Raw genomic sequence first — 144179 nt, 5'->3', positions numbered from 1 at the left:
GGCACTTTTACATTAACCTGCAATCTAAGTCATGTTGCAGTGAAATGAAAGTGATAATACAATGTCAGCCTTCATAGAAAGTAAATGTCAAGATTATAAAAACACGTAATGCTACAAAATGCCAAAGTTTTCATAATGTTCAAATTAACCTTTACCCTGTTAATTATGGATTCCTATTGTGTATTGTGAATGATTTTCAGATTTCTATTGGCTCTGGTAGAGTGAAGGTTAATTTCTACCTCAGGCTAAATATCTATGCTCAAAGGCAACTCAGCCATTCCACACGATAGCACGTGAGAGTAGATGGATACAAAGCAAAAAAGAATCAATACAAAGAATAAATGAATGAATTTCCTTCTATTGTCTTCAGGAGAGTCCTCATAGATTTAATAAAGCTGATCTGGATTTCTTGGAATCCCCTTGGGATGAGAATTTTAAACAGCTTCTTTGGTAACTTATGATAGTGAGTACTCTAACTTAGCCTACATCTTAAAGACTCTCCAGCTTCTCCTCTCATAAAAGAATTTTACCCTTAGAGTGCATCCAAAGTTGACATGGCTGGACGTGGATGTAAAACCCAGACCCGGCTGAGATCGCATTGTTAACACAATATTACACTTGTTGGCCAATTAAGGCCCGCTGAGCGTGAAATGCGACTGTCGGTTTCCAGTGCACAGGGGTGGGAACGTGTCAAGTGCTGAGTCCAATGCGGATTTGGCGGGGCTTTAATATGGATGTGGCAGCTCCTAGGAGTTGTGGGGTAGGCTGAGGGAAATGTTTGGAAGAAATCCTTTGAATAACTGTTCCTGGTGTTTTGCCATGGCCTCCGCATGTGATAGTCATGGGAGGTTGGAGGATGTGTCAGGCGGGCACCCTGCACCCCCCCGCCCCCATTTCTTCAATAAGTGTCTGGAAGTCCTGGTGTAGGAGGTCAGTACCAGACAGTATATTCTGATGCCCACAAAAATTGTGAAACCCTTCCTTCATCCTCTTCAGCTGAGACTTCACCTTCCCAAGAGTCAAAGAAATTTAAGTAGATCCCCCCGCCAAGCCGTGTCACAGGATGGAGAAGCTAATCTCCAACCCAATAGGACCCGCCTCCAGGAAATCAGCAAGGCAAAGACTAACATCTGCCCCTACACCCGCCTGCTGCCTGAGCCGGTCCGACCCCCCCCCCGAAAAAGGCTTCTGGGGGTCCTAGTTCCAAGTTCACGAGCACCACCCACGAGAGCTGGAATGGGTCTTCATGGAGGCGAAGTAACAATGAAGCTTTCTACTTTTTCCTGTCAGGAGAAGAGAAGTCAATGCTGCAGAGCGCTGAAGAATAGGTGGAGGAGTAGTAGTTCTGTTCATCCTTACTGTGGTGATGTGCATCAATGTAAATACATGTAGGCTATCTGGACACTAGAGGGAGAACCAGAAACATCACACATACTCAACCAATAGATCAAGTAGATAGGACACGACCAATAGACATTCACGATACACAAGGAGGTGACACGACCACAGGGGGCATTACACCAACCCATATATAAAGGACACCACACACATGATTTGCCTCTTTGCAGTGGAGACAGTCAGTGAGTACAGACACAAAGTTGATTCAATATTACACCGACCACCTGGATTGCAACAACTGGTTAGTCAGTCTGGGTAGCTATAGTAGGATTAGCAGTAGTGTCGAACCCGAGTAATAGAAGTGTAAATAGTTTAATAAATGTGTTGAAGTTATCTCCACGTCTGAACCTTCCTTTGTCAAGTGCACCACAAGGAAGCCGTTTATGTTACGCCTACAACATAACAAATCACTTCCAATGTACAAAAGTGATTCACTGTAGCTGGAGTGCCATTGGCCACCTCACTCTTCTGGGTGTGGTGAGGTGGAGGTCTCAGATAAAGGTTAGAGTGCAGGTCACAGATGTATTTGCCCAGGGTACTGGAAACATTATGGGCTCCTCTCATCAGAAGTGAACTGTCACAGCAAGAGTGCCCATTGAAGCTCCAATGCAGTTGCTACCATGCAGCAGGTCTTCATTGTCTCTTCAACCTGCCTAGCATGCATAATAACTGTCATGATTCAATTTACTGCTCTTTTGCCTTCCTTCCACAAATGCCCCTTGCGAAGGGACCAGTGGAGAGCATGAGGCCCCCGCTTGAGCTCAGAAGAAGACATCACTCCTGCACCAACGTCGCACCATTTCTCTGAATTAGGCATCAACACTGTTACTCACATATCAGTGGGCATTAGGTCATAGAGTCATAGAGGTCTACAGCACAAATAACACCCTTCAGCCCATCATGTTTGCACAAGTCAAAAACAACCACGTTCAGTACTTTAGTCCCATTTTCCAGCACTTGACCCATAGCCTTGTATGCCTTGGCATAGTAAGTGCACATCTAAATTTTTCTTAAATGTTGTGAGGGTCTCTGCCTCCACCACCCTTTCAGACAGTGAGTTCCAGACATTCATCACCCTGGGTGAAAATGTTTTTCCTCATATCCCCTCTAAACCCACTTGTTCAAGAAGGGGAGTAGAGACAACCCTGGTAACTATAGACCAGTAAGCCTTACTTCTGTTGTGGGCAAAACCTTGGAAAGGTTTATAAGAGATAGGGTGTCTAATCATCTGGAAAGGAATAATTTGATTAGACATAGTCAACACGGTTTTGTGAAAGGTAGGTCGTGCCTCACAAACCTTACTGAGTTATTTGAGAAGGTGACCAAACAGGTGGATGAGGGTAAAGCAGTTGATGTGGTGTGTATGGATTTCAGTAAAGCGTTTGATAAGGTTCCCCACGGTAGGCTACTGCAGAAAATACGGAAGCATGGGATTCAGGGAGATTTAACAGTTTGGATCAGAAATTGGCTAGCTGGAAGAAGACAAAGGGTGGTGATTGATGGGAAGTGTGCAGACTGGAGTTCAGTTACTAGTGGTGTGCCACAAGGATCTGTTTTGGGGCCACTGCTGTTTGTCATTTTTATAAATGACCTGGAGGAGGGCGTAGAAGGATGGGTGAGTAAATTTGCAGATGACACTAAAGTCGGTGGAGTTGTGTTGACAGTGCGGAAGGATGTTACAAGTTACAGAGGGACATAGATAAGCTGCAGCGCTGGGCTGAGAGGTGGCAAATGGAGTTTAATGCAGAAAAGTGTGAGGTGATTCATTTTGGAAGGAATAATAGGAAGACAGAGTACTGGGCTAATGGTAAGATTCTTGGCAGTGTGGATGAGCAGAGAGATCTCGGTGTCCATGTACATAGATCCCTGAAAGTTGCCACTCAGGTTGAGAGGGTTGTTAAGAAGGCGTACGGTGTGTTAGCTTTTATTGGTAGAGGGATTGAGTTTCGGAGCCATGAGGTCATGTTGCAACTGTGCAAAACTCTGGTGCGTCCGCATTTGGAGTATTGCGTGCAATTCTGGTCGCCGCATTATAGGAAGGATGTGGAAGCATTGAAAAGGGTGCAGAGGAGATTTACCAGAATGTTGCCTGGTATGGAGGGACGATCTTATGAGGAAACGCTGAGGGACTTGAGGCTGTTTTCGTTAGAGAGAAGAAGGTTAAGAGGTGACTTAATTGAGGCATACAAGATGATCAGAGGATTGGATAGGGTGGACAGTGAGAGCCTTTTTCCTCAGATGGTGATGTCTAGCATGAGGGGACATAGCTTTAAATTGAGGGGAGATAGATATAAGACAGATGTCAGAGGTAGGTTCTTTACCGAGAGAGTAGTAAGTGTGTGGAATGCCCTGCCTGCAACAGTAGTGGACTCGCCAACACTAAGGGTATTCAAATGGTCATTGGATAGACATATGGACGATAAGGGAATAGTGTAGATGGGCTTTAGAGTGGTTTCACAGGTCGGCGCAACATCAAGGGCTGAAGGGCCTGTACTGCGCTGTAATGTTCTATGTTCTATGTTCTAAACCTCCAGCCCATTATGATAAATCTATGCAATCTAGTAATTTATCCTTCCACCAAGGGAAAAAATTCTTCCTGTCTACTTTACCCATGCCGTTCATAATTTTATACATCTCAATCATGTCCCCTCTCAGTCTCCTCCGCTCCAAGGAAAACAACGCCAATCTATTTAATCTCTCTTCATAGCTAAAACTTTCCAGCCCAGCAACATCCTGATAAATCTCCTCTGCACCCTCCCCAGGGCTATCACATCCCTCCCATCATGTGGATTCCAGAACTGCACACAATACTCTAGCTGTGGCCAAACCAACATTTTATCCAGTGCCAGCATAACCCCTCCTGCTTTTAAACTTGATGCCTTGGCTAATAAAGGCAAGTACACAATATGCCTTCTTAACCACTTTGTCCACCTACCCTGCTACCATAAGGGACCGGTGTACATGCACACCAAGGTCCCTCTGAACCTTGGTGCTTCCCAGAATCCTGCTTTTCATCATGCATTCCCTTGCCATGTTTGTTCTGCCCAAGTGCATCACCTCGCACTTATCTGGATTGAAATTCATTTGCCACTGAGCAGCCTATCTCCTCCTGTAATCTAAGATTATCCCCCTCACCATTTACCACTCACCAGTTATCGTATCAACTACAAACTTACTGATCAACCCTCCTACATTCAAGTCTAAAACATTTACAGAAACCACAAATGCCAATAGTCCCAACACTGACCCCTGCAGAGGCTCCCAATTAGCAAAACACCCCTTGACCATCACCCTCTGTTTCCTGCCACCTAGTTAATTCTGGTTCCAATTTGTCAAATTTCCTTGGATCGCATGGGCTCTACCTTCACTATCAGCCTCTTGCGTGGGATGTCTTCTAAAGCCTTGTTGAAGTCAAAGTAGACTACGTCAAATACATTGCCCTCATCTACACACCTGGTCACCTCTTCAAAAAATTAAATCAAGTTGGTCAGATATAACCTCCCATTAACAAAATCATGCTGGGTGTACCTAATTAATCCCTGCCTCTCCAAATGTGGATTCATTCTTTCTCTCAGAATTGCTTCCAATAGTTTTCTGACCACTGAGGTTAGACTGACTGGCCTGTAGTTGCCTGATTTATCCCTTCCTCCCTTCTTGAATAATGGCAGCACATTGGCTATTCTCCAGTCCTCCGGCATTTCTCCTGTAGCAAGAGGAATTGAAAATTATTCCCAGCACCCCCACTATTACCTCCTTTGCCTCACTCAACAGCCTGGAATACATTTCCTGTGGCCCTGGAGGTTTGTCTACTTGTTAGTCTGCCAGACCACTCAGAATTTCCTCTCCGTTTATGTTGATTTCTTTAATTTCATCAAAGTCCTTCTCCCTGATTTCTAAACCCACATTGGTCCTCTCACGAGTGAACACCGACTCAAAGTATTCATTTAGAACCCTACCTACATCCTTCGGCTCCACACACAAATTACCACTGTGGTCCTGTATTCCATGAGTAATGCACAGTGGTGAAGGCACTTCACACTCACATGAGGAGCTGGCAGAGACAGAGAGGTGCCAGAGCGTGACAGTAGGTATGCTGTTGGAGACCAGGATAATGCTGCGTGTGAGGCAGTGATGAGCCTCTGGAATCGTCCATTAGGTGGCAGATGCTGGATGTCCAGCAGGATGCACAGGGAGATGTGGCGGAGCTACATAAGGTCTGCGTCTAATGGCCTCAATCATGTAGGGTATGGAGTATGACCCTTAACACAGAGTGCACAGCCTCCTACATTGAAAGCATGGCAATCCTCATGGAGAGACTGTTTCAGGAACAGGTCCTGGGGTTGGACTTGGGCCTACTATTGTACACATCGGCTGTCAGTGTGAGAGATGGATAAAGTAGTCTCTCTGCTAGCTGTATTTTATTGGTGAGGAGGCAGGTGCAGACAAGCTGCCTGTCGTCTCTGTGGATTCCTCTCAGGCCACTCCGGATGATGGCATTAGATTCTCTGCCCTTCTGCCAATGGCTGCTGCATCTGATGATGCTGCAACAACTGAGAAGTGCCCAGCCATGTGGCTAGATGCATCCTCCCAGGTGGATGCTGCTCAGGCTCTGAAAGCCAGAGAATGACTTCCAAGGTCATGACAGCACAGTGTGGTTAGCACTGCTGTCTCACACTGACAGGGACCCGGGTTTGATTCCAGCCTTGCGTGGCTGTCCGTGTGGAGTTTGCATTTTCTCCCTCTGCCTGCGTGGGTTTCCTCTGGGTACTCCAGTTTCCTCCCACAGTCAAACGATGTGCAGCTTAGATGGCTTGAAAATGCTAAATTTCCCTTTGGTGTCCAAAAGGTTAGGTTCGGACCCCGGATAGGGCGGGGGCATAGGCGTGGGCCTAGGTAGGGTGCTCTTTCTTAGAAAATTAATCTGGGGTGATAGTTTTGGGGAACAAGGAAATGGCAGAGGAGTTAAACAGATATTTTGCATCAGCTTTACAGTGGAAGATACTTTGAATATCCCATTAACACTAAAGAATATGGAGGAGGAATTAAATACCATCACCATCACTGGAGAAGTAGTATTAGACAAACAAATGGGGCGACAGGGGGGCAAAGTGGTGAGCATTGCTGCCTCACAGCGCCAGAAACCTGGGTTCTATTCTGACCATGAGTGACTGTGTGGACTTTCACACTCATACTGTGTCTGCGTGGGTTTTGTCCGGGTGCTCCAGTTTCCTCCCTCAGTCCAAAGATGTGCAAGTTAGGTGGATTGGCCATGCTAAATTGCCCGTTAGTGTCCAAAGTTAGGTGGGGTTACAAGAATAGGGTAGGGGAGTGGGCCTATGCAGGGTGCTCTTTTGCAGGGTCAGTGCAGACTCAATGGGCTGAATGGCCTCTTTCTGCACTGTAGGGATTCTATGATTCTAAAGGCAGATAGCTCCATTGGCCCTGATGGTTTGCATCCTGAGATCCTAAAAGAAGTAGATACAGAGATAGTGGATGCATTGGTCGTAATTTTCTAAAAATCCTTGGATTCTGGAGAAGTACCAGAGGATTGGAAAACTGCCAATGTGATGCCCTTATTCAAGAAGGGAGGGAGGCAAAAGGTGGGTAGCTATAGGTCAATAATCCTAACATCTATTGTTGGAAAAATGTTAAAATCAATTATTAATAGTAGTGCATTTGGGCAACCATATTCTTATAATCATATTCTTCTCAAGAGTCAGCATGGTTTCATGAATGGGTAATCGTGTCTGACTAATTTATTTGAGTTTTTCAAGGAAGTCTCAACCAGGGTGGATAGAGGGGAACCAGTCAATGTGTTGTATTGGACTTCCAGAAAGTGTTCAACAGGGTACTTCACGACAGGTTACATCATAAGATGGTATTGGAGGTAGTATATTGGCATGGATAGAAAATTGGCTAATGGGCAGGTTCTTTTTCAGGTCTGTGACTTGTAGCCGGTGGAGTTCCACAGGGATCAGTGCTATATATTTTAATAAGAAGTCTTACAATACCAGATTAAAGTCCAACAGGTTTGTTTCGATGTCACTAGCTTTCGGAGTGCTGCTCCTTCCTCAGGTGAATGAAGAGGTATGCTCCAGAAACATATATATAGACAGATTCAAAGATGCCAGACAATGCTTGGAATGCGAGCATTAGCAGGTGATTAAATCTTTACAGATCCAGAGATGGGGTAACCCCAGGTTAAAGAGGTGTGAATTGTATCAAGCCAGGGCAGTTGGTAGGATTTCGCAGGCCAGATGGTGGGGGATGAATGTAATGCGACATGAATCCCAGGTCTCGGTTGAGGCCGCACTCATGTGTGCGGAACTTGGCTATAAGCTAGCTGGCATCTTTGAATCTGTCTATATATATGTTTCTGGAGCATACCTCTTCATTCACCTGAGGAAGGAGCAGCGCTCCGAAAGCTAGTGACATCGAAACAAACCTGTTGGACTTTAACCTGGTGTTGTAAGACTTCGTACTGTGCTCACCCCAGTCCAACGCCGGCATCTCCACATCAAAGAGATATTGATAGATTAAGTAAGTGGGCAGAAATTTTGCCAACAGAGTATAATGTGGAAAAACGTGAACTTGATCATTTCGAAAGAGATAACAAAAGAACACAGTGTAATTTAAATGCAGAAAAACTGTAGAAATTTGCAACACAAAGGCATTGGGGTTACTTGTGAACGAAACACAGAATGCGAGCACACAGGTGCAGGCAATCAGGAAGGCTAATGACATGTTGGTCCTTATTTCAAGGGGGTTGGAGTATAAGAGCAACTGTACAAGGTACTGGTGAGACCACATCTGGAGTAATGTGAGCAGTTTTGGTCCCCTTATTTAAGAAAAGATATTGGGATGTATTCTCCGCCTCCCCAGCTGTGTGTTCCTTGGTGATGCGCCTGTCATGATATGCAGACACACACATAATGATATACAGACAAGCAGCTGATGGACACAGATAACAGGACATGACCAATAAGCAGGCAGGATACTCAGGGGTGGGATCTGACTATAAAACACACGAGGCACTCACACTCCGCCTCTTTCCACTGATGAACATCTAGAGAGTCAGTCAAGGGTGTTGTTACAATCTCACACCTCCACTATGTGGCTAAGAGCTAGTCTGGTTCAGTCAGACAGAGTAACCACACTTAAATTAGCAGAGAGTCGAACTCACAGAGAACTGTGCTAACTGTGTTATTAGTTCAATAAACCTGATTGAACTAACTTCAAGGTCTGGAGTATCTTTCTGATCTAAGCTGCATCCAGTTGCAGCCAGTGTTAGACCAGTGTACCTAACACGACATGATACCAGGTGACTACTAATTTAAGGTGGCTTATCAGTCCGTTCCGTGACGACCAGCAAATGTATCCCGGCACCATGGAGAAAATTCAGGCTTCTCACCAGCTCAGGACCTCCGGCAATCTCAGTGCCCACTGGCGGATATTCAAGCAAACGTTTCTGCTGTACATCGAAGCCTCAGACCTCGAGGGTGCGTCTTATGCAAGAAAGATCGCGCTTCTCCTCTCAACAGCGGGTGATCAAACCATCAAACTCTTCAACTCGTTTAACTTCATTGAAGGCCAGGACAAGACAAAGTTTCAGACCATCCTGGGCAAGTTCGATAGTCACTGTGAAGTGGACACCAATGAAATCTTCGAGAGCTACATATTCAAACAATGTCTTCAAGGAAAAGATGTATCTTTAAATGCCTTCTTAACTAGCCTCTGCCTGCTAGCGCTGTCCTGCAACTTTGGTGATATTGCTGACTCCATGATCAGAGACCAAATCGTGTTTGGAGTTCATTCTGATCCTCTGAGAGAGCAGCTCTTAAAAAGCAAGCATATACCCTGCCAGTCGTGATTGAAACATGTACAGTGCACAAGCACGCAGAAAATCGGTATTCCCAATACAAATCGGCTGAAAATGAGAAACTTGCCTCCCACGAGGCTGTGAGTGTGCAGGCCATCTCCTGGATGCAGCGCCTCAGCATTGAAGACAGCGGCGATCTCGTGTGCATTTCCCGGAGCCCCACGCATGCGCGATGCGAATGGGATAACGAAGCGGCTGACACCCACACTGTGCAGGTGCAGACGTCTGCTGACCGCACTGCGCATGTGCGACAACATACACCGCGTCACGCCGCTGACGTCATGACGTGCCCGAACTGTGGCAGCGCCCACTTAAAGGGACACTGCCCTGCAAGAGGCAGGCGATGTTTAAACTGCGGGAAGCCTGGACACTTTGCAGCCTTGTGCAGGTCTGCACCACCAGTCAGAGGCCAGCGCTCCCAATTCCGATGACGGCGCGTCCAGAATGTGCAATGATGATTACAGGATTCTGGTCCTGGCAGCACAACGGATCCAGAGGACGAGTGCCTGGAGTCCGCCTACCGAGTGGGCATCATTACCACACGTGAACGTGCCACACCTAACTCATCTCGCATTCAGTCCATCCTCGTTGTGGATTCAGAAGACGAATGGCGTGCGGTGATGCAGGCCAACCGCTGCTCGGTCCAGTTCAAGCTGGACACAGGTGCTTCTGGCAACCTCCTCTCACAGGCAGGCTTCAAACGCATCAAGAAGCCCCCCAAGGTCCTTCCAGCAGCCTGCCAGCTCCTGGACTATAACGGTAATGCCATCACGGCACTGGGGTCCTGTCATCTACTCATCTCCAACCGGAGCACCCATGTACGGCTAAGGTTTGAAATTGTCAAGCCGGACAGGGCATCCCTACTGGGCGCGCATGCCTGCAAAAAGCTAAACCTGGTGCAGCGGGTTTATTCAACGACATCCTCGAACGTGGATCTTCAAGCTGGCATTGACGACATCCTCGCTCAGTATCCAGATGTGTTTGACGGGATGGGCACTTTGCCATATCGGTACAAGATCCTCCTGCGACCTAATGCCAAGCCAATGGTCCATGCACCACGCCGGGTCCCGGCTCGGCTGAAGGAGTGCCAGAAGGAACAGCTGAAGGAGCTGCAGCAGCAGGGGAACATTCCAGGCTAACCAAACCGACTGATTGGGTCAGCTCGATGGTGGTGGTTAAAAAACCCTCTGGAGACCTGCGCATCTGCATTGATCCCAAGGATCGCAACCAGAATATAATGTGTGAACACTACCCCATCCCGAAGCGGGAGGAACTCACCAGTGAGATGGAAAATGCACGTTTTTTCACGAAGTTAGATGCGTCACATGGATTCTGGCAATCCAGCTGGATGAGCCCAACAGAAGGCTCTGCACCTTCAACACAACGTTTGGCACGTACTGCTATAACCGTATGCCGTTCAGCATCGTCTCGGCATCAGAGATATTTCATTGCATCATGAAACAGATGATGGAGGGCATCGAAGGGATTCGTGTGTCTGTGGACGATGTCATCATATGGTCCACGACCCCTGAGGAATATGTTTCCCGTCTCCAGCAGGTATTCCGCCATGTCCACGCCAATTGCCTGAAGCTGAACAGGCCAAATGTTGCTTTGGCATAACGACACTCAAGTTCCTAGGAGACCAGATCTCTCAGCAGGGCTTGTGCCCCGACACAAGACAAGGTCAAGGCCATTGCAGCCATGAAGCCCCGGAAGACAAGAAGGCAGCATTGCGCTTCCTGGGCATGGTCAATTTTCTGGGCAAGTTCATCCCAAACATGGCCTCACACACCACGGCCCTACGAAACCTAGTGAAGAGGTCCACTGCCTTCAAGTGGAAGGCGGCCCATCAGGCAGAGTAGTTGGAGCTGAAAGCCAGGCTCACCGCTGCACCCGTATTGACGTTTTTCGACCCAGACAGGGAAATGAAAATCTCGACAGATGTGAGCCAGGATGGCATCGGTGTGGTCCTGCTGCAACGCGATGACACTTCATCCTGGCCACCGGTTGCCTACGCATCAAGGGCAATGACGCCCACAGAACAAAGGTATGCACAAATCGAGAGGAATGCCTGGGCCTTCTCACTGTCATTTTCAAGTTTCACGACTATGTCCACGGCCTGCCGACATTCACAGTTGAGACGGATCACAGGCTCCTGGTCCACATTATTCACAAGGACCTTAATGATATGATGCCTCGTTTGCAGTGCATCCTCCTCAAACTCAGAAGGTACGACTTTGACCTGGTCTACACGCCTGGCAAGGAGCTCATCATTGCCGATACACTGTCCCGCTCCATCACCATGCCGAGTGAACCACTGAATGTCATCTGGCAAATTGAGTCACAGGTCGAGTCACAGGTGCAGCTGTGTGCTAGCACCCTCCCGGCATCTGATGAGAAGGTGATTCATATCCGTGCGGAGACAGCCAAAGACCTCCTCTTGCAGCGTGTTATGCAACACCTAGCCAATGGCTGGCAAAAAGGGCAGTGCTCTCAATTTTTCAATGTAAAGGACGACCTGACGGTGGTTGATGGTATCCTCCTCAAACTGGACCGATTGTAATTCCACACAGTCTCCAGAGCTTGGTGCTCCGTCAAATCCATGAGGGCCACCTGGGTGTGGAAAAGTGCAGACACAGAGCCAGGCAGGCTGTCTACTGGCTCGGGATCAGCCAGGACATCGCAAACATGGTCGTTAACTGTGCGACCTGTCAATGCTTCCAGCCAGCGCAGAGTAAGGAGACACTTCAACAGCATGAAATCAAAACCTCTCCGTGGTCCAAGGTTGGCATCGACCTCTTTCATGCAAATGGTGGTGATTACGTGTTAATCATTGATTACTTTTCCAACTACCCCGAAGTTGTGAAGCTCTCAGACCTCAGATCTCGGACCGTCATCAAGGTCTGGAAGGAGACGTTCTCGAGGCATAGTATCCCACTCACTGTCATGAGTGACAATGGCCCGTGCTTCAGCAGCCATGAATGGTCTCTGTTTGCCAGGTCGTATCAGTTCAAACACGTCACTTCCAGCCCGCACTATCCGCAATCAAACGGAAAAGTTTAGGAGGGGTGCACATAGTGAAGCAACTCATCTGCAAGGCCGCGGATTTTGCGTCTGACATTCACCTTGCGCTGCTTGCGTACAGGGCGACCCCACTGTCCACAGGCATGTCGCCGGCTCAACTCCTGATGATCAGGGACCTGCGAACGACACTTCCAGCCATACACGTGCCCAACCTGGATCACTTCCCGGTGCTGCAGAATGTGCAGCAACTCAGAGACTGGCAAAAACAGGGCAATGATGCTCATGCCACCGATTTTCCCGTGTTATCCCCATCAGACACTGTTCGGGTCCAGATCCCTGATGGAGGCTCATCAGCTCCAGTTGTCGTTGTTCGACAGGCTGCCCTCCACTCGTATGTTGTACGTATGGCTGATGGTTCTGTTGTGCGACGAAACAGACGGGCACTGTGCAAAGTTGCCTGCCCGCAACCACATTCTTCTCCGTTTCCTTCTGTTGTTTTGCCACCTCCTGATGCCTCGACTCACGAGGTCACCAGTCAGGCTTCAATCCCACCCATCAAGGCGCTGTCGTCCGCACCATCACCTCTTTGGCGGTCGACCAGGATCAGACACAAGCCACAAAGACTGGACTTATGAACATTTGTTCTGTTTGCTATATTCTGTGTTCTCGCATTAGACAGCTGTTTTCACATGTACATATGTTCACATCTACTGCATGTATATATGTTAATATTGGCCTATTCTTGTAAATACGTTCACATATGTCATCCAAACATTAAAAAAAAAGGGGCGATGACATGATATGCAGGCACACACATAATGATATACAGGCAAGCAGATAATGGACACAGAGAACAGGACATGACCAATAAGCAAGCAGGACACTCAGGGGTGAGATCTGACTGTAAAAGACACGAGGCACTCACACTCCGCCTCTTCCAACTGATGAACATCTAGAGAGTCAGTCAAGGGTGTTGTTACAATCTCACACCACGTGGCTAGGAGCTAGTCTAGTTCAGTCAGACGGAGTAACCACACTTAAGTTAGCAGAGAGTCGAACTCACAGAGAACTGTGCTAACTGTGGTATTAGTTCAATAAACCTGATTGAACTAACTTCAAGGTCTGTAGTATCTTTCTGATCTAAGCTGCATCCAATTGCAGCCAGTGTTAGACCAGTGTACCTAACACAACAGCACCCTTGTTGGCTGCGGGATTCGCCCACCGTCGGTCAATGAGATTTCCCATTGTGGCCACCTTATGCCACCGGGAAACCCGTGGGTGGGGTTGTGCTGCCGGCGGAATGGAGAATCCTGCCGGCGGGAGAATTCACCTTATTTAATTGGCCGTGGTTCAGAGAAGGTTCATTCGGATTATCCCCAGTATGGAGGGATTGTCTTAAAAGCAAAGGTTGGGACTCTACTTGTTGAAATTTAGAAGAATAAGGGGTGAGTTCATTGAAACAAACAGTATTCTTAAGGTGCCTGACAGGGTAAATGCTGAGAGGAGTCTTCCCCTCATGGGAGAATCGAGGGCCAGAGGGCTCAGAATAAAGGGGTGCCAATTTAAGACTGAGATGAGGAGGAATGTCTTCTCTCAGAGGGTTGTGAGTATTTGGAAGTCCTTGCCACAGAGAGCTGAGGGGACAAAATCCTTGTGTATATTTAAGGCTGAAAGAGATAGATTCTTGATCAATACGGAGATCAAGGGTTACGGGGTTAGGGCAGGAAAGTGGATGTGAGGAATGTTGGATGAGCCATGATCTTATTGAGTGGTGGAGCAGGTTTGAGGGTCCGAATGGCCTACTGCTGTTCCTAATTTTTATTGCCTTTGGGTCTTATAGAGGATACTGCAATGCACTCCCAATCGATCCAGGATTATGAAGTGCAACTTCCGCAGCCCAGCGGTCCTCTCCACCACCACTTTTGTGGAACCCTGATTCCTGTTGTATCTATCCTTGGCCTCAGTTTTTGTGTGACTGAGTGGGGTCATCAGCCTCCTCTTCAAGGGATAGCCCTTGTCACCCAGGAGCCATCCATTCAATCATGCAGGAGCCACAAACTGCCTTGCCACCTGTGACCGCTGCAAGATTAAGCATCATGTAAACTTCCAGGGAAACAGGCAGAAACTTGGAGAATCTGTGTCTGGTGGTCACAGACAATCTGAACATTCATCGAGTGGAATCCTCTTTCTATTTATAAAAGCTCCTGGTTCACCTGTTGGTGCTTTGATGGCCACATGACTGCAATCTATTGCACGCTGGATGTGGGGGAACCCAGCCATCACAGCAAAGCCTCATGTTCTCTCCATCTGGCTCACCTCATCTGTCTGGTAGTTTGATGAATGTGTGGACCTATCTAAAGATGGCACCAGTCAGCAGCTTCACACAACTGTGTGCGTTTGATTGAGACCCGACGCACAGATCCCTGAAAGGATCCAAATGTGTAGATGTTGGGGGCCACTGTGACCTTCAAAGCCACTGGCTTGGGGTGTCTGCCCAAGCAGTTACCAGACATATCATGTGACATGTTGCTGTCCCTGGAGAGGTGGTTCCTCTTGCAACACCAGACATTGGATATTTGGAGGTAGCTGGGGCTCTGTCTGTAAACGCTAGCTACTGGGAAATGGCATCTGTGGTATAACCGCAAGGCTTGGTCCCCCTCTGACCCTGCACCAACTAAGCCCATGCAATCTCCTCTTAAAGGTCGCTCTCTGGAATCACAAAGTGATGAACTCACAATGACACAGAAAGTGCTGGCGCTCTGGGGCCTTTTATCCCGCCCTTGGATCAGGAATTGATAGAAACATGATTTTCACCCATCGGTTTTGTTTGTGTAACAAGCTGAAAATCGCACACAACATAAAATTGCTCTGTATTGGCTTGTTATTGGCCTTGAAAGCCCTTTAATTCTTGCTGTGCGTATATCTGATTCACTAAGTGCCCGCCACCGTTGAAAATACACATGTGCGCGATGATGTTGTGAAGCATGGCGAACATCAGTTTTCACGTTTGGTCAGGGCAAGCACGTGCCCGACCCCGAATGTAAAATCCTGGCCCTCATGCTTGAACTCAGGCCTTGGAATCTGGTCACTACAAATCTCAAAAGAATCTCACATGTAAATATAGCCCCTGGGTGGTGAGGGACATGCCCGGGCATGACCTTCTGGTACTCCCTCTAGCACTGCCCACAGGCACTCCCAGGGGCTTCCAGGGAGTCCTCTGAGGAGCTCCTTTGCAAGTGTTCCCCTTTAACCATAGGGGCTTTGCCCTTCTGCCTGTGGGGGGGGGGGGTGTCTCCTTACCCATTGGGGGTGGGGGGGTTGCCTTTCTCCATAGGTGGGGGTGTTCCCCGTATCTTTGGGGGATTTTAGTGTCCATGGGGGGGAGGGGCGCCTTTAATGAAAGCAAAGATCGAGGTGCCCTTTGGAAAGGTCGCCCTGGTCTCAGGATTCCCAGGATTGGCAGCTTTCTAAGGGCCCCACCCCACCAGCTGGCTGTGTGAATCTTGCATCCCCTTCGAAATTGCACAGAGTGCTGTTCAATATGACAAGAAAAGCCAGCTGTGCAGGCTTTGCACTGGTTTGCTCACCTGAGCCTCTGCTCTGCATTTCTGGCAAGATTCCGGCCAATGTTTTGAGTTGAATATGACTTTTATTTGTGAGAAGAAGCTTATTTGAATTGACACGTTAACTCTGTTTCTCTCTCCACTCATGCTGCCAGACCTATCGTGCACTTTCAGTTTTGATTTCAGATTTCCAGCATCTGAAGTGTTTTGCTTTTATCTTAGATATCTTTGAAGTATGGTGCTTGATGCAGTATAATTAACATGGCAGTCAATTTGCACACAGCCAGCTTCCACAAACAACAATATGATAATGATTGGATAATCTCCTTTGTGATGTTGGTTGTGGGAATAAATATTAACCAGGGCACTGGAAGTACCTGCTCTTCTTCTAAATAATGCCTCGGGATCTTTTACTTCCACCTGAAATGGTAGACGGGGCCTTTGAGGGCTCATTTGAAAGACAGCACCACTGACAGTTTAATACCCTCATAATACAGCACTGGAGGGTGCAGCTAGATTTTTGTACTCCAGTCATGGAGTGGGAGCTACTGACTCAAAAGCGAGAGTGCTACCAGGAACAACCTGGTCAGTATATTCAGAGACTATTTTGGTATCTTATGTGCATTAAGTTTTATTAGTAAATGGATTAGCAGTCATTTCTCCAATGCCATAGATGTAAAGAGGTCTGACTAAAATGTTACAAATATTGTTGACAGTATTTTGTTTTCAAAACGATATAAAAAGATCAATCGCTCATAAAGATGTTATGGGCCAGGGTTTAGAGTACCCCAAAGGGTATCATGGAGTTCACCTGACCCACAACTTTTAATAGATTGTGGTATGGGGAACACACGGGCCCACTCTGCAGGTGTGATGCAAACAGAAATCTACAGTACTTTTAAATTAAAACAATGTTTATTTTTGAAACCAGTTAACACATTATAAACCCACAGTAAACATCTTAACAACTATCAACACCAATAAATCCCCCAAAGAATACAGTACTTGACAGATAATCCTTAATAAATTCCCAAACAACATCCGGAAGACAAAATACCCTTTTTAACACAAAGATCAGGTTTCAATTCACTATTGAGAGCAGTCAGCACTTTGAAATCACCCAATTGATTTGGAGACAGTCTTTAGTTTGCAGAGAAATCCATGCACATCTGCTGGATTTCATTGCAGCTCTTCTCTCTGAAAACGAAACTAAAAACTCACTCTATAGCAGCCTGCTCAAAAACAAAAGTAAAGCAGACAGACAGCCCAGCTCCACTCACACTCTGACATCTCTAAGCTCTCTAATAAACACCCATTTCTTAAAGGTACACCCAGTACAGCTAATCAATAAACCCAATTTCCTAAAAGGTACTCTCACATGACACCTCCCCAAGAAAACAAAACAAAACATCAACTTAAAGATGGTTTCATTTTTCACCTTTTCACTTTCCTTTAGGAAATATGGACAGTGAATATACATTTCTTTTTTTTAACAAAACAAAACATGCAAACATTTATAATAATATAGTCTATTTTACTTCTTCTTCCTCCAACAGGAATTCTTCTCAATTGACAGTCTCTTTGAACAAGGAGTTCTTTGCACGATCCATCCATTTCTCTACACCGCGGCATTTCTCTTTAAAGTCAGATACTTTAGTTCAATCTGATCACAGAGTCCCTTGTAATTCTCCAACACAGGAGCATTGGTTATCACAGCTTTCAGGCAGTCACGTGCCTGTTGAAACTCTGCTGTCCACTGGAATTTGTTATCTTCTTGAGCAAATCCGTCAGTGTCGAGGGTATCGGAAACTCCCCAATAACTTTTGTTTTCACCTCCCGTGGGACCATTCGACTCTGCCCAATTTTATGGCCAAGGAAAGTGACTTGGGCTTTTCCAAATTCACTTTTGGCTAGGTTTACCACCAAACCCGCCTCCTGAAATCGATCGAATAACTCCATCAGATGTTTCAAATGTTCTTTCCATGTCTGGCTGAAAATTACCAGATCGTCGATGTATATCGCATAATTGGGTAATCCTGAAACAATTTTATTAGCTAACTGTTGAAATGTGGCTGGGGCGTTTTTCATGCCAAATGGCATAACTTTGAATTGGTCTATACCATCTGGAGTCACAAAAGCTGAAATCTCCTTCACCCTTTCGGATAAAGGTACCTTTAAGTAAATCCAGTTTGGAAATGAAAGTTGATTGTCCCATTTTCTCAAAGCAATCCTCCAAACGTGGAATAGGATAAGAGTCCATTCTTGTATCTGTATTAACTTTTCTATAGTCTACGCACAACCGTTGGGTAACGTCCGTTTTGGTACCATCATTATGGGTGAGCTCCATTGGCTGCAACCCCTTTCAATTACGCCATTTTTAAGCATACTCTGAATTTCTTTGTTAGCCTGTGCCAATTTTAAAGGGTTAAGTCTATATGGATGTTATTTGATTGGAACAGCATTTCCCACATCTACATCATGTATAGCCATTTTAGTACTTCCCAATTTATCTCCACAAACTTGCTCATGTAATATCAATAACTCTTTCAGGTCAGTCTGTTTTTCCTCTGGAAGGTAATTCAACAATTTCTCCCAATTTTTAAGAACATCCTCGTTTCCCAATTTAATTTGAGGTATGTCAAATTCACAGTCAACTGGATTTGGTTTGTCACTTTGAGTTAGAATCATTCCTTTTTCTCTCCTTCCCTTTCAAAGTGCCTTTTAAGCATATTCACATGACACACTCGGTGAGTTTTCCTTCTAGCTGGCGTTCTTACCACATAATTCACCTCCCTTAATTTCCTTTCAATCTGATAAGGTCCACAAAACCTTGTTTTTAAAGCTTCACCTACCACTGGTAACAATCCTAAAACTTTATCTCCACTGGCAAAACTACGAACTTTGGATTTCTTGTCCGCTACCCGTTTTATCACATGTTGTGCAATTTTTAAATGCCGTCGAGCCAATTCATCTGCTCTATTTAATCGTTCCTTAAAATTTGACACATAATCCAATAATGTAAATTCCGACTGCTCACCCACCAATTTTTCCTGAATCAATTTAAGTGGTCCTTTTACCTCATGACCAAAAATTAGTTCAAAAGGACTGAATTTGGTTGACTCAGTACGAGTATCAGTATCAGAATTTGGTTGACACAGTATCCTAATCCTCTGGATAATCTTGACAATAAGCCCTCAACATTGTCTTTAATGTCTGATGCCACCTTTGTAACACTCCCTGCAATTCTGGATGGTACGCAGTTGATTTTCAGTGTTTTATTCCTAAACTATCCATAACTTCTTTGAATAGCTTTGAGATAAAATTTGATCCTTGATCCGATTGTATTTCTGTGGGTAGTCCATATCTAGTAAAGAATTTAAGTAACTCCACCACAATATTTTTAGCTGTAATGTTACGTACTGGAATGGCCTCTGGAAACCTAGTAGACACATCCATTATAATCAAAAGATAATGATTCCCACTTTTAGTTTAAGGAAGCGGTCCTACGCAATCAATTAAGTCCCTTGTAGAAGGTTCCTCAAATGCTGGAATGGGTATTAAGGGTGCTGGTTTTATCACTGCATGAGGCTTCCTTATCACTTGACATGTGTGACGTGACCCACAAAATTTAGCTACATCTTTATGTAGTCCAGGCCAATAAAAATGTTTTTGGATTTTCGCTCGAGTTTTCCTTACTCCCAAATGACCTCCCACTGGTACCTCATGTGCAACTTGCAATGCCTCCTTTCTATACCCTACCGGCAATACTACTTGAACTTCTGCCCACTTTTCATCCGCCTTCATATGTAATGGTCTCCATTTTCTTATCAAGACATCACTTTTATGGGAATAACACTCTGGTATACATGCAGATTCCTCTTCCGTGTATGCTTTCTGATACATCCGGTTTATTTCTACATCTTTCTGTTGTAACTCCACCCATTTTCCTGAACTAAAAATATCCGCCTCATACTCCACCTGTTCTTTTCTTTTTCAACCACCTGATCAAAAATTGTTTCTGATAACTGCACTTCACCTTTATCTTCATTCTCTGATTTCTCCTCTAACTTAACCTGTGACTTTGCAACCTTGTTACTACACAATCCAGAAAAATCCCACAATATTCATCCTTCGACACTTCAGTTGTCTGATTTTCCACTGGCTTATCAACCACAGTAGGCATCACTCCCACTTGCGATCCAGCTATATCATTACCCAAGATAAACTGTATTCCTGGACAAGATAGTTTCTCTCTTACTCCTACTACCACTTCACCACTCTTCACTGGACTTTCCAACCCTACCCTATATAATAGAACACTACTCTTCTCACCCTGAATTCCACATATTACCACCTTTTCTGGCAACATTCTTCCCAAACTACATAACTCCTCATCTCTTACCATTAAAGATTGACTAGCTCCTGTATCTCTTAAAATTGTGACTTCTTTACCTGCTCCTCCTGATACACGTGAGTAAACTTTACCGACACAAGTAAATTCATTAAAGAGATCTGGCACCTTCTTATCAATCACCTCTTGATCAGGCTGTACAATCTTTTGCACCTCCTTCACTTCACGTGGGCTTTCCTTTACCACTTTAACAAACCCCACTGTCTTATCCTGTTTTACCATATCAGCCTTCCCAGTGCTTTTCTTTCACCACCAACGCTGACTTTACATGGCCTAGTTTATTACAGTGAAAACATTTTAAACTTTTCATGTCTCTTCCACCCTTCTGGATTTCCTTTTTAATCTGAGGTACACTCTCCTTATTATCTCCCATCAGATCTCCTTTACCTTTACCACTTGAGTATTTCTCATGTCCCCAGTTTCTATCCCTCACAGGCTGAAACTGATGTCGGAAACCAAACTTTGATTTATGAACTAATTCATAATCATCTGCCATTTCTGCTGCTAATCTCGCAGTTTTAACTCTCTGCTCTTCCACATGAGTTCTCACTACATCAGGAATTGAATTTTTAAACTCCTCCAAAAGTATAATTTCTCTGAGAGCTTCATACGTTTGGTCTATTTTCAAAGCCCTTGTCCACCTGTCAAAATTATTCTGTTTATCCTTTCAAATTCCATGTATGTTTGACCAGGTTCTTTCCTTAAATTTCTAAACCTTTGTCTGTAGGCTTCAGGCATTAGTTCATATGCACCTAAGATGGATTTTTTGTTCTGTCTGGATTCCTGACAATGAAGTGCATGGTTGTGACTGCAGACCACATAAAATTCTCTTCATAGGTTGTGTATAACGACATCATCATTCCCAAACAAAATTATGATCTTTGGGTAATTCCATGTCAATCATTCGCAAAGACCACACTGCTTAAGTGACTGTGATTGATTTTACACTTATAATTTGTCTTATGAAACTTTTGCCTACTCATTGTATTTTGTCAGGGAAATCAGCCTGCTTTTATCGAGAGAATTGCTGGCAATAAGATCTGTTTGCTGCAATTTGTATAACCTCTTTTTAAATAGATTCTGCCTGCGGAGTAAATATTTTGTTGTTCAATAAATCGCTGCAAATCCCATCCTGTCCTGCCTCCAACTCATTAGCTGTTATGGTGGTATCAGGATTTACTCTGCTTTTTGTCTGCCTTGTGATTCATCCAAACTTGGTGGTGTGAAGCGAAGGCTTGCCCAAGGCAAAACAATGATTGCTTATGCATAGGGCCTCAAATCACTTTCCTTCTTAAACAGGTAAGTCTAATCCAGTTTTACTCAAGTACTTTATCTTTCTTATTACATTTAAATGAGGAATGGAAATGATAGTTTATCTTGATGATTGGATATGCAATTATGATCAGTGAAATTTCATTTGCCATAATGTCAGAAAGATTGTAGCTGGTGGCAGCAAGGTGCGGGGGGTGAAATTCGTCATGGGCAGTTGCACTAAATGGGAGATATCCAATCGGTATCCAATTGTCAAGCCTCTGGATTTTATCTTGCATTGGTCTGTAACCCTTGGATTTTGTCTTGCATTGCCAGGGTAAAATGGGCTGCAAATTTGCTTCCACTCTGTATTACCATATGATATCACTGCTGCATGAAGCACTGTCCATGTAATTAATTACATTGAAGGGATATTTGACAATTAAAGCAGCCATTTTTGTACACACCAAGATGTCTGAAACAACAATGAGATGGCTTATTTTTGGTCCTGGAATGTTGAACATGACACAAGAACTACATGTTATATTAGAAGGGCGAAAGTCTGATGCAATGAAAAATCCAGAAGGAATTTCAGCATGCCTCTCTTTGAAAGCAGCCATCTCAATATAATTTTACTCTGGGTTTGGCATTGAATGCACTGCAGCAGGCCTGAAATTGCAAGAGCAATTTCAAATAGACTGTTTAAAATGTTCATTCATTTGGAAGAACTGAGAGTTTCAACAAAGTGAGGGAGAAATATTATCATGGACTGGGGATACTCAAAGGTTACATCTGTTTTAACAATGCCTACCTTGACGTCCTTCTTGGGGCAGTGAGAGGGATACTGTCCATAAGGAACCTCTTTTCAATCCTTGTCTGATCCTTGAGTCCCTTTTAATTCATGTCTTGCTGACTGCTTTTAAATTGCGGATTTAGCTTTGGAACTACAGCCTATTGACCCCCACCCCACCCCACCCCCATTGCTGCAAGCTGCTATTTGAACTGGCTAAGGGGATTCCCTTCCGTCCAGTGTGCTATGTGGCAGGGTCCCGTGATGTCACTTTGATGGACTTAGCCAGCAGACAATCAACTCTTTTGAAACCCGGGTCTTTGGTAGGCTCTCGATTCTGATTAGTGTGGGCTATTCTAGAAAGTTCTGCAAAGAAAGGCAGATTGGCTCTCACATTTTAGTTCCGCTTTTGGACATAGCTGAAGAAGGTTTTGAGTTCTCTCTCCCTGAAGGGAATGGATCTCTCTCAAAACCCCCAGGTAAGGCTCTGTTTTCTCCTCAGTTACATTGGTAGGCATTCCCTGTGTGAATGTTTTTGAAGTTAGTTTTCTGTTGGATCAAGAAGCTGGCGAGTTCAAGCCCTGATCTCTCTGTTTTGATGGATCTCTGTCTGAAGGTGCAAAGTAAAGACCTTTCTCTCTCTACATTCAGATTGACCCAAGGAAAGTCAGTCCAGCTGTAGGCAAGGTGTGGGGAATAATGTGGGGGGTGGTTAGCCAGCTGGTGGGCATGTCCCCTGGACAGTCGAGGGTGTGGGGCAGTCCTGTGGGTGGAGGGGGGGGGGGGGGGTCTGTCTGGTGTTTAAATTAGTTACACAGAAATTGGAAGAGGTTTTATTTCTTATTACTCTGTCAGAGTAACTATTAGTGTAATCCTGGTAAAAACTCCTGAAGTTAGTGATTTAAGTCACTTTGTCAGATGGCTACCAATGCAGTGCAATTGTCCAGATAAAGTTAGTCCTCCTGGATGATTGCCATGCAAATGTTTACTTTTGGAAGTCCCGAGAGGGATACCCCAGCGTATGTTTGCTGTGCCCACCCCCTTCCCCCCCAAGTCCACCGCTGGGGAGCCTGAAACTATTGGCCCACAATCTGCAGGTCTCTACTGCTGGTGGCCTAATCATTTTTCACCAAGATCAGGGCAGGATTATCCGAGCCCACGGCGAGTCGGAGAATCGCCGGGGAGGCGGGAAATTCCCTCCACTCCGCTCCGATGCCGGGCCGCGATTCTCCGGCAACCGGAGAATCGGCGGAAATCACGCCCGCGCAGTCACCGCGGCGCTGGTTGAGGGCCGCTGAAAGAGGCCCCCACGGCGATTCTCCACGGGCAACCGGCCGAACTCCTGTGGTCGGGAGGTCCGGTGGGAGGTCGGACCCGCGGCCGCAGTGGATGTCCTGCCAGGGGATCTGACTCCAGAGGGGGGGGGGGCCTCCATGGAGTCCAGACCCGCAGTCGGGGGATTCCGATCGGCGGGCACCCGCGATCTTGCGATCTGGAGAGGGCCTACCTCCTTCTGCGCGGGCCCGCTGTAGGTTTCCGCCATGTTGCTCCGCGCTGGCACGGAGACGGCAACCATGCACATGCGCCGGCGCGGATTTTGGAGAATCCCGGCCCAGATCTCAGGCAACCCAAGCATCATCCGCCTTTCTCTGGTTGTCAGTATGCCTGAAGTCTGTCTGAGTCACCTCTTTCTTGGTGAGGGGCAGGAAATTAGCTGTGAGCTTTGAATATTCATTACTATATTGCCTGACTTTTATTGGACCCCCATGAATTTTTGTTGTGTTCTTGGCTTAGTTTTAATCGCGAGTTTCAGGAAGCTCCGGAAACTTGAAAATATGCCATTAAATTTTATTGTTGGTTAAATTATGACTCCAATTGAGTGATTAACGTATTTAACTTGCTAATCCACATCTCTGGAGGGATTTACATGCAATCAGCCAAACAGGCCTGAATTAAACTAGAATTTGTCATGTTGCTGACAGCTTCTGGACTAACCACCATATTCAGCAACTTTAAACTCCATCTGACCGAAAGCCACACACATTTCAGTGTTGCCCTTTCAGAACTCCTTACTCTTCTTCACACTGTGGCACCAAATGGCGCAATTCTCTGGCCACGTTGTGCTCAAGCGAGAGTACAACGTGGCCGGATTATCCCGGGTGAAGCCTCCTGTGGGCTTCCCGGGCAGCCTCCGCACCTCATGGCATTCACCCAAGTCTCACGAGGTATCAGAATCGAAACTCTGCCCAAATGGGCGAGACCAAGCGGCGCTCGCGGAAATAGGTGATAAACCTACTTAAGGCCTACCTATCCAGGATACACCAGCCTCCCTCGATTTTCCAGCCTCCTCAGCGAGGCTGCAGCCAAGTGCCAATCTGTACTGGTCCACAAGAACGTGGACCAGGCGGGACGGCACCAAGAGGGTCTCCCGGGCCATTGTAGGCTCTTGCATGGTCAGGGTCAGGCAGGGTGGTTCCCTGGCCCTCGCCTTGGAACATGGGCTCTTTGGCACTGCCCCGTTGGCACCTTGGCACTGCCACTGGTTGCCATGGTGCAGTGGATGGGTGACTGGATGCCAGGGTGGTACGGTGAAGATCAGGGCCCTAGAGGGCCATGCTCATTAAAGGAGGGTGGAGGGGGGTTTGAGAGGTGAGGGTGTGCAGGGCAGGTAAGTAGAGGCCTCTGGGAGGTTGGGGGGTGATAGGTGGAAGGGAGGCTTGGGTGGGACCTGAAGAGGGGTGACCCCTGAAGAGGGGTGACCCCCAAGGAGCCTTTAGCAGGGTCTCCTCACTTGGGGGGTGTAGGGTCATGCCCATGTGTGGGAGGCGACATTGCCCATGGTTGGGGGGACCCACAACCTCACGTAGATCGGGGCACCCTTTCAAAATGGCAGCCCAATCTCTGAGTTCAGCTCCCAAAAATTTGAATTGTGGGCTAAACTGTTAAACTCCTCAGGACCCCCAAAAAATGACTAAATGTCATTGAATAGCGGTGGGGAACTCACTGGCAGAGCCGACGGGAAACTACCTGAAAAACTCGCCACAAATGAACTTAGAAACGCTTTTGGAAGAATCGTGCCCTTAATGTCAACCTAAACCATTTGAACTAGTGGTGAAGTCTCAGATAGGCATTTCATTTGAATGCCTGGACAGTGTGCCAGAACACTCCAGGAGGCAACACCACACACACAGCAGCCATCATCCGAACATCCGGGAGTTGGGACACAGTTCCGGGGAACATGTCCATGGCCGGTGGGTGGATGAGTGCCAAGGGGAATGGGCCATTGCCTGGTTCAAGTGATGTTGTGAGCGAGTGCCCGGGTACAGGGTCTGGGTCCGGTGAGGGGGCCCGCTGTGGCCTGGAGTACATGGGCAGGGCGTCCCCGGTAGGGTGGTGAGGGGTATCAGTGGGCGAATGGAGGGTCCCAGGATGGGAGCCACCACTGTTTGTCAGTCTACCATCCTCTCCCAATTCCTTACAGATATTGAACGCTATGGCAGGGATGTTGGATGCAGAGGTTGCCCTAGTGGTGCTGGTGCTACGTGATGCAGCCAGACGCCAGAGAAGGCAGCAGCAGCAGAGCCTGCAAATGCTCCAGGCAGCGATTCATGTGCCGTACCTCGCCCCACACCCTGAGGACTCGGCCACCCATCAGGCTATGGAGGGACCCAGACGGGGAGTCTATGATCGCCCAGGGTGTACAGGCACTGCTGGCCGTTTGAACAGATGACAGACAGCTCGTGCTGCAGGAGGCTCTGTCTCAACAAGGAGACAGTGCGACACCTGTGCCATGTCCTCGTGGATTTGGCACCTGGTGGAGAAGGAGGACACCCGTTCCTGGTGGCTGTCAAGGTCACTGCAACCCTGAACTTTCATGCCGCGGGATCATTCCAGGGCTTGAATGGTGACCTGCGTGGTATCTCACAGGCCACAGCCTACAGGTGTATCCGGCACATCACGAATGCCCTGTATGCCCAGGCGGAAGACTACATCATTTTTGACATGGACCAGGCCCAACACAATGCCCGGGCAGCAGGTTTCTCTGCCATTGCTGGGATGCTCCTGCTCCAGGGAGTCGTAAACACAACGCATGTTGCCCTGCGCTCATCAGACCATCTGGAGGTGTCCTATGTGAACTGAAAGGGGTTCCATTCCCTCAACATACAACTCAATGAAGATAATGCATGTGTGTACATCCTTCCCAGGGAGTGTGCACAGCAGCTATATCCCGGGGCAGTCGGTCATCCTTGCCCTCTTTGAGGAGCACCCCAGGATGGCCGGTTGGGTCTTAGGGGATAAGTGACCCACTGAGAACCTGGCGAATAACACCAGTGTGGAGGCCGGAGATCGAAGTGAAGACCCGGTGCAATGAGGCCCGTGCAGCCACCTGCACTGTCATTGAGGGGTGCATTGGACTCCTCAGGAGGTGGTTCCGATGCCTCGACAGCTCGGGAGGTGCCTCCAGTACACGGCCCGGAGGGTCACCCGCTTTGTTGTGGTCCGCTGTGTCCTCCACAACCTCGCACAGCAGCGGGCAACGCGCTGGAGGTTGGTGATGAGGAACATGTGGCCACCTCGCAGGAGGAGGGGGACGAGGAAGTTGAGGAGGCGGTGGACCAGCAGGGACTGAAGAATGAGACCTGAGGCCTAGCCAGAGACTGAAGACCAGGTGGCAGCAGTGAGGGTCCTGCAAGCCTGGGAGGTCCTCATACTCGCCCGATTCACTGAGGATATGGCCTGGTCCACCGTTGCATCCTTATCCACCTACCCTCCCAGCGTATGTGTCACATCACTCCAGGGTGCTGGGACTGTGTCAGCATTGTCACCGGGTCACTGTCGAGGGTCGACATCGTGCACCAGGCTCTCCGCTGCGGTTACCACCCCAGAAGTGTTGGCCTCGCCGGCGACATCTCCTGCGTCCGTAGCCACCGGGACTCCTCCAATAGGCTATGGATCTGCTGGAGTGATGCTGACATCCCCCTCTGAATTTCCCAGCTGCTCCCTGTTATCTCCATCAGCTCCGGGTAACCCTGTGTCAGAGGCTCAGCATCAGGCTGGGACCCAGCTGGGGTCAGGGATGCAGCAGAGCTCCAACTGCTGTCTCGCCTGGGGGTACCTGCCTCCACTAGATGTGCATCATCAACTGTGCGGTGCTCACCAGATTGTGCCCCAGAAGCCTGTCCACTAACATTTTTCACCGAGGTGTGTGTATCTGCGCTGGTGGACGGTGGGGATAACAGCTGTGCCGCGACTATAATGGTAGCATCCTCAGAGCTCTCCTCTGAGGCATTCTCCTCGGAGTCAGGAGAGGGGGCCGCCCAGGATGGGCCGTCGCCGTCGGCTGCTGGACCTGCTGGAGAATGGACATGTGATCAGTGGGAGGGATGGGTCTGTCAGGAAGGCAACAACTACTCATGTTTGACAGGTCCTCTGGGTGGAACCCAGTGGTTGTTCAGCTCTGCGGTGTCACACGCGTGATTCACAGTTGTGTTAACATAGAACATAGAACATAGAACAATACAGCGCAGTACAGGCCCTTCGGCCCACGATGTTGCACGATGTTAAGGATGGGTGTTAAGGGGGGTTGGGGTGGAGGGAGGGTTGAAGGGATGGGGGGAGGGGGCTGGAAGGAGGATTGAAGGGGGGAGAGGAATGGAGGGAGGGTTGAGGGTCGCCTGGGGGGATGCTTCCTTGGGGGGTTGGGGGGTGGGACAGTTATGTATACTCACTCTGGCTGCCTTGTGTAGTTTGTTGACCTTCTTCGGCACTGGAGGCCAATCCTCCAGGTCACACTGCCCGAGCTGACTGCTGCTGCCCCCTCATCCCAGGAAGCACTGGCTGCCCTTTGGGACCTGCGGGGAAACAGGATATCCCTCCTGACCTCCATCGTGTCCAGGAGCCTCCCCAGGTCAGCAGCCCCGAATCTTGAGGCTGGTCACCTCATCACCATTGTTGCAAGCTGGCTGGGGTTGGCTGAGCAAATGCAGCCTAAGTGCTGCTCGACCTTATTAGCGTGGGGCTGGCGAGCGCGGTCCCAGCGAATCAACTGGTGAGCCGGCATTCGTGGAGAGAAGCCCATGAAGCCGCGGTAAGTGTGTAGCCATGTAAAATGGCCACCTGCAAAGGACCATGGGAATTGTGGTCAATTTGGGACACAGACAGGTACACAGCCTCTGTGTATTGTGCAAAGAACACAAACTTGGCTGAAACTTGTATCCATTAAGAGTCGATCACCATTTCCCAAGGACAAAGAGTTTGAATCAAGGAGTTACAACAGTAGCAGACTAACCGGCGCCATCCCCCCTTATTTGTAAAGGCCTGCGTGCCTGGGACAATGATAGCTAGGACCCGCCCAGCTATCAAGGTATCCACCCCCTAATTGGCTGAGATCGATGAGGGTGATCGAGAACTCTATCGATCTATTGGACCCGGAGTAAGAACCGCCCAAAAGGGCGTGAAAGAGATGAAGGATATAAAGCCATGCACACTAGAGATCGATCTCTTTTAGGACTGGCGTGTGTGCGACCAACTGCAACAGGACAACCAAGTTCAAGGACCCGCGACCATTCCTGAAGGACGAGCCCAGCTGAGACGAACCCAACCACTTCCAAACCGACCACTTTGACCCGGATAAAGGCCTTATCTCGCACAGTGCCGGTCACTCGAAGTTAAGTAAAGGTCATCTTAGTCTTTAGGTGTAGTTTAGTACGAAGCCGCGTGTGTTATTGCATAGAGATACAAGTCTTGTGTTATTAATAAACTGTGTTTTTGAGCTAACATATTGGTTGTGTAGTCATTTGGTCGATATAAGGAACAGCCTGTGGTTCATCCCAAATTAAAGAAGGCAACATTTATTGGCGACTCTGGTGGGACCTCGATTAGAAGTGACTTTGTTACTCCGAGGGATCCCACAACTTTGAATTAAATTGGGGAAAGAGAACGGACCACAAGAGTAAGTTTCATATCGGCCAAATAACCGAATTTCGGAAGTATGCACTAGCCGCATGCGTAACTAACAGGGAAGGGTAAGGTAAACCCGTCAGACTTGTATGCAAATCTAGAGGGATTGTGAACCGGAATATAGCTGTAAGCCGTACCCGTTGTTCGATTGACTCCTTAGTCCCCCCGTTCCAAATTTTAAGTAGAGAAGAGATGGCAGCGCAGATGAGAGAGAAGTTGATGAACCCACAGCAGCAATCCGAGGTTACAGTAGTTGATAAATCAGACCAGTGCCCCATATGGGAGGATGCGTTGAGAAAGTATTTAAAGGGGAAAGGATGGCCCCTTTGGTCGAATTTTTGTGCAAACACTGATACAGGTCCAGGAAAGATAGGTCAGACTTGCCAATGGCAATAGTGTTCTGCTTGGCATAGTTGCGAGGCACCGAGGAGGTCGTCGAGACGCTCCGCAGACAGTTAGCAGAGAAGGAAGAAGAGAATGAGGGAAACAGTAAAGAAAGTGAGAACATTATTGAGGAACTCCGGGAGAAGTTAGCCACTAAAGACGGGGAAATCGCCGATGTTAAATTCGCCCACCAGTCTGGCATTGTACACATTAACAGCTTTCAAACCCAGTACGACAAGGCCTATCAAGATACACAGCGCGCAGTCTTGATAAGAGAGGAGACTGAACACCAGGTCATCCAATTAACAAAGAAATGTGTCGATTTACAGGCAGCTTTAAGCGCGCTCCACCAGTCCACTAAAGAACAAAGACAGAGCACCGTTGACCACGTTAAATGCCAGCGGAAGATAGATAAGCTCCAGTTGTTACTTTCAGTTCAGAATGGTTTTATGTGTGCCTTCGGGACAGATGAGACAGATGAGGAAGAGATGGCAGACTGGAAAGAGTTAACTGAAAGCGCGCAAATGTATGTTAAAGGAACGGAAAGTCAAAAGCAGCTGCCACGCAGACCAAAAAGAAAGGCACAGGCAGCACCGCCTGCACAGGTCGCACCAACCCCCACAGCTGCCCCAACACCCATGAATCCGGTCACCACGGAAAGAAGGATAAGGGATCAGGCCGGTCCAGATATCATCTACACCACCCCACTTTTGGTAATCCAGTTGAGGGACGCTTGCAGTAAAATTACTCCATTTCAGCCCACCGCGGACCCACATAGATTCTTTGAGGAGGTGCGCCAACAAAAGGTCACGTACGGATTAGATGAGAGGGATGAAGTTAAATTGATAGGAATGAGCCTCAGCCAGTTGGTAAGGTCAGCTTTGCCAGACCCCCAAAACATAGGAGGAGGAACCCAAGAGGAAATAAAGGACGCAATATTAGATGCTGTTGGATACAACAAAGGGGATCCGGTAGAGGGTTTGAACAAATGCAGGCAAAAGAAAGTGGAACATCCAACTGCCTTTGCCGGTCGCCACTGGATACATTTCAAGGCAGTATACGGAAACTGAGACCGCGCTCACCTCGATGGGGAAGATACCGCTAAATGGTCCTGTACATTAGTTTCACATGCCGCTGAAGCAGGTAAAAGGGCTTGCGTGAATTATGACCCGGCAGATACCACGCATAATGAGATTTGGGTACTTAGATGCCTATCCAGGGCATGGGAACAGTCACTTCAGGATCAGATGGACCAGAACGCAGTAGAAGCCACAATGTACCCAGTCAGAATTAGCCAGGGACCCGCATGGATAAATGAAGGTAGAAGAGAGGAATATTACCCCCGAGAACAGTACCCCAGAGCACATTCCCCAGCCCACGCACCACGAGGTTCATGTCACAATTGTGGACAAGTAGGACATTTTGCCCACGATTGCAGACAAAACCCATCACACCACCAACGACCCCAACAGCCCAGCCCCCCACCCAGAAACAGTAGGCCAGACCACGATCGCCAGCCGCGACAGCTAGAAGGCAACGCTTGCCCCATGCATAACGTAAACGCCCGTTCAGACAACCTCACTTAGAACTCCTCAGATTGACGGTTTCCAGAGTCTCCAACATGGGTCTGTGACACACGCTGGGACAACGTAGGAAGACCGGTAGTCACAGGCACAGTCCGAGGACAAGCAGTTGATTTTCTTTGAGACACAGGAGGATCCCGAACCACACTAAACTCCCCAAACCTATTCCAAAAAACATCCTGGCCCACCACATACCATCTCACTCAGTGGATTCACAGGCCACATGCAAGAGGGATACATCACAGACCCTATATCCATCCAAATAGGAAACGTAGCCACTACCCACCCTGTTGTTCTAGTAGACCTACCCCCGACTGCAGAACACATCCTAGGCATAGACTGTATGAACTCACATAACCTTTCCTTCGACCCCGTAAACAAGTGTGTCTGGCGAATGTCCAAGACAGCTAGAGCCCCGCCACGCTCTCAGTGGGAGATTACGAAAACAGGATTTGCTCAGTTGGGGACTATTGGTTTAACTCTTCAGCAATTAGCACAGACGGCACCATTAGATGGGTATTAGCCACACACAAAGGTGCGTTTGCCCAACACAAGCACGACTGTGGGCACATTCCAGGTACGATTATTATCTCAGGACCCGACCCCAAACCACAGAAATAGTGTGAATTTCCACAGCAGGCTGAGGGCAAAATTTTAAAGGTAATTCACAGTCTGTTAAAACAAGGAGTGATTCGACCCGTAGCTTTCACTAATAGTGCCCCGATTTGGCCCGTAAAGAAATCAGACGGTTCATGGCGACTCACCATTGACTGCCGCGAACTAAACAAAGTTATCCCTTTAACAGCACCCACCAGTGCCACGAGACCCGCGACCATGCTTAAGCAGGGAGTGCAAGCAAAGTATTTCACCGTGCTGGATATCAGCAATGGTTTTTGGTCCATTCCCCTAGATCAGGCTTGCCAGTACAAATTCGCAATCACATTTCAAGGACAACAGTACACGCGGACGTGTCTCCCCCAAGGCTTCCATAATTCCCTCCATTTTCCACAGACAGCTAGCTGCTGGTCTTTCCAAATTCTCCCGCCCCGAATGCCTAATTCAGTATGTAGACGACCTGCTCCTGCAAACTGACACCAGGGAAGAGCACGTGGCTCTATTGGCCGAATTACTAACCCTGCTTCATTCCATCGGATGTAAGGTAAACCCCAAAAAGGCACAGATATTGAGGGAAAAGGTACTTTATTTAGGCGCCACTATTACACACGGCAAACGTGAAATTGAACAAAAACGCATTGACTCCATTGTGAACTTGCCCCTGCCCCATAATGTAAGTGCACTCCGCTCATTTTTAGGTCTAGTGGGATACTGCAGAAATTAGAGAGACGGTTTTGCCACAAAGGCCGCTCTCAGAGCTTCTGAAAAAGAACACCCCATGGAATTGGCTTCCCCAGCACACACACGCCATAGACGATTTAAAACTCACCCTAGGTACAACTCCCGCTTTACAAGTTCCTGACCCCGTCTTGCCCAATGCCATAGAAGTAGCAACCACCGACCGAACCCTCTCAGCAGTGCTCCAACAGGAACGCCATGACCGATTAGGCCCCGTAGCCTATGCCTCTAGAATTTTAGACCCCGTAGAACAAGGATTTTCTGCCTGTGAACGACACTTGCTTGCAGTCTTCTGGGCAGTCCAGTACTTTGCCTACATTACAGGCCTCAAACCAGTCATGATATTAACTGAGCACCCCCCCACCCAACTGTTGTTAGATGGCAAACGAAAGGATGGTTCAGTTAGCCAGACCAAAGCAGCTCGCTGGACACTCTTATTACAAGGCAGGGATATTTCTGTGAAACGCACCAAGACCCACATGTTCTTAGCAGACAATTTACAATATGCAGGGACCCCACACGAATGCCAGATAATTGCAGCCACACACCTCATAGGACCCTTTGTTCCCAAATCATTACAACCACGTGTAAACGGTGAGACACAAAGTTCCGAAGACACAGGGGCACAGTAAAGATCTATGTAGATGGCACCTTCACTGTTTTTTGTTAAAACAAAATGGGGGAGTCACACATGGTGACAATCATAAAGGGAAATTGGAGCTAAGGGAGAGAGACTAACACACACAGATAGTAACCAACGATACTGAAATGATACTATGCTTGATTCCATCGGATTACATGGAAACCAGACACTGCAGGATGAACCCAACCTCAATGATCGGCGTCTGGGTAGTTGCTGCAATTACCGGACTCCGAGCACAAGATACCCAAGACTTTCCACAGCCCGGCGGTCTGTGGTACCATCCCCCAGATGCAGGGGAATGTGAGAGTGGCACCCTATGGGTGTGCAAGAACAGAAGCATCATATTTGGGTGCAATAACCAACGGACAATTTACAGAAAGCCCAACAGGTTCACATCAGAATGTTATATTGGCATAACCGGAACATAAGATTGGTGGGAACTTACTCATGAAGGGTGCCCCGAAATTGGATGTTTAAATAAAATTGCAGGGAACACAATAAGAATCGGACAAAATTGCCCCGAGACACCCACTAAAGGTAATTTGGCAATACACACAATTAGAGTAGGACCTAAGCCAGCCCCGAGCGACACCACCCCACAGACCACCTCCAGTTAGGATACTCACACAACAACTGTTACAGATAGAGACCGAAACCCCCACCTGGTGGGAAGGCATTGCAAAATGGAATCCACTCTCATACATAACAGAGGCCCTACGTGCCTGGGACAATGATAACTAGGACCTGCCCAGCTATTGAGGTATCCACCCCCTAATTGGCTGAGATCGATGAGGGTGATCAAGAACTCTATCGATCCATTGGACCTGGAGTAGGAACTGCCCAAAAGGGCGCGAAAGAGACTAAGGATGAAAAGCCCTGCACGCTAGAGATCGATCTCTTTTGGGACCGGCCTGTGTGCGACCAACTGCAGTAGGACAACCAAGTTCAAGGGCCCGCGACCATTCCTGAAGGACGAGCCCAGCTGAGACGAACCCAACCACTTCCAAACCGACCACTTGGACCCGGATAAAGGCCTTATCTCGCACAGTGCCGGTCACTCGAAGTTAAGTAAAGGTCATCTTAGTCGTTAGGTGTAGTTTAGTTCCGGAGCTGCGTGTGCTATTGCATAGAGATACAAGTCTTGTGTTATTAATAAACTGTGTTTTTGAGCTAACATATTGGTTGTGTGGTCATTTGGTCGATATAAGAAACAGCTTGTGGTTCACCCCAAAGTAAAGAAGACAACAAGTGGACCGATTAACATTGAATAGCGTTGCCGGCCTCGTTGGGCTGAGTGCCAGGAAACGCATGACAAATTCCGCTCACTTGCACACTTTTTTCGGAGAATCGCGCCCTAAGTATAAACATCTGGGGTGAAATTCTCCGTAATCAGCGCGCTGTCCGCCGACCGGCGCCAAAAACGGCGCAAATCAGTCCAGCATTGCGCCGCCCCAAAGGTGCGCAATCCTATGCATCTTGAGCGGCCGAGCCCTAACCTTGAGGGGCTAGGCCCGCTCCAGACTGATTTCTGCTCCGCCAGCTGGCGGGAAAGGCTTTGGTGCCCCACCAGCTGGCGCGGAAATGACATTGCCGGGCGGCGCTTGCGCGGGAGCGCCAGCGGCCGCTCACGGCATCCCTGCGTATGCGCAGTGGAGGGGGTCTCTTCCGCCTCCGCCATGGTGGAGACCATGGTGAAGGCGGAAGGAAAAGAGTGCCCCCATGGCACACACCCGCCCGCGGATCGGTGGGCCCCGATCGCGGGCTAGGCCACCGCGGGGGCATCTCCCGGGGCCAGATCGCCCTGCGCCCCACCCAGGACCCCGGAGCCCGCCCGCGCCGCCTTGTCCCGCCGGCAAGAGAGGTGGTTTAATCCACGCCGGCGGGACAGGCATTCCAGCAGCGGGACTTCGGCCCATCCGGGCCGGAGAATCGCCGGGGAGGGGCCCGCCAACGGCGATTCCCGACGCGCCGAATCTCCGGTGCCGGAGAATTCGGCACCCGGCGGGGGCGGGATTCATGCCAGCCCCCGGCGATTCTCCGACCCGGCGGGGGGTCGGAGAATCCTGCCCCTGACTTCTACCATCTGCTGCTGTGGACCGATTACATGCCATGGGGTTAATGTATTGTTATGGGCCAGGGTTCAGAGAGCCCCAAAGTGTATCATGGAGTTCACCTGAACCACGACTTTTAATAGATTGTGGTATGGGGAGCACACGGCCCACTCTACAGGTGTGGTACAGCAGAAATGGAAAAGTATTTTTTAAAGCAAAACAATGTTTATTCTATGAACTCAAGTTAACCTTCTTAAAACAGACAGTGAACATCTTAGCAACCATCAATTCAAGTACAACGCCCAAAGAAAACAATACTAAGTAATCCTTAAACTGTCCTTTTAATATCCATTAGACTTAAAAAAGAACTTTTACCAGAAGCACATCAGGTTAAAGTCACTACTGAGAACAGTTATTAGTTTTAAATCACCAAAGGATTGATTTACAGTTTTTAGATTACAGAGAGAGAGACTCATGCACCTTCTGGCTGTGACTGCAGCTATCCAGCCCTGAAAACAAAACTAAAACACACCCTGCAGCAAACAGCCTAAAACGAAAGTAAAAAGCTGATAGACAGCCCAGCTCCAACCTCACTCTGACATCACTGATAAACACTCATTTCTTAAAGGTACATTTCTTAAACACCCATTTCTTACAGGTACTCTCACATGACAGTATCAGATCCTATTAAGATGGGAATAAATGACAGCAGTTTAAGATGTGCTCCCTGTTATGTACCTTGTATCACATCATTCCCCCTTTTTCTCGAAACTATTGATTTACTTTCAAAGAGTCAAACTATTTGCATGACAGCAAAGAAAATAACATTTCCTGGCTGTACTTGGACACAGAGCCATAAATTTACAAGTCTCTGAAATGTGTCGGTGGTTTGCTTATCTGTCCAGAGGTAGTTATGGTGATCTTTGCTGGAGGTTGTTGTCCATTTTCAGAATGCTTGTTTTGTGTTACATCTTAGAACATGTTCGAGTTACAATAGGACTGCTCAGTGTTTCTGGTTGTGGTATTATTCTGATCTGACATCTGTTTCTTCACCCTGTTATGCCATTTGATATTTGTACTTGGTTCTGGATACATGCTGATGATTGCTGGATTCCAGGTGCTATCAAATGTGACTTGCTGTCTGATGTTCAAGTCGTCACCTGTATGCACATCATGGGCACCTTTCCTCTTCCCCTACTTTTCAAGTAGTCCTTCACATACTCCTTGGAGGATCAATAAGTGATGACCAGACAAGTTTGTCTGCACTTGTCTGCTAAATAGTAATTCCACATTAGTTCCACAGCACTATGAACTGTGCAGATTCAGGATGGCTTTACATATTTGGGTCAGATCTGCATTGCAGAATTAGGTGATCTCGCCCCAGTGTAAGGACATGATTTCCTATGGTAGTCCTTGTGGTCTCGGCCCTCGTCATTGTCTTAACCATACTGTAAATGGTGACCAAGGACAGATCTTTGCACTCTGGGAAGCCTGCATTCAGTGGACCCAGGATGGCCCAGTATAAAATATCTGCGGCGACCACACTGAGAATTTGCAGTGACACTTGAGTGTAATGGATTCCAGGAGTGGAATCTCTGAGCCATTGTTCCAGGTGAGTTTGGCAATGGTTGGTTGAAGCATTACTTACCATTCCTGTGGATACACGCATTTCACCAATATATTCTTTGATGTTCACTGTGCTGAATGTCTGCTCACTTTGTCTGTCAATAGTTTGGTTATCCTCATCATCTAACTGTATAGCTTAGTTAGACATTTTTTAGATCATGTGTTGCTGCTGTTTAGTTCTTTAGTATGCTGTACCTCTCTGGATTTTGGTTGTGGCTTCTTTTGAGGTTGAATCTTATTTTGACCTTTGCTTTATACATTGCCGTATCCAATGTCTCCTGGTGCCACGCATGCACTGTTAAAGCTGGGCAATCTCTGGGTGCATGTGTGAGACCACATGACCTGCATTGCTTATGAGGCTCGTTTGCATTCACTATCGTGCCAATGGTGGATGAATTACTCATAGCCTGTAGAATTTGTAGAGTTTGTCGACAAATTAGTGTGGCTTCATACTTACATCTGCTTTGTAGTCACGCTTCCACATTTTAATCTTTGGGTTAGTCCAAGGGGTCTTTATGGATTGCTTCCATTGGGTAGATGTTACCACAAGCTTGACTATTCTGGCTCAGCTGCTGTGAAGTCACAATCACACCTGCATCGACTTATGAATTGGTCAATTGTCTCGGTCAATTGTTGCCTAATATACCAAGGTCGGGATTCAAACAAAATATTTCTAAGTATCACACTGGGTGACTTTGGCGGAGTGTTTCTCGCTGGCTTTTTGACTGAGATCCACACTACTGACATTTTTTTGAGCCTTGGGAAGTTTATCACTGGTCAAGCCCAACTTAGAAATGTTTTCATCACGGGGGAACTGAACTCACCAGCCAGACCGGCTCCGCAGAGATTGGGCCGCCAAATTGAAAAGTTCCCCCGATCTCTAAGTGGGCTTGAAGGCCCTCTATATCCTCCACTCACGGGCAATGTCACAGATGGGCATTACCTCACACATCTGCCTAGTGAGGATACCCCACTCTGGGGTTGTTGGAGGCTCCCCCCCCTCTTTTCAGGACCCCACTCTTCACCCCCCCTACCCTTTGCACCCATCCTCATCCCGCCCCTTTTCATGGTCATGGTCCCCTCTCCGGACCAGACTAGATGGTAGCACCATCTAGGAACTGGGCCCTGCCACCCAGGCACCTTGGCAGTGCTCTTGCCAGCCTGGAAGTGCCATCCAAGCACCTTGGCAGTGCCAGGGTTGCAGTGCCATGGTGCCAGTCTGGTAGTGCCAAGGTGCCCAGGAATCAGAGGGAGAGCCAGGATGCCATCCTGACCTGTCTCTGAGCACCCAGGGATTTCCAATGACATGGGTGACCCCTCAGATTCTGTTACATCTGGTCCATGTTTGTTTGGACTTGTACCAAATAGCACCTTCTCCAGGCCTCGCTGGGCACTGGGGGAATCCATTAGGCTCATTTAAATATGTATATTTGGATCTCACTCAGCGAGGGTGAGATCCAGATCGCGACATCTCGCAAGGTTTGAATGAATCTCATGAGATGCCTCAAGCATCAAAAATTTCGGATGAGGCCTCGCGAGATTCAACGGCCTTGCCATGTTACCAAGTTGGGTGAGACAAGGCCAGGAAATTGCACCCAAGATTTCCAGACGGTGTGTTCAGAAGTTGAGTTTCACTTGTGATTGATCTTTTGAGTGTTGACCATATTTAATCTGGATTTTTACGATGTTCATCAGAGAGACCTGATGTGTTCAGTCTGTGGAGACCTTCATTGCCTATAATAATTAATTTTTTTATGCCTTATTTATCTGGTTCAGAAATACTGAGGTCCAGAAAATAGAGTTCCACATGTTGTTGGAACAAAGTAAACTCGTGTAGGGTTGATTGCCTTCCAATTGAGTGTTGGAAATTTTATAGACAGTTTTTAGCTTCTGGGTATTATTAGGGCCTTATATGAAAAAGGACAGCTATCCAGCTCCCTGATCTGTAGTACCTTTAGTGACCACTGCCTCAGCTGGTCAGAAGTTATTTCCTAAATACAATGGTGGCATTGTTGAGCACTTTCTTCTTTTCCTAGGTTCTTTGAAGCTCTGCTCACAAAGTTTGTGCAAATAGAAATTGCAGACTTCGAAAGTAATATAAAACTGTCCCAGACCAGACCCCAATAGTGGCTAGGATACTGAACCGAAACACCAATATTTTAATTTATCTATAAGATTGTGCGGAAAGAATGATTTGCTTCTGGAGTGATTGCACGAAGAAATAGGGCTTTGGTATTTTTGAAACTAAACTTTATTATGAATATAATATTAACTTTTACTTTGCACCGCAAAAGAACAGCTTACAATTACTCATGAAACACTACTACTCAATTTCCTATTAAACAACAAGAAAAGAAACATACAGCTCACAATATATCTTATTTTGTGAGAATTGTGGACTCAGCATCAGGCAGATCAGAATTCAACTCCTCTCTCTAAATCTTTTTACAAAAACTATCGCTGTAAAGAATGTCTCTCTGCATTCCTTGGCTCCACCCAGGAATGATCTTATCTCCCCAATCTAAAAAACAAATTATCTATACAGGCTGCAAAGCACAATAACTCCCCAGGGACTTTGCCAGTTAAACCACAGCCAATTAGAATTGTAGAATTTACAATGCAGAAGGAGGCCATTCGGCCCATCGAGTCTGCACCGGCTCTTTGAAAGAGCACCCTACCCAAGCCCACACCTCCACCCTATCACCATAATCCAGTAACCCCACCCAACACTAAGGGCAATTTTGGACACTAAGGGCAATTTAGCATGGCCAATCCACCTAACCTGCACATCTTTGGACTGTGGGAGGAAACCGGAGTACCCGGAAGAAACCCATGCACACACGGGGAGAACGTGCAGACTCTGCACAGACAGTGACCCAAGCTGGGTATCGAACCTGGGACACTGGAGCTGTGAAGCAATTGTGCTAACCACTATGCTACCATGCTGCCCAGACTGAGAAACACAGGGCTGGATTACCCGCAGCCAGCGTGGCTGCGGAGAATACATGTCCCCGCAAGAAATCAGGACCGGCGCTGGTTCACCGATTCTGTGGGCCCCGAAAAGCAGTGTACTAGGGGAGTACACTGCACCACGTGGGACCTACCTGGGGACATTCCCAGAGGCCTGCTCAGCCATTCTCTGCCCCTGACTTGCCGAAGTCCCTACGGCCTGGAACTAATGTGCTCCAGCCAGTCGGGATACCCACGTGGCGGACCGATCGGAGGCCAGGGAGGGGGCCTTATAGGCAGCCGGGGAATGTTTGTGCAGGGGTTGGCGGTTGGGCACGCAGCTGATAGGGGGATCTCTTTTCTGGGTCTAACTCCGTGGTCCAAGACTGCCATGGAGCATGGCGCGGCCGCTGGAGGCCCCCCCCATGCATATGCGCGGCCCCGACCCAGAAGTGCGGGGGCCCGTACGTGCAGCAAAAGCTGCGAGATATACTCCGGGTTCCTGCTAGCCCACTGCAGAGCTAAGAATCGTGGTCCTTTGATCCAAGTTTTTTGGTGTAAAACTCTACCGTTTTGTCACTGGCGTGGGGACATAGTCCCAATAATGGAGAATCCAGCCCACGTTAATTTGTCAATTTCACCTTCTGGCTGCTAGAAGGACCTAGGCCCTGCAAAACAGAATTATTTTTGTAAACATGATCACTGCAGTCAAACAAACTCTAACTCCAGGTTTTTAACCCTTAAATTGACCAATACTTAGAATCCAATATTCCTAAAATCTTCACGTTGTTACTTTGTGAAAGCATCTTTTTCACAGATTTCTCCTATCTATTAGGAGCTGTTACTGGGTGGATCTTTTCATCCCAGCTTCAATTTCAGTGTTCTGAACTTCCTCTGTCCTCCAATAGGGACAGTAAGCAGCAGTGACAGTCTCTATTGTCTTTGAGCTGGCAGTTCCAAGGATTGACAGTAATGAGTTTATGTACTTTTTGTAGCATTTATGTCTACTTTTAGAACTTTCAACGACCACTTCACCTCTTCCAAAATACATCTTACTTGTCTCAAAGGTGATTTGTGTCCCTATCTAAAGGGATACCTTACCTCTCCATAGAGATGCTGGCTATCCAAACAAATCCACCAAGTTCCTGACTTGGTCTAATCTGCACACATCAGGTTTCACTCTCCTGGTCTACATTGATCCCATTTCAGTGGTGGCTGAAGCGACAGTTGAAGATTTAAATGGCCAACTGCCTCCAGAAACCCCATGCATAACATTACCCTGCCCTATTCCCACCACTGCAAAGATTGGACAAGCTGTGTTCAGGGGTGAGGCCTTCCAATATTTGGGCATTTCCACTATTTTCTCCACAATGGAGAGCCTCAATCATTCACACAAATGGACACAGATGAAGGAAAAAAAACAGTACAATTACAATTTGAGATTATTTTAGTCTCTTGTAGCAGGCCTATAGTTTTTCAGATTAGTTGATGCTTGGCTGGAGTGAAGATCTTGAAAAGCTCAGGATTCTCAGGAAACTGTGAGGCTTCTTGTAGTTCAATTCTCAGGAGGTTGGTTCTCAGGTAAACTTGAAATTGGAACAGGTTGGGGGGAAAGTCTTTCTCCCACTTTCAAGGCGTTTCTCTTTATTACCAGGGCTGCTTAGTTGACTGTATCTGGCTTGGTGCCTTTTTTCCTCGTCTCTCTTTTTCTTTGCAGAGCTGATTTAAAAAAAATAACAAACATGACTGTATTGCGCATGTGACCTGTTACAAGTCCAAAGATCCTTTCCAAATCAGGTGTTGTATGAGGCCGTTAAATCCAATGTCGCTTTTCCAACCTTGAGAATTTGTGGCAGCAAAGATATTTGCGTTTGGATGAGGTAGCATTACAATACAATGGAAGATCAATGGAATCCATTTCACATTTATCCAACACCTATTGACTTTCAATGCCTCTTTTGACCTTGTGAAACATGGAGATGAGGGGCGGGATTCTCCGGCGCCGGTTTTTCGGCGGGGGTGGGGGGGGGACATCGCTCGCGCCGGTCGGGGGCCGTTGGCTGTGGCCCCTCCGGCGATTCTCCGCTCCGCGATGGACCGAGTGGCCGCCCGTTTTCGGCCAGTCACGCCGCGTAAATCAAACAAGATTCTTACCGGCGGGACCTGGTTCTGCGTGCGGTTTGCGGAGTCCTCGGGAGTGCGCAGGGGGATCTGGCCCCGTGGGGGGGGGGCCACGGTGGCCTGGAACACTGATCTGCGGGCGGTCCTGTGCCATGGGGCACTCTTTCCCTCCACGCTGGCCGCTGTAACGGTCCACCACGGCCGGCGCGGAGAAGAAACCCCCTGCGCCATGCACTTGGATCATGCCAGAACACACTGGCTCTCCCGCGCATGTGCCAACTTGCGCCGGCCAGCAGAGGCCCTTCGGCACAGCGCCAACCCTGCCACCGGCAGCTGGCGCGGTGTCGACCCCCCCGGCGCCAGTCTAGCCCCTGAAGGCGCAGAGGATTCCACACCTTCCGGGCGGCCCGACGCCAGAGTGGTTCATGCCATTCCTCAGCGCCGGTACGGCCTGCCCCGCTGAATAGCGGAGAACCCGGCCGAGATGTCTGCAAACCCCATTGTCTGGAGGCTATGTTCCACCCTTAAACAATGACATGTGTGTAATTTACAAATGGCTGACAGGTCCATATTTAATAAAGTATTGGCTACAGTACCAGGTCCATATTTAATGAAGTATTGGCTACAGTATAAAGTCCACAGTTCAAATGAAAGGGTTGTCATAATATCCACTCATGTATATAATGAGATGCAGACAGGCAGTGATTGACATACAGGATGACCAGTAAGCACACAACACAGTGCAGCCAATCACCAGACAGGACACGACCACTATAAAGCAATAGGGCACTCGGTTTCCCACTCTCTCTGGACCCAGCCACTGAGACAGTCAGAGTCCACGAGCTAGCAAGTGCAAACACCATGCGGTAGCTAGTAAGTCTGGTCAGGCTAGTACAAGGTCTCCAGTCAGTTCAGTATAGTGTCGACCCACAGCTGAATATGTATATCAGTTCTATCGTTGAATAAAACAGTGTTGGATCTTCTCCAGTGTTAGACGTCTGTTTCTAGCTTCCGTGCATTGAGTGCAGTCCACATCGAACCTACCTGCCTAACATACCAAGGGTCATATGATCACTCAGCATTCCGAGACTCAGTCACTAACTTTTTAACAAGGTTCAGGCGATTAGCAGAGGCTTGCGAATTTGGCCTGACACTAAATGAGATGCTCCGAGACCGGTTGGTGTGCGGAATAAATAACTTAGCAATACAAAAACATCTGTTAGCAGAGGCTGAGCTGGATTTCAAACAAGCATTGCAGCTGGCTTTGTCCTTAGAAAAAGCGTCAAGCGGAGCACATGAGTTGCAGGGTACTCCGATGGAGATAGACGGCCACACCAGTGAAACTGAGTTAAGGGACTACCACTGGGGGATAGGCAACTGCATAGCCACCCTCAGGAATGACTTGGATACTAAGTTACCCAGGGCCACTCACAGAACTGCTCCCAAGCAAGGGAAAATTAGGATCAGACAGATGGCAGCCCCTGCAGCCTTTCGCCCGGCAAGATATTGTAGTTGTTGCCAGAGAGGAGAAATAGAAGCCAAAAACCAACATCTTGGAGAAGGACACGTAGACCAGAGTACAGGAGAATGCATGCCCTAGAAGCCCCATCTACCTCCGACGAGATACAACTAAATTGTGCAACGATGATGAAATCAAATCCCATTAAATTAACCATGAGGTTGAATGGACGTCCCACATTAATGAAAGTCAACACGGGAGCACGTATCAGTGATAGGGGAAACAGTATTTAATAAAATTCGCACTGGACTCCAACCCTCATCCCTAACCAGGAACTCGGCAAAATTGAGGACATACACAGGGGAACCACTGAGAGTGTTGGGCACAACGCATGTAACTGTGGCTTATGGAGAGCAACTGGTTAGGCTGCCTTTAATTGTAGTGAAAGGTGTGGGACCAAGCTTGTTGGGACGAAACTGGCGAAAAGAGATCCAGCTGGATTGGGTGAACATTTTCCAGCTGGAAAATGGTTGCTTGAGTGACCTCCTGTGCAAGTACCCAGAGGTTTTCCGAGAAGGGCTCGGAACAATAAAGGGAGCAAAGGTAACACTACACGTAGATCCAAAGGCAGTCCCAAAATTCTATAAGGCCCGACTGGTACTTTTTGCGTTAAGGCAGAAAGTCGATAAGGAAATCAAAAGATTGGAGCATAAAAAAAAATAAACCCAGTCCAGTTTGTAGAATGGGCAACATCCTTAAGCCGGACGGCTCGGTCTGCCTTTGTGGAGATTTCAAACAAACGATTAATCGTTACTCACAACTGGACAAATACCCAATTCCCCGGATTGAGGATTTGTATGCAAAGCTGGCTGGAGGACTCTTATTCTCAAAGCTGGATATGAGCCACACATATCTGTAACTGAAGCTGGATGAAGAGTCCCAAAACTTCTCAATGATAAACACCTTGAAGGGCCTTGGACAATAAACAGTCACGCTGGCTATTCGACTATAGGACAACCCCCACACACCACAACGGGAATAGCACTGGCGGAGCTACGCATGGGCAGATGACTCTGAACCCGGCTGAGTCTACTATTCCCAAATTTAGGCGAAAGAGTAGAACGACACCAAGAGACCTAATGAAGGAGCCACGACAACACTCGCCGAGTAAGGCAGTTCAACACGGGTGAAAATGCATGGGTCAGAAATTATGCGAATGGTCGACATGGGTAGCAGGAATGGTCAAGGCCAGGACAGGACCTGTGTCGCATGAGAGAAGTGTGGGAAAACCGGTAGTAAAAAAGCACCTGGACCAGGTGAGGGCCTCAGATTCATTTCCTCCCTCAGAGCTGACTCAGAACAGCATACCGAGGACAATGGAGAGTTCTCCCCGACAAACAATTCGCCCCTCCAGCGCCACTGGTGAGGACATCGGACTCGGATATGGACATCATGGATGATGCTGCGGCTGTCCCCCTGCTGCTGGAGGAAGGGGGCGAACCACCCCTCAGGCGCTCTCATCGGAAAAGATGGGCGCCTAGCCGTTATACCCCCCCTACATCGGAGGCCGAATTGGAGAATCCGGACCCAGCGCAGAAATGGAGCAGGAGACCCATGAGTCACGAGGACCACGGGAGCTTCTTGGACTTTGCGGGGGTGGGGGTGTAATGACTTACGCCAGGTCTTTCAGATTGGCCAATTCGAATATGAATTCCGTGATTAGTGGATCAATCGGGGAACCCCTTTCTTTGTATAACAGGGAGTGTCAGACCCTCTGCACTGTCAGTGTAGACAACAAGCTGAATGCACCTGGGTGTTCGGCTGTTAGTTTTGTAAATAAAAGGCATTCTGGTGACGGGACTTCTACCTCGGTGGACTTATTACACAACGTTTTTGTTAAGATCTGGTTAGGAACCAGTGGTGTCTTGTTTAAAGTAGACAACGTTTGAGATTCAATACACTTGCTAAGAGAATAAAGCAACAAGATTTCATGAGTTTTGAACAAACAAATTTTATTATACAAGGTCAAAAAGACAAAACAATTTACAATTTCTATCATATAGCATTGTCTTGATATGAGGTACATGTGAATTAACAAATTGTGGTCGAACACACCACACTTGTACAATACATAGAAAATGCAACCAAGACAGATGCAATTTCTCAGCAACCCACCCAGATGACAGTAAATACTCAGAGTCAACAATCCCATTGAAACTCTGTCTTCCCAAAAGGGACCCCAAACTTCTCACTATCAAAGATGGGGGTGGGATTCTCCGACTCCACGTCGGGACGGGGAATCGCCGGGGGTGGGGGGGGTCGCGATTCACGTGACGCTGCTCCTACGCCGGCTGGAGAATCGGGGCCATTGGCGCCAGCGCGGAGCTGGTCGGGGGCCGCTCTCCGCAGCCCCCCCCTGGCAATTCTCCCCGCGCGATGGGCCGAGTGCCCGCCGAGTTTGGCCAGGTCCCACCGGTGCCGTTCACGTGTGATCCTACCAGGCGGGACCTCGGCTTTCATGTTGCGGGGGCAGCCTGGCGGGGAGGAGGGGTGAATCCGATTGAGGGGCTTCCACGGTGGCTTGGCCCATGATCGGGGCCTACCGATCGGGGGCGGGTTTATCCTGGTGAGGGCCTATGTTCCTCCATGCCAGGTTCCTGTAGCTCTCCGCCATGTTGGTAGGGGCCGGCGCAGAGAAGGCAACCCATGCGCATGCGCGAACCTGCGCCGGCTGTAGCGCTCATGCGCGGACCCGCGGCGTCCACTCTGACGCCGGTATCGACAGCTGGAGCAGCGTGAGGCTCTCCAGTACTGTGCTGGCCCCCTGTGCGGCACAGGTTCACTTATCCTAGGGGCCTGTTGGCGCCGGCGTAAAACGCCCCGGCATTTATGATGGCGTCAATACTTAGCCCCAGGATCAGAGAATCCCGCCCCAACCTCCGAATTCCCTCAAAACCATTTCAACTTAAACTGCTTCATTGACTACAAACCTCCAAGGGTTTCAATCTCATCTCCTGAGACTCAATTACCCTGTATTTCTGAATCTCCACTCGAGCCTCAACTCACGAGCACAACTTCAGTCCTTTAATGGCTGACTAGCTTCACTGGGCTGACATTGCCTCTGGATTTCATCAAGCTCCAATCTTTCTTGCTAAACCAAGCTATAAATGACTCCCAAGGATTTTTCTGAACCCTAACCTTTCCAGCAAGGAGTCATCTTCTCAGCTCCCTAGAACATTGCCTGAGCCCTAACTGCACAGAGCAATCAAATGGCTCTTCGGCCTTCTCCTGAGCTCCAACTACACAAAGCCAGCTAACAGCAATATTTTGCTACCTGGGGCCTGCTAATAGCTTTACCCACTTTACCTCTCTGAGCAAACACATAGTTAAATTGAAACCCTCGAACTTTCATAAGCTCCACCTGTTTCCATGACAACATAGCCTTCCAGGGCTCATTGAATGCTCTTAAATTAATTGTAGCTTTAATTCCAAAAACAAAACAACAGTCTCAAAGAGGATGAGACACCTCATCTGCAATTCTCCAGCTAAGTAAGCCCACCTGCTGTTTTATGATCTTCCCTTTCCAGCTGTTAACCCCTCAGGTCAACATGACCACCACCTTTTTAGTGCAATGGTCCTCAAGCTGCTTTGGTTGCATGCATCCCATTTTCTACAATTAAACGCTAATCTTCTCAGGACTAAAAGTTACTTCCAAAATATTATGACATCACATGAACTAAGTATTTATAACAAAGTACAGCTTTAAAATGTGTATATTCATGCCTGTACTGGGTTTATTTAAATTACAAATTGCGCAATGTTGGGAAGATAATAATAGTATTCTTTGTTGTCACAAGTAGGCTTACATTAACTCTGCAATTAAGTTACTGCGAAAATCCCCGAGTCGCCACATTCCGGCGCCTGTTCGGGTACAAGGGGCGTCATTCTCCGACCCCCCGCCGGGTTGGAGAATCGCCGGGGGCTGCCGTGAATCCCGCCCCCGCCGGTTGCCGAAGTCTCCGGTACCGGATATTCGGCGGGGGCGGGAATCGGGCCATGCCAGTTGGCGGGCCCCCACCCCGCTGGATTCTCCGGCCCGGCTGGGCCGAAGTCCCGTCGATAAATTGCCTGTTGCGCCGGCGTGGATTAAACCACCTTTTGAACGGCGGGAAAAGGCGGCGTGGGAGGGCTCTGGGGTCCTGGGGGGGGGGGCCTGGGGCGATCTGGCCCCAGGGGGTGCCCCCACGGTGGCCTGGCCCGCGATCGGGGCCCACCGATCCACGGGCGGGCCTGTGCCTTGGGGGCACTCTTTCCCTTCCGCCTCCGCCACGGTCTCCACCATGGCGGAGGCGGAAGAGACTCCCTCCACTGCGCATGCGCGGGAAACTGTCAGCGGCCGCTGACGCTCCCGCGCATGCGCCGCCCCGATATGTCATTTCCGCGCTAGCTGGCGGGGCAACAAAGGCCGTTTCCGCCAGCTGGCGGGGCGGAAATCCCTCCGCCGTCGGCCTAGCCCCTCAATGTTGGGGCTTGGCCCCCAAAGATGCGGAGCATTCCGCACCTTTGAGGCGGCGCGATGCCCGTCTGATTGGCTCCGTTTTGGGCGCCAGTCGGCGGACATCGCGCCGTTTCCGGAGAATTTCGCCCAAGGAGGGAGAATTCAGAGTGTTCAATTTACCCGACAGGCACGCCTTTCGGGACTTGTGAGAGGAAACCCATGCAGACACGATGAGAACGTGCAGACTCCACACAGACAATGACCCAAGTCGGGAATCAAACCTGGGATCCTGGAGCTGTGAAGCAACAGTGCTAACCAGGAGGTGGAGGGGCTAGGAGTGGGGCAGTGGTTGGTGTTTTCGATGCCAATTATGAGATGAGGTGGATTAATGCAATATCCCTTGTCCTTGTCTGCATCTTCATTTTTCAGACAGCATTTATAAGTTGGCTGCACATATGTCATCTCTTATCATATCTTTCCTCCTTTCAATGTATTGAATCTATACTGAGATTATTTTTCACTTTCTATGTTATAACAACTCATCAAATGATAGACTAGCTGCCCATTGCCTGGCAGTTCTTTGCAGTCTGAAATATTCTAATTTGGGAGATACAGAATGAGATAAATACTTCCCTAATTGCTGGTATCTTTTATCAGTGCATGATACCTTGGCTGCTCCTGAGCACAAATTGCTCATCAACTCTGTCAAATAGGCAGGCTAGAAATGGCTATGTTATAAGTAATTAGCAAGAATTTTCGACTGGAGTAGCATCACCAATTTCAGTTCAACAAGATGTTTCCTACTGACCCCCACACATAAATTAAAAATAGTAAAACCATTTGTTCATTCCATCGAGCTGCTACACATGCCGGAATGTTTTAATATTCAGTGTCTGCTCTTTGAAAAAAGAATTGTTCAGTACAGATGCTCCCAGGTTTTATGGGAAGAACCTCTTAAATTGGTATCAATATTTCAGACTTGAAAGAACTGGCAGGCAATATCCTACGAGTCTATCATTTAATGCTTTGTTATGGCATAGAGAGTGAAAAAAAGATCCAGTAACGGTTTGAAAGGCAATGGATAAAGAATATGAGAAGAGATTAACATTAATATTTGTGCCACTTACCTATAAAATTTAACAAAGCTGTCCAGTTCTAAGTATTCCATCAATATGTAAGAAATCACCTTATAATAAAGTTAAAAATCCTAAGAAATATGTTAAGTATTGTCAGAATAGCTCTCTCTCTCTCCCTTATGGGTGAGAATTGACCTCATGAGCCATACATGAATCATCTTTCTTAAGTTTAAACAGGGCATGCTTGGAAGTGATGAGTCACAAATTGACTTAAGTGACTTCCGACATACTAGGAGGAATTAACTTGAATATCTGTCCTTACCTTTCCTTTACCAATGGACAAACAGTATAAACCTCCCAGAGATATATAAACAGACACTTGAAATAAAAAAACACACTTTTGGATAACAGAGAACTTTTTGAAGTGGGCGATGTTGGCTCCAGCCTAACATCTTGGTTAGCTCAAGATGACTGAAGAAAACAGAAGAAAGTGCCAGTTCCAACCCTCGTCCAGGAGGTGATGGAGATCTTCCTGATATCTCGACTGACTTAAGGAGGCAATTAACAAAGAGAGAAGACTGTTGTTTGTAAACATACAAGAGGCTGTCACTTCCAGCAATGGACATCAACTTCATTTCTCTGATCCAGGATCAATAAACAGTTCTGACGAGACTGTCACCATCAACCATGGAGATGAGCAACTCTATTTTCCCCTTTCATTGTTCTGAGGTAGGACCAGCAAACTGTTCTCACCTGTTACAGGTTGTATACCTTTTTGCCTATTTAGATTATGTATCATGCTTTCCCTATCCATTTAACTTATGCATCATTTTTAAACCATTGCTTCTTAATAAACATAATAAACTACCTTATGAGTTCTTGACCGCCTGTCTCAGGTAATCTCTGACTTTTAACCTTAAAATCTTCCGAATGGGAAAGATGGCAAATGACAGGTTAAGATGCTAACAAGGGTAAGAAACACTGCACTAATCCACCTTCTCTTGTGAAATACTAGCAGTAAACTATTTCCATGAAAACTGTTTTTTATCCTCAAGTTATCTTATGTCACAGTCATACCTGTGACTAACTATACAGATCAGTGTAATACTGTATATATTGGCTGGCACTCCTGAAGAGGGCATCAATTACTATCTTGATGCAATAATGTATGGCTGATTCAGAGATCCACATATACCTCTAGTGGATACCAAGATTAAAGTTGAAGAATATAAATTAAGGGTCAAGGTGACCTTCACTGGCACTGGCATAGGGTGACCGTCAATGTAACTGGAGCTCTGCTCATCTGTCATCATGTCACTGAGATCCAGTTTGCCTCTCGGGAAAGGCTCAGTCCGCAACAATACTGCAACAATACTGCTGGCCTGATATCTGGAGGTAGTTCATTGTCTGTCTGTATATCCTTACTGTCGGGCATTCTCTTCTCTGTTTTGGTGCCTGTTCGAAGTCCTCTAAGCACAGATCTGCTGCTTCCCCTGAAGATGTTCATGAGGTTGCTGCTGCCCACACCTCCCTCCTGCTCAGGTTTTCATCTCGCTGATGAAACCTCCTCCTCATTGGATGATGCCTATGGAAGTGGGCACTGCCTGTCTGAAGGCATGTTGCTTCCTTCAGTCACCTCACCACCCCTGGCTCCCTCTCTTTCCCCTACAAATGGATCTATATCCCACCAGCTGGATGGCATGCTGGAGATGTGACCCCAAAATTTCTGACATCTCCATCCTTGATGCAAATCACTCTAAACCTGCTGGCCAAGCCTTCTAGTGATGGCCCGATGCCTGACCCCATGGCTGCCAAATGCACCAATGCCATTCCGTTGCCACTCTGATATCCCTGCGTGGGCTCTGACGTCCTGTGGCCTGATCCAACAGATCCATAAAATACCGTTTAATTGAGTGTTTGGTACATTAACTAATTTTCTAAATGCAGCTTGTCCAATAGGGCACGCTGCACATTTCATTTGCTGTGCACCATTAGAAAATGCAGATCAGTTGTGATGATATTGGAAGTCAGTGCTGACACTAACCATGTGGGATTATGCCCTCTCCTTGGCTCCAACGCTATCCTCACTGAGGTTGGAAAATCACCAATTAAATCGCTATTAAAATCGTCACAAATTCTCAATGAATCATCACATTTCAATCCAGGAACTATTGGTGTTGCCCAATCACTTGTAGCAACAGATTTTGACTTGTGTTCAAATTAATCTTTCTAGTTATTCTTCAACTTTTGGCCTGATCGCATATGATATGGCTCCAGGTTTGAGACATTTTGGTGAGCTGTCTGGTTTGATTTTTAGATGTACCTCAGCTCCAGTCAAAGAACCAAGTGAATCTCTAACACCATCTCATACTTCATCAGAAGTTGTTGCATGTTGCTCTTTGGATCCACTAGTTGATTTGATGCTTCCCAGTTTAGCCTAATCATTCCCAACCATGCTCTTCCAAATAGAGCAGGACAATTTCCACGGACAACATGAAGAGGTGACTTCCCCATTTGTCCATTTGCTTCTACTCTCACCATAATGCATTCTTTTAATGGTAAAACTTCTTCAGTGTACATCCTTAGGATCACATTTGATGGTTTTAAAGGCAGATGCTTCAGCTTTTGATGATAAGTTGTCTCAGATGTTAATGTGACTGTTGCGCCCATATCAACTTCCATTTTACTTTCATGATCTTCGAGTTTTGGTTATGCCCAAAAGCATTGTTGATCATCCCGCGTTGACGAGACGCCTAGCTTCAGCTCCTGTAGTAGCTCAGTTACGCTGTTTTTTGAGTGATCTACTAGTTGATACCAGTAGTTGGCTCGACACTGGTAGCCGGACACGGCTAGTCCAGAATGGCATTGATGCATGTGGTTTTTTTTCTTGTACATTCTTGATGTAGGAAAAGTTTTCTGAGCCCAACCTCTCTTGGCGATATGGCTCGTCTTACCACAGTTCTTGCATTTATTTGGTTTTACTCGAGCACTCCCCTGCTGAGTATTCAACCTGTGTACACCAGTATCATGGTTGCACTCTTGCAGCCTTGTTTGTTGCGGTATCCCATTTCATTGATCTTTACTCCAGCCCAAATTTGTGAATCTTCTCTAGCTGCAATCGCCATTGATGTTCCAAAGCAGCTTTTAGAGTTAAATCACTTACAGTAACATCTTCCTCTAAATAGTTTCATTGTGAAGTCCACAAATCAGCCGATCGCGAAGAGTGTCATTAAATGTTGCACAAAACCTACAATATTTTGCTAACCTTCTGAAAGTCTCTACGAATTGTAAAATGCTTTCACCATCTTACTGATTATGGCAGTGGAAAGAAAATATTTCTGTATTCAATATTTCTGGGAAAGAAATTCAAAATAGGACTAATCTTGTTTTTTTTGCCAGGTGAATTAAATTTTGTAGCAGCATATAAGTTTCAAATCCTACTGAGCTGAGAAATGTTTTGACCTTTAGATCCTCCTGTGCGATTTTGTTATGATATATAATTCAAATTAATCCTCATATGAGTTCCAAGTCTCACAGTCTTCATCAAATGTATCCATGGCATCCCTTTTTCCTTCCATAAGTGATCGTGGCTCTTTGGGTCTATCTTCAATCAACATCCTCCCTTCCGATTATATTTTTAATGGTAAGTGTGGACTAATTCCGGTTCATTACAAATAGAATGTTTTTCCATTTTGCCTGACTGTTCAACTTTTGTTCCTGTCTAGTGGCCTGTGCAGTGTCGGCAGACTTCAAAATCCCCGTTCCCCGCAGCCCATTTAACTTTGCCACTTGCGTGGTCACTCTTCTTACTTACAGCTGGAGTCCAAATTGTTTTTTAAACCCAACGTGTATGAGTCCGGTCCCAAGAATCTTCCCTTGCTCCCTGTTTGGTAGACGAATGTCTTCTTCCAGAGATTTTTCCTGCCTCAAACCTCATCTTCAGTTTTCTCTTCTGTTACATTTCTTTATTGCAGCGAGGTGCCCACACTCTGGATTCTTTCAAGTACGATGAGAGGTTTTTAAGAGGTGTTGTTCATACAATCTAAGATGGAGAACTACAAAGCCCATGCAGACACTTTGCTGATGTCACCACACATCACATAATGCTTTATCAGCAGGAATGTATTCGCTGATACATAATGGGTGGCAAGTTACCGATCCAGATAAGAAGAGGGTTGTTGTACAGCATAAAAAAAGAGACACATGCAAGAGACTGAAAGCATCCTGTCATTGTTGGAAGGCTAAAGACTGAATGAGACATAAGTTGAAAGAAGATCATGCTTGATCATCGTGACCTGCGGAGGAGTAGGCAGACGTTGAGAGAGAGGGAGAGGGGTAAAGGAGCACAAATAGTGGAATGTTTCGAAGCCATCGAAACCCAATGCCTTCATAATCTGGTACTTGCAGTTCCTCAAACTTTTACCCCCCCCCCCATCCCTCTGGTTCCCAATGCCTTCAAGGTTGAGTTCCTGCCCACACAGGATACCCATTAAAGAGATGGCTCTTGACTCCAGTGAGGAATGCAAAGATGGAGGCCAGAAATACAACACCTGAGATACCATGAAGCAGTCAATGTGTCTCCTGAAGGTCAGATTCTGTTGCCTGAATCATTCCATTCAGCCATTTCAATATACTCCATTAAGGGCCTCCTGGATTGTGGTGGTCTGCTGTGCTCTGTACAACCTCCCATTTCAGAGGGGTGAGGTCCTGACCAATGACATCTGGGAGAGAATGAGATATCATTTGAGGAGGTGGATGATGAAGAAGCTGATGGCCAACTGCACCATCTGGAAAGACATGAAGGGCCAAATAGTAGCTGACTAGATATAGGAACAAGGGAGATTTGAGATGCATTCATAAGATATGATTCAGCTCCTTCCTGTCAAATGAAGGTCCACCTCCACCCTCCACTATTACATTCACCTTGACTTCAAGCCAAGGCTCCTTTGCGCAGTTCCAGCTTCTGGATGGTCCAAAGGACAATCGACATGTCACAATCCCTCACAAACATTCTATGGGATAAACCATGATACTGCTACACTTCCACAGGGCCTCCAGCAATATATGGAAATGTGGAGAAAACAGAATCAGACACAAGCAGTAACACTTTAATTATTTATTCGCCCGTGAAGCCCAGGTGCATCTATTGTGCTTTCTTACTTCTTTTACGAGATTTCCTCCACATTGTTTGCTGTCAGCTGCAGTGGAGTCAGGCTGCTGATCTGTGGCTGCCTAAGGACTGCAGGACCTTGGCATGCTGAGGAACTCCGACAACGATACACAACCCTCCTCTGTCGTCATGACAACATGACAACTCCAAAGATATGACAGCAATATGGAGCTCTGTAAGGGTCTGGCCTCTCACGAGCCTCTGACTGATACAGACTTACAGCCGGTGCATGTGGTGATCGATCAAACCAGGTTGTGATCACGAATCTACTTGTGAATGCATACCCACTGACATGAAAATATCTATGCTGTTGGAGGATGTAAGAGGTTCATCACCTCAGTGGTGATGAATGTTCCCCGGAGATGACAGCCTTCTGTTCTTGTGGATGACTTGCCTGAGTGAACAGAAGGATCAAAGGGTTTAACCCTTCCAAACAGAAGCCTCCTGAATCAACTGATGTTCAAATGGAGCCATGTATAGTGGTGAACACGTAGGCACCCTAATGCTAAATCTTGAGCTTACTCACCTACTTGTGATCAAGTTCCTGCCGTACCAAACATGTGATGCAATGGCCACCATGATTTCCTGCCAGTTCTGGAGCATCAGAATGGCTAGAAGTGGGATATTGCTTTCAGTTTGAGCTGTTGCTTTAGCACTGTCGACCTTCTATCCTTGCAAGAAAGTTGGTCATCACACAAGAATATGCATAACACCTAAGCATCTGGCATCACTGACTTTGAGGCATTGGGTTACTCTGCAGTATCTTGTTGGGGTTGGCAGTGCCAGACCCATGGCCCATGACATGGCTGCATCCATTCCTTTCACAGGAGATGCTTCAGCCTCAACACATTGCCGCCCCACCCTCACACTTACCCAGTTGGTGACATCTATGGGAACCAAGATTTGTCATTCCCCCTTGTGGTGGGGAGAAGATTGTTGGCGCACTTGCAGCACTGTGGACAGCTTCTCCAGACCACCCCACAGCTGCTGACCTCCTCTGTGATCTCCTCACAGGCTGGCTTGGTTTAGTGAGCAAGTCTCCTCTTCTTGTCCATGGGGAAGAGGACTTTGTGCCTTGACAGAATTGCCTGGAGGACAACATGCAGGAAGTCATCAGTGAACTATAGGGCCATCCAGGATCCCCACAAGCACCTTGTTCCTCAAACCTTCACTATACCTGCTCCACTAACATCTTGATCTTTCCCAAAGGCAGGGCTGCAGTGCTATCTAGGGATTGTGCATGGGATGGTTGAAACAGGTCTAGAGGCAGGTGTGGAAGGAGGTGTGAAGCAGCGTTTTGGAACTGGTGGCCCTTTAAACACAGCGTTAGCACATCTGACTGTCAGCTGGCGATATAACCGCAGCACAGACACTGCCTCTGGCCGCTGAATGGTCAGCCCTCTACTCCTGCCGGCTGGAAATGGCCAATTGTTCTGAGATTCTGATGAGATCAGTATTGGAATGTCACCTTTTTCCAGCCACACATTTTCCTCCTTGCTGATTCATAGCAGGGAATCTTCTTAGATACTCAAATCTGCCATGTTAAAAAGTAAATGTGGTGTCTTATGCTAGGCACCAAGACAAATATAAAAAACATCAATAGTCCAAATGGCTAGATATTTTCAGGAAGTAAATTCTGGAGATTGCTGTCCTCCATTGCTCTGTTGCCAGAACTGAGAATCCTATGGGTCTGTTGACTGAAACTTGGACAGAAATTTGAATCAATGACCTGTCAGGATCATCATATTTTACAAATGGGATGTGCTACAGCTGTTCAGGGTGTTGGTGAGACCACATTTAGAATACTGTGTCCAATTTGATCTCCTTATATAAGAACAAATATATAGTTGTGTTAGAAGCAGTTCAGAGACGCTTTACTGGACTGATACCTGGAATGGGTAGGTACCTTATGTGTGCTCACTCTCTCTCATACAAACTGGTTGTGAAAGGGCAGCCACATTTTGGTAGGAGTAATAGAAATGAATATAAGAACATAAGAATAGGAGCACGAGTAGGCCACCTGGCCCTTCCAGCCCGTTCCACCATTCAATGAGATCATGGCTGATCTTTTGTGGGCTCAGCTCCACTTTCCCGCCGAACATCATAACCCTTTATTCCTTCATTCTTCAAAAAACTATCTATCTTTACCTTGAGAACATTTAATGAAGGAGTCTCAACTGTTTCACTGGGCAGGGAATTCCATAGATTCACAACCCTTTGGGTGAAGAAGTTCCTTCTAAGCTCAGTCCTAAATCTACTTCCCCTTATTTTGAGGCTATGCCCCCTAGTTCTGTTTTCACCCACCAGTGGAAACAACCTCCCTGCATCTATCCTATCTATTCCCTTCATAATTTTATATGTTTCTATAAGATCCCCCCACATTCCAATATTAAGTAGCTTCAAACTCGCTTTTGCTCTGCAGATCTTTTGGAGATTGAAAGGAGATGAGTAGATGAAAGTGAGACAGGCTCACTTGTCCAAGAGATGTACTTCGCTCATACCAGTTCGGTCGACTGTCTGAAGCAAACTTTACAGACTTCCCTTCACTAGGGATGCAGTGATAGAGTCATTCCACCTGTTGGACCAATCTGGAGGCAACAGAAAAGGTTTGTTAATTGCTGTGAAGGTGACAATACAATTCTAAAGTCTATGCCTTCAGCACCTTGTGTGGCACCTCAAGGGATCTGCACATTAGTCAGTTAGCAGTATGCGAATACAGCAGGCAAAGTCACCGATGCATTGTTCACCAGGGAAAACAGCTTTGTTCCTTCCACTATGAAGAAACAGCAGACAGTGAGAAGACACTGCAAATCTGTATCACAAAATTCCCCAAAGCCTTATTAATGACACCTGTATGACCATGCAGATATTCATACACTGCAAGTGGGTTCCACTCCATCAATGTTCAAGTGGTCCGTGACCAGCAGCAAAGGATCATGAGGTTGTATTTCTATTTCCCAAGCAGCTGTTACGATTTCTTTTACCATAGAATTTACAGTGCAGAAGGAGGCCATTTAAAGCAATTCCTAGAACCTAAGATTATTTGAAGAAGATGGAGCTAAGGGCTATAGGAGAGACCCTCTTCAGTTCTCGTGGATAGCACGGTTGAGTCAATTACAGGGTCATGAATAATGAAGTATGTGGCTGTAGTGATCTCTGTATGTGCATGTACCTCAGGGGTTAATGTGTAATCAGAAGAGCACTACAGGGCAGCACTAATGGGTATAAAAGCCAGACTAAGGCTGTTCCTCTCTTATGGTTGTACTGTAACAAGAACAGGGGCATAGATTTAGCTCAGAGTAATTTGGGTAGTCAAACATAACTACTGTATTTAGATCTTGTAACCTTACTACTAGTATTAATCTTAAAGTAAAGAACTCACAAAATTATTGTTTCAGTTACTCAATAAACGTTTCATTACTACTGGACGACTTTGAGTCTTTTTCATCAAGATTCAGAAAACCTCATCAGCAACTGGATTGAGTAACGTATATTACATTCAGTAGTATAAACCAAACATACTACAGAAGTGTAACAACAGATGCACTTTTCTATCGCGGTTTTTAGAGTTCAATCATTTTGTTGTATTAGTCATTCCCTTAAACGTTCATCATGCATCCATAGATTAATTGATCTTGGATGATAGAGTCTGTTAAATCAGCATAATTACAGCCTTGTGCTATTAACCTGAGGTCTGTAACAAAATTAGAGATTGTCGCGCCATTTCTCTAGAACCAATCACGTAAGTTAAGTCTTTCTAGGGTTTCATTAGACTGCATTTTACAGTATTCTACAAATTTTGTGAATATCACTTTAAATTTAGTTTTGTCTTCATCTTCCAAGTAATTGAAGGAGTTATAGATCTCTACAGCTTGCTGACCTGCCATTGCTAGTAGCAGTGCAATGCTTCTTTCTTCAGAGGCTGTGTTTAAATCACTAGCTGCCATATATATTTGGAACTGTTGTTTAAAAATTTTCCAGTTATTATTTAAATTACCGGTAGTTTGCAGCTGCCGTGGAGCTTGAACGTGGTCCATCAAATCGTTTGGTCATCGCGGATCCAAATGCTGCAAAGTCTTCCACAGTCGAACCGTCGGTACTTTAGTTTCTGTCTTTCTGTCTAACCTAATCAAGCCAGTACTGTTCTTTTAAAGCCAACTACTGGGTGCCAACACAAGATGATACCCGCTGCATGTAAGTTAAAAGACTACAATGGTAACCAGATCACTTCAAGAGGATCATGCCATTGAAGAGTAGTCAATAAGACGGTCAAGAAAGGACTACGGTTCGAGATCGTGGACGACCAGAAAACTTTGCTGTTAGGTGCTCAAGCCTGCAAGAACTTGCGGCTTGTCCAGAGAATCTTTATGCATACGAATGACACATCATGACTGGGCGATGACATCCAGCTACTGCTCAGTGAATATCCTGACGTTTTTCGTGGCATGGGTACGTTTCCTTACAAATACAAAATTTTGCTCATGGGAAATGCAAAACCTGTTATTCATCCGCCGAGGAGGATACCGGCTCCTTTGCATGAAAGGCTAAAATCAGAGTTGGAAAGCCTACAATCTCAAGGCATAATCTCAAAAGTTACACGACCGACTGACTGGGTCAGCTCGTTGGTGTGTGTCAAGAAGCCATCAGGTGATCTCAGAATCTGTATAGATCCCAACGATCTGCACAAGAACATTCGCAGGGAACGCTCACATCTTTACCAAGCGAGATGCTTCTCAAGGCTTCCGGCAGATGCAGCTCGAGGATTCCAGTAGGTTTCTGTGTACGTTCAACATACCCTTTGGATGATACTGCTATAACCACATGCCTTTCGGGATCATCTCCACCTCGATATCTTTCACAGAGTCATGGAGCAGATGATGGAGGGTATTGGAAGTGTTAGAGTATATGTTGATGACATTGTCATCTGGTCAACAACATAAGAAGACCACATTGCTCGACTAAGAAAATTTTTTAAAAGAATTCACCAGTTTGGATTAAAACTCATCCAATCCAAGTGCACCTTTGCACACTCATCTTTGACCTTCTTAGGAGATACAATCTCAGCTCAAGGTTTGAGGCCGGATAATGAAAAGATTTCTGCAATCCAGAAAATGCAGCAGCCAAAAGACAAGAAAGCTGTGCTCAGATTTCTTGGATTCATTAACTTCTTAGGCAAGTTTCCATCTAACTTGTCGACAAGGACGTCAGCACTACGAAACGTGATAAGGAAGAACACAGAATTTGAATGGACTCCACGCCACCAAGAAGAATGGGTGGATCTCAAGCATCAATTGATGACAGCTCCAATTCTGACTTTCTTCGACCCAACTAAACCTACAAAGATCTCCACTGATGCCAGTCAAGATGGAATCGGAATGGTGCTTCTTCAACAAGATGATTAATCAGACTGGGTTCCAGTTGCATACGCGTCTAAAGTGATGACCGCCACAGACTGCAGGTATGCACAGATAGAAAAGGAGTGTCTTGGACTGATCACAGGTATAATAAAATTTCACCACTATGTGTACAGGCTTCCCACGCTCATCGTACAGACTGATCATAGACCTTTGGCCAACATAATTGAAAATAAACCTCAATGACATGACTCTCGCCTACAACGCATGATGATGAAGTTGAGGAGGTATGACTTCACACAGTCTACACTCCTGGAAAAGACCTCATCATAGCCAACACACTATCCAGATCCATTGATACTCACAGCTCACCTCGTGCGTCCATTGACAACTTTGAAGCTCAAGTGCAGTTGTGCAAGGCAACTCTCCCGGCATCTGACGAGAAGCTGCAGCAAATTCGCCTGGTGACACAAAAGGATGCGACCTTGCTCCAGGTAATTCATAATCTTCAGCATGGCTGGCCAAAAGGACTGTGTCCACAGTTTCAAAATATTCAAACTGAATTGTCAGGAGTGGATGGACTAATACTGAGAAATGACAGAATCGTCATCCCGCAAACTCTCAGGTCAGATATGTTCAGCAGGATTCACGAGGGACATCTCGGAATCGAAAAATGCAAAAGAAGAGCATGGCAATCTGTGTATTGATGACATCACAGACATGATACTGACGTGTGCCACGTGTCAAAAGCAGCAACCGGCACAATGTAAGGAGCCACTTCAGCAGCATGAGGTAATTACATCACCGTGGACTAAAGTTGGCATAGATTCTGTGGATCGGGACTATGTTCTCATCATAGATTATTACTAGAAACTTTCTTGAAGTGATGAAACTTCCGGACCTCACTTCTGCATCGGTAATCAAGGCTTATGTGTAAACATTCTTGAGGCATGGTATTCCACAAACCGTCATGCCCGATAATGGTCCTTGTTTTGCGAGCTGTGAGTGGACGGAATTCTCCAATCAGTACAATCCCAGGATTCTCCGTCCTGCTGCCGGCGCGCCCCCAGGATTCTCCGTCCCGCTGCCGGCGCGCCCCCAGGATTCTCCGTCCCGCTGCCGGCGCGCCCCCGGGATTCTCTGTCCCGCTGCCGACGCATCCCCGGGATTCTCCGTCCCGCTGCCGGCGCAGCCCCTGGATTCTTCGCCCGCTGTCGGCGCGCCTCCGGGATTCTCCGTCCCGCTGCCGACGCGTCCCCAGGATTCTCCGTCCCGCTGCCGGCGCACCCCCTGGATTCTTCGCCCGCTGTCGGCGCGCCCCCGGGATCCTCCATCCCGCTGCCAACGCACCCCCGGGATCCTCCATCCCGCTGCCGGCGCGCCCCCGGGATTCTCTGTCCCGCTGCCGGCGCGCCCCCGAGAGTCTCCGTCCCGCTGCCGACGTGCCCCCGAGATTCTCCGGCCCACTGCCTGCGCGCCCCCAGGATTCGCCGTCCCGCTGCCGGCGCACCCCGGGATTCTCCGTCCCGCTGCCAGCGCACCCCCGGGATTCGCCGTCCCGCTGCCGGCGCACCCCCAGGATTCTCCGTCCCGCTGCCGGCGCACCCCCGAGATTCTCCGTCCCACTGCCGGCGCGCCCCCAGGATTCGCCGTCCCGCTGCCGGCGCACCCCCAGGATTCTCCGTCCCGCTGCCGGCGCACCCCCGAGATTCTCCGTCCCACTGCCGGCGCGCCCCCAGGATTCGCCGTCCCGCTGCCGGCGCACCCCCAGGATTCGCCGTCCCGCTGCCGGCGCACCCCCAGGATTCGCCGTCCCGCTGCCGGCGCACCCCCAGGATTCTCCGTCCCGCTGCCGGCGCACCCCCGAGATTCTCCGTCCCACTGCCGGCGCGCCCCCAGGATTCGCCGTCCCGCTGCCGGCGCACCCCCAGGATTCTCCGTCCCGCTGCCGGCGCACCCCCAGGATTCTCCGTCCCGCTGCCGGCGCACCCCCGAGATTCTCCGTCCCACTGCCGGCGCGCCCCCAGGATTCGCCGTCCCGCTGCCGGCGCACCCCCAGGATTCTCCGTCCCGCTGCCGGCGTGCCCCCGGGACTCTCCGACCCGCTGCCAGCGCACCCCCAGGATTCTCCGTCCCGCTGCCGGCATGCCCCCGGGATTCTCCGTCCCGCTGCTGGCGCGCCCCCGAGATTCTCCGGCCCACTGCCTGCGCACCCCCAGGATTCGCCGTCCCGCTGCTGGCGCACCCCCGGGTATCTCCGTCCCGCTGCCGACGTGTTTCCGAGATTCTGCGTCCCACTGCCGGCGCGCCCCCGGGATTCTCCCTCCCGCTGCCGGCGCGCCCCCGGGATTCTCCGTCCCGCTGCCGGTGTTCCCCCGGGATTCTCCGTCCCACTGCCGGCGCCCCCCCGGGATTCTCCGTCCCGCTGCCGGCGCGCCCCCGAGATTCTCCGTCCCGCTGCCGGTGTTCCCCCGAGATTCTCCGTCCCGCTGCCGGTGTTCCCCCGGGATTCTCCGTCCCACTGCCGGCGCCCCCCCGGGATTCTCCGTCCCACTGCCGGCGGCCCCCCGGGATTCTCCGTCCCGCTGCCGGTGTTCCCCCGGGATTCTCCGTCCCACTGCCGGCGCCCCCCCGGGATTCTCCGTCCCACTGCCGGCGCACCCCCAGGATTCTCTGTCCCACTGCCGGCGCGCCCCCAGGATTCTCCGTCCCACTGCCGGCGTGCCCCTGGGATTCTCTGTCCCGCTGCCGGCGTTCCACCGGGTTTCTCCGTCCCACTGCCGGCGCGCCCCCAGGATTCTCCGTCCCACTGCCGGCGTGCCCCTGGGATTCTCTGTCCCGCTGCCGGCGTTCCCCCGGGTTTCTCCGTCCCACTGCCGGCGCCCCCCCGGGATTCTCCGTCCCACTGCCGGCGCACCCCCAGGATTCTCCGTCCCACTGCCGGCGCGCCCCCAGGATTCTCCGTCCCACTGCCGGCGTGCCCCTGGGATTCTCTGTCCCGCTGCCGGCGTTCCCCCGGGTTTCTCCGTCCCACTGCCGGCGCCCCCCCGGGATTCTCCGTCCCTCTACCGGCGTGCCCCTGGGATTCTCCGTCCTGCTGCCGACGCGCCCCCGGGATCCTCCATCCCGCTGCCAGCGCGCCCCCGGGATTCTCCGTCCCGCTGCCGGCGCACCCCCAGGGTTCTCCGTCCTGCTGCCGGCGCACCCCCAGGGTTCTCCGTCCCGCTGCCGGCGCGCCCCCGGGATTCTCCGTCCCACTGCCGGCACGCCCCCGGGAGTCTCCGTCCTGCTGCCGGCACGCCCCCGGGAGTCTCCGTCCCGCTGACGGCGCACCCCCGGGATTCTCCGTCCCACTGCCGGCGCGCCCCGGGATTCTCCATCCCGCTGCCGGCGCGCCCCTGGGATTCTAGGTCTCGTCAGCTGGCCAATGGGGTTTCCCATTGTGGGCAGCCCTACGTCGTCAGGAAACCCCGGGCTCCCGGCGCAACGGAGAATCCCGACAGCGGAAAATCCATATTGTTATACTGTGTTTGCTGGTTCCAGCTTCTCCCATAAGTGGACACATCCTTTCAGGATCCACTCTGTCAAACGTCTTCAGGTATATTCTGCTTCTGTAAATTAATCTCTCATTCTTCCGAACTCCAATGGAAACAGGCGCAGTCTACCCTTCCTCATAACGTAACCTTCCCATTCCAGGTATCAGTCCAGTCTAACGCAACTATATATTTGTTCTTATATAAGGAGATCAAATTGGACACCGTATTCTAAATGTGGTCTCACCAACACCCTGAACAGCTTTAGTACAACATCCCTATTGTTATATTCCATTCCCCTTGCGATAAATGGCAACATTCTATTTGCCTTGCTAATAACTTCCTAATCACAAGCAATATTTTCTCCAGGGAGCCGAGTGCATGATCAATTTGGGCCAGCCACCTCCAAAGGCAGTTTGGAAGTGGCTATTAAGGCAGGTGAGTACTGGGGCAAGCAGGTTAGAAAGCATGCCTCAGTTATCTGAGACTTCAGCCCATTTTTATAAAAGGCTGTTATGCCCTTAGATTTTCACCCCTCACACCCTACCTAACTCCATGCCCCCTCCATGCTACCTCACAATCCCATGCGCCCTCTATACCACCTTATACCATCATGACATCTCATGCACCACATATCCTCATGCCACCATCAAAGTCATTCACCCAGTATGAACTATGGGCAGATCTTAGAAGCTGTGTGGTGATGAAAGCAATTTCTAACAATCTAATAAAATGCTCACTCATACACACTTGATAGAAAAAAACTCTAATTATGAAGCTCATTCAATTATTTTAGATCCCCTCAGGAGGTGTCTATCCGTTATAAAAAAAACAAATTTATATTCCGTGATCACATCAAAGACAACTAATCCTTTAATAGCCTATTCAAACTTTCCATAAAAGTGAAAACCCAGCCTCCTTGATGAGATAAGTAGTTGTGGATCCTTTGACACTCAGACAAACATTCATAATTAGGTCAGTTGTAATAACATGGGCATGCCAACAATGAATTCTATTCAAACTATCGGAACAGATGGTAATTGTATCTTTCCATGTTACAACACTTGGCCTGTCAATCAATGCAATCCAGCAGTGTATTTGTTTTTAAACTGTTATTGGCAGCTGCAGCCTAGATTATTTTCAAATAACTTCAGATTGTAACACTTATATCTCCTCCAGAAATCCATGCCTCCCATGCTATCTGTTCAAGTTCTTGTAACAGAGAAAATGAGGTCTGTTGAAATTCAGCACCATTTTCAAATGACCCAGAAGGTTTGAGCTTTATGCTTTAGCAATTCACGCCTCGATCACTTTCCCTACTGATGAAAATTTTATCAGCCAGAAGTGTGAGACAGGACATCTTCATTTGGGTACCGCCTGCAATTTAAGAATCACGGGCAGAGGTTAGGATTCATCTATACGGCTGGTTTAGCTCAGTGGGCTAAGACAGCTGGTTTGTGATGCCGAACAAGGCCAGCAGCGCGGGTTCAATTCCCGTAACAGCTTACCCGAAGAGGTGCCAGAATGTGGCGGCTTGGGGCTTTTCACAGTAACTTCATTCTTGTGACAATAAAAAGATTATTATTATGAGTAAGAATAAGCTCTTTTGGAAAAGATGCCAACATAATTAGCACATGACCCAAAGGCCTGATTTTTACCACAAATGTCAAGACAGTATCATTGGGGTAAAGCAGGTCCTGAGCCTGAACCTTCGGTTGTCGGAATCTAACTTACAATTTTTCCACATACAGACATGGCCGTCCGTTGGCCCAACATCCAATTGAAGATGGTCCGCAGTTTCCTTCTTTTAAAAAAAATACATTTAGAGTACCCAATTCATTTTTTTCAATTAAGGGGCAATTTAGTGTGGCCAATCCACCTACCCTGCACATCTTTGGGGTGTGGGGGCGAAATCCACGCAAACACGGGGAGAATGTACAAACTCCACACGGACAGCGATTGAACCTGAGACCTCGGTACCGTGAGGCAGCAGTACTAACCACTGCACCACCGTGCTGCCCTTGGCCCACGATGCTGATGCTGCTGGCCCAATTGGAGAGCAGCGAACTCTGAAACCTTCTGGGAGAGCTGGTCACTGCTCAGGCAAGTTGTAGACCTCAGCAGCTGGGCCAGGTAAGTTTCAAAAAACATTTAAAAATCCTGGGGAGGGAGTGGGAAGGAGTGGGTGTGGGGGCACTGTGGGGGAGATGATGGAAAACTCTCCTGGGAGATCATTGGAGCTCCCATGGCTATTTTCCGTGTTCACGGTCCTCTCTTTGGACTATCGGGGGGCTTTGGTCTATTTGGTGGCTCCGAATTGGGCTTTTAATTATGCTAATTAGCTACTTGCTGCCTTGGTACGGGTAACGAATTAGCATCAGGTCCTTCTGCTGGTAAAATGCAGGGACACATTGGGGAGCCGGCGCAATGCAGTTCCCGGCAATCGTACCAGGCCGGTTAATTCCTGGTCAAAGTAGGTGAATACATTACACTAATATAAACTACAGAAGCATACTTCATAGAATCATAGAATCAGTGCAGAAAGAGGCTATTCAGCCCATCGAGTCTGCACCAGCCCTTGAAAAGAGCACCCTACCCAGACCCACACCTCCACCCTATGCCCACACCTCCACCCTATCACCACGTCTCCACCCTATCCCCGTAACCCCAACTAACCTTTTTTGGACACTAAGGGGGAATTTAGCATAGCCAATCCATCTAACCTGCACATCTTTGGACTGTGGGAGGAAACCGGAGCACCCGGAGGAAACCCACAGACACGGGGAGAACGTGCAGACTCCACACAGATAGTGACATCACTTGGACATCACTTCCTAGTCGCTGTTCCTGGTCCTGTAGTTTTGGTGGATGATAGGAAAGATTGGGTGGGATGTACAGGGGGCAGTCAGTTCCATTTCTACCTTCCAATTTGGCATCCTGGTCAAAGTTGAAAGTTATCCCACATATTCCAACTTCGCTCGAGTAACTCCACAGGGTATCTGCGGGTTTCCCAAAATTAATGTTGTGGAAATGTAATGTTCAATTATATGTGTTCAGCAGCTGTTGTTAACTACAGGAATAAGCACCACTTACAGCAGCAGCAACTTAAGAATCTCATGACCTCCCACCATTATTAATAGATATTGATAGATCGAACGTCGCGTCATTTTAGTTAAATAGTAGACATGTAACTGAGCCTTACATTTTTTTAATGGGGTTGATATTGGACGCCATCATTGAATGGTAAACAGTGCTTCTGCATAAAAAGCTATTAGTCAATAGACTTGTCTAATTTTTAAAAAGGATATCATCTCTACCAAGTGAGTGTTCATTCTGACTGAGAAATTAGAACACAGAAAATAAAGCTGAATAGAAATAGGGCGCGATTCTCCGGAAAGATTTCGAAGTGTGGTAGGGAGCGGGAACGGCCCCTTAATGCTCTTCGACGTTAATTGGTCCACTTAACAAGGCCCCGCAGGCTTCACGCCGCAAATGAATGCTCGGCAGCTGATTCGCCGGCCCGGCACTTGCCAGCCCCCTGGGTCGAGCAGCACTTGAACAGCTCTTCAACAGCCAACCCCGTTCAGCTCACAGCCATGGCGCCGAGGCGGCCAGGGTCAAGGTTTGGAGATGCGGACCTTGGAGACGCCTAGATGTGGTCGAGGCCATGAGGGATGTCCTGTTCCTCCCTGATGGTCCTGGAGGGTGAGCCACAGGGCAGTCAGTGTCGCCTGGGATGAAGTGGCAGCAGCTGTCAGCTTGGGAAGCGTGACCTGGAGGATTGGCATCCAGTGCCACAAGAAGGTCAACGATTTACACCGAGCAGCATGGATGAGTTGCCACCAAAACCCCATCCCCCCCACCCCCCAGAGACCTTTGCGCCCCCAGGCGCTCATTCCCCACCTCAACCCTCCATGCGGTCCCCGACTCTCCCTTTATCTCCCCTCTCCCTTCAACAACTCTCCCCAACACATCCTTCACCATCCCTCCAGACCACAGTGAATCACGTATGCGGCGAACGATTTCCTCCTTTTGTCTCCGCAGGAGAAGCTCTCCCACAATCCTCACAACCTTCAAGGAATGGGTCCTGTAGGTGACAGAAGAGGCCGGGGACAGAGCTGTCATCAATGTGGAGCTTGGTACACACTGCAGAGGTGAGGATCCACCGGGTCCCACCCGGAGGACCTATCAAACGTGAGTTGTTATTGCCATTCAGACAGACCCATTCCTCCCACCGACCACGCGTTCATTCTCCCGCAGGTCCTCCAGCTGACAATGCTGACCCATCTGGGGTGGCCCCCTTCCTGCCCGCCATGAGAACACCATGGAGGAGAGCTCTGAGGATGCCACAATCAACTCGTCACAGCTGTCATTCCCACCCTCCACCAGCGCAGAAGCACACACCTCGGTGGACAACATTAGTGGTCAGGCTTCTGGGGCACAACGTGGTAAGTTCCAGGCGAGATAACAGTCAGAGGTCTGCTGGATCCTTGGACCCAGCTGGGTCCCAGCCAGAAGCTGTGCCTATGGAGCAGGCTATCCCAGAGCTGATGGAGACATTAGGGAGTGACCGGCATATTCAGAGGGAGATGTCAGCCACACCCCAGCAGGTCCATAGCCGATTGGAGGAGTCCCCGAGGCTATGGGTACAGGAGATGTATTGGCAATGAGTGGCACCGAGGCCAACACTGCTAGGGTGGCGACCGCAGTAGAGAGCCTGGTGCACGACGTCAGCAGCATTAGTGAAGGCGTTCGAGGCGTGGTGTCATCGGTGAGGGCCTCGGCAGAATGTCCGACCCGCTGGGTGTCGTGACCCAGTAGCAGGCTGACATTGATGAGGCGCTGCAGGACATGTCCTGCTTAGGTGGGCACTGCCAAGGTGCTGTGGAGCATGTCCCAGTCTCAGGTGGGCACTGCCGAGGCACAGCGGAGCAATGCCTCAAAATAAGGGGGAGCAGATTTAGGACTGAGTTGAGGGGAACATCTTCACCCAATGGGTTGTGAATCTATGGAATTTCCAGTGAAGCAGTTGAGGCTACCTCATTGAATGTTTATAATGCAAAGATAGATAGATTTTTGAACAGTAAAGGAATTAAGGGTTATGGTGAGTGGGAGGGTAGGTGGAGCTGAGTCCACAAAAAGATCAGCCATGATTTTACTGAATGGCAGAGCAGGCTCGAAGGGCCAGATGACCTACTCCTGCTCCTAGTTCTTATGTTTTTATGCCCCTATCACTGGAGAACATCGCTGAGGGTGTCGACATCATAGTGCAGATATCGGGGAGCCGCCAGGGCTGGCAGAGCCAGATGGCACAGGGGCAGCTGGAGCTCGAACCAGCTGCCGCTCCATCCCGAGGTGAACCCCTGGCCCTATGGGCACTGAGCAGGAGGATAAGGCACTGGGTACCAACCAGGACCTGTTCCATGGTGTGGGAACCAAAGAGAAAATGCTGGAAAATCAAAAATCGCAGCGGGTCCGGCAGCATCTATAGGGAGAGAAAAGAGCTAACATTTCGAGTCCAGGTGATCCTTTGTCAAAGCTCAAAGGGATGGTGGCCACAAGCTCCCCTGAGTTCCACCCCTCTGATGAGGCCACATTACACAGTCAGCACATGGGACAGCTCTCTGTGGGTTATCATCACCACCCTATCCTCCCAGAGCTCCAGAGGATCCTGCCAGGGCCATCGAGGGCCATGGGACATGGTGAACAGCTGGCTGCCTCCACCTCTGATGTGCATTCTGGGGACAATCCTAGATGGAGCGGTGGAGGAAGGAAGCTTGAGCAGGATGAGGGTCACCGAGGGTAGCGGGGAGGGGGAAGAGGGCAGGGGTTTGGTGGTGGGGTGGGGGGGGAAGGGGTGAGGGGTGGGGGGGAGAGTGGGGCAGCACCATCTGGAGAGTGGAACATTGTTGGACACCTGTGAAACATTGAAAACCCTTCACCACCATCACTATCTTCCGCACTGTGGGCAGACCACCAAACCCTTGGCCCATATCTCAAGGCACCACCCTTCCCCTCCGGGCATACCACGTGCAGGTGATGGGTGTGGGCGAGCACTCAGGAGACACGCAGCGGTCAGACAATGGCATAGATTGAGCAGCACAGGTGCTCAGCTCTCTGCGGGTTATCATCACCACCCTGTCCTCAACAGCGACCCACTGACAGTGCTGACACAGTCCCAGAACCCTGGAATGATGTGACACAGAACCTGGGAGGGTACGAAATGGCGGGGGTAGTGGGTGGTGCATGGTGGAGAGGGGGGCGGGGGGGGGGCGGTAGGTAACAATGATGGACCAGGCCTCATCCTAAGTGAAACGGGGAGTATATGGGACTCACTGGCCCTCAGGGCTTGTCGCACCCTCGCAGCTGCCGCCTGTCCTGCAGTCTCCACCTGGTCCTCCGGCTCATCCCCAGGATTGTCCTCCAGCCCCTGTTGATCCGGCGCCTCCTTGTTCTCGTTGTTGTCCTCCTCCTCCTCAGGGGTGGCCATATGTTCCTCATCGCTCACTTCCAGCACGTCACCCAGTTGCTGTGCCAGGTTGTGGAGGACACAGCAGATTACCACAAAGCGGGTGACCTCTGGGGGTTGTACTGCAGGGCACCACCGGAGCGATTGAGGCATCGGAACTGCATTTTGAGCAGTCCGGTGCACTGCTCAATGACAGCTCGAGTGGCCACATGGACCTCGTTGTATCGGGTCTCCGCTTCAGTCTCCAGCCTCTGTACTGGCGTCATTAGCCAAGTGCTCAGCAGGTACCCCTTATCCCTCAAGAGGCCAGGGATGTCTGACTACCCCAGGATATAGCTGTCTTGCACACACCTGGGAAGTGTACACACTTGTGCATGAACTTTATGTGGTCACACTCGAGCTGTATGTTCAGGGAGTGGAACTCCTTCTTGTTCACATAGGCATTCCCAGCTGGCCTGGTGCGCAAAAGGCAACATGCGTGCAGTCTATCAGCCTCTGGATCTGAGGCACCCCAGCGATGGCGGAGAACCCTGCTACCTAGGCATCTTGCTAGGCTTGTTCCGTGTCAAAGTTGATATAGTTTTCTGCCCGGGCAAACAGAGCATCTGTTACCAGTGGGCTATGACCTGAGAGATGCCACTAAGGTCCCCCTTGAGCCCTGGAATGATCCCGAGGCATAAAGGTTCAGGGCTGCCGTGACCTTGACAGCCACAGAGAGCGGATGTCCTCCTCCTCCATGTGGTATCAAGTTCGCGAGGATATGGCTCAGGGGCTGCACTGTCTCCTTATTGATGCTGAGCCTCCTATGGCATGCACTGTCCGTCATCTGTTCAAATGACCAGCCATGCTTGTACACCATGAGCTGTCACGGGACTCCCCCTCTGGGTCTCATCCTGGTCTGATGGGCGGCCGGGTCCTCAGGGTGTGGGCAGGGTCTGGCACATGGGCCGCCGCCTCAAGCCTCCGCAGAAGTTGGTGTTGCCATTGTCGCCAGCATCTGGCCGCCTGGCCTACCACCAGCACGACCAGGGCCTGTTCTGCGCTGTCCAAAATACTGTCCATACCGTTTAATAAATTGGGAAAGGATGTTAGACTGACAAACAATGGTGACTCCCACCCCGGAAGCCTCCATTCCCTGATTGATCTTCCCCACCACCCCCCACACCCGGCACACCCTGTCCGTGCACTCCCACCACAGCGGGCTCCCTTCAACGGACTCCAGACCCTGTACCCAAGACACCAGGACAGTACTTCACCTTGACCGGGCACTGGTCCCCTCCTCTTGGCGCTCAGCCATCCTCTGTCAATGGACATGTCCACGGAGCTGTGTCCTATCCCCTGGGTGTTCGGATATTGGCTGTTGAGTCCGTGGTGTTGACTCCCACTGTTGTTCGGGCACGCTGTCCAGGAATCGCAGTCTGATTGGAATGCTAGGCAATGACCCCCGCATGCTACATGGCCCACCCACCCACAGGAATCTACTTGGGTTGTGTGAAGTGTTCACTTAACCATGATTGCTAATTTAGTAATAGTCTTCAGCGTCTGTGGATGGTGGGGCAGACAGGCAGGGACAAGGGTTGCCCCTGGAACGGGTACACGGGTCCAGGAGTTGGCATGGTAGAGCTGCACCCAGTTGCGCCTCTGGCCGAGCACTGGGGTGGCAAGCCCAGCTCACCCGGGCTCTTTGTCTGTGAGAAAAGGTGGCTACTCACCTCCTCAGCTCCCCGCAGAAGCCCTTCCACCAGGTTCACATTTTTAAAAAGCAGTACTAATCGACGCCAGCATGAGCACTTGCTGGGGATCCCGCTGAATCGCAGGAGCCAATTAGATATGGCATGGCCCCCATTAATTGTATGGAAATAGGACTTAAGTGGTGATCCCGATTGTGCCTACGGAAGAGGGCGGGTTCCATCACAAACTGGCGTGGTTCTCATTTTCGGCCTCTCCTGCTATTCATCGGCTTCGTTGCGCTCATGTGAGAGCGTAACGAAGCCATAGAACCGCACCCATACTTGTTATGGAACTCACTGGCACTCATAGGAATACATGAAATTTCTGTTCTGCCCCATTCTTAGTTAACCTAGTCTGTGCCTGACAATGGAGGAAGTCACTAACTGACACAGTAATTTACAGCTCAGGCTCACCAGCATCTTAATTGCTAGTGCAGGTTAAGAAAAATAGCTGGAAAAATTAGCCCATGTGGAGTATTAGCCTGCAGTGATTCAGTGATCACTTGTCTTCTGTTGAAAGTTAATTACTTTCTCAAGGGTGGTGGCACCAGCAACAAAAACATTACTTCCCATGGCATACATGAGGTCATTATTCGAGATGAAAATTGTTGGCCAAATCATACTTCCCTGAGGTGCTTTTGAAAGGAGGTGAATACATATTTACCGTGATCCAAAATTTAAATTCTGTGGGGGATTTGTGTCTCCAGTTCAGCAACTCGCCATATGCAGTACAAGAAACAAGTTTCTTAAACAAGCAGATATGCATCACCATTGATGAAGGGTTTTCACAATTGCTCGGAAGATGGCTATAAATACAACATCTAGCTCTACAACAAATGCTACAACGTATAACCTCAGATGATACTGAGGACTCTGTGTACCCGAACAGGAGGCGACTGTCATAATATACACCAGTATATTATGGTGCAGACACACACACACACACACTGATGGACATGCAGTGGGACCAATCAGCATACACAACACCTCAGCCAATCACCAGTGAGAGCACACGCACTATAAAGACAGGGGACAGGAGATTTCCCGCTGATTCTAGTAGCAGCCAGCTCGGAGCACAGAGCTCACAGCCTGCAACACAGACATTCACCATGTACTGAGTGCATCACCTGGTTAGGACTAGGCAAAGTCAACAGTTAAAGCGGGTATTGCATTTACCCACAGTTCAAGTATGTTAATATAGTTAACCTTATAATACAATAGAGTCGCACCACTTCCAGTGTTGGTGACCTGTTTGTGATCCAGAACATCGAACACATCATGGTACCAAGGAGTGGTTGCAGACTAGCACCTCTGACACCCACCTACAACTAATCAGCATTCCGTCATCCTGAAGTATGGAGAACATCAACCCGCCGCCGCCGCTCCGCATCGCCGGCAATCTCGGGGTCAATTGGAAGATTTTTAAACAGCGCTTCCAGCTCTTCCTCGAAGCCACGGACAGGGAGAACGCCTCGGACACCAGGAAGATTGCTCTGCTCCTCTCCACGGCCGGGCAACATGCCATCCACATCTTCAACTCCCTCACATTCGCAGACGACGAGGACAAGACAAAGTACAATACAGTTCTCATCAAATTCGATACCCACTTCAGCATAGAGATCAATGAAAGCTTTGAAAGATACCTGTTCCAGCAGCGTTTGCATGGTAAGGACGAGCCTTTCCAATCCTTTTTAACAACCTCCGCATCCTTGCACAGTCCTGCGGCTACGGGCCCACCTCCGACTCCATGATACGTGACCAGATTGTATTTGGTGTTCTGTCGGACGCCCTGCGTCAGCAGCGCCTCAAAGTTAAGCAACTCACCCCAGCGACTGCCATCAAGACCTGTGTCCTGCATGAAAATGCCACCAGCCGGTACTCCCACATCAAGGCGGCTGAAACGGCACGGCAAGGTCCCCACGAGGCAGAACGGGTCCAAACAATTGAACACCTCCAAGGCTGCAGCCTGGATGAGGGCGGCCATTTCGCGCGCTTTTCGCGGCCTCCCCTGCTTGTACGTACCAAACGAGGGGACGGTGACGTGGAGGAACGTGATGCGCAGGCGTGCACCACGCAGGACCGCACCGCGCATGCGCGGTGGCACAACGAGCGTACTGATGTCACGACGTGCGCCAACTGTGGCTCCGCCTATTTAAAGCGGCAATGTCCTGCAAAATCGCGACAATGCCCACGATGTGGCAGACCTGGCCACTATGCTGCCTGCTGTCGAGCTGTTCAGCCTGCCAATTCGCATCACTTCAGCCAGCCTCGCAGGAACATTTGGGCAATTCAACTCACGTTCACCGAGTCCTATTCCGACTTCCCGCAGACCAGTGACACCGAGGACCCGAGGGAGCCTTTTCGAGTCGCATGTTATAACAAAGAACAGGCTGCCCCCGAATTAAAACCACGAGCCGTTGTCGGTGCACAGCATTGATCCAGACGATGAGTGGTGTGCCACCCTGACGGTCAACCAATCCCAGATACGATTCCAGCTGGACACTGGTGCTTCCGCTAATCTCCTAGCGTGGTCAGCCTTTCAGGCCCTTGGGGTTAAACCAACCATTCTTCCGTCGACCTGCCAACTAGTGGACTACAATGGCAACATCATTCCTATTACTGGTTCATGCCAACTCGAAGTGACGCATAACTCGCGAAAAGCCATCCTTCATCTGAGATCGTGGGCTCCTCGAAGGACTCTCTGCTCGGCGCACAGGCATGCAAACTCCTAAACCTCGTTCGACAAGTACACTCTCTCTCTCCAGAGGACACGTCTGCCTTCCAGGATGCGGACTACAGGGCGCAACTCAATGCCATCATCGACCAGCACCGCAACGTTTTCGAAGGCATGGGCACGCTTCCATACACTTACAAAATCCTGCTCAAACAAGACGCCATGCCTGTGGTTCATGCACCTCGCAGAGTCCCAGCACCCCTCAAGGACCGCCTCAAGCGGCAGCTGCAGGACCTCCAGGACCAAGGAGTGCTCTCCAGAGTGACGGAACCAACCGACTGGGTCAGTTCCATGGTGTGCGTAAAGAAGTCTTCTGGCGAGCTCCGGATCTGCATTGACCCAAAGGATCTGAATCGTAACATAATGAGGGAGCATCACCCTATCCCCAAGCGCGAGGAGATCACGTGCGAGATGGCTCGGGCCAACATCTTCACCAAACTTGACGCCTCGAAAGGATTCTGGCAAATTCAACTAGACAGGTCCAGCAGAAAGCTGTGTACCTTTAATACCCCGTTTGGCAGATACTGCTACAACAGGATGCCGTTTGGGATTATATCGGCATCAGAAGCATTCCACCGGATCATGGAGCAACTGATGGAGGGCATTGAGGGTGTGCGCGTCTATGTTGACGACATCCTCATTTGGTACGCAGGAGCATATCAGTCGCCTCCAGCGTTATGAGTGTGAGGAGCAACAAGGAGACAGTCAAGCTTGTAATTTTAACTACAGGCACGGAGCATGAGACTTGAAAATGCAACAGTCAGGGGCGAGTGTGTGCATATGAAATCAACAGGAACATGGCACAGTAATAGAAAGAACTCCACAATCGAGATCTTACAGAATTTTTTTTTAAATCAGAGAAGGAGGCCATTCAGCCCTTCGAGACTGCTCCACCATTCATTATGATCATGGTTGATCATCCAACTCAATAGCATAATCCCGCTTTCCCCCATATCCTTTGATTCCCTTCACCCTAAGTACTATATCTAGCTGCTTCTTGAAAACATACGGGGCTGGATTCACTGCCGGCAGATCTTCCGCTTTGCTGGCAGCCCGCTCGCACCCACGGATCTCCTGAAGGCGTGGGGGTGCCCACAATGGGAAACCCCATTTGCTGGCTGGCGGGACGGAGGATCCCGCTGCCGGTTGGGGCGCGCCGCACCAGAAGACAGGTGCAGTGGGATGGAAAATCCCGTCCATAATGTTTTGGCCTCAACTACTTCCTGTGGTAATGAATTCCACAGGCTCACCACTCTCTGGGTGCAGAATTCTTTCTTCACCTTTGTCCTAAATGGTCTATCCCGTATCCTCAGAATATGACTCCTGGTTCTGGATACACCCACCATTGGGAACATCCTTCCTCAATCTATCCTGTCTAGCCCTGTTAGAATTTTATAGGTTCCTATGAGACCCTCCTCATTCTTCTGAACTCCAGTGAATACAATCCTCACCAATCAATCCTTCCTCAGATAAGGAGACCAAAACTTCATACAATATTCCAGATGTGACCTCACCAAACCCCTGTATATTTGCAACAAGACATCCCTGCTCCTGTACTCGAACCCTCTCACAGTGAATGCTAGGGTACCCATTTGTCTTCTTCACCGCCTGCTGTACCTGTGTGCTTACCTTCAGTGACTGGTGTGCTAGGACACCCAGGTCTTGCTGCACATTCCCTTCTCCTAATTTATGGCCAACAGATAATAGCCTGGCTTTCCGCTTTTGCTACCAAATTGGATAGCGTCACAATTATCCAAATTATTCCGCATCTGCTATTCATTTACCCACTCACTCAACTTGTCCAAATCACACTGAATTTGTCCAAATTACACACTAATCTCTTATGCAGGACTTTGTCAAAAGCCTTCTGAAAGTCCAAGTATACCACACCCACTGGCTCCCCCTCATCAACTCTACTAGTTACATCCTCGAAGAATTCCAGTAGATTTGTTAAGCATGATTTCCCCTTCATAAACCCTTTTTGGGGCAGCATAGTGGTTAGCACAATTGCTTTACAGTTCCAGGGTCCCAGGTTCAATTCCCGGCTGGGTCACTGTCTGTGTGGAGTCTGCACGTTCTCCCCGTGTGTGCGTGGGTTTCCTCCGGGTGCTCCGGTTTCCTCCCACTAAGGGCCATGCTAAATTGCCCTTAGTGTTGGTTGAATGGGGTTACTGGGTTATGGGAATAGGGTAGTGTGGGCTTGGGTAGGGTGCTCTTTCCAAGAGCCGGTGCAGACTCGATTGGCTGAATGACCTCCTTCTGCACTGTAAATTCTATGAAATCTATTAAATAAATCCTGCTGACTCTGTCCAATTCTGCCACTGTTTTCTAAGTGCTCTGCTGTAAAACCTTTGATAAAATTCTAGAATTTTCCCCCCACTGACGTCAGGCTTACTGGTCTATAATTCCCTGTTTTCTTTCTACTGGCTTTTTTAAATAGTGGAGTTACATTAGCTAGCCTCCAATCTGCAGGAGCTGTTCCAGAGTCCATAGTATCCTGGAAGATGACCAACAATGCATCCATTATTTCCGGAGCCACTTCCTTAAGTACTTTTAAATGCAGATACCAGGCCCTGGGGATTTATCAGCCTTCAATCCCATCAATTTCCCCAATACCATTTCTCTACTAATATTGATCTCCTTCAGTTCCTCTCTCTCACTAAACCCTTGTAGCGCACAAAGACTCCATGAGACGAATAGAGTGAAGTCGATGAGGCTTTATTAAGCGTGTCTGTTCCCCCGCAGCTCGATAGTAAACTGGCCTGCGGGGGAAGACTCCGGCTTCTTATACTCCGCCTTCAGGGCGGAGCTTGAGGTCAACGGCCAACCAGGACCCGGGATCTGTCAGCCAATGACATTAGGGCTTCCAGTCCCACATGACCCCCAATACATACTACCACATTCACCCCTTGTCAAAAATGAAACCGGCGGGGTGATGCTTCGTATGGTGGTAAGGGTTTACAGGGCTGGTCCTGGGAGGATAAAACATTCACATGGCAATACAGTATTGAACAATTTCGTCCTGTTGCAACTATTTACAGAGGGTATAGGAAGAAAAGCAAAATGTTCTTGTGAACAGTCCATATTTGTTTTACATCGACGCCACGAGTCGGTCGGGCGGTCTGGTCATCCGTGTCGATCGCCTCGGCCCCGGCGGTGGTGGTGGTGCTTGTACCAGTGTTGTCGCCTCCAGGAGCCGTACGGTTTCAGCTGTCGGTGCAAAGGGGAGGGGGACCGATCCTCCTGGGAAGGGGGCGGTCGCGGGGTGCGGCGGTGGCAGGAAGGGGGGGGGGTTGGGTTGATGGTGTCGGGGGGGTGTGCGTGTTGCCGGCGGGCGCCAGGCCCCGCAGGGAGACCGTGTCCTGTCGGTCGTCGGGGTACTCCACGTAGGCGTACTGGGGGTTTGCGTGGAGGAGGTGAACCCTTTCGACCAACGGGTCCGCCTTCTGTGCCCGCACATGCTTTCGGAGCAGGATGGGTCCTGGGGCCGCCAGCCAGGTCGGCAGCAACGTTCCAGAGGAGGACCTCCTAGGGAAGACAAGGAGACGCTCGTGAGGCGTTTGATTAGTGCTCGTACATAATAACGACCGGATGGAATGGAGAGCGTCCGGGAGGACCTCCTGCCACCGTGAAACTGGGAGCTCCCTGGACCGTAGGGCCAGTAGGACGGCCTTCCAGACCGTGCCGTTCTCCCTTTCTACTTGCCCGTTCCCCCGGGGGTTGTAGCTGGTTGTCCTGCTTGAGGCTATGCCCTTGCTGAGCAGGAACTGGCGCAGCTCGTCACTCATGAAAGAGGACCCCCTGTCGCTGTGGACGTATGTGGGGTAACCGAACAATGTGAAGATGCTGTTCAGGGCTTTAATGATTGTGGCCGCGGTCATGTCAGAACAGGGGATGGCAAAAGGGAAGCGGGAATATTCGTCCACTACGTTAAGAAAATATGCGTTGCGGCGGTGGAGGGGAGGGGCCCTTTGAAATTGAGACTGAGGCGCTCGAAGGGGCGGGAAGCCTTAATCAGGTGCGCTCCATCTGGCCTGAAAAAATGCGGCTTGCATTCCGCGCAGATGTGGCAGTCCCTTGTGACTGTACGGACCTCCTCTAAGGAGTATGGGAGATTGCGGGACTTGATGAAGTGGTAAAACCGAGTGACCCCCGGGTGGCAGAGGTCCTCGTGGAGGGTTTGGAGGCGGTTAATTTGTGCGTTGGCACATGTGCCGCGGGATAGGGCATCGGACGGCTCGTTCAGCTTTCCGGAACGATACAAGATCTCATAGTTGAAGATGGAGAGCTCGATCCTCCACCTTAAGATCTTGTAGTTTTTGATTTTGCCCCGCAGTGCATTATCGAACATGAAGGCTACCGACCGTTAGTCGGTGAGGAGAGTGAATCTCCTGCCGGCCAGGTAATGCCTCCTATGTCGCACAGATTCCACTATGGCTTGGGCTTCCTTTTCTACTGAAGAGTGGCGGATTTCTGAGGCGTGGAGGGTCCGGGAGAAAAAGGCCACGGGTCTGCCCGCTTGGTTAAGGGTGGCCGCTAGAGCTACGTCGGAGGTGTCGCTCTCGACCTGGAAGGGGAGGGACTCGTCGATGGCGCGCATCGTGGCCTTTGCGATATCCGCTTTGATGCGGCTGAAGGCCTGGCAAGCCTCTGTCGACAGAGGGAAGGTCGTGGTCTGTATTAGGGGGCGGGCCTTGTCTGCGTACTGGGGGACCCACTGGGCGTAGTACGAAAAGAACCCCAAGCAGCGTTTCAGGGCTTTTGGGCAGTGCGAGAGGGGAAATTCCATGAGTGCGCGCATACGTTCGGGGTCGGGGCCTATTATCCCATTGCGTACTATGTAGCCCAGAATGGCTAGCCGGTTGGTGCTAAAAACGCACTTGTCCTCGTTGTACGTGAGGTTCAAGGCTTTGGCGGTCTGGAGGAATTTCTGGAGGTTGGCGTCGTGGTCCTGCTGATCGTGGCCGCAGATGGTTATATTGTCGAGATACGGGAACGTGGCCCGCAACCCATGTTGATCAACCATTCGGTCCATCTCCCGTTGGAAGACCGAGACCCCGTTTGTGACGCCAAAAGGGACCCGTAGGAAATGGTATAATCGCCCGTCTGCCTCGAAGGCTGTGTACTTGCGGTCACTTGGGCGGATGGGGAGCTGATGGTAGGCGGACTTGAGGTCTACGGTGGAGAAGACTTTATATTGGGCAATCTGATTGACCATGTCGGATATGCGGGGGACAGGGTACGCGTCTAGTTGTGTGTACCTGTTGATGGTCTGGCTATAGTCAATGACCATCCTTTGTTTCTCCCGTCTTCACTACTACCACCTGCGCTCTCCAGGGACTATTGCTGGCCTGGATTATGCCCTCCTTTAGTAGCCGCTGGACTTCGGACCGAATGAAGGTCCGGTCCTGGGCGCTGTACCGTCTGCTCCTAGTGGCGACGGGTTTGCAATCCGGGGTGAGGTTCGCAAACAAGGACGGGGGTTGCACTTTGAGGGTTGCGAGGCCGCAGATAGTGAGTGGGGGTATGGGGCCGCCGAATTTGAACGTAAGGCTCTGTAGATTACATTGGAAATCTAATCCCAGCAAGGTGGGGGCACAGAGTTGGGGAAGGACGTTAAGTTTGTAGTTTTTTGAACTCCCTCCCCTGCACCGTAAGGGTAACTATGCAGAATCCCTGGATCTGTACGGAGTGGGATCCTGCAGCTAGGCAAATCTTTTGTGCGCTGGGATAGGTGGTCAAGGAACAGCGTCTTACCGTGTCGGGGCGTATAAAACTTTCCGTGCTCCCGGAGTCGACTAGGCATGGCGTCTCGTGGCCGTTTATTAGGATCGTTGTCGTCGTCGTCTGGAGTGTCCGGGGCCGAGCCTGATCGAGCGTAATCGAAGCAAGCCGTGGTTGTAGTAGTGGAGTGGGGTCCGTTGTTGCCGTCCAAGATGGCGTCGGGGATGAACAAAATGGCCGCCCCCATACATTGCACGTGGCTGGGGGGGTCACAAGATGGCGGCAGGGGTGGACAAAATGGCCGCCCCCATGCGTCGTACAGGTCTGGGGCGGTCCAAGATGGCGGCGCCCCTCCTCCCCTCGTGGTGGTCGGGACCCAAAATGGCGGCGTCTGCGGGTCGCACATCGGCGCCCCTCCTCCCCTCGTGGTGGTCGGGACCCAAAATGGCGGCGTCTGCGGGTCGCACATGGTGTGCTGGGGGGGCTGGGGAGCGCTAGGACCGCGAGCGCTAGGACCGCGCGGAGCTCCCTCACCGCGAGCGCTAGGACCGCGAGCGCTAGGACCGCGCGGAGCTCCCTCACCGGGGACAGCGGTGGTCGGGGCCCAAGTCGGCGGCGCCGGCGGGTCAGGCGTGGGGCCGCGAGCGCAAGGACCGCGCGGAGCTCCCTCACTGGGGACAGCGGTGGTCGGGGTCCAAGTAGGTGGCGCCAGCGGGTCAGGTGTGGGGCGCGGGACGGGGGTTAGGGTGGCGTTAGGGACGCGAAAAACTCCCTCCTCTCCGTGGAGAGTGTTTGCCGGGACCCAAAGCGGTAGCGCCGGCGGCGGGTCATACATGGGCTGCGGGGAGGGGGGTTGGGGAGCGTAGGCGGCGTGCAGGGCTCCCAGTTCTCCCGGGACCGCGGTGGTCGGGACCCAGAGCGGCTGCGCCTGCGGGTCGTACATGGCGTTTTGGGGGGGTTGGGGCGCGTAAACTGCTTGCAGGGCTCCCTGTGCTCCCGGGACGGCGGCGACCTCGCGGGACCGGCACACAACCGCATAATGGCCCTTTTTCCCGCAGCTTTTGCAGATGGCTGCGCGGGCCGGACAGCGCTGTCGGGGGTGTTTCGCCTGGCCGCAGAAATAACAGCGGGCGCCCCCGGTGCGACTCGGCGTTTGGACCGCGCAAGCCTGTGGGGTGTCCGGGGGGGGGGTAGGGGGTTTGCCGCGACGGGTACGTACGGGGCCCAATGGCCTGCCGCGCGGTCGGGGCCGTAGGCGTGGGTATTACGCGCGGCCACATCTAGGGAGGCTGCTAGGGCCCGTGCCTCTGAGAGTCCTAGTGACTCTTTTTCTAGAAGTCTTTGGCGGATTTAGGAGGATTGCATACCTGCCACAAAAGCATCGCGCATTAACATGTCCGTGTGTTCGTTTGCGTTCACCGACGGGCAGCTGCAGGCTCGTCCCAAAATCAGCAGCGCGGCGTAGAACTCGTCCATCGATTCTCCGGGAGCTTGCCGTCTCGTCGCGAGCTGCAAGCGTAGATTTGGTTAACTGGGCGAACGTAGAGACTTCTGAGTGCTGTGAACGCCGTCTGGAAATCGTCGGTGTCTTCAATGAGGGTGAAAATCTCCGTGCTCACCCTCGAGTGCAGGACCTGCAGTTTTTGTTCATCTGAGACTTGGCCGGTGGTCGTTCTGAGGTAGGCCTCGAAGCAAGTCTGCCAGTGTTTGAAGGCTGCTGCCGCGTTCACTGCGTGGGGGCTGATCCTCAGGCATTCTGGAATGATCCTGAGCTCCATAGTCCTTTTTAGGCACGCTTAATAAATTGTAGCGCACAAAGACTCCATGAGACGAATAGAGTGAAGTCGATGAGGCTTTATTAAGCGTGTCTGTTCCCCCGCAGCTCGATAGTAAACTGGCCTGCGGGGGAAGACTCCGGCTTCTTATACTCCGCCTTCAGGGCGGAGCTTGAGGTCAACGGCCAACCAGGACCCGGGATCTGTCAGCCAATGACATTAGGGCTTCCAGTCCCACATGACCCCCAATACATACTACCACAACCCTGCATTCAGCAACAATATTGGTATCTGACTTGTGTCCTCATTTGTGAAATATGCGTTTAATTGATCAGCAATTTCTTTTTTTAAATAAATTTAGAATACCCAATTCATTTTTTCCAATTAAGGAGCAATTTTAGCATGGCCAACCCACCTAACCTGCACATCTTTGGGTTGTGGGGGTGAAACCCACGCAAACACGGGGAGTATGTGCAAACTCCACATGGACAGTGACCCAGAGCCGGGATCGAACCTGGGACCTCAGCGCCATAATGCAGCAGTGCTACCCACTGCGCCACCGTGCTGCCTGTTGCTCAGCAGTTTCTTTGTCCCCTATTATACATTCCCCGTTTCTGAGTACATAGGAACCTACATGTGTCTTCACCAATCTTTTCCTCTTCACGTACCTTTTTCTTTTCTTTAAATTTAGAGTACCCAATTCATTTTTTCCAATTAAGGGCCAATTTACCGTGGCCAATGCACCTACCCTGCACATCTTTGGATTGTGGGGGCGAAACCCACGCAAACAGGGGGAGAATGTGCAAATTCCACACAGACAGTGACCCAGGGCCGGGACGAACCTGGGACCCCGGCGCCGTGAGGCAGCAGTGCTAACGACTGCGCCACCGTGCTGCCCTCTCTTCAAGTACCTATAGAAACTTTCCAATCAGTTTTTTGTTCCCTGAAAGTTTACTCTCGTACTCTATTTTCCCCTTTTTTACCAATCCATTGGTCCTACTTTGCTGAATTTAAACTGCTCCCAATCCTCAGACCTGTTGTTTTTCTTCACCAATTTGTATACTTCTTCCTTGGATCGAACGCTATCTCCAATTGATCAAAGCCAAATCATGCCTCACATCGTCGTTGCTTTCTTTACTAAGATTCTGGATCCTAATCTCAGAATCAACTGCTTCACTCTCCAACTTGATGAAAAATTCTATCATATTATGGTCGCTCATCTCCAAGAGGTCTCGCACAATTAGATCACCAATGATTCCGTTCTGATTGCACTGTTCCCAGTCTTGGATGGCCAATTCTCTAGCTGGTTCCACAGACAGCGTATTGATATCGGCCCAGTAGTGGAGTAGCGGAGATGGCACCCTCTACAATGGCGACCGGGGCAGGAGCCCGGTGGTTTGGAGTATGTGACTTGGCAGAGGGGGTGAGGGAACGAAGCAAAATGGAGGAGAGAATATCCTCATATTTGTGGCAAAAGGTCAACCTCACCAAACCTTGGGTCTCAGAATTGATCAATGCGGAGCAACCGGTAATGGCAGCTGCTGCATGGACAGAAAGCAAGGCGCACAAAAGGCACTTGGAGAAGGCAGTTTGGCTGGTTTGCCTGTCTGAGCAGGTAGTCAAGACAGAGGATAGGGTCGAAGAGTTAGAGCAGGAGTTGAGAGAAGTGAGGGCCAGCGCAGGGGACAGCGCTAGCGCAGCGGAACGACTGCGGGAAGAAATGGCAGAAATTAAACAGGACAGCGCGAGTGTAGCAGAACGACTGCGGGAAGAAAGGGCAGAAATGAAACAGGAAAGCGAGTCTAACCGGTGTGAGAAGGACTATCTCCACTGCCAGATAGTGGAGGGGAAAGAAAAGGAACGGAGGCTCCAGGAACTCTATGCTCGGAGTACAGAGCAGTGTAGGAAGCTGGAGGGGAAGTTCCGGGACATCCAGGCAGCATACCGAGTGGCTCGCGAGGAAGTAGGGGACTGTGCCCATGGGCCGTGCCAGGCACGAATAACGGAGTTAGAGGAGGCCTTGTCCAAGGTCAGGGGACAGATACACCTGGTAGGTCCAGGGGGGTTCCCTAGGGGCAAGGTGCTCCTCGCAGCGGATGATTCCCCAAAGGCCAAGGGGAATAGACCGCCTCCTGAGGCACCGGGATTGTGTCCGGGCCGGCAGGGGGGGATCGGACTGCATGTTCAGGGGCAAGTCCAAGGGGGGTCGGCAGGGTACCCCCAACTGGCGGCGTGTCCGCCTGGTTTCGTATGTGGGTCCCCATGGGATGGGGACAGACCGCTGCCTGGGATGCCGGTGATGGGGCCGGGTCAGCAGGTAGGGTTTGGACCGCCCGGTCAGGGGCAGGTCCAAGGGGGGTCAGTGGTGTATCCCCAGATAGCGGCGTCTCCTATATGGGTAGTTAGCCCGGGGACAGGGGGGCTACCCAACGGGGCAAGAGAGCTGGACAGTGGGGAGGAGGAGCAGGAACCCCAGGTAGGGCGGATGTGCCCTGTCAGACAAAGAAGGTATGGTCCCCCGGCGGGGATGGCAAACAGGGGACCGGTTGAGGGCGACATTATCGTTCCTCATGGGGCATCCGCGCTCAGGGGGATGGTGGCCCACGTTCCCAGACTAACTCCAAAGGGGGATCCGTCGCTGCATTTTATGGAGGTGGAACAGGCTGCCAACATTAATGACTGCGACGAAGGGGAGCAAATAAAGATGCTCCTGATAACCCTAGATGCCCAGCTATGCAGGACAGTGACCTCTGGGAATGGGGGAAGACCTGACACCTGGGCGGCAGCACAGACTGCTGTTCTGGAGGCAATGGGCTTGAATCTGGGGAGCCCTTTCATGAGGGTGGGGGAAACCAAGCAGCAACCAGGGGAATCTCCCACTATGTTCGCAGACAGGCTGTGGACTGTCTATGTGGAGGCGTGTGGGGCTCCCGCGGATAGGCAGAATTTAGATGAGAGAACAGCCCACTGGCTGAAGACCCTCGTAGCTAACTGTCTCCCTCACGTTAGGGCAAAGGCCGAACACTGGTTCGACCCGCAGAGTCCGGACCTTAATGAGGCAGAGGTCCTTAGGAAACTCACCCTTGCATATCGTAATGGGGAGAGGGGTGAGGACAAGCCCCTTAAGGGTAGGGTGCATGAAATCGCGCCAGCAGGCCCTAAGAGAGAGTGGAAGCATGTGGGCACCCGGACCTCCGACGAGAAACCGGTATGCTACGGGTGTGGGAAGGCCGGGCATTTCAAGAGGGAATGTAGAAACCCTAGCAAGCAGGAGAGGGCTCCCGCAGTAGAGAGTCAGACCCCGGCGGTAGGAGCAGCTGCCCCGGGAACCATCGAAATAAGTAAAATTTTAGCCCTTTTGCAAGGCTCAGGACAGGTGGCAATGGCAACGGGCCAGGGCCTGCCCGCACCCACACCACAAGAACCCGTATGACTACCCAGGGAGCAGCCTCAGGAAAAAGGGAGCGCAGGGGTAGTTCTAGCCCCAGACCCTGGTCCGGTCCAGGTGCAGGGTCCCATTCTGGAGGCTGCCTCAGGGGCTATTTGCAGTTTAAATCCCTTAAGGTGGGACCCATGCGAACGCCACATCAGTCAATTTAAATTGTTCCACCCCATAAGGACAAAAAAGAGCAAGGTGGGGGGAAGACGGGGGGTGGTAGTGGAGAAACCCCCCGTAGAATTAACGACGGTGGGGGAGGTCCCTGACTCCACGGTCACACAACCGGTGACAAGGTGCTGTCCCGAAGGGGCAGTCCCAAAGAAACCGACCGTGCTGCAAGCACCCAGCCCAGGGACAGTAAGGATTCCCAAGCCCTTACCTGTGGGTCAGGTAGCCTGCCTTAGTATAGAGGCTAAGGAGGCGGAGGAAGTGAAGGTATCACCTTGGGCTTGGGAACCAGTCGGGGGACGAGGGAGCAATCGGGTCTCCAAGCCCCCGGTAAGATGGTCCCCATCACACCTCCCTGTCACCCGGTCCCGCAGTAAGGGGGCCCGAGTGGAAGGGAGCGATGAGGGATCACCGAACCCTGTTGGGAAAGGAGAGGCAAGGGGCAGCCCGAACCCCCGGGAGGGGACGGTCTGGCCCGAGCCATTGGACCAAACAGGTGAACTGCCCCAGTTTAGCGGGGCACAGTTTTAATTTGGCCACCCGGAGACGGGTGGCATTGTATATAGCATTCCCCCCCTGTTAGTTCTAATTAGTGTGTAGTTGTGTGTGAAGTATTTAGGATCGTGGGAACACAGAAGCGCCTGGTGCAAGGGTAAAATGATGAAGCACCAGGCACTAGGACCCTGGTGCAGCCGGGCTGTAAAACACAGAACCCCAGACAGGCTGCGGCAACTTCAAAGCAGGAGCTGCTGCTGCCACCGGATAGCGGCAGGCACTAGGACCCTGGGGAGCCGGGCTGTAAACACAGAACCCCAGACAGGCTGCGGCAACTTCAAAGCAGGAGCTGCTGCCGCCACCGGATAGCACCCATGCACTTCAAGGTAGGTAGGGCTGTAGAGGCAAGAATGTGTTTTGTTTTTACAGATGGGGCACCCGACGATGTGGAGTTTGCTGATCTTGGCGATGGTGGGACCGGGAGAACTCCGCAGAGGCGAGACAGAAGAGTCCTTCGACTGACCGGGTTAGGGTGACTGAGGGCAGGCGGGTGTGTTCAACCTGTGAGGGGGACGTTCCTTTGGGGAGACGGTGGTGGCCCAGGAAGCTGAGGCTGGACATGAGGGATCGGTCCTCGGACTGGGAACGGACTGGACAACACCTAACGGACCATCACGGGGTCACCGGGTAGGATCACCGTTTGCGGGGATAAGGGGTGGGCTTCTGACCAGGGCATTTATTTGTGTTCATGGGGATCTACCAAGGCATGTCCACAAGGGGCATTAATCACTTTTGTAAGGTGGTGGCAGAACCCAGGGAACGGGATAAATTGACCGCAGTGGGGAGGGATGTGTAACGCCCAGGGAAGGGATGACTGTAGAAGCTACCGAACTGCTGGTTCAGGTAAAGCGACCCCTGCCCACAGCCCAACCGATCGACCCTCACAACTGTCCGATCACCACCAGGGGGGAGCCTGAGAATGGTTTAGTGTTTGCCCCCACAAAGGAAATGTTGTACAGGGGGTACATTATGCTGCCGCCTCAGTTGGACTAAACCTTTCAGCTGCAGGTATCGACGATGGAGGATAAATGAAGAGCCCTCAACGGGAAGAAGCGAAGTGCAGCCAAGAAAGGAGGATCCTTGATGAAATAAACAGATGCAATTGTAAATAGTTGTATGGATTCGCGGGTCCCAGTTACTTGAGTGTGATATATGTGCAGGGACCCTTACGTTTGGGGTTCCGGTGAAATGTGTATATGTTACTGTCTGCTTGAATTAAGTATGGTCTTGTCTTTCCCTTTCATTGAAATCAGGGGTAGCCTAGATTAAGGGAACTGTCTTGGGAATTGTAATTTCGCATGTTGCTGAGGGGGGGACCTACGGTCCACACAAAGGCACACAATTGCCCTTAACCTGTGTCGATACGATCCAAGCAGGTAGGGACGTATCGAAGGGGCATCTGTAAGGTTTTCGGGCAATTCGGCCCTTTTTGGAGAAACTCAGAGACTGTAAACCGACTTTCCAGCCAAGGGAACAGAACCAGTTTTCCCAGCAGGCTTGGCCCGCTGAGCTGAGTAAGGGCATAAATACATAAACATTTACAAACACCCCCCTAGGAGCTACAAGGAAGAAGGAGCCAGACAAACAAGATAACATCAAGACACAGACAAAGGGGCACGGGAATACACAGGAGGCTTGCATGCAAGCAGGACAATGGGATGGTCATAGCCCCATGCAAATGTAAATGACCTGGCCTCCACCAGAGTAGAATCCAATTAGCACCCCATCAACATAGCGAGGTGAGAACAGCAGCCATCTCCGGAGCAGCTGGAAGACACTGAAATTCTCCACAGAAGAGCCTAACCTCATTAAAACTAGAAATCAGACTGTCTGAGTCCAGCATATTGCGCTGGAAAAGCCCCTAGAAAATCAGCGGTAGAGGAAAAACCAAGTTGGAGGCGGACCTGGGGGAGGTACTCCAATCTTGACAGAAGCTACCGGCAGAAACTCACTGGGAGAAAGGGGGCGGAGCCAGCGCCAAATTCAAATCGCGCAGGTCTGAAAAAAACCAAGTTGGAGGCGGACCTGGGGGAGGTACTCCAAGCTTGACAGAAGCTACCGGCAGAAAAAACCAAGTTGGAGGCGGACCTGGGGGAGGTACTCCAATCTTGACAGGAGCTACCGGCAGAAACTCACTGAAAGAAGGGGGCGGAGCCAGCGCCAAATTCAAATCGCGCAGGTCTGCCTAGCTGGAAGAAGCGGACCTGCAAGGAATACCCCGGAAACATACAGCTCTGACCGGCCCAAAGGGGGCGGGGCCAGCGGGAACTTTGAAAACCTACCTTTTCAATGCAAAAGGGGCTGGCCGATCACAGAACAAAGCCAGGTATAACTATATAAAAGGGGCTGTGTTTTCGAGTGGGGGTCTCTTCGTTCGTGGCTCGACCTCTGCACCCCTGACTTGACCTCTGCAGCCTGTGACCGTAAGTAACCCGCAGCAGCTTGCGAAACTCCCTTGATTTTAATAGTGGTTGAGGCTTTGGGGAAGGGAACTTGTTTTGTGCCTTGTGATTTTGCTAAAACCTGTGTAACCGTAAGAATTTTCGTTGTGTCCGCTATATTACCTTTTGAATAGACTTAGTTGTATTAGAGCATAAGATTTTATTGTGTTTCTTCTGTTGGTGATTTTGACCTGGGTTTTACAATAAACCTTGATTTGATGCTAATTGGAGTCGTTTAAATTCTTCAATCCTTCACCAGCGATCTCGGACCAAGTCATTGTTAAAAATACTCCTCACCTTAATTCCGGGTTCAAGAATCGAGGGTCATCTTGAGCGATTCACTCAGGACAGACTGCTGGTTAGGAAATAAACAGCAGTGTCCTATTCTCTCTCTTGGGAAAGCTACTCTAGTGGAGTAGGAACCGGGTGGGGGTTGTACCACCGGCAAGAGAGAGAATCACCTGGGTATTGGTAGGGGTCTGGAGATCTGTATGATATAAGTCTCAGGCTGTCGGTTAGGAATAAACGGCAGACTTGAATCAGTGCTCTCTTCAGTGGAAGTGTCCCAGTGCGACATCCCCTGGCCTCTGAAGTTTCAGTGCCGGCTGGAGAGAGACACACACAGATATTCAAGCCCCAGATATCGGCCCAGTAGTGGAGTAGCGGAGATGGCACCCTCTACATGGTCCATGAATTCCTCCTCTACGTTATTGTAACTGGATTGATTTGCCCAATCTGTATGCCGATTAAACTCAGCCATATTTACAGATGTTCCTTTATCACATGCATTTCTAATTTCCTGTTTAATGTCATTCCCAACATCATCACTGCAGTTTGGGAGTATATATATTTATGCCCACTAATGTTTTTTGCCCCTTGGTATTTCTCAACTCTACCCATACAGATTCCACATTGTCAGAACTAATATCCTTCCACACCATTGCGTCAATTTCCTCTTTAACCAGCACTGCCACTCCACTTCCTTTTTGTCTGTCCTTCCTAAATACTGAATGCTCCTGGACATTCCATTCCCAACCCTGGTCACCCTGCAGCCATTTCTCTGTAATCTTGATTATATCATCTGCGTTTATGTCTATTTGCACGATTAGTTCCTCTGCTTTATTACGAATGTTCTGTTTGTTAAGGCCAAAGCCAATGGGCTCTGTTGTCCATTTGGCACAGTAAGTGTTGATGCCAGCGGAGCATGTATGGACTTTCATGACCGAAAAATCAGCGTGAAACCCTCACCAATTCCGATGAGGGGTTAGCACCGGTGCCGACTGAAACTCGCGGACAGTGGCGAAAACAGGTGGAGAATGGCCAGCGACACGGATCCTGGCTGAGTGTGGTAATGCAGGGCAGTCAACACGCTGGGTTCCTGCACAGTTGGGACCACACGTGGGCCATGCCGCTGGGAACTCGGCCCATTGTGGGCGGAGCATCACCGGTAGGCCGGCCGATGATGCGCCAATTCCATTGAAATGGCATACCGCACTCATCACGATGGTGCCAGTTTAGAGGGGGCGGGGCATGGCAGACCGGTGTCAAACCTGCGTCGGCTCCGATTTCAAAGTGGGAGTCCATTCTCCACGCTTTTGGCGTCGGACTACGGAGAATCCAGCCCTTTATGTTTGTCTTTTTAACATTACTTGTCTCGCTCCCAATATTTTTCACTGTGGCCCTGTTTGAATCTGGCCCTTGGTTTCTCTGACCTTTTCTGTATTCCCTTTTTTTCTTATTCCCCTTTCTGTCTTTTGTTTGTGTCCATGTTTCTTCATCCTCTGACCTCTTGCATATCCCCCCCTGCCATTTTAGTTGAAACTCTCCCCAACCACTCCAGCAAATACTCCCCCTATGACATCAGTCCCAGTCTTGTCCAAGTGTAACCCATTCAGTTTGTGCTTATCCCACCTTCCCAAGAACTGGTCCCAATTCCGCAGTAATCTGAAGCCCTCCCCCTCACATCATCTCTTTGGCCACATAATCATCCGATATACCCTGCTATTTCTACTCTGACTAGCACGTGGCACTGGTAGCAATCCTGACATCACTACCTTCGAGGTCCGACTTTTCAACTTTCTTCCTAACTCTCTACATTCTGGATTTTGGATCTCATCCCTTTTATTACCTGTTGGACAAGGAAAATATCAGAAGAAACCAAAGAACCTTAATATTATTGGGATGGAAACCAATGGAACTTTGGACATACTATTTAGATTTGGGTCGAGACATGGAACCAGAAACAAATAGAAAGTCTAGCACTGCCCAGGTGGAAGGCACTCCTATTGAATGATGAGAGGCGGCAGTTTGGCCTCAATCGCAAATTAATATCAGCATCAGCTAAGAGAGATTGGTCAAGGCACCACGGAGACTAAGTCTGTGATTCTGAGACTTAGGGGGAGGTGTAGGAACATGAACCCTCGGAAGGCGATGGGCCCGGACAGGATCCCTGGTCGTGCACTCAGAGCCTGCGCAGACCAGCTGGCAGAGGTATTCATGGACATCTTTAACCTGTCCCTACTCCACTCCGACGTCCCCATCTGCTTCAAGAAGACCACCATCATATTGGTACCAAAGAAGAACCAGGCAACGTGCCTCCATGACTACCATCCGGTGGCCCTGACTTCAGTCGTAATGAAGTGCTTCGAGAGGGTGATCATGAAGCGCATCACCTCCATACTCCCAGAATGCCTTGATCCACTGCAATTCGCATACCGTTGCAACCGGTCCACATCAGACTCCATTTCCCTGGCCCTACACTCATCCCTAGAGCATCTCGAAAACAAGTACTCCTACATCAGACTCCTATTTATTGACTACAGCTCTGCCTTCAACACCATAATCCCAGCCAAGCTCATATCAAAGCTCCAAAACCTAGGACTTGGCTCCTCACTCTGCAACTGGATCCTCGATTTTCTGACCAACAGACCACAATCAGTAAGAATGAACAACAACACCTCCTCCACAATAGTCCTCAACAACGGGGGCCCCCACAAGGCTGCGTACTTAGCCCCCTACTCTACTCCCTGTACACACACGACTGCGTGGCAAAACTTGGTTCCAACTCCATCTACAAGTTTGCTGACGATGCAACCATAGTGGGCCGGATCACGAATAACAACGAGTCAGAATACAGGCAGGAGATAGAGAACCTAGTGGAGTGGTGTAGCGACAACAATCTCTCCCTCAATGCCAGCAAAACTAAAGAGCTGGCCATTGACTTCAGGAAGCAAAGTACTGTACACACCCCTGTCAGTATCAACCAGGAGATGGTTAGCAGTTTCAAATTCCTAGGGGTGCACATCTCCAAAAATCTGTCCTGGTCCACCCACGTCAACGCTACCACCAAGAAAGCACAACAGCGCCTATACTTCCTCAGGAAACTAAGGAAATTCGGCATGTCCACATTAACCCTTACCAACTTTTACAGATGCACCATAGAAAGCATCCTATGGGGCTGCATTACAGCCTGGTATGGCAACTGCTCGGCCCAGGACCGCAAGAACCTTCAGAGAGTCGTGAACACCGCCCAGTCCATCACACAAACCTGCCTCCCATCCATTGACTCCATCTACACCTCCCGCTGCTTGGGGAAAGCGGGCAGTAATCAAAGATCCCTCCCACCCGGCTTACTCACTCTTCCAACTTCTTCCATCGGGCAGGAGATGCAGAAGTCTGAGAATACGCATGAACAGACTCAAAAACAGCTTCTTCCCCACGGTGACCAAACTCCTAAATGGCCCTCTTATGGACTGACCTCATTAACACTACACCCTGTATGCTTCATCCGATGCCGGTGCTTATGTAGTTACATTGTATATGTTGTGTTGCCCTATTATGTATTTTCTTTTATTCCCTTTTCTTCCCATGTACTTAATGATCTGTTGAGCTGCTCGCAGAAAAATACTTTTCACTGTACCTCGGTACACGTGACAATAAACAAATCCAATCCAATCCAATCCAATGTATTTTATTTAATTCATTCATGGGATGTGGACATCGCTGGTTGAGGCAGCATTTATTGCCCATCCCTCATTGCCCATGAACAGGGTTAGGCCATTTCAGAGGACATTTTAAGAATCAACCATACATAGAAGCTATAAATATTTGTGGGGAGATGTAGAATAAAGGGTTAACATCAGGAGTACCTGATACTATTGATGTAACTATGATGCAATGTCACTTAACTAAGAAACTGAGATGAGGCGGAAAACAGAAGTACAACCTTGTGTAAAATACTGAGATGTATGTATATAGATCTGGAAATAAACAAGAATGGTTTTTACTAATGGTCTATGGCAACATTCTTCAGGTAAGAGGCAAACACTAAGGTAACCTAATCTAGACCTTGAACCTAAGAATGCAAGTTGTTCCTGAACATTGTGGAGTTAATGGTACTAGTGGTATTTTCACATTGCATGTTTTTCATGCTCTTCTTTAAGTTTCCTGCTTCAACAAAGAAGAGAATTTAGAAATTAGTTGAAGGGAAAGAATTAATTTAGAAGGACTGCTAAACTTTATTGGGTCACAACTTCCTGGCTCGCCAGCGTTAGATTTGGGGGTAAAGAATCTCAATTGGAATTTCCCACGTAAGGGTTTACCCGGCAAATGTCCAGAATGGCTTGATGTGTTAGGCAGGTAGGTTCGATGTGGAATGCACTCAATGCACGGAAGCTAGAAACAGACGTCTAACACTGGAGAAGATCCAACACTGTTTTATTCAACGATAGAACTGATATACATATTCAGCTGTGGGTCGACACTATACTGAACTGACTGGAGACCTTGTAGTAGCCTGACCAGACTTACTAGCTACCGCACGGTGTTTGCACTTGCTAGCTCGTGGACTCTGACTGTTTCAGTGGCTGGGTCCCGAGAGAACGGGAAACCTAGTGCCCTCTCACTTTATAGTGGTAGTGTCCTGTCTGGTGATTGGCTGCACTGTGTTGTGTGCTTACTGGTCATCCTGTGTGTCAATCACTGCCTGTCTGCATCTCATTATATCCATGGGTGGATATTATGACATCTCCCCCTTTTTTTTTTAGATAAATAAATACTAAGGTGTGCGTGCGTATATATATATATACAAATGCCTGACTATATACAAAAGGTGTCTAAATGAACGTATATAGATCATAGATCATAGAATTTACAGTGCCGAAGGAGACCATTCGGCCCATCGAGTCTGCACCGGCCCTTGGAAAGAGCACCCTACCCAAGGTGCACACCTCCACCCTATCCCCATAACCCAGTAACCCCACCCAACACTAAGGGCAATTTTGGACACTAGGGCAATTTAGCTTGGCCAATCCACCTAACCCGCACACCTTTGGACTATGGGAGGAAACCGGAGCAAACCCATGCACACAGTGGGAGGAAGTGCAGACTCCGCACAGACAGTGACCCAAGTCAGGAATCGAACCTGGGACCCTGGAGCTGTGAAGCAATTGTGCTATCCACAATGCTACCGTGCGACCCACAACATATGATGCTCCCTATACATAGGAATGTGCCGATGGTGCAGATACATGGCAAACGAAACAATATTTACAGAGGTGAAATCGATGAAGTCACAAAATGTACAAAAGTTCAGTCTACAGATTCAGTCTTTGTGGTGGGCGACGAATTCTTGTTGATCGCCGCAGAGGTGGATCAGGAGCCGCCTGCACATGGATAGGTGGGATCGCTGCCATCGCGATGGCCGCATGGGCTGGCAGGATTTCTGGTAGATCGGTGGCCTCGTGGCAGAGTACGTCCGGAGGAAGCATCGTAGGCGGCGGGGCATTTCGGTCAGGTAGCGGGCGTGGAGCTCCTCGCAGTGCCCGTCTGTTGCGCCATAGCAGGGAACCAGCAGCCATGCGGACAAGGAACGATCTTGGGGCCATTTGTTTGATCACAACAGCTGTGGCTTACCAACCGCCCTCAGGCAACTGGATACGAATATGATCAGTTGGGGCCAGCTCGGGTAGATCCGTAGCATGAGCATCATATGTGGCCTTCTGTTGGGCCCGTGACTGCTGCATTTTCTGTAAGACCGTGAGGTGGTCAAGGTCTGGATCATGGATGGCTGGAACTGTGGTCCTCAGAGTGCGATTCATGAGCATCTGCGCTGGTGCCAACCCAGTGGACAGTGGGGTTGCCCTGTATGCCAGCTTCGCCTGGTTGAAGTCGGAGCCTGAGTCTGCAGCTTTGCACAGCAACCGCTTTACAATATGGACCCCTTTCTCGGCCTTCCCGTTTGACTGCGGTAGTGGGGACTGGAGTTTACGTGACGGAAGTTGTAGGACTGTGCAAAATCAGACCATTCCTGGCTGTAAAAGCAAGGACCGTTGTCGCTCATTACCGTGAGCAGAATCCCATGCCTGGCGAACGTTTCTTTGCAGGTTTTGATTACCGCCTTCGACGTGAGGTCGGACACTTCTGGGTAACTGGAGAAGTAGTCGACCAGGAGTACGTAGTAACGCCTCTTGGCGTGGAAAAGGTCTACATCTACTTTTGACCACGGAAAGGTCACGATCTCGTGCTGTTGCAGCGTTTCTTTGGGTTGAGCTGGTTGAAACTTCTGACAGGTAGGGCAGTTGAGGACTGTGTCGGCAATGTCCTGGCTGATGCCCGGCCAATAGACCGCCTCCCGAACTCTGCGTCGGCATTTCTCAACCTGAAGGTGCCCTCATGGAGTTGGCCCAGCACCATAGCCCGCATGCTCTGAGGAATTACGATCCTGTCGATTTTCAGAAGGATTTCCTCCACCACCGTCAGGTCGTCTTTTACGTTATAGAACTGGGGACATTGTCCCTTCTGCCAGCCATTGGTAAGGTGCTGCATCACACGCTGCAGCAGAATATCCTTGGCCGTCTCCTCATGAATTTGGACCACCCGTTCTTCAGAGGCCAGAAGGTTGGTGGCACACAACTGCACTTGCGCTTCTATGTGGCAGATGAAGTCACTTTGTTCACATGGTGTGGTAATGGACCTGGACAGGGCATCTGCAACGATCAGCTCTTTTCCTGGCGTGTAGACAAGTTTGAAGTCGTAGCGGCGTAGCTTAAGAGGAATTCGCTGTAACCGAGGTGTCATGTCATTATAATCCTTCTGGATTATATGGACTAGAGGCTTGTGGTCCGTTTCTACCGTGAATTTTGGCAGGCCGTAAACGTAGTCGTGAAACTTGACTATCCCTGTCAGGAGGCCCAGACACCTGTCAGGAGGCCCAGACACTCCTTCTCAATCTGAGCATACCGTTGCTAAGTGGGCATCATGGCCCTGCAGGCAGACGCCACTGGAGCCCAAGACGAGGAGTCATCTCGCTGAAGGAGCACCGCCCCAATGCCCTCCTGGAATGCATCAGTCGATATCTTGGTTTCCTTGGTTGGGTCGAAGAACGCTAGAACCGGGGCTGTGGTGAGCTTTGCTTTCAGCTCACGCCATTCCTCTTCATGCGTGGGCAGCCACTGGAATTCCGTCGACTTCTTGACAAGATGGCAGAGGGCCGTGGTGTGGGATGCCATATTGGGAATGAATTTCCCGAGGAAGTTGACCATCCCGAGGAAGCGGAGGACCGCCTTCTTGTCCTCCGGGGTCTTCAAGGCGTTGATCGCCGAGACCTTGTCGGCATCTGGCCGCACATCCTGCTACGAGATGTGGTCACCCAGGAACTTAATATCCGATTGACCAAATGAGCACTTGGCTCTGTTGAGCTGGAGACCATGTTCATGAATTCTCTGGAATACCTTCTTGAGGCGAGCGATGTGTTCCTGGGGCGTTGTGGACCAGATAATTACGTCATCATCGTATACTCGCATCTCCTCGATGCCCTCCATCATCTGCTCCATGATGCGGTGAAATACTTCAGAGGCAGATATGATCCCAAAAGGCATCCAGTTGTAGCAGTAGCGACCGTACGGGGTATTGAACGTGCACAGCTTGCGACTGGATGCGTCCAGCTGTATTTGCTAAAAACCCTTGGAGGCGTCCAGCTTAGTAAAGAATTTGGCATGAGCCATCTCACTGGTCAACTCTTCACGTTTTGGTATTGGGTAATGCTCCCGCATGACGTTGTGGTTTAGATCCTTAGGGTCAATGCAAATGCGAAGCTCCCCTGACGGCTTCTTAACGCAGACCATGGAGCTGACCGAGTCTGTTGGCTCTGTGACCTTCGATATGATGCCCTGGTCTTCAAGGTCCTGTAATTGCTTCTTCAGACGATCCTTGAGGGGTGCCGGCACCTGGCGTGCTGCATGAATTAAGGGGTGGCGTTCGGCTTGAGCAGGATTTTCTTTTGGTATGAGAGCGTGCCCATTCCATCGAATACGCTGTGGTACTGCGTGATGATGTCATATATGTTGGCTTGTAAGTTTCCATCAGGCGTGGCCATTGCCGGTGATGATGACATGGTGTGTACTCGCTGAACCAGGTTCAGGAGCTTGCAGGCTCGAGCACCGAGCAGGGACGCTCTGTCAGGCCCGACGATTTCAAACCGCAGTGTTGCGTTGATCGCCATGTTGGATACCTCTAGTTGACAGCAGCCACTGGCAGCTATGGCATTGCCATTGTCGTCAAGGAGCTGGCAGGCCGGTGGAAGAATGCTTGGTCTGGCGCGAATGGTGTCGAGGTCGGATTTTAAGATGAGGTTCGCTGATGCTCCAGTGTCCAGTTTGAACCGGATGTGAGCCTTGTTAACTGTGAGGACAGCACACCACTCGTCATCGGGATCTACACTGAGGATCGAGAGGTGTTTCGCCGTTGTGGTGGAAGGCAGTGCATGTGTAGTTATGATCCCCACCTGGTATGGGGACTTGACGCACTCAGCATCAGGGTCTGTTGGGCTGTCGGGATCGGAATCTAGCATGCTTTGCTGTATTGAGCGGACACTTTTGTGCCGCAGCTGGGATCGCTGGCTGCTGAGCTGTGGAGCAGATCTGCAAAGGGCTGTGTTGTGGCCAAGCTTGCCACACTGCAGACACCGGCATCCTTTTGCCGGACATTGCCGCTTTAAATGGGCGGAGCCACAGTTTGGGCACATCACAGTTTGGGCACGTCATGACGCCGAAGTCAGCGCGTTCCGTGCGCCATCGCGCATATGCAGTGCGGTCGGTCAACGTGCACACCTGCGCAATCGAGTTGTCGGGCTCGTCGTCCACTCGGTCGTGGTGCGCATGCACAGGGATCCGAGAAAAGCGCAAAACGGCCACTCTCCTCGATGCTCGGGCCCTGCATTTGTGCAATGGCCTGCACCCGTTCCGCCTCGTGGCCAGCTTTGCAGTTTCTGCTGCCCTGATGTGGGAATAACGATTCTTAGCATGCTCATGGACAACGCACGTCTCAATAGCGACAGAGAGGGTCAACTGTTTGACTTTCAGGAGCTGCTGCCGAAGGGAGTGGGAGTGGACCCCGAAAACGATCTGATCCCGGATCATGGAATCAGCTGTTGAGTCATAGTTACATGACTGCGCTAGGATGCGGAGAATGGGTCACGAAAGACTGAACAGGTTCATCCTTACTCTGAAGTCTCTGCTGGAAAATGTACTGTTCAAAGCTCTCATTCACCTCAATGTCGCAGTGGCTGTCAAACTTCAGCAGGACTATTTTGAATTTAGTTTTGCCTTCGCCGTCAGCGAACATAAGGGAGTTTTAGATGTGGATGGCGTGGTCCCCCGCAGTGGAGAGAAATAGCGCAATCTTCCTGGCATCCGATACTGCTTCGATGTACAAGAGGAATTTTGCTTGAAGATTTTCCGATTGGCGCCGAGGTTGCCGGAGATGCGGAGCTGCAGAGGAGGCTGGATGTTTTCCATTTCACCGGATGGCTGCTTGCTGGTTAATGTTGATTCACTTGAGGTAGGTCCATCAAGATCAGTATCACTCTAGTACCATGATGTGTCAGGCAGGTCGGTTCGATGTGGACTGCACTCGATGCAGGGATGCTAGAAACAGACATCTAACACTGGAGAAGATCCAACACTGTTTTATTCAACGATAGAACTGATATACATATTCAGCTGTGGATCGACACCATACTGAACTGACTGGAGACCTTGTAGTAGCCTGACCAGACTTACTAGCTACCTCATGGTGTTTGCACTTGCTCGCTCGTGGACTCTGACTGTCTCAGTGGCTGGGTCCCGAGAGAGCGGGAAACCTAGTGCCCTCTGGCTTTATAGTGGTGGTGTCCTGTCTGGTGATTGGCTGCACTGTGTTGTGTGCTTACTGGCCATCCTGTGTGTCAATCACTGCCTGTCTGATTCTCATTATATATATGAGCGGATATTATGACAGGGCTAACTTCCCCTGGACTATCGAGCTGGGCTGAGAACCGTCCAACAAAGCAATTTAAATCTTCGGATGGTTCTGCCACTTGTACAGTTTTTCAGAATTTTTCCTAAATTTGGCAAAGGCTAATAGCCAGTGAGAAAAGAGGCATTTAGCCCATCAGCGGTGATGGCGGTTTTTTGCACCATATTGTGTGGCATTTGGGGAAACATTTAGGCCACGGGATTCACACTGACCCGCTGGCAGGTGGCCTCTGATTCACCTGCCCCGCAATCACCTGAGCACATTAATGATAGGGGCAGTCCATTTAAATGGCGCTGCGGTGCTCACCAGGCATGTCTCCTTGGTCGAGAGCAACTGATGGCCACAAGGAAGGCTGCCTCCATGTTCTTCGATGTCTTCCTCATCAGACTGCTGGATGCTTTGGAGGAGCGACGTAATGTTCTCTACCCATGCACAAGGAGGAGACCAACGAGCTGCTACACCAACCAAGCATGAGAGGCAATAGCAGCAGTGATCAGCACCAACACAATACAGAGTAGGACTGGTATCCAGTGTTGGATAAGTGTGAACTATCTCTTCCATTTTACCAAGCTTTCACTCATCTCACCGCTTCCAGCTCACACTCAGATCCATTTCACTTCCACCAGGATCTCACTCACATATAGCTCAAGGAACACCATCACTTAATCTCCCACACACATCTTCACCTCCCCTGTGGGTCATCTTCACATCACCTTACTGCTCCCATTCATCATGACATGCCAGGATTCCTTATCATCTGCCCTGGTAAGCATCCTGCTTACACTCTTTCCACCTGTTTTCGTGCAGGGAAAATTGGCTCACAATAAGAGCGAGAGATCTTAGATGGGCAGAGAGATGTCTGAGATGAAAATCCTCATGGAATTCGAAGAAAAAGCCCCCAGCTGTCCGGGGAGAAAGATAACCTCCCCTGTACCGGCAGTGAGATGGATGATGACAAACCAAGTGATGCATAATCCATCACTCAAAACTGATGTGAGTCATGTCACCTCTATGTGAAGTCCTCTGTCATGCACAAATGAAATCTCCCTTCTCTAGGAGGCACATCAGAGAAGTAGCCCAGGGAGTTCACCAGCCAGCTCCAAGAAAGCTCTGATGCCAAAGATAATGATTTATCTGACATGGAGATTGAAGAGCAGTCACAGCTGTCGCCCACCCCCTCCACCAGCACAGAACCCATACCTCATGGGACCTAATTTTGGAGAGGCATCAGGGTCATAACTGGTGAGCACCTAACTCTCTCTGATCCACAGCAGGCAGAGGCAGGGCCATCCAAACGTAATTGGGGAGCAGTCAGACCACAGATTGTTGATTCAGTTGTGGCTAAGCGATCCCGGCTGCAATGGAATGTTCATTACTGATGTCATGTGATTGTCCCTTTCAGAAAAGTGTGCTTTATTAAATGGCTGCAGTGATGTCATTGTGTGGGTGGAGCTAGGCTCTGCTCTGCTTTCTACTTTAGTTTTGAGCTGAAAGCTGTTTTGGCCTGTGTTTAGTTTCGCTTTCAGTTGGAGAGCTGCATTCAAACAAGAAGCTGTATATCTCTCTGCAATCTAAAGAATGTATCCAGATCACTTGATGATTTCAAAGTAATACCTGTTTCTGTAAGGAATGCAAACCTACTGTCTTTGTTTAAAAAGGGTTTTTTGACTTATGGATGTTGTTAGGAAAGTTAATAAGGGTTACCTATGGAGTATTGTATCTGAGGGGATTATCAGTGTTGATAGTTGGTAAGATGTTTACTGTGGGTTTATAAAATGTTAACTGGATTCATAGAATGAACATTGTTTTTGTTTAAAAATACTTTTAGTTCCCTATTGCGTCACACCTGTAAAGTGGGCCCTTGTGCTCCCCATAACCAAAATCTATTAAACGTTGTGGGGCAGGTTAACTCCATAATATACTTTGGTGTTCTCTAAACCCTGGCCCATAATACTGACATGTCTCTCCATTAGACCTGCCCTTGTCAGAAATAAAAGGTAAAGCTAAAGTCGCCATAGTCCCAGATGATCATGGGCTGCTTTTCCCTGTAAGGGGGGGGGGAGCTGATTGATGGTGGTTCAACCTGAGGATCAACACATGTCAGACAACCTCAACACATGTGAGGTTGAGAAGGAAGAGCCGTCAAGAATAACCTCGACTGGTATGAGAATTGAACCCGCGCTGCTGGCCTTGCTTTGCATCACAAACCAGCTGTCCAGCCAAGTGTGCTAAACCACCCCCCACTTCCCCCGGTCAGAAATAGGTTTGCAGCCTCCCCTTTCCCCCCCCCCCCCCACCCCAACATCTGAGTGGATCTGTCAGTCCACCCACCCACCGCATTGGTCCAGGCTTCCTTCGTCGCCATGTCCGAATGCCCCACATTCCTGATACCCATCCATACCCCCCACCCCAATGTCCAGATTCTCCACTGCCGATTCCCGACTCCCACCCCCACATCCCATTCACTTACCTTAGAAACTTAGTTTCTCTCTTTCATTGTGGACTTTAAATTCACCTACTTTATGGCTGCTGGCGCCATAAAAAGGGGGCATATCCTCCTTTGCTCTGCTCCTTTTTCACTTTGCCACTGGAGCTGTGGACACACTTCACTTCTTCAGTTTCACTCGGTCTGAGTCAGGAAGATTGGACAAGAAAGATGTTTTCCATGTTAAACCCAGGTAAGTCGGTACTGTTGTTGAAAACTCATCACTATTCTTAGAAGTCCCCTTACACCAAAAAGGGCCGACATTCTAAATGGTGAACAGGGATTCTCACTCCCCGACTCCGATGCAGGCTTCGGTGGGTGCTATTCAGGACAAACTATGTTTTCAAGTTATCCCCCCGGTATAACCCAAACCTTCACAGAAGATTTCATCTACTTCCCACTTAGTAGCATCGATCCTGGGTCCCACATTGCTAAGTAAGTAAAGTAGACTTTGGAATAACCCTGTTTAAGGTTAAAACTTTTAAGTTATTTTATTATTATGTATATATTTTTTAATCTGCAATCACGGTCTTTACAGAAAGGTAAAAAGATCTTGCTTCTGGACCCTCCTGGTTGGTTGAAGGGACCTTCCGGCCCAACTTGACAATCAAGTTATTTTTAAAATCTGATCTTCTTTAGATGTATTCTCTGTTCTGCTCAGCTGCTATGTCCTATCTTTCCCATGTACCGAGCTGTGAGAGCTGGCTCAGCTGGCTGTCTCTGAGCTGACTCTGCCTCCTCTTTAAATTCTGGTCTTCCTTAGATGTATTAGTTGCTTTAGCTCGGCTGCTTTGCTTTGTCCCTTTCCCATGACCGAGCTGACTCTAAGCTGACTCTGCTTGCTTCTCTTGTTCCTTCTCTGCTTCTCTGCCTACCTGCTTCTCTGGGTTTATATATTTTTCTGACAGTTATTAAGTTTTTATGACTTTATTGTAAAGTAACTTTTATTTCACTTGGATTGTAAAAGGTACCTTTAATCTAAATTTTTCTAGCATGACTAAGTATTCATTTTGACATGACCTCAGCTCACAGATCTCTGATTACATTGTTTCCTTTGTGATGTTCAAAATGCTTTGATTTCAATAGGGGTGTGAATTTTGATCCCTGTCATTTCTTCAGTTTTATTATCGAATTGTGTCCCCAGATCACAATTTTGACTTTGATTTGGGTCTAATTTGTGTTTTTGTAGACAGGTTGTCTCCAGTTTTCTTTAATTTACCTGGTTTCAGCAGAGCTTCACACCTATATATTTGACCCCCTGGTCATTCTTTTCTATCTGCTGATTTTACTTCAATGAAGGTGTGAATCATTGCTTTTAGCGTAATGCAAAAAATCCACTTAGTTATAACTTGAAAGGTTTACATTTATCACCTGACTCAACTGAAACCCTCATCCATGCTTTTCCAGATGCTTACTAAGAAGGTTAATTTCAATGAAGGTGTGAGCCATTGTTTTTAGCTTCATACAAAAATCCTGTTTGTTTGCAAAGCCTGTTTGGAAGAAGGAATCTGCATTTTATAATCCTGCTCTTTGCAGCTGCTGTTAACCCTTCGTGGGATCTTTCCCTACATTCTCTCATGTTTCTCTCAGACCAGATATTGCCAGACTTCCATGTTTCAAATGACATATCTTTCCATATTTTCAATTACAGTACGGAGTGGCAATCTGTCGTTAATTGCCTTCCAAGGACATTTTTTAAAATATTCAGGGTATTGAATCCGGATTCTCGGTGCTGTGAAGCAGTAGTGTTAATTACTACGCCACTGTGCCACCTTTCCCTCTGAGGAAGTTATGGGCCAATATCTAATAATAGGACTTTGGCCATTAGCTCAACCTTAGAATGAAAGAAGGTTTGCGGACCTGTATTTCTGCACCTGAGATTTGTTTCAGGTTACTATAACTTCCACACATAGCTATAAGAATCAAATGTATTTTCAAAGTATCTGAAATGACTGAGTTTACAATGCAGTGGAATATGGAAATAGGCCAGAAATGCAAACTGTTCATAATCTTGGAGCAAAATATTTCTTTTCTAAGCAGTTGCTTGTGGGCTCCCTGTGGTGTGCTTCCAAATGTCAACATACCTGTGGTTCAAAGAGCTTGTGCTTGATTATCACCTGACTCACAGTAACCTTTATATGTTCATAGCGATTTTCACAAAACTGCAGTCTTCTCTAATGATATGCATATTTATTTTCCATTTCAGTGGTTCATGTAAAATTGCCCAAAGTCCAATGGGAAGAAAATAAAGTTTGTAGTTGTGTCTTCTGAACCCAGTTTCCAAAGGAAAATCAGCTGGGGTAGGTTTTCTCAGTGAAGTGGATTTCAAGCCTCCTGCTCCACTGCTTCTGTGACATTGTCACATCTGTGGGATTTTACAAAACAGAATTATGTTGATTCACATGTTGTTAAAATACATTTTTATGTGAGCACTGATATCTGCGTATATAACACTGTGGTTCATTGGTTCTTCAAAGATAATACTTGCTTGAATAGCAAATAAAGCAGTGACTGAGGTCAGGGCAGATGTTTTGCTCGAAAGACATATTCAGATAATCAGTGTCACTCGGATGTCACCTCAATTTCCAAACTATTTGACTAACAGGAATGAAATTTCCTTCCGTACCTTGAGTTCCAGGATTTCTTCCTGTATTTACTGATCTATATTCAATGTTCACTGATGCAACAAAACCTTTGCACTTTCACTAATGCCTGATCTTTAGTAAAACTGTTGAGCAACCAATCATTTTTCATACACCCATATTTCATTTCATGTTATATTTGCAAACTGGATTTTTATTTAATTTATATGTTTCAATGTTTAAGGAAATGAACTCTGATATCCATGCAATGAGAACAATTTTAAGTCTACCCGCCTGATGGAAACAGGGCAGCTAGTAATAAATGAGGAGGTTAATTACATGCTCATAACTTGGCCCTTTCCCGCCATTGCCAGTTTTAATCTGTGGATTTCTGCAAAAGGCTCACATGCCTGCAACAGGAGGGGGCCTCATGAATTTATGCAAATTTAAGTTCTAGTTTGCTCAATAGCTTTTCAACTAGAGCCTGAGTGGGGAACTAGCTTTGCTTTTCCAAGCAAATTGAAGCAGTTTTCTCACTGGTGTTCAGGAAGAAAAGACCCTTCAGCTATGGAACCCCTACAGATCAGAAGGAGACCATTCAGCCCATCGAGTCTATACTGACCCTCTGAAAGAGCACCCTACCTCGGTCCAATCCCCTGGCTTATCCCCGTAACCCCAGTAAAGCTTCACATCTTTTCACACTGAGGGACAATTTGGCATGGCCAATCTACTAAGATTGACACTTTGGGGTAAATCATACTTGTTGGTGAACCTTCCGTCCACGGTGAACTTCTATTCCTGCCCTCCTGCAACTTGTTGCGTTCTACATGTTTAAGGTGCAAACTGATCAGAGGCATGCAGATGAGATGGGAGTTAAATTACCCTGACCTAAAATGTAGACCAGCATATACATTTTACACTCGCTTAACCCCTGGTGGACTGTGGTAAAGGTCGACCCTTATGGATCAGATGCAATGGCAACACTTGTCATGGGCTAAAAACTGAAATGGAAATGGGCTCAGGATCCAAGGACATAGAGAAGTGAAGCTATTGACATCAAGGCAGCATTTGACCAAGTGTGACACCAAGGAGCCCTAGAAAAACTGAAGTCAGTAGGAATGAAGGGGAAGCATTCCATTGGTAGGAGTCACTCCTGGCACAAAGGAAGACGGTTGTGGTGTTGGATGTCAATAATCTCAGTCCCAGCATATCACTGCAGGAATTCCTCAGGGTATTGTCCTAGACCCAACCATATTCAGCTGCTTCATCAATTACCTTCCTTCCACGATAAGATCAGAAATGTGGATGTTCGCCAATGGTTGTAAAATATTTACAATCAACTTGTACAATCACCTTACAATTATCAGTACAATTTTGACTCCTCAGAGTTTGAAGCAGTCATGTCCAAATACAGCAAGGCCTGAACAACATTCAGGCAGCAGATCTGTGGGGACAACCACCTGAAAGTTCCCCTTCAAAGCACATACCATGCTGACTTGGAACTCTATTGCCTTCTGGTGAACTGACACAGGAACCATTTTTTGTCCCCTGGCCTTGCTGCAGCCTACTGGTACCTAGATAACTTATCTCGTGTTGATTCTGCTTCTATACTTACCTTTAAGTAATTTTCAGCACCAATATCTGGTACTATTCTGAATGTAAGACCAGCAGTGCTGTGCGGTTGCCCTCCCTGCTCCTCCCAGGTGTGGTGTGTCTGGGCAGGTAACAGTTCTTGGGGGTCTGAAAGCTGAAAATCAGAGAGTGGAAGGTTGGTGTGAGGGAGAAGAGGTGGGATGGAAAGCAAGAAATCCCTGGTCACACCACCAACTGCTTGTCCATGCTGCCAGATAGCAGGGTGAGAGTGTTGCTAACTTTTGGTTGCCTCTTAAATGTTGCCCGTTGTATCTTTACTTAATTTTCTTTGTTTCTATAACCTTTGCTCTAGAGTCGCCAGGTATCTCTGTGATACCGCCATGAGGTTCAAGTTCAAGTCCTGATCAATAACTTGACACACCAATTAGTAAGATTCAAATCAAAACACATTTGTTATACACAGTCAATCACTACTCATGCATAAAACTCTACTTACTAGGCTATCTCTAACACTAAGAGGCCAATACTTAGCTTGGAACTGGCCCACCAGGTCAGGGGAACAAATGGCCTTTCGTTCGGGTTCTGGATCTGCAGGATTCAAAGCTGGTATGGACTGGTAGCTAGGAGCGCCTATCTCGTAGCGTGCGTTGACTGGAGACTTACTTGGTTGATGCGGCAGCTTAGGCAGTTCACTGTCAAGGGTTGGTTCGCTGCTGAGTGACCCTGCCAAGAAGAACGATTTGAACTTGGGGACTCTACTTTATAGTCCCCAGGGGCTTCACACCCTTTTGGGTGGACCCCGTACCTGGTTCCAAGTGATTGGACTGCGTTCCGATCACTTGGATCGATTTCTCCAATACTGGAGCTGTTCCCTGATCGCTGGGCGGTCCCTAAGTGTCCGTTGGCCTTCTTTGTCTTGGCTCCTGCTGGCGCCGAGGAGTCTGGCTTGGCCTTGTTTATGTTAAATGTTTCAATTGTTCCCGGGGATCGCTCATTAATATGCAGATGGCTGTTGGTTTCAGTGCTGTCTGGGTTTCTGCAAAGTCTAATACACAGGAAACTTTGCATCTGCTAGTTTTTCCTGGCTTGACTGAATTCCCCTGCAGTCTTTGCGGATCTCCATTTTAAAGTCGGGAAGTGGCCAACCCAGGTGGCTACAAGAGTAAGTTGGGAATGTAGCAAGGACATGCTGCCATTCTCAATGTTCTCAGTAACGTTGGCGACTGTTTACTCTGTTTGATGAAATGCGGTGGGATTCTGTGCTGTGAGTCCGCCTGCTATCACTGTCAGCGTGGTTGGAAAATTTGGTGCTCAGCCAAATCTCCTATTCACTGTAGTGGGACCGGAGAATCCCATTGTAGTGAACGGTCGGCGAATCCCGCCCATGGAGAAAACGCTCCTCCAGACTTAGGAGATGCAGACGTCTTTGACCCCCATTGGTTCTGCACTATTCCATTGTATTGTGTGCCACAACCTCCTGCAAGAGAGAGGGAAGAATGTCAGTGCTTGTGTTGGGTGATATACCTGCCATAGCCGAACAGTTGGAGATCTGTGGAACCAGTGAGTGCTGTGTGTGAGGCTGACAGCATTGGAATGTTTGAGGGATGTTGGGCATGATTCCTGAGTCCCAGGGACTGCTAATGGGTGAGTAATAGGGATACGGTGCACTAAGTAGCATGCGAGGTTGGTCGTGGGGTGGGTTGGAGATGTGTGACGATGCATTCACTGACGTTGGCCACCCACATAAGGTCACTAAACCTCTCGTGGCATTACAGCCCTCTCCTTATATGACTCGGCGTGCAGTAACTGAATACCTCAGGAGATTCGGACATTAGAAATTGAACGAAGAGAGCCTCTAGTGAGGTGACAATGAATTGGGGTAACAGAGATCTGAATTGCCGAGTTCTGCAGTGAAACAGAATAGCAGCTTGAGGGTTTTTCTCCAGCTAGAGGTCAAAGGAGATAGAAGCCTAAAATAAATAGGAAAAAGTCACCAAAACCTATATTGAGAAAGATAAATGGTCAACAAGAAAAGACCCTATAAAAGGTGGTTTTACTCTATAAAAAGGAATAAATATATTAGATTATAAAACATACTCGTGTAAATTTCGACTTCTTCAAAATCCTTGAACTTTAGGAATTAAATAGCAATTGTCAAAACAGATTCTAAGGAATCAATTTTCCCCTAAAATTCTGCCACTTCAAGAGATCATGTCATTAGTCAGAGAAGAAATATCTCCTGAATGCCTAGTTAATAGTTGAATTTCCTAAGGCATGAGTTAACAAGCACATTAGTTACTGAGGATGTCATTTCTGTCTTGTTTTGGTCGATCAATACTTTGATGACTGTTCCAAACGTGCAGGAAATATTTATGTGCAAGCTGGATATAGTTAAGATGCTGTCAAGAGAGCTATCAAGGTGAGTCCGGAGAAGGGGAAGTTTTTCCTAAATAATCAGGGAAAATGTTAACTCTCTGAAGATGTCAAGTCCTAGTGAGCCTCCTCCTATATAACCCAACCCCCCCCACACACATAAATCAGTTGAATTGGACACCTTATAAACATGCAACACATTAACTTACTTGCTAACAATAGAAACTCATAATGAATTTCAAAAAGGAGGCAATTATTTTGAGAGTTTTTTCTATCAGTCAAACAACTACACGGGTAGAAATTTGATTGTTATATCAGGCACCAAACTGACATTCAATGTACCAGTTCCACAGTGGGACATGCCATACAGAAGGATTCACAATACGGCTGCCATTATGCTATATAAGGCACTCCTTAGGTAACTCGGGTGGCTGTCTGAATGCTGGGATAATTAAAATATATAAATTGACTTCCAGTACCTTAATGAGAATCATTTTAGGAAATTGGTGTTTGGAAGCATTTGATTTGATCATTTTTAAGCCTGCCAGAGAAACATTATGTAAACATTAATGTAATACACTAACGTACCGGCATTTAAAAGGATCTCCCAGTTTCATTTAGGTAAGCCTTTGAATAGACCTTTGACTGTTGTGATGCTTGGAACCAGTTTTTGCCTACTTTTGCTGAATTTAGAAAGTCAAGAATATTCTGAGATTGTCCTTCTTATCTGTGGACTTAGAGATGGCACTTGGTTACGGGTGCGATGAATGTAGGAAATTGTTATATATTATATTTGTTACAGTATTATGATTAAAATCCTGGTTTAAGATACATAAAGGCAATATGTCTGCTAAAGCTGCGATTTTCCCAAGCACTGGTACATCATACAAACCATATTCTTTGTGAAGACCTGATGCCACATCGACTTGGAGGTTATCCTCTGCCAGTAGGTTTGAAGATAATAATAATAATCTTTATTCGTGTCACAAGTAGGATTACATTAACACTGCAATGAAGTTACTATGAAAAGCCCCTAGTCGCTACACTCCGGTGCCTGTTTGGGTACACTGAGGGAGAACTCAGAATGTCCAATTCACCTAACAAGCGCGTCTTTCGGGACTTGTGGGAGGAAACCGGAGGACCCGGAAGAAACCCACGCAGACACAGGGAGAACATGCAGATTTTGCACAGTGACCCAAGCCGGGAATCAAACCTGGGACCCTGGCGCTGTGAAGCAACAGTGTTAACCACTGTGCTGCCATGCTCCCTGACCTCAGCGCTCAATTTATTTGCCTCTTGGTCTTTTCAAGGATCAATAGGAGGCCTCTGCACCATCCCTCAGTCTGCAACACACGGATGCATAAAGGACATCAAAGATTCCCTTTACAGGAAGGCCCATCATTATGTCAGTTTGCTTTTCAGTTAGCCAGGCTGCGAGTTTCACTGGCGTCACCACCATCTCAGGCTTCACAAGAATGCAAGGTACAATAGACTGCACCCATGTGGCTATACGGGCTTCCTGGCAGCAATCCCTAATGTTTATAAATCGCAAGGTTTACCATTCCATCAATGCACAACTGGTTTGTGATCATCAGAATCACATGGTACATATTTATGTACGATATCCTGGGAGTTGCCATGATTCCTACATTCTCTGAATCACACCCAGGTGCCTGACAGGTTCGAGGGGCCAGTATGTCTACAGGGATGACTGATTGGGGATAAGGGGGACTCACTGAAACGCTGCCTGATGACACCGATACTTTGTCCTTTTGAGGAGAGGTACACTGCTCACAGCTTCAAATGCTCCTTTATAGAGCAGACTACAGAGCTTCTGAAGGTGCTTGGTTCACTCGGGTGGCTCTCCACAATACGTTCCCTATTGGTTTAAACACATCTCCCAGACATAGCAAAGGAGACTAGTTCAACAGAGGTTGACATCACAGGCATGTTAATCCCACAGTGGGACACTATCACTGAGCTGGAGGATGGCTAAATCTCGACATAAGAGGATTCCAATGTATAAATTCACAGTGCCTTCAGTTAATCAAATATTCACATAACCATCAAGTATTTACAAAAATGCAATTTCTTTACAGTGACAGCACACCCGTGACCCAAACCTGACATAAAAATTTCATAACTTTCTTAACCCCTCCATTATGCCTCTATATGCAGCCCACATCTGCAGCAGAGGTGGAGACAGCCTGCTTTTTGTTACATCCTGATGTATACGATGACCTTGTCTGATATCCTCTGGTGGCCCGAGGCCTGGAACGCCCGGCTTTGCTCAGAGGCAAAAGCACCCTCGATGACCTGAGTAGAGAGGGTCACAGGTCGGGGGCACTGTGAGCGGCAGTACACCCTTGATGCCCTGAGAGGAGGCCCCAGGGCATCTGGCTGATGCTCATCCTCTCTGTGGGTGGCCAAGGATCCCATCTTGATACCTGCAGGAGATGGTGCACCTCGAGGGATGTCAGGGTATCTCGTCCTCCATCCTGATTGTGCCCAGTAGGGTGCCGTGGACTGGAGGGCTGAGATCAAATCCGGAATGACCTGCAGGACCAAAGTTTCCATGGTGATTGCCAACTTCCCGTGGCGATCTTGAGGTGCTCGAACGTTAGAGCCATGACATCAGACAGAACACAGACGGACTCCTCCATCGTTCGCTCTGGTTGTCGAGCGACTGTCGAATCTTTGCCTGACGTTCTGCTGCCTGTTGTTACATTTCCAATATTACGTTTGCGGCCCCTTCCAGAGGCTCATTATACAACTTGGGTGAGGAGGTGTCCCGTCTCCAGCAACCATCTGGGTGGCTGAGACCCAGGCTGTCCTTGCTTCTGGATGTGTCAGTGACGTGTTCTCCAGAAAGTGTCTCTGGGCCTAATCTAGAACAGGCCCCACCGAGGTGTGTGTCTCTGTGCTGATGGAGGGTGGGTGAGTGCTCTGACAGTTCTTCCAAGCTTCCTTTTCAGACATTGTTTGGGGACTTGAACTGGTGCTTAGCTGCTTTGTGGACTTCGAACTGCTGGTGCCTAGAAAATAGAGAATAGTTTAAGTAAATGACCATGAGCAACATAAGACTGCACGTCACTCACTGTGATTGGCATGATTTGATGAAGTAATGGAGTTGTAATCCATACTCAGTTGCTGGGAGAGGCCAACCTCCGATTCCCTACAAGAGCAATTTCTGTCGTCCCAGCAAGCTGGGCAGCAGCCTCCTCAAACTCAGTGAGGGTAAGGATGCTGGCTGTCCCTACCCTGGTCTGCAAATGTTCGCGCCTGCTGTGTGCCAGGTTGGCCTGTACAAAGATGAAAGAAAGGCATGTGATCAGAGGATGGAGCAGAAGTTGGGTAAGATGCGTGCCCCCTGTGTGTGGTGAGTCTTCCCCAGAAGGGCCTGAGGATGGAACAACAAGACAGATAGGATGGCGTTGATGTGAAAGGGTCTGTGAGAGAATGAGTGGTGGTACCTGTCCCCCACTCCTGAAAAGGGTAGCTGTTTGAGTCCACGATACCATGATGAGAATTTGATATTGGAGGGAGTTGAAGAATGACTTATCTTGGCATAGCATGTGAAATCATTCATCCTCTTCCAGCTTTGGATGGCTTTTCGGGTGCTGTTGCCAGTCGTACTGATCTCCTCTGCAACGGCCTCCCAGGATGGCTGCATGAGACTGCTGTGCTTCCTGGAGCCATCCCTGGGATAGAGGGCATGCCTGTGTACCTGCACTCCTCTGATCAAGGCCTTGCGGGTCTGGTAGGTGAAGCGGGGCGCTGCCTCCTTCTTGATGTTGTAAACCTTGATCTTCTGATTGTCTTGCATCTGTGATGGTCTCCTGGAGAGTGGTGGGCTGGAGAGAGTGAGACGTTTGTATTGGACTGGCATTTAACCATGGACCTTTGACTCTGCCAGCTGATGATGTGGGTGGAAAAATCAGCTGCCATTCTGCCAGGAGATTCAGCCCAATACTCGCCTCTGCATAATTAATGGGTTCCATGTGCAGAATTGGTTGCGAGTTCCCGTCATTCTGGTGGCCAACGGGATGGCAACTCCAAAACCGCCTGACGTTGCACTTGAATTCCACCTTATATCTTTAACTATTTACATTGTATTACAACTACGGATTCTATCCAATTCCAACTCCTGAACTTCCTCATTCCTTCCTCTCCTGCCACTCCAACCAGGTCCCTGTCCTGGGGTATTCAATCTCCCACATAATTCTCAGCCCTGAGGGAAGATGCCTTGGGGACATGTAGGGTTTCTTCTTTGTCTTGGAGGCCACCATCATCAGTAAAATGCGACAACAATTCAACCGCATTGCTGGAAAGCAGAGTGTAGATTTCTGGAAGACTGAACTGTAAGGACAGAGAGGACTTTTCAACCAAAGACTAATCTAAGAGAGAAGATTGACGAACATCGACCTCTGAATTCTCTGGAACTAGAAGAGAAGAATGCAAGACTCTTTGAGGAACTTGCTACTCCCTCAAAGCACACATTGAAAGACCTTTGAGAGAGGAATGATCTTTAATTACAGGGAAGACTGTCACAGTCATAGATGCCATAGATGTTTACAGCATGGAAACAGGCCCTTCAGCCCAGCTTGTCCATGCTGACCAGTTTCTATCACTAAGTTAGTCCCACTTGCCCGCATTTGGCCCATATCCCTCTATACCCATCCTGCCCATGTAACTGTCTAACTGTTTTTTTAAAGGAAAAAATTGTACCCGCCACTACCACTGCCTCTAGAATCTTGTTCCAGATGCTCACCACCCTCTGTGTGAAAACATTTCACCTCTGGTCTCTTTTGTATCTCCCCCCTATCACTTTAAACCTATGCCCTCTAGTTTTAGACTCCTCTACCTTTGGGAGAATGTGTTGACCATCTACCTTATCGATGCTCCTCATTATTTTATAGACCTCTATAAGATCACCCCTAAGCCTCCTACACTCCAGAGAAAAAAGTCCCAGCCTAGCCAGCCTCTCCTTATAATTCAAACCATCAAGTCCTGGTAGCATCCTTGTAAATCTCATCTGAACTCTTTCTAGTTTAACAATATCCTTCCTATAACAGGGTGACCAGAACTGAACACAAATTCCACGGGTGGTCTTACCAATGTCTTGTACAACTTCAACAAGACTTCAACAAGGAGGGCAGCACGGTAGCATTGTGGATAGCGCAATTGCTTCACAGCTCCAGGGTCCCAGGTTCGATTCCGGCTTGGGTCACTGTCTGTGCGGAGTCTGCACGTCCTCCCCGTGTGTGCGTGGGTTTCCTCCGGGTGCTCCGGTTTCCTCCCACAGTCCAAAGATGTGCAGGTTAGGTGAATTGGCCATGATAAATTTCCCTTAGTGTCCAAAATTGCCCTTAGTGTTGGGTGGGGTTACTGGGTTATTGGGAAAGGGTGGGGGTGTTGACCTTGGGTAGGGTGCTCTTTCCAAGAGCCGGTGCAGGCTTGATGGGCCGAATGGCCTCCTTCTGCACTGTAAATTCTATGAAAAAAAGACGTCTCAAATCCTGTATTCAATATTCTGACCAATAAAACCTAGCATGTTGAATGCCTTCTTCACCATCCTGTCCACCTGCAGCTCCATCTTCAAGGAGCTACGAACCTGCACCCCTAGATCTCTTTGTTCTGTAACTCTCCCCAACTCCCTATCATTAACTGAGTAGGCCCTGCCCTGATTTGATCTGCCAAAATGCACCACTTCGCATTTATCCAAATTAAACTCTGTCTGCCATTCATCGGCCCACTGGCCCAATTGGTCAAGATCCTGTTGCAATCTTATATAACCTTTTTCATTATCCACTATGCCACCAAACTTGGTGTCATCTGCAAACTTAGTAGCCATGCCTCCTACATTCTCATCCAAATCATTGATATATATCGGTCTGTAGTTACCTGGCTTATCCCTCCAGCCCTTCTTAAACAAGGGCACAACATTTGCTTCCCTCCAATCTTCAGGCACCTTTCCTGTGGCTGTCGATGATTCAAATATCTCAGCCAGGGTGCTGGCAATTTCCTCCCTAGCCTCCCACATCAGGTCCCGGGGATTTATCCATCTTGATGCGCTTTAATATCTTCAGTACCTCCTTCTTTGTAATATGTACACTCCTCAGGACATCACTTTTTATTTCCCCAATTTCCCTAACATTTGTTCCTTTTTCAACAGTAAATACTGTTGAAAAATATTAATTTAGGACCTCTTCCATTCCTTGTGGATCTGCACATAGATGACCTTGTTTATTGTTAAAAGACCCTACCCTCTCCCGAGTCACCCTTTTATTACCCTTTGTGACCTGTAAAAGCTCTTTGGATTTTCCTTTGCCTTATCTGCCAAGACAATCTCATGTCCCCTTTTTGCCCCCCTGATTTCTCTCTTATTCACCCCTATCCTCCAATTCCACATCATTCATTGCTGTATCGAGGATTGAAAATATATTGAAGATCCAATATTTCAATTAATATAAATGACAAAGAAAGAAAATGGCAAAATTCCTGTAAGCCTTTCAGAAAAGGATGACAAGATGATTTTCCAATGATATTTTGGGAGGACTGTCCACTTTCTGTGGGCAGTGGTTAGAGAAGCATACTTCTCTCCTTGTGAGGTTGCTCCACAATGGACAATGGGAAGAATTGCTGAGGACATAACAACAAAATGGCATGATCTTCTCCGATAAGATTAATTCCCAGTAGACAATTAACTCAGAGACAAGATTGTTGTAAAGGATTCTGCTACGGCAGCACGGTGATTCAGTGGTTAGCACTTCTGCCTCACGGTGCCAAAGTCCCAGGTTCGATCCCGGCCCTGGGTCATTGTCCATGTGGAGTTTTCACATTCTTCAAGTGTTTGCGTGGATTCCTCCCCCACGACCCAAAAAATGTGCAGGGTAAGTGAATTGGCCATGCAAAATTGCCCCTTAATTGGAATAAATGAATTGGGTACTCGAAATTTATAAAAGAAAAAGTAAAGGATTCTGCAGCTTCAGAAGTGCGAAACATCCTGCTGCAGCTTTGATGCTGACCTCCAGCTCTAAAGGGAAGAACATTTTCAGCTGGGCCTGAATAACAGGGGTCATATGACTTCCACCCCGGAAGCTATCAGTTCTGTGGCAGTATGATCTTCAATGGACACTGACATGGTATTAGCAAAGGCATTCTTTCTGGATGACTCTTCATGGACAGATTAAGCGGAGGTGGTGGTGCAGAGGTGTGGCTAGGCTAGAAATCCAGACACCCAGGGTAATGCCCTGGGAACTTGGGTTTGAATCATGGCAGATGGTAGAATATGAACATGGTGCCTGGGTGCGAGGGGGAGTGCCAGGGTACCTCCCTTCCCTGACCAGCTGGGGGCTTTAATGGCCTCATAGACCCCCAAGCGGCCATCACGAGTGGTTTCTACTTGTGGAGATGTACATATTGATGCCCGGTTGAGGCCTTGTAGGTGTGGCCGGTGTTGTGTTATGCTTCTTCATGTAGCATAAGCTGCTTCCTTGATGGAAACTCTGACAAAGGAAGGTTCAGACTTGGAGATAGGTTTAACACATTTATTGAACAGTTAACAATTCTCCTACTTGAGTTCGACTCTCCTGCTAATCTTACTATAGTAACTCAATCTAACTAACCAGTCTGCTCTAATCCATGCGGTGGGTGTGATGCTTCCTGATCTGCTCCTGTCTCTCTGAGTGTTGCCTATGGAAAGAGAAAGAGCATGTGTGCTTGTCCTTTTATATGGGTAGCCCCCTTGTGGTAGTGTCACCTCTGGGTGTGTCTTGACTGCCCATTGGTCGTGTCCTATCTTACTGACCTATTGGTTGAATGTCTGTGTGTCATGATGTCTCTGGTGCTCCCTCTAGTGTTTATTTAGTCTTAGTGAATTTGCATTAACCTTTTGTGTATTTACAGTGATGCATAATACCACATTCCCCTTTTTCATATTACATATTTTCTGTACAGTGTTGAAGAAAATGGAACAAAATAGATAGATAAGCGATGATATGTCCAAATCATGATGACAGTGATGATTACACAATACCAAATAATATGTATGAGTCCAAAGTTTATGAATTGGTACGGTCGAGTGGCTTTCTTGTTTTGTTGGTGAAGTGGTGATGTTGATGGTGGCATGTACTTGTGAACGCCGTCAGTGTCCCTGTGCTTAAGGAACCAAGAAGTGGTCAAATCACTTCGTTGTCTGATTTTGGTCTCTTTTTTTCTCTGTGCTTGTGGTAGCGATGTAGTATGTAATCTGTGTTGTCGGACCAGGACTGTTTCCTGTGATTGCGATATTGATGCAGCATGTCATCTGCCTTGAAAGCTGGTTTGCTTGTTCGTAGTGGAGCAAACTTGAATCGGTGAGATTTGCTGTCATGCCATGCGGTCTATTCTCTTGCCAGTGTTAGGAGCTGTGCTGTTACATTGTCCTGCATTTGCAGTTGTACCATGTCGTACCAGTCGTTGTTCCAGTGTTGTTGTTCTTGTCATGCTTGTTGTCGACGTTGGTGCCTTTGGTACACTTTATGTTGTTGTCTTTGTTGTTGCTTTTGTAGGTTTTGTTGTTGTGTTTGTTGTGCTCAATGACCATTCCGAGTAGAGAATTTGAGTCCTTCACAAAGTTACTTGTGTCAGTGTCCTTTGTGGCATCTGCTATTTCGTGGAGCGTGCCGTCTCTGATTCCTCGGCGCTCCCAGCCTGGAGTCATGTCCGGTTCATTAGAATCATCTGAGGTGTCACTTGAATCATCTGAGGTGTCTTGATGCTCCCTGTCCGGAGTCAAAATGTTCAGGAATGCATTATCTTGTGGAGAGGCTGGAGTGGATGAGGTTTGAATTAACATGGTGTCACCGGAGTCACTAGTAACCTCACTTTGATCGTTGAGTGCCTCTGTACATACTAGCGGAGAACAGTCAGTCTCGCTGTCATGTTGCACATCCTGTATGGGAATTGTGAAGCCTTTGTCACTTGTCGCACATACAGTGGGTAGATCTTCAGTGACTTCTTGTTGGTTAGATGAGCTGGATAGACTGTCAGAGTCTTCTTCTGGTGGCTCAAATAATCTGGGTGGACTGTCATTGTCTTTTTGTTGTTTACGTGAGCGTGGTAGACTGTCATAGTATTCTTGCTGTTCACTTGAGCTAAGTAGACTGTCATAGTCTTCTTGCTGTTCTCTTGAGCGTGGTAGACTGTCATAGTCTTCTTGCTGTGCACTTGAGCGTGGTAGACTGTCATCGTCTGCTGCTGGTGCTCAGATGAAGCTTCTGGACCTTCATGGTCTTGTTCATGCAAGGACTGCGCTCTAGAGTCTTGCGTTGCTTCCATCATGGAGTCTGTCAACGGGCTCGCTGTGGAGGCTTGTACCGCTCTCTCTGTGGAGTCTGGCATCGTTCCCTGTGTGGAGTCATGCAGTGGTCTCACTGTGGAGTCGATCTGTGCGCTCTCAACGGAGTCGTGCAGTGGTCTTGCTGTGGAGTCTTTCTGTGTTCTCTGTGTGGAGACGTGCAGTGGTCTGGCTGTGGAGTCTGTCATCACTTTCTGTGCGGAGTCGGGGACTCTTCGTGGTGTGTGGACCACTCTCTTTGTGGAGTCGGGGACTCTTCGTGGTGCGTGGACCACTCTCTGTGTGGAGCCGGGGACTCTTTGTGGTACGTGCAGCACTATTCGTGGTGCGTGGAGCACTGTTTGTAGTGCGTGGACCACTGGTGTGGTGTCAGACCGCTCTCTGTGGGCTTGTACCTCTCTCTGTCTCTTGGTGTCAGGCCGCTCTCTGTGGGCTTGTACCTCTCTCACTCTCTTGGCGTCAGGCCGCTCTCTGTGGGCTTGTACCGCTCTCTGTCTCTTGGCGTCCGGTCGCTCTCTGTGGGCTTGCACCACTCTCTGTCTCTTGGTGTCAGGCTGCAGCAGAATCCTGTACTTCTGGGTTAGGATGTCGTCTGTGCTGGGCTGAGGATCCTCAAATCCGAAGAACTCGTCCATGTCTGTGTCGGATTCTTCACTATACAACACATCTCGTTGCGGTTTGGAATTGGTACTGAGGTCGCCACGTCCAATGATGAAATCATCTTCCGAGTCGTAGTCTTCAAGGACCATATCATCACTTTTTGTGTTGGAGCTGTCATTGTGCTCGCGATGTCCAAAGAAGTAGTCAACGTCTGAGTTGTAGTCTTCAAGGACGAAATCATTTCTTTGGGCGGTGCTAACTGCTTGTTGCAGGGTTCTGCGGAGATTATTTTCAGCGACTGGTCGAAGTTCAGGCATTGTGCTGTCGTTCCAGCTGAAAGAATTGTGTTTTCCGGCTTTACATTTTTAAAAAACTGTTTTGGGACATTTCCCCTGTAAGTGGGCATGGTCCGGGGCCTCTTACGTCATGACGCTTGTGACGTAGAGCGTAGGAATGGATTGTGCATGCGCAGATCGCTGTTCCTTTACTTCGCGCCGTTTTCGCAACTGCGCATGCGCAGCTTCTCGCGCATGTGCAAAACACTGTTTTGCCGGTTCTCGTCTTTTGGGGAACTGTGCATGTGCGTCTCCTTTCCCAAGATGGCTGCCAATCAAAACTGCCGTTTTCTGCATTTTCAGGCCTACCTTAGCCACGTGGTGAGTATTGGCGCCTCTTTTACCGTTCACTCTTGTGTTTTCCTCGCAGTATGTTTGAAACCTTTCCAGGGCTGTCTGGAAGTCTCTCTTGTCTTGACTTTTGGAGCACTTGAAGGTCTTGAAGATTTCTGCTGCACTAGCACCCCCAATAGTGAGCAGAAGCTATCATTTCTCTGCATCCGCCACGGCATCTAGGTCGGACTCTACCAGGTAGATCTCGAATCTCTGCCTGAACGCACGCCAGTTTGCACTGAGATTGCCGTGGTACCTGAGCTGCTATGCAACCGGAATTTCGAACATCATGCCTGGGTGCTGTTGCTGGTAGTCACGGACTTGTTGAGTTGAACTATGTAGATTTAACAAGCACTAACTGGTACCATGTTGTGTTATGCTTCTTCATGTAGCATAAGCTGCTTCCGTGATGTATACTCTGACAAAGGAAGGTTCAGACTTAGAGATAGGTTTAACACACTTATTGGACAGTTAACAATTCTCCTACTTGAGTTTGATTCTCCTGCTAATCTTACTATAGTAACTCAATCTAACTAACCAGTCTGCTCTAATCCATGCGGCTGTGATGCTTCCTGATCTGCCCCTGTCTCTCTGAGTGTTGCCTGTGTTGCCTATGGAAAGAGAAAGAGCATGTGTGCCCTGTCCTTTTATATGGGTAGCCCCCTTGTGGTAGTGTCACCTCTGGGTGTGTCTTAACTGCCCATTGGTCGTGTCCTATCTTACTGACCTATTGGTTGAATGTCTGTGTGTCATGATGTCTCTGGTGCTCCCTCTAGTGTTTATTTAGTCTTAGTGTATTTGCATTAACCTCTTGTGTATTTACAGTGATGCATAACACCACAGCGTGGGCATATTTAAATGAGCCATGGAGGGTGTGACAGTAGCACAGTGGTTAGCACTGTTGCTTCACAGCACCAGGTTCGATTCCCGACTTGGGTCACTGTCTGTGCGGAGTCTGCACGTTCTCCCTGTATCTGCGTGGTTTCCTCCGGGTGCTCCGGCTTCCTCCCACAAGTTCCAAAAGACATGCTTGTTAGGTGAATTGGACATTCTGAATTCTCCCTCTGTGTTCCCGAACAGGCGCCAGAGTGTGGCAACTGGGGACTTTTCACAGTAACTTCATTGCAATGTTAATGTAAGCCTACTTATGACAATAATAAAGGTTATTATCATTATCACGCCAGGCGCCTCGGGTCGGGTGACTCACGGTTGGCTTGGCACCCGGCGCAAAACCCGATTTGAGCCTCTCCCGGGATCCACCACCATACCCGGCACCGCAGTGACTGAACTGCACCCATTAAATCAGACAAACATTAGCTCTGGTTTTTGTCTCCACCGATGCTGCCGGAAATGCTTAGTGTTTTCAGCATTTTCCGTTTTTATTTGAGATTTCCAGGATGCACAATACTTTGCTCTTCCAATGTTAAATAGCAGTTTGGCTACAGCTTTGCTCTGTTAATCACTACCAGGAAAGGTGGAAATAGTACAGATTGTTACTTTGGCTGGCACAACAGGGGAAGTTTAGCTGCAACTGCAACCTAACAGCACATGCAGACTTGAGGCAGGTCAAGGAAGTGGATGAACGAGGCCTCGCACCATTCAAGTGTTTCACATTCGGCTTTGCTTTATCAGGCAGTTACCAAGCTGTACCATCCATTCCGGAAGGACTGGAGCCAAACACCAGGTCATGCACAGCATTATCAGTGGCTGTTAAGGTTACAAAACCTCTATGCGTTGAGGTGCATTTCAGCCTGGAACAAATGGCATCAACAACATCAGTATTTTTCTGCTGACAGCTGTCCTCTCTGTAAGGAGAGGATATTACAATATTCCCAATGCAGAATGTTCATCAGGAGGAGAGAGCTCTGGGGTTGGATTCTCCGATTCTCTGAGGCTATGTCCCAACGCCGGCGTGGGTACGGTGCTGTTTTACGACCGCAAATTCGGCGTAAAAGGGACACCGTTTCTCTGTTTGGCTGGGGGCTAACAGAAAGGCAGCGTAGAGCTCCCGGCTCTAGCTGCCGATACGGCCCGGAGAATTGCCGGGTCCGTGGCTGTTCATGCGTATGGTGGTGGCCGAGCCATGCAACATGGCACCGGTCGTTTGCGGATTCGGCCTGCAAAATAGTGTCTCCCCATTTTGACCGGTTGGCACGCCCCGGACCACCTCCCAATCGCGCCCACAGCCCCTGACAAAGTCCTCCCTGCCCATAGACCAGCCCTCCCCCGATTGGTGGCGCTGGACTGAAACCGCAGCAGCCACGCCGAGTTCCTGATGGGTGAGACCATGAGACCAACGCCGTCGGGAACTTGGCCGGTCGGGGGGCGGAGCTGCGGGGGGTTGGCCTCAGGAAATGTCCTGAGGCTGTCGGTACTCTGTGAGTATGTCACTTTGGAGGGGACGGAGCATCGTGAAAGCGGCGCCGCCCCTGATTTGGTCGGAATCGGGTATTCTCCGGACGATCGCTGAATGCGATTTTGGGCGTAGGTGACCGGAGATTCCCGCCCCCGTTTTCTTTCTCCACATTGCTGGGTTTTCTCAATGGCTGCACACAACTTTCCCTGCATTGTTACTGTCAAGAACCAACAGAAAAAGGATTCCACTCCCTAAATGTTCTGGTGGTCTGTGACCCAGTAGCATAGCATAATGGATGCCTGTGTCCTGTTTTTTAGAAGTGGTCAACATAGAACATAGAACATACAGTGCAGAAGGAGGCCATTCGGTCCATCGAGTCTGCACCGACTAAGCCCTCACTTCCACCCCATCTCCATATCCCAATAACCCCTCCTAACCTTTTTGGTCACTAAGGGCAATTTATCATGGCCAATCCACCTAACCTGCACGTCTTTGGACTGTGGGAGGAAACCGCAGCACCCAGAGGAAACCCACGCAGACACGGGAAGAATGTGCAAACTCCTCACAGACAGTGACCCAGCGGGGAATCGAACCTGGGACCCTGGCGCTGTGAAACCACAGTGCTATCCACTTATGCTACCGTACTGATATGATATGTTTTTGCTGCACCAGTCTCCAATACCACGTATCTTCTATCCTAGAAGCTGGCACTTTGGAAAGAGTAACATAGATAACAGAACTTCCACAGATGAAACCACGGGTGTCTGCAAGCAAATTTTCTGATGCCTGAACTGACCTGGTGGAGTCCTAAAGTAACCCTGAGTGAGTAATGGTTTGCGACATGCTATTCAGCTGCGCAAATCAAAGATGCTTGCAGTCTTGAATACATACCTGATATCTCTATCCTCCATTTTCACAACAGTGGTACCGGGAAGCCTCTGAGGTCAGCCATATTTTCTGAATATCGTATAGCAGGGTAACGTTCTATTGAGATTATCTGCCATGCTTGAAGACCTGGGCTTGCCGTTAATACCATCTGCTACATCACTTGTTGGACTGATTCTGGCATTGCCAGTAATTGGCATTGTGCCATGCAAGCTGAATTGTGAGCCAACTGAACTCTTCAGTTCCAATCCTGTATTGTGTTATTACATTCTGCCTATTTCTTCTGCAGCCCATGGTCCCCTTACAGGTACTCCAGCTTTCAATTCAGTGAAAGAGCATTCTCAAATCCACAAAGCAGTGCTTTATAGATGGAATTATTATGGAAAGGTTTTCTGTTATTCATTATTGTTAACATAGCAAAGTTAATCTTTTGTGCAGAGAAAGCATGCCAGAATTGCTGTGCATGTTTTCCTTTCTTGGTGTGTGATATCTTCTTCCACATTTTGTGGTCCTGTACCATGTTCGTAAATTGCACATGGTAAAATAAATGGCATAGCATGAATTCTGTACACTTCTTTGTATTCCCTGAAGCGCACTCGCATCAGGTTTTCCAGTCACGAGGGTACTCAGGATTCAATTTTACAGGATGATGCTGTGATTTGCATCATTTATGTGGTTCATAGGTTACATGATGTGCCGGGTATGCATGGGTTAGCGCCCAAGTTTCAACAGTGAGTTCCTTCAGCAATGCTATTTGACGTATTCATAAATTCAAGTTCCCTAAATTATTTTAGCTGTGGGTGCACTCACTGTCATAGGGCTCCTGCCACCAAGCCAGCTGCTAATTATTAAAAATAATTCAACGTTCCTTGAATGATTGAACTTGGCTTTACAGATGCCACTTCAACAAAGTTATATTTAATTAATAAGCAAAATGTTAAAGGGTTATGAGTGATTATGGTTTAAGAAAAATGTGGTGGAGTGGGGAGACTGTTAAAATGCAGTTGAGATTATCACTGCTCCCTTAGCACTCTCGGGCTTGTTTATCCAAATATCTGCAGCTGCTAAACAATCTGTTACTGGGACCTAAATACAATTCGTGCCCTCCTAATTATTGAGGAAACTGCACAAAGAATCTTTTCTGCTGTGAATTAAATCACATGAGTTTTGTTTCTGAGTCCTAATTTTTCTTAGCCTCCTTATTGATTTATTGTTTTGTTTTTGAATAGAATCTGCATCCTAATTATATCATTTGTATTTAGGGATGGAAATGATCACTTTGCAAAACCCAAATAATGTTTTGAATTAATCTGTTCATTAAGCAATCACACAAGGCCAAACTAAGTGATCTAAACTATATTTCAGTGGATTGATTTATCACACATTTCAAAGGTAAATTGTTTTACTGGAACTTCTGCCTCTGAATTAAAGGTATGTAAATCATGAGCATATCAGGGGGGCACGGTAGCACAGTGGTTAGCACTGTTGCTTCACAATGCCAGGGTCCCAGGTTCAATTCTCGGCTTGGGTCACTGTCTGTGCGGAGTCTGCACATTCTCCCTGTGTCTGCGTGGGTTTCCTCCGAGTGCTCCGCTTTCGTCCCACAAGTCCCGAAAGACGTGCTGGACATTCTGAATTCTCCCTCTGTGTACCCGAACAGGCGCCGGAGTATGGCAACTAGGAGATTTTCACACTAACTTCATTGCAGTGATAATGTAAACCTACTTGTGACAATGAAGATTATTATGCTAAACTAGAATGATCGTGATACAGTTCTTAGATAATTATAGGATATGTTCATTCACCTACTATCCAGGTTGGAATTCTAACAGATAATATGTGGCACCATAACCTGGTGAGGAATCAATGACTAAACGGGGGTAACTTTTTTAAAGCAGCAGGCTGTAAAATAAACAGTGCTTTATTTAGCACATAATTAAAACAGAACATATATGAGAATGATGTGTAACAAAGCAAACAGAGTTTCTAAAATATGAATGCCGTAGAAACAAATCAATATATTTATATGGGTAGCAGTGGTAAACAGTAAAATAATCAGATGTCAAACTGAGAAGTCCTGAGCAGCTGAACAAAACATGCTTAATTTCAAACCAGCTGTTCATACTTCATGATCTAATGATAAAGCTCTGGTTAGGCCAACATTTATTGCCCATCCCGAGCTGCCCTTGAGAAGGTGGTGTGAGCAGCCATTTTGAACTGCTGCAATGCATGTGACGTAGGTATGCCCACAGTGCTCTTTGGGAGGGAGTTCCAGACTTTTGTCACAATGACAATGTAGCAATGGCAATATGGTTCCACGATAGGATGACGTATGACTTGGAGAGGGATTGCAGGTTCCCATGTACATGCTATACTTGTTCATCTAGGTGACGGAGATTGCAAGTTTGAAAGATGACGTTGAATGAACTTTGACGAGTATTCCATCACACACTAGACATTTGCCTAGTAGATGGTGAACAGACTTTGGAGAGTCAGCAGGTGGATTTATACCAGGAGGTGAATTGCAAAATGTCCAGTCTTTAACCTGTTCTTGCAGCCAGAATATTTGTTTGACTATTCCAAATAAATGTTTCCTCAATAAGTTGCTAGTCGACAGTAAGCAGCGATGGTAATGCCATTGTATGTCAAGGGGAGATGGTTAGATTTTTTCTTGTTGGATATGGTCATTGCCTGGCACTTATGCAGTGCGAATATTTACTTGTCACTTTTCAACCCAAGCCTAAATGCTACGAAGATCTTGCTGCATATTTGCACAGTCTGCGTCACTACCTGAGGAGTTGCACTGTTCAACAATCAGGAAGCATCCCCACTTCTGACTTGATGTTGAAGGAAAGTCATTGATGAATTGGTTGGAGATGGTTGGGCCTGGTACACTATTCCCGACAAATGATTTGAGTGTTCATTCACTGAACGACGTGAAAATGGGCACAGTAGCTCCCCATCACAGTTGTGCTTTTGGTTACTGGTAAACCTATAGAGATGGAAGTAGACACAGGAGGGTCCATTATCGTAATAGGGGATCACACGTAGAAGTACTTGCTAAAAGAGGTTCAGCCTTTGGGTTTAAGGAATACATCAGCAAATTTGGCAACCTGTACAGGAGAGGTTATCAAGATCATGGGCACAACCACTGTAGTAGTGCGATATCAGCAACAATCTGCCCAACTCCCGTTAATAGTTGTATCAGTCCAAGCACCAGGTCTACTGGGCTGGGACTGGCACAAAGAAATTAAAGTAAATTGGACAGAAGTTTTCCAAATAAAAGAAGGAGGCCTGTTAGAATTAATAAAGAAGTACAAAGTTATATTTTGCAGTGATCGAGGGAAAACAAAGGGCCTGCAGATGAAGATCCACATAGACCCACAGGTAGCCCCATAGTTTTTCAGGGACAGACCAGTGACTTCAGCCTTATTAGAAAAGGTTGAGACAGAATTGAAAAGGTTGAAGAACTGAGGGAGTCAAACTGCCAGTCCAGTTTGCAGAATCAGCAGCCTCATGGCCCCTGTAATAAAACCAGACAAGACCATTCATATCTGTGGGGGTTACAAATTGACAGTGAATCAGGCTGCCAAGTTAGACAAGTGCCCCATTCCACAGATAGAGGGCAGGATTCTCCGTCAGCCACCTGCAGAATTGGGAAATGCGATTGGGTGGAGAATCAAAATTTTTTCGGCCGCTGGTTTCATGCCAAACCGCAATTCTCCATTGCCTCGACAGTGGGGTCAATGTGTTTCAGAATGCATGTACAGTAAACACCGTTGGCATCTCATTTGCGGGCCTGACCTGGTACTCTCCAGGGTCTCCGAGGTCTTCAGCCTCCACTGCGGCAAATACCCAATGGTGAGGTTCACTTGTGCTATTAAAAATCATGAAAGTGGCGCAATGGCTGATGCGGGGGAGAGGAGGTAGGATAGGGAGAGGTGTGGCCATGGGCTGCCGGCCCTGACACTGGTCGGGCTGGCTGGGGTGGAGTGTGCAGCAGCGGAGTGTGCAGCAGCGGAGTGTGCAGCAACAGAGTGTGTGTGGTAAACCACTGTTGTACATATATTAGGAGATGTACGGTAAGACCCTGTACTACAGGTACAGCGGTAGTCCCTGCCTGATGGCTCCGCCCAGTAGGCGGAGTATAAATATGTGTGTCCTCTGTGCAGCAGCCGTTTCGCCAGCTGCTGTGGGAGGCTACACATCTTAGAGTAATAAAGCCTCAGTTGTATTCAACTCTCGTCTCTGTCCAATTGATCGTCCATCAATTTATTACTCTAAGATTTTCAGAAGGTGGACCTCCGCATCAAGTCTGATCGCCTGCAGCTGGATCCGCAATCAAGCGACGCCAACATTCAAATCTCCTTATGCGGGATGCTTTTGTTACGGGGATTGGGTCAGGCTTCATACGCCAGTGACTCTTAGAGGGAGCCACGCTCGATCTCACAGAGACAAAGATGCTAGCGCTATCCATGACGGTCGCCTCGCGCAATATTCAGGCCTACACCCTCAGCCGCGCGACCCACCCCTCCTATGCATTGTGGACCCCACAGACGGCCACCCCAGCGGGGGCCTTACCCAGCCAATACGCCTGCGCTACACGCCAGCCAGCCAACCCCGGGGGTCCCCGATGTTACTTTTGCGGCCAACAGAAACACCCCCGCCAATGCTGCCTGGCCCGCGCTGTCCTTTTCAAGGCCTGCGGTAAGAAGGGGCACTTCACTGCGGTGTGCCAGGCCCGCGCAGTCGCCACTATCGCACCGACCCCCCTCCTTTATGCATAATGGGCGCCGCCATCTTCGCCTCCCTAGACCACGCACGGACAATGGGCGCCGCCATCTTTTTCAACCCCCGGTACGTGTGGCCAGTGGGCGCCGCCATTTTGTCCACCCCAAGATCTCCAGGCGCCGCCATCTTGGCTCCCTCACGGCACATGGGCACCACCATCATTCCAGGACCCGGGCCCCCTGGGCACCCCATCATCCGACGACCAGCCACGACTCGCCTCGGTCACCATTGACCAGTCTCGCCTGCACAACCTGGCCACCGCATCGACCAGCGTTAAGATCGATGGGCACATGACCTCTTGCCTACTGGACTCCGAGAGCACCGAAAGCTTCATCCACCCTGGTACGGTAAGGCGCTGCTCCCTTGTGGTACACCCCGCCAATCAAAGAATCTCCCTGACCTCCGGATCCCACTCCGGGGCGATCTGGGGGTACTGTAAAGTCACGCCCACGGTCCAGGGCATAGAATTCAGCGGCTTCCGCCTCTATGTCCTCCCCATTCTCTGCGCTGCCCTGCTACTCGGCCTGGACTTCCAATGTAACCTACAGAGCCTAACCATGAAATTCGGCGGGCCCCTACCACCCCTTACTGTGTGTGGCCTCGCGACCCCAAAGGTCGACCCACCTTCCCTTTTCGCAAATCTAACCCCGGATTGCAAACCCGTCACCACCCGGAGCAGACGGTACAGCACCCAGGACAGGACCTTCATCAGGTCAGAGGTCCAGCGGTTGCTTCGGGAAGGCATCATCGAGGCCAGCAACAGCCCCTGGAGAGCCCAGTAGTTAAAACTGGGGAGAAACACAGAATGGTCGTGGACTACAGCCAGACCATCAACAGGTACACGCAGCTCGACGCGTACCCCCTCCCACGCATATCTGATATGGTCAATCAGATTGCACAGTACCGGGTCTTCTCAACTGTAGACCTCAAATCCACCTACCACCAGCTCCCCATTCGTAAGGCGGACCATCCATACACTGACTTCGAGGCAGATGGTCGCCTCTATCACTTCCTCAGGGTTCCCTTCGGCGTCACCAACGGGGTCTCGGTCTTCCAAAGGGAGAGGGACCGAATGGTAGACCGGTACGGATTGCAAGCCACCTTCCCGTACCTAGACAATGTCACCATCTGCAGCCACGGTCAGCAGGACCACAATGCCAACCTTACAAAATTCCTCCACACCGCCACTCTCCTAAACCTCACCTATAACAAGGAGAAGTGCGTGTTCAACACGAACCGCTTAGCCATCCTCGGCTATGTGGTCCAGAACAGAGTTCTGGGGCCCGATCCCGAGAGCATGCGCCCCCTCATGGAGCTCCCTCTCCCCCTCCCCCACTGCCCCAAGGCCCTCAAACGCTGCCTGGGGTTCTTTTCATACTACACCCAGTGGGTGCCAAACTATGCGGACATGGCCCGCCCACTCATCCAGTCCACCCATTTTCCCCTGACGGCCGAGGCTCAACATGCCTTCGACCATATCAGAGCCGATATCACCAAGGCCACGATGGACGCAGTAGATGAGACGCTGCCCTTTCAAGTGGAGAGCGACGCATCAGACGTCGCCTTAGCCTCCACTCTCAATCAGGCAGGCAGGCCCGTGGCATTCTTTTCCCGCATCCTTCATGCCTCCGAAATTCGGCACTCCTCCATCGAAAAGGAGGCCCAAGCTATCGTTGAAGCTGTGCGGCATTGGAGGCATTACCTGGCAGGCAGGAGATTCACGCTCCTCACTGACCAACGGGCAAGATCAAAAATGATAAAATCTTGTGGTAGAGGATCGAGCTCTCCACCTATAATTATGAGATTTTGTATCGCCCCGGCAAGCTCAACGATCCCCCCGACGCCCTACCCCGAGGTACATGTGCCAGCGCATAAGTAGACCGACTCCGGACCGTGCACGACAGCCTTTGTCACCCGGGAGTCACGCAGTTGTACCATTTCATAAAGGCCCGCAATCCGGCCTACTCCGTCGAGGAAGTACAGACAATCACCAGGGTCTGCCAGGTCTGTGCGGAGTGCAAACCGCACTTCTACCAGCCAGATCTTGCGCGCCTGGTGAAGGCCCTTTGAACGCCTCAGCGTGGATTTCAAAGGAACCTTCCCCTCCACTGACCCAAAGCATACCTGAAGTAATCATGTTCGATGATGGAATAGCTTCCATGAGTGCTGAATTTCAGAATATCATCTCCACAAATGGTCTCTCAAGTATATCCAGATTGCGCCATACCACCCAGCACCTAATAAACCAGCTGAACGAGCAGTCCAAAGCGAGCAGTCAGGTCCGGCTCAGGAAACCAGAACTTCTTGATTTCTTCCAGGATACTGGACAACGCTGCATTCTACACCAGAGGTACCGCCAGCGACATTCCTAGAGTTAGCTTGGGAAATGGCTCAGTTGCCCAGCCACCTGGAGATAGTTTTCCTGCAGTAAGCTGGGGAAACCTTCAAAGCAAGAGACCCCTTTCTCCAAACAGGGGAGCACGAGAAGCCACATGAGTGGCCCAAATGCTGCTTTCAGGGGGATTTTGCCTCCACTTCAATTCAATTACATTTCCATTTACCAACTACTTCCCAATTGATGTTCAGGCCAGTGAGGGGGGAGGTCTCCATGTTGAGGCTTAGCTGTCTCCAGTCTGCCTCAGCAGTGCCCATCTCTCCGGGGACCAGCTATTGGGTCCACCTGATAGCCTACCTTTGGGACAATTACCCAACCAGTCTCACTGCCGTAAACTGTGGCTAGGGACCCCCATTTGGTTCCGATGTTGGCGTCCTAAAACCTATCTAGAGAATTAAACTCACTCCTTCAGTGAAGTACAATCAGATGGCACTTTTGCTCATCTGCAAATGTCTGAGATGCACAGGAGAGACCAATTCCTATGGCCTACGGAATGACAAGATTTTGAAATGCACATATGGGTTTTGGCAAGCACGCAGTTATATTTCTTACACTTAATAATTTTGGAAACAGCAGACAGACTTACTCACACAGCAATAATATTACCCAAAGGTGGAGGTTCAATTGCACAAAACATATTCTCAAAATGTTTAGTGCATGGGAAGATCAAAACACAGTTATATTTAAGAACCTCTGAGCCAAGCGATGCAGCATACAAATTACAACCGACAATGAATCAAGGTTTGTCAATAAGTGCCCCAATGTTTAATTTTGTTTTTCTTCCTGTAGCCTGTGTAACCTGTCTGCCATGTGAAACATTGATCATTTGTTTGAACCTACCCATATGGACTTCAAACACATTCTAACCAGCAATTGGCTGATGATATATATTTTTTAAATTAAAGAATTTGCTCAAACAGACATGAACTGCTTTAAATGGTCCTCTGGTGTACTTTGCACAGCTCCCAAATTGGGCTTTCTTAATTCGCTGACATCTTACTGTCAGAAGCTCCTCTCCTCATATATTCCTCCTTCTGCACTGTTCCAAACATGGCACATTTCCCTTGTTCTTATTTCCTTTTGCAAAAAGGCTGTTGGAACCTTTCTGTTTGGACAGAAGTGTTTTAATTAACACAATTGTTGCCAATAACCCACTTTTGGAACCGGATACAGTTTTCAAGGTCCTTGTTTATACTGGTGGAAAGAAGGTGGCTGATTTTCAGCCACTGATAAGCAGCAGTAACATGGGCTGAAAATGGTTGGCATGTGGCCACAAGGCAGCATCAATGAAATTTCCCATTGCGATGCTGGTTTTCCAGCATCCTTGCCACTAACCAGTCTGGCGGGGAAAATGCACTCAGTCCATTTTGTCCACAGTCAAATCCTGACTGCAACGGGATTTCTGAGTGCGATGGAAGAGTTATGTTCCGGGTCCGGTGGAGATCGACTCCACTACATTCTAGCAGGGTCATCAGCTGTGTTTCTATTTTTAACTCATGCTGGATGGTCCAGGAGTTCAACAGCTAAAACGCGGTGAGAAGGACTGTATCCATGAGCCAAGTGTATGAACAGCATTGCTTGTAGGCCAGGAGGAACAGGAATTTTTCCTCCAGGTCTAAAATGCTACCCTTTAAACCTCTCCATGAACTGCCTGCTCCCAACCTCTAGACCACTCATTAATAGACACATTTTGTCATATCCAGAACACATTCAGAATTTGATTAGTTGAGTAAGGTGAGCAGTCAGCCTAGTGGATTGATAATAGTCTTCCATTCAAAAATTGTGATAATGCAATTATCACCCTGTCCTGTGGACCTCACAAGAGCAGCACAGGGCAGCCTATTCTGAGCAAGAGTTGAATGCTAAAATGATAGAGGTCAATGGTGTATATTGAGTAGGGGCCTCAAATATCATGGCTCCAAGCTGGTAGTGGCCTCAGTATTATGCTCATTGTGTCCTCCAAAACTGACCACTGCCACAATTTGTGCAGTCAGTGGAAGGGGAGCAGATTGATATCACCAGGTCGGCACATGTATTTTCTTACACCTGCTTGCCTCATTTACTTGTAACCCACAACAACAAAACAGCCCATCCCTGCCTCAAGACTGCTACCAGTCCTATCAGCTCCTTGGATATTTCGACTGCTTGTTGTGGTGTACACCACTGTACTTCCCTACTATTGTACATAGTATATAATAGTTGTGTGTAACGTGGCCCTGTAATACTGTGTATTGTACTGTAGCTCTGCAGAGGTTCGGTCACTGGTAGGTAACCCGACCTGGCCACGGAGAGCTCCTCCTTAGCCACTCCCCCGGGAGTTAGTATAAGAACCCTCTTCTGGGACCGGCCCCATTCTGTCTGAGGTCGTCTGTGTCGGGTAAGCCTCCCATGTAGTATATTAAAGCCTGAGTTAAAGTCTCACATGTCTTTGTGGTTCTTGACGCTTAGTGCATCACTTGTCAGTCCACTGTGGAAGCAAGTACACGTCACCCATTTTAGAACACTACCAATGCCCTTGGTCCCCTTTCAGAGCTTGGATGGAAACTAGCTTATGAAGTCACTGCCCCTGGTTATGCTTTGTAAGGTGGGTGATGGAAATTCTGCACTTTACAAGTCAAATCAAATTGGAGACCAATACTGGCACAACACAATTATATTGTTCTTGTTTTCAAGGGGATTCTACTGGTCTCCAATTGCCAGTGAGGTAAGAAAAGATAACACCTTACAGAATCTTACATGCTTCAGACTGGCACAACTGACACACATAGCAGATGTTGCAGCTGGTCATCATGAGGCAACAGCACCAGATGGTGAGGAGAAATTGGTGTGAGCTGGCCAAAAGCAGGAACATTGTGGATGCTGCAAAATATGTCCTTTGCTTTGGGAAATGTAACATGATAGTGACAGTAGCAGCTGTATTCGGTTGCCAGTGCTGGTCAACGCAGTGAAGATTTAAATGACTTGCTCTTATAGCCAAAGCATCTGTCATTTGGTTCGTACATGTGTGACTAGCATATTGGGCACTAGTAAAGATAATTGTTGGAAGTGTATGGAGGCATAAATGCTTGTACAGCTAACCTTGATTGCGAGTGACTTTTTGTCCCACTCATTCAGATTAAATACAGGGGTTCTTACAGCAAATGCAATTGACTTGCTGACCCAGAGTCTGCAAAAAAAGGTCCCCAGGGTCATTGCCAGGTATGTTTGTTCGGCCCAGCACATTTGGCAAAATGGCAGTGTCGCAAATGTGTCGTTGTGATATTATAAATTGTATGAAGAAGCTTACCAGTCTTTTAAATGGACACAAAAAGCCTTCAAAGTGGCTGTCAAAAGTCACCTGTCATGCTTCGAGATGCTCTGAGTGGATTGCCAGTAGACCTATCCAGACATGTAAAGACATTTGAAATTCAATGCACACCTCCACAAGGGTTAACAGAAAATCATGGATAATGGCGTCCCTGGAGATGGAAATAGCTTTTTCCTATTTCAACAAAGCTGGAAGAATGGGAGCTACTCAAGTTCAGGACTGAGGCATTGATGTGCCATCAATCAACACAAGACGAGTAGTGAACTAAACTGTGGCTTTAATAAGCTAAACAGAAAGCCTCCTGGCCACTAATCCTGAACTGGGGCAGATCCCAGAGGTCGGCCACCTTTATACCGAGCCCAAGGGGCGGCCAAGCCATCAGGAAGTGGTTTACCACAATACATGTAGTACAGTAACAGTTTACCACAATACATATAATACACTAACAGTGGTTTACCACATTCACCCCCTGTTAAAAAAAGAGTCCAGCGGGGTTGAAGTGGACTTAAAAGGTCGAGTCTGTTGGGGGCTTTGACCTTCCGCCGTGATCGCCTCAGTCCCGGCTGTGGTGTGTGCACTGGTGTCGAGACCTGCGCGTCCGGGAGCGTGTTGTCTTCTTCTTCACCCAGTAGTTGCGTCGGTGGAAGGGGGGGGGCGGTGTAGGGGCAGGGGTGGTGGTGATGGTCGCCGGTGGGCCTGCGGGTGCCAAATCTTGAAGTAGCTGGATAGTGGTGAGGGAGACGGTGTAGGGTCGGGGGTGGTTGTGATGGTCACTGTCAGTGCTCCCGGATTCAAAGAGGCAGGCTGTCTCATGCCCGTTGATCCGGACGGTCGTCGTGGATTTTGTGAGATGATGAGGTTGAGACTGGTCGAGTGTGATGGAGGCGAGCTTTGGAAGGTGGTGGGTGGACCGGTCGGAGGTAGCGGTGGCCAGCATGCGGCCGGGTGAGCAGGGGTCCCGGGAGGCGGTGGAGTGGTTCCAAATTGGCGGCCCCCATGGGTCGCGTGTGGCGGTTGGCATCGATGGTGGCGCCAAAGATGGCGGCCCCCATGGGTCACGTGTGGCGGGTGGAATCAAAGATGGCGACGAAGATGGCGGCCCCCACAGGTCGCACATGGCGGGTGGCATGGCAGATGGGGGCGGTCCCGATAGCCAACAGGCAGCGCTGCTGGGACTAGGAACTTTAGGGACAGGTCGGGCCCCGCAGACTTTGGCAAAGTGGCCCTTCCTCCCACACCCGTTGCAAATCGCGTTCCGTGCAGGGCAGCGTTGTCTGGGGTGCTTACCCTGGCCGCAAAGGTAGCATTTCAGGCTTCTGGCATTGGTGGACTGCTGCGCGGCACAGGCCTTGCGCCGCACTCGAGTTGGGTGATGGTGGCACCCACGACGTCCACGAGGGTGCCGCATGGTTGGAGGTGTAGGCCTCCATGTTCTGGAAAGCCACTTCCACCGAGTTTGAGAGCTGCACTGTCTCTGGGAGGCCGAGTGTACCCCCTTCTAGCAAGCGCTGGCGGATGTAATTGGATTTACTGCCCGCGACATAGGCATTCCTGATAAGCAGCTCCGTATGTTGGACAGCCGATACCGCCTGGTAAGCACAGTTCCGGCCTGTACCCGCAAGGCATGCAGAAATTCACCTTGTGATTCTCCGGGGCGTTGTCGCCTCGTGGCAAGGAGGTGCCTGGCATACACCTCGTTTACTGCCTTTACGTACTGTCCCTTCAGCAGCATTATCGCCTCCGTATATGAGGGGCATCTCTGATAAGAAGGAAAACTTGCGGGCTCACCCGTGCGTTGAGTATTTGAAGTTTTTGGAGGTTGGTGACGTCGTTGGTGGTGGATCCGAGGTAAGCTTCGAAGCAGCTTAGCCAGTGCTCGAATGTCGCAGTGGCGTCGGCTGCTTGTGGGTCCAGCTCCAGGCGATCATGCTTGAGTGATGAATTCATCTTAAAAATTTAGCTTATTAAATTGATGTGCCATTAATTAACACAAGACGAGTAGTGAACGAAACTGTGACTAATAAGCTAAACAGAAAGCCTTCTGGCCACTGATCGCGAACTGGGGCGGGGCCAGATGTCAGCCACATTTATGCCGAGCCCGAGGGAAGGCGGAGCCATCAGGCAGTGGTTCACACAATACATGTAGTGCAGTAACAGTTTACCACAATACATATAATACACTAACAGTGGTTTACCACAGGCATACAGAAGGTTAAATATCTTGACTAAAAAACAATGGATAGGACCATGCCCCCAGGCCTGAGCTAACCTAATACTTTATTTGAAATCATGATTTGACAGTTTGAGGTAGCAGCCATTTTGAGCTTTGAACTGCATAAAGTCTGGCTGAGAATTGCCATTCGTGTCCAGAGAATCCAGACGAGTTAAGGAAGACCGTTCTAGCCCACAGCTGACAGCTGGACGAATTGTGAACAGCATGTGAGAACTGTGTTTCGCTCTGCCACCAGGAGTCATAGAGGATGTTGTACCTGCTGAGTCCACCTGAAAGGGCAAACATTGGCTCCAAAAGCCATCGCAGCTGCAGACACACCCCCTCACTCCAGACAGCCAACACTTCAATTTAAACTACGGGCCTGCAATGATATCTTGAAGGACTGAACTGAATCTCATCTTTTTATCTTTATCTGCTTTTAATCTTTATATCTGTAATTTAGCTTATAATAACTTTATCACTTTTACTGAAGCAACTTTCTGCAGTTGTATTACAATAAGCTCATTTTTATCTTGTTTAAGGATAAAGCTTGTTTTCTGGGTTATTTTTAAATTGAACCACTCATAAATTAAAAGGGGGATATACTCACACACATACACACGCACTTGCACATGCACATTCTTAGCTCATGGACCACTTTGATGGGTCAGACAGATATCAGCAGACCAACACTGACGCTTGCAGTTCTTCTATCATTTATTTTCTTTGAACAAGTTCCCTTTGAATTAAATTTTATGACTGGGTTGTTTCAAAGCAAATCCCAACATTAATGTAACAGTGATTTGCCAAGGATGCTGTGCTTTACAATTCTTTGAGTTAGATGGTGTAGTGCATTGTAAAATGAAATTGTCATTGGTCATTGGTCTGATGGAAGTAACGTGACAGACCCAGTCCACCTCATGAGTGGGGTTTTCTGGTTCCGCCCACCCCGAGCCCAGATACCCACCTGAGGTCAATGGACTTAGAAATGATTCGTCGCTGCCTCACGGCGCCGAGGTCCCAGGTTCGATCCCGGCTCTCGGTCACTGTCGGTATGAAGTTTGCACATTCTCCCCGTGTTTGCGTGGGTTTCGCCCCCACAATCCAAAGATGTGCAGGGTAGGTGGATTGGCCATGCTAAATTGCCCCTTAATTGGAAAAAATTAATTGGGTACTCTAAATTTATTTAAAAAACTAAATGATCCGTCAAATAGTCCACCCTGCCCGCGACGATTCCCGCAGTGGGCGGGACTGGAAAATATACCCATGTGTCTTGTTCAGTAGTTATTTTGGAAATAGTAACTCACCATTAGTTTTACAGTCAGATGTAGGGACAGGCTATTTGTTTCAGTACATGAGCCCTTTCAATTATATTTGCATTTAGCACACAGAGTACCTAAACGGGCCAACTTGGGGTGTGTAGCTTGCACGGAAGATTTCAGGTTACTGCCCCGACACGTGGCCACACGATATAGAGAGAGTATTGAATGTAGATAACAATGTGGTGAGTAATGGCTTGACTTGCAGACACATTTTCTACTCCAGAAATTAGGCTCAGGGTACTTTAACTCACAGGCTCCATTCAAACAGCATTGGCAAATTTAGAGGCAAACGACTAATCATTCAGTGGAAAACAGTGGATAATCACAGAGCAGGAGAGTATGCACCAACACAAAGAGGGTGACATGTTCAGCTTCCAATTCAGGCCATCTCCCAAGGTCTTGTTTTGAGAAGGGAAGTCCTTGCAGCAAGCTCTATCTTTTATCCTTTGGACTCCTTTGCAATTAATACAACATATTCAAACACTTCATATGGGATAAAAAAATACTGCATTCGAAAATTCTGTAAAACAATCGTTCCTTCTTATTGTTTAATATCCTGGGTGGGATTCTCCGTTTTCTGGCGCGGCGCATCCCCGCCGGCAGCGGAATCCTCCATCCCAGCTGCTGGCCAATGGGGGGTGGGATTCTCCAATAATGGGGCTATGTCCCCATGCCAGCGTCAAAAAGTGGGCATTTCGCTCTGGACTTTCCTTGAGAAAGTCCAGAGTGATTCTCCAATTTGGAGGAGGCTGGCAGGACCCCAGAGTGCTCCTCGTAGCTCTGGCTGCAGATATGGGGCCCTGCACATCTGGTCGGGAGTCCGCGCATGCGCACGGCGGCCTTTAATGATCGCCCCGTGCAAGCAGACTCAGCCCGCTGAGCGGCACCAGTAATGTAGGTCCCCCCAAGATCCGTCCGCAGATCGGTGCTGCCCGCTCGCTTGCCTGGCTGTCTGTGAGAGCCCCCCCGGTGAAAAATCCCCCCCCCCCCCCACCAGGGCCGCCACGGACTGAGTCCGCAGCTGCCACTGGCAGTTCCCGACAGGCAACACGTGGTTAGAACCACGCCATCGGAACTCGGCCAGTTGTCCGCGCAGAATTGCCGCGGAGGCCTCTGTCAATGGCCCCCTACCCGCGCCTCGTAGACCGTGCGCACATGATTCGCGGCGATTCTCCCAGGACCGGAGTATCGTGGGAGCGGCGTCGTGCCGGATTTCGGCGTCAACGCCCATTCTCTGCACCCGCGCCGATTGCGATTTCGGCTTGGAGAATCCCACCCGGGGTTTCCCATTGTGGCCACCCCCACGCCGTCGTGAAATCTATGGGCGTGATTGCGCTGCCGGCGAAGCGGAGGATCCCGCCGACGGAGAATCCCGCTCCTTATCTTTCATGTCTGAAGATATTCCTGATACTGCAGGACAAACGTCAGAAAGCTTAACAGACTTTCTCTGGCCACTTATCTGCATCCACATTCCAAAATTAATGAGCTTCCACTCAAAAGTAGCGAAAAATAATAACACCATCCAGCTGACTGAAATTACACTGGTAGGAGAAAAGAGAATAGAGAAAATGAGGCTTAAAGGAATCCAAGACAGGTACAAGTTGTATTTTTGAAATTCTGAGCAGTGTCACAACTTAAATATTAAGCATAATACATAAGCTGAATTTTTAAAAAGTCTGATCAAAGAACACTTGGATATTTTGGCATTTTCAGTGGCTGGGGCGTACTTTCAAAATGCAATTTAATGCTGCGACTACAAATTCTCACACTGATGACTCAGCACAGAAATTGTCTGTCAGGAAATCTGTCAGAAGCTTTTCTGAGCTAATCCCTCTACAGTGTAAACTCAAGGAAGTTGTACACTAATAAATTGCCACCAAAGGAATTTTAATTTGATATTGCACATCTGGTAGCGTGTCACTTCCCAGATGCATTTCCTGAAAATCAGAGGCTAAGCTACACATGGTTTTCAGATGAATTAAATTAATGGTTGCAATATCCTCCTTCAGAGACCGTACCCAGTGGTTTGCCATTGCCTTGTGCAGTAGCTGACCAGGAAACTCTCCCATTCCTATTGTCTGCCATCAAGTGTATTGGAAGAATTTACAAGCTGATAATTAACCTCTTTGGTCACATTATGAATGGGTGGCACAGTAGTTAGCACTGCTGCCTCACAGTGCCAAGGACCCAGGTTTAATTCTGGTCTTGGATGACTGTCTGTATGGAGTTTGCAGGTCCTCCCCGTGCCTGTGTGGGTTTCCTCCAGGTGCTCCCGTTTACCTTCGCAGTCCAAAGATGTGCAGGTTAGGTGGATTGGCCATGCTAAATTTCCCTTAGTGTCCAGGGATGTGTGAGTTAAGTGGGGTTACGGGGATCAGTGGGGGGGAGGGGGGTCCTACGTAGGGTGCTCTTTCAGAGTCTCGGAGCAGACTCGATGGGCCAAATGACCTCCTTCTGCACTGTAGGGATTGTACAGAATATCTTTCATGGCCATCAAGTCCTGAAATGGGACTTGAACCCAGAGCTTTTGTCCCAGATGTAGGGATGCTACCATTGCACCACATCATGCTGTAAAGTCAGCTGTGAATAAAGAAAGTTAAGCAGTGTGAAAAGCAGGCTGCTGATTAACAACCACTCATTTTGCATTCACACTGAGGTCAAATTCTCCGCGCCCCCAACTGTATTTTCTTCGCATTTAATACAACATTATCAAACAACACACACAGAGGGAGTGCAATAATGAGGATGCAGCACACCTGCTGTGAACAGATCAAAAAGATACAACAACAAAAAGAGAAGCAAAACATTCTGTTCTGGGGCCTGCAGTGAAATGAAAGAAGCAGACAGAGAAGACAAATTCATTGGTAAGCAGCAAAATTGCATTTCTTTTTACTGCCTTTTGAGGTTTTGCACTTGTATCACACTCTGATCACAGTGAAAAAAGGATTTAAAATCCTACCTAGAACCATGGATGTGAAAGATTATACCAGAAAGCATGCTATTATTTGATTGTGTAGGTGAACAAGTCTACAATATTTTTGATATCATGTAGGTTAAAAAATCTGATTTGGATTGAAAGTGGAAAGAAACCTTTTCTTTCAATTTTTAGCCGCCGAAAGAATTGATGCATATATCTAATATGCTGCTTTCATTTTCAACATGCTGCCTAGCATGGGAATGACTAGATCTAAGAATGTATGAAAGCACTATTTATACATTATTTTTCGAACAGTCATTCTCAGTCTGAAGCCCAGAAATTCAAGCAGGCACAGAAACAAACTTGGGGATAATTGTACGTAAGAATGGCACCGTAGCGCGGTGGCTAGCACTGTTGCTTCACAGCGTCAGGGACCCTGGTTCAATTCCCAGCTTGGGTCACTGTCTGTGCAGAGTCTTCATGTTCTCCCCTTGCCTGTGGGTTTCCTACGGGTGCTCCGGTTTCCTCCCACAAGTCCCGAAAGACGTGCTTGTTCGGTGAATTGGACATTCTGAATTCTCTCTCTGTGTACCCGAACAGGCGCCAGAATGTAGGATTTTAGGATTTTCACAGTAACTTCATTGCAGTGTTAATGTAAGCCTACTTGTGACACTAATAAAGATTATTATTATCATTGCAATACAACCTGCCGACACATTTGAGATCATGATTGTGGATTAAGAAATTAGAATTTAAACACTATAAGAGTGTTTATTGACAAAGGTTGTCAAGTAAGTTTTGGTAAATTTAAGGAGTCCTGAAATGTCTTGAACAATCTATTAGATATCACGCATGAGCGCAAGAGTTTGCAAAATACTGCCTATTGTGAGGGCACAAATGCCCAGAATTATGAATGTGTCCTTCCAACCTGCTGAGTGTTGATGTTAAAACTGATGCAGTGGATTTCAACAAAGAGCGTGTTTTGTCCCTCTGAGAAGAGCAATCAAATGTCAGCCATTCTTGGCACTTAAGGAGGAAGTACATGTTGTGTTGGGTGTTCTGATGCACAAATGATCCAACACAGCTGTAGATGGTACAACTCTGTTTTATTGTCTAAACAACGGTAACAATTAACTGCTGGCTTGGGTACATGCTTCACCAGCTAACCTGTGGACCCAGCCCTATCACTGTCTTAGTGAGGCACTCAGCAGATGGGCTATGTCTGAGTGGCGCGCTGTGAGCTCTGTGCTCTGAGCTATCTCCTGGTAGAATGAGCGGGAACTGTGGTGTTCCCTGTTTTATAGTGCGTGTGCTCTCACTGGTGATTGGCTGTGATGTTATGTGTGTGCTGGTTGGTCCAACTGCCTGTCCATCAGTGTGTGTGTGATTGCACCATGATATGCTGATGTGGATATCATGACATCCCCCCCTTTCACAAAGGATATGTGCCGACATGATAATAAATAGAAATGTGTACTGAGTGCATCTGAGTATGTGTGTGCAATATTTACAACATGTACATGAGGCTAAACTATATACAGAGGAAGGTGTCAGGTGCATCAGAACAACGAGGTTGTACCAATAACAGAATAAATGCAATCAACAAACGACGAGAGAAAACTTCTGGAACAATGAACGACAAGAAAAGAAACTTGTTAACAGTACTGTAAAATAATTCAGTGAGTCCAATGTGCAAACAGGCTCATAAGTCAAGTCTCTCAGGTGGGCGACAAATTCGGGTTGACCGCCTCAAGGGTGGGTCAGGATCCACCGGCTGAGGAATGGGCCTGGCCATGGGCGAGAGAGGAAGAGGTAGAGTGGCAGGAAGCTCAACAAAGTCGACATCAGGGACAACAGGAGGGCGTGGCACCGGTGCATGATCTCGTAGTGAGTGCGGAACCAGACGAAGGGCCCGCTGATTATGGCAGTGAATGGAGCCATCAGGCATACGAACCAGGAATGCGCGGGTAACCACGTGGCGGAGAACCTCAGCGGTTGCCGACCAACCACCCTCCAGTAGGTATATGCGGACGTTGTCTCCAGGTGCCAGGGCATGTGCCACCTTCTGCTGAGCACGCTGTTGTTGCATCCTTCGCAATACTGGAGCATGGTCGAGGTCAGGAACATGAATGGACGGCACAGTGGTCCTGAGGGTACGACCCATCAACAGCTGGGCTGGCGAGAGGCCCGTGGACAGTGGGGCTGAGCAATAGGCCAGCAGGGCTAAACAGAAGTCAGATCCGGCATCAGCAGCCTTACAGAGGAGCCGCTTCACAATGTGGACGCCCTTTTCCGCCTTGCCATTCGACTGAGGATGCAAGGGACTAGACGTCACATGTGTGAAGTTGTATGAATTGGCAAAGGAAGACCATTCTTGACTTGCAAAGCAAGGCCCGTTGTCAGACATGATGGTGAGCGGAATTCCATGGCGAGCAAAGGTTTCTTTGCATGCCCGGATGACAGCTGATGACATTGTGTCGTGCAGGCGTATGACCTCCGGATAACTTGAGAAGTAGTCAATCAGAATGATGTAGTCCCTGCCGAGCGCATGAAAGAGGTCCACGCCCACCTTCGCCCAGGGGGACGTGACCAACTCATGGGGCTGAAGGGTCTCAGGGGGATGCGCTGTCTGAAACCTCTGGCAGGTGGGGCAGTTGAGCACCATGTTGGCGATGTCGTCGCTGATGCCCGGCCAGTACGCAGCCTCTTGGGCCCTCCGCCTGCACTTTTCAACTCCGAGATGGCCTTCGTGCAGTTGTTCGAGGACAAGCCGGTGCATGCTGTGTGGGATCACGATCCGGTCCAACTTCAAGAGGACACCATCAATGACGGCCAAGTCGTCCCGGACGTTGTAAAATTGTGGGCACTGCCCCTTGAACCATCCTTCCATCATGTTGCGCATCACACGCTGTAGAAGGGGGTCAGCCGCAGTCTCACGGCGAATGTGGGCCAGACGTGCATCAGTGGCCGGCAAATTGGCCGATGTGAAGGCTACTTGTGCGTCGACCTGACAAACAAACCCCTCCGAGTCGGGCGGTGTGTTGACCGCCCTGGACAGAGCATCTGTGATGATGAGATCCTTCCCCGGGGTATAGACAAGTTGGTAGTCGTACCTCCGGAGCTTGAGCAGAATGCGCTGGAGGCGAGGGGTCATATCGTTGAGGTCCTTCTGAATGATGCCGATCAGGGGGCGATGGTCGGTCTCCACAGTGAACTGGAATATTTCCCTTTATTGCAAAGGCGATGAAGCATAAAAGGAGGGAAGTCTTTTTACAACCGTACAGAGCACTTGTGAAGCCACATCTAGAGTGTTGTGTACCGTTTTGGGCTTCTTATCTGAGGAGAGATAGATTTGCACTGGAGGCAATTAGAAGAGGTTCACTTGGCTGATTACTGGGATGAGGGCTGCCATATTACCTACGTAGTGACTCATTGATGAGATCTTGAGGCTTGTATGTTTAAACATATCACCTTCATTGGTAAGCTTTAACTATTTACAGTTCCAAATATGGTCTTGCAAGGTATTGCTTCCACCATGCAGGTGAACTGCTTACAGAGTCATCCAAGACTCTATAGACTCTGGAACATTTTCTACAGATTGGAAGGTAGATAATGCAACCCCACTATTTAAATGGTGAAGTAGAGAGAAAACAGGGAATAATAGACCAGTAAGCTTGATGTCGGTAGTGGGGAAAATTCTAGAATTCATTATTAAAGATTTTATGGCAGAGCACATAGAAAACAGTGGCCGGATCAGTCAGAGTGAGCCTGGATTTATGAAGGGGAAATGCGCTTGACAAATGTACTGGAACTAGGACAGTTGATGAAGGGGAGCAGTGGATGTGGTTTATTTGGACTTTCAGAAGACTTTCAACAAAGTCCCACATAAGAGATGAGCGCGTAAAATTAAAGCACATGGGATTAGTGGTAGAAAATTATTGGCAGACAGGAAATCAAGAATAGGAATTAATGGGTCTTTTTCCAAAAGGGAATTTTTACCACAGGGATCGGTGTGAGAAACCCAGCTATTCGCAATATATATTGATGATTTAGGTGAGGAAGAAAAATGTAATATCTCAAAATTTGCAGGTGACACAAAGTATGAGCTGTCAGTAGGATGCAGAGATTCTTCAGTGTGATTTGGACAATTTGAGTGAGTGGGCAGATGAATAGCAGATGCGGAATAATTTGGAGAAATGCGACGCTATCCAATTTCATAGCAAAAAGCAGGAAGGCTGACTGTTGTCTGAATGGCCACAAATTAGGAGAGGGGAAAGTGTAACGAGACCTGGGTGTCCTTGTTAACCAGTTGATGGAGGTAAGCATGCAGATGTAGCAGGTGGTAAAGAAGTCACCGCGTTGGTGACTGCCCTGTCCTAGGCCACCCCAGTCACCTCCAGGGCACGCTTCTTAAAGGACATGAGGATTATGAAGCCTGGCACACGACCGCCAGTTTGGGCCCTCCCCGCCGATTGTAGGAAAGCTTTTCCTGAGGAAATGTAGAGAGCGCATCGTTAGCCCCATGTGTGATTCACTGTGGTAGGCGAGGGGGTGTGAAGGCAGGCTTGGGGGGGGGGGGTGAAGGGGGAGGGGAAAAGGAGGGCTAGGGATCGCCTGGGGGAGTGGATACTCCCTTGGGTGTGTGTGGGGGGTGGCGTTGGTGCCTACTCATTCATGTTTCCCAGTGTAGGTCGTTGACATTTTTCCGGCACTGAAGGCCAGTCTTCCTTGTCGCACTCCCCGAGCTGACAGCTGCCGTCACCTCATCTCAGGCAGCACTGGCTGCCTTGTGGCTCACCTTCCGGGACCTTGGGGGGGGGACAGGACATCCCTCCTGGCCTCCACCGCATCCCAGAGCCTCCCTAAGTCAGCGACACCGAATCTTGGGGCTGGTCTTCTCGCCACCATTATTACGAGCTGGCTATGGGTGGCTGAGCAAGTGCAGTTTGAGTGCTGCTCGACCTTGTTAGCGGGGGGCTGGCGAGCGCGGTGCCAGTGAATCAGCGAGTGATCCTTCATTTGCGACGAGAAACTCGTGAGGCCTCGTTACGTGGACCAATTAACATTGAATTGCGTTGCTGACCTCGCTGGGCCGAGTGCAGGGAAACTTGCGGCAATTCCCTCGCTACCACACCTCAAAATATTTCTAGGGAATCGCGCCTACATCTGATGATGAGGCAATTTACTGAAAATAAATGCTCGCTGGTATTTTGAAAAGAAAGAAGCAATGAGTAGTCATTTGGCCAATGAAGGGATCAATTGGGATTAAGATCCTGATGCCTCAGGGATCTTCCCAATGTCAGACTCCGCCAAAATGATTATATTGGTACTTTCAACATCACTACTTCCAGTATTTCACAATCATTTCGATAGCATTCTCACATACTGGGGCAAACAGGCAGTGCAGAACAAGTCTCTGTGGTATATCATCACTGTTTTTTTCCGGGTCAGTGCGTAATCTCCATTTTATTTGCTATGCTGTTAACCCAATTCCTAATCCTTCCAATTTATCATCTAATCCATGAGTTTTAACCTTTTCTATTGATTGCGTTCTGTGGGGTGAGGGTGGGCAGGGTCAGGAGGGCCATGACATCATTGGGGGCTGGGGCTTGACATCATTGGGGTGGGGCTCAACATCTTTGGGTGCATGGCTCCATGCCATTGGGAGCGGGCTGCCACATTACCAGGGGCGAGGTATGGCATGGGGCCCCCACAAAGAGGGAGAGGGAAAGTGCAGGTCCTCCAAAAGTGTAAGTCTGCCTCTGAAGCAAATGCTCTTTCCTAGAAGAGTTCCGCCTGGATCTTCAGGAAATGGAGATCTTCTGGCTGCTGTTCATGACCAGACGCTAGCTGTCTCCCGAGTAGCCATAACTGCTGATGCAGGTTATTAGGGCCTGCAGCAACAGTTGGATTTCTGTCACTGTTTCTGAGCGCGGTACCTTGTTTTGG

This window comes from Scyliorhinus torazame, chromosome 8 (genome assembly GCF_047496885.1).
Source record: "Scyliorhinus torazame isolate Kashiwa2021f chromosome 8, sScyTor2.1, whole genome shotgun sequence".
NCBI lineage: Eukaryota > Metazoa > Chordata > Chondrichthyes > Carcharhiniformes > Scyliorhinidae > Scyliorhinus > Scyliorhinus torazame.
This window is presented reverse-complemented; position numbering follows the sequence as displayed.